General features: G+C 41.3%; 4 protein-coding genes and 1 long non-coding RNA gene across 9 annotated transcripts in view; 1 reads left to right on the forward strand and 4 right to left on the reverse strand.

The window, feature by feature from the left end:
* Window positions 1–2,386: 2,386 nt before the first annotated feature.
* On the reverse strand, window positions 2,387–35,858 carry CHEK1 (checkpoint kinase 1). 3 transcript variants are annotated; one of them, XM_039250151.1, is made up of 14 exons: window positions 35,782–35,858; window positions 34,962–35,046; window positions 33,755–33,978; window positions 32,506–32,570; window positions 32,354–32,423; window positions 24,040–24,228; window positions 23,497–23,601; window positions 20,587–20,682; window positions 16,505–16,613; window positions 16,139–16,316; window positions 15,744–15,875; window positions 13,356–13,457; window positions 11,546–11,660; window positions 2,387–2,401 (listed from the first exon to the last, which is right to left on the reverse strand). In XM_039250151.1, the coding sequence occupies exons 2-13, from the start codon at window positions 35,024–35,026 to the stop codon at window positions 11,565–11,567; spliced, it is 1,431 nt and encodes a 476-aa protein (XP_039106082.1). In that variant the 5' UTR covers window positions 35,027–35,046; window positions 35,782–35,858; the 3' UTR covers window positions 2,387–2,401; window positions 11,546–11,564. The 3 variants fall into 3 exon arrangements, with proteins under 3 accessions (XP_039106082.1, XP_039106083.1, XP_039106081.1); XM_039250152.1 differs by lacking the exon at window positions 2,387–2,401 and adding an exon at window positions 2,801–3,123; XM_039250150.1 differs by lacking the exon at window positions 2,387–2,401 and having other exon boundaries at window positions 10,837–11,660.
* A 4,883-nt stretch (window positions 35,859–40,741) lies between these two features.
* STT3A (STT3 oligosaccharyltransferase complex catalytic subunit A) lies at window positions 40,742–69,474 on the reverse strand. Its single transcript, XM_039250170.1, has 18 exons — window positions 69,397–69,474; window positions 67,201–67,327; window positions 65,700–65,760; window positions 62,207–62,328; window positions 61,676–61,821; window positions 60,186–60,276; window positions 59,013–59,119; window positions 58,173–58,337; window positions 56,505–56,685; window positions 55,550–55,705; window positions 54,106–54,197; window positions 52,814–52,969; window positions 52,192–52,380; window positions 51,024–51,140; window positions 50,805–50,907; window positions 43,243–43,431; window positions 41,808–41,923; window positions 40,742–41,020 (listed from the first exon to the last, which is right to left on the reverse strand). Exons 2-18 carry the CDS (start codon window positions 67,286–67,288, stop codon window positions 40,982–40,984), a joined length of 2,118 nt encoding a protein of 705 aa, XP_039106101.1. The 5' UTR covers window positions 67,289–67,327; window positions 69,397–69,474; the 3' UTR covers window positions 40,742–40,981.
* Window positions 69,475–75,738: 6,264 nt separating this feature from the next.
* On the reverse strand, window positions 75,739–90,927 carry EI24 (EI24 autophagy associated transmembrane protein). Its single transcript, XM_039250242.1, has 11 exons — window positions 90,716–90,927; window positions 87,439–87,551; window positions 83,186–83,331; window positions 82,029–82,089; window positions 81,143–81,209; window positions 80,459–80,583; window positions 80,026–80,145; window positions 79,547–79,658; window positions 78,514–78,625; window positions 78,034–78,108; window positions 75,739–76,880 (listed from the first exon to the last, which is right to left on the reverse strand). The coding sequence occupies exons 2-11, from the start codon at window positions 87,478–87,480 to the stop codon at window positions 76,718–76,720; spliced, it is 1,023 nt and encodes a 340-aa protein (XP_039106173.1). The 5' UTR covers window positions 87,481–87,551; window positions 90,716–90,927; the 3' UTR covers window positions 75,739–76,717.
* Window positions 90,928–117,249: 26,322 nt separating this feature from the next.
* LOC120243992 lies at window positions 117,250–124,990 on the reverse strand. Of its 2 annotated transcripts, XR_005531440.1 has the most exons (3): window positions 124,681–124,990; window positions 123,575–123,659; window positions 117,250–117,376 (listed from the first exon to the last, which is right to left on the reverse strand). It is a non-coding gene; the product is annotated as an uncharacterized LOC120243992 (long non-coding RNA). The 2 variants fall into 2 exon arrangements; XR_005531439.1 differs by lacking the exon at window positions 123,575–123,659.
* Window positions 124,991–125,296: 306 nt separating this feature from the next.
* The window catches only part of FEZ1 (fasciculation and elongation protein zeta 1), a 42,061-nt gene continuing 23,178 nt past the window's right edge, over window positions 125,297–144,179 (forward strand). For both annotated transcript variants that reach the window (XM_039250260.1, XM_039250261.1), the window contains exons 1-3: window positions 125,297–125,402; window positions 130,268–130,623; window positions 137,473–137,572. In XM_039250260.1, coding sequence (XP_039106191.1) covers window positions 130,313–130,623; window positions 137,473–137,572 — 411 coding nt within the window. In that variant the 5' untranslated portion in view covers window positions 125,297–125,402; window positions 130,268–130,312. The remainder of the gene's footprint in view (window positions 125,403–130,267; window positions 130,624–137,472; window positions 137,573–144,179) is intronic.

Consider the following 144,179-nt stretch of genomic DNA (forward strand, 5'->3'; position numbering starts at 1 on the left):
CCTCTCACTGCTGGAGTAGTGTTGCAAAAAAGCCAACCAAAACAAAAGGCTTAAATAAGATTCAATGTCCAGAACACAATTCAAAAATGTCATTTCAGGGCACCTGGGTGGCTCAGTTGGTTAAGCACCTGACTTCAGCTCAGGTCATGATCTCACAATTCGTGAGTTCAAGCCCCACATTAGGTTCTGTGTTGACAATGTGGAACCTGCTTGGGATTTTTCTCTCTCTGCCCCTCTCCCACTTGTGTGCACACTCTTTCTCTCAAAATAAATGAATAAACTTTTTAAAAAAATGTCCAAGTTTAAAAAATTACTCTTCATATCAAGAACCAGGAAGATCCCAGACTAAATGGAGAAAAAAAAAAAAAAAAGGACAATGCCAAAATTGAGATGATAGAGATGTTGGATTATCTGAGAAAGATTTTAGCAGCTCTAATAAATGTGCTTCCATGAGGAATTATGAACATCCTTGAAATAAGTGGATAGAAAGCCTCAGTAGATAAAATGTCTCTGCAAAGAAATAAAACATAGAAATACCAAATAAAAATTTTAGGACTGAAAAATATAACCATAATAAGAAACTCAGTGGATTAGACTCATCAACAGAATGGAGGGGAAAGAAGAAAAAATAAGTGAACCAGATGATAGAAAAATAGAAATTCCCTAATCAGAATAACAGCAAAAAAACTAAACAAAAAATATATATATAAACACAAACAACAGAGCCTGAGGGATCCATGAAACTATAACAAAAGATCTAACATTCATGCCATTAGAGTTTCAAAAGAAGAGAAGAAAAGCAGGGCTGAAAATGCACTTAAATAACAACTGAAAACTTCCCAAATTTAGGGAGACATAGCTATAAAAAAAGCTGAGAAAACATCTAATAGTAAAAATCTAAAGAAATCTACACTAAGAACCATCGTAATTGAGCTCCTAAAAACTAAAGACAAAGAAAAAAAATCTTAAATTAAAAAAAATGTTTAATTGTAGTTGACATACAATCTTATATTAGCTTCAGGTGCAAACATAGTGATTTGACAATTAGATACATTATGAAATGCTCACCATAGTAAGTGCGACTACCATCTGTCATCATACAAATTTACTACAATATTATTGATTCTATTCCCTACACTGTACTTTTCATCCCTGTGACTTATTTATAACTGGAAGTTTATACCTCTTAACCTGCTTTACCTATTTCACTCATCCCCCCATCTTCCTTTCTTCTGACAACCACCAGTTTCTTCCACGAGTTTGTTTCTGGGTTTTTGTTTTTTCAGTACTCTATATACAGGTGAAATCATATAGTATTTGTCTTCCTCTGTCTGACTTATTTCATCTAGCACAATATTCTTGCTAGGTCCATTCATGTTGTCACAAGTGGCAAATTTTCTTTTTCTATGGCTGAGTTATATTCTATTACACACAAAAACGTACACGAACCCCCCCAGTCCACATCTTCTTTACCCACTGGACACCTGGGGGTTTATATTTTGACTATAAATAATGCTCCAATAAACACAGGATGCCTATATCTATTCAAATTAGTGTTTTTGTTTTCTTTGGGTAAATACCCCAAAGTGGAATTACTAAAGTATACGGTATTTCTATTTTTAATTTTTTGAGGAACTTCCATACTCAAAGAAGAAAATGTTAAAAATAGCCAGAGAAAAACAAAACCTTATGTGTAGTGAGAAAACAATCAGAACTCCACTTTTGCACAGGATTTATATTTTTAAAATATAAAAAATAATTGTAAATCTATGTTAACAGGTAGATGATATATAAAGATATAATTTGTGACAACAGTAAAATAAAATAGGGAAGGAAAGATGTAAAGCTGTAAAGGCCTAGAGTCCTCTCATGCCAAAATTAAGTTGGTATTCATTTTAAATATATTGTTATAACTTTAGGATGATGGGAATGTAAAATGGCGCAGCCACTGTGGCAAATACACTGTGTTATCTCAAGATATTAAAAACAGATTTACCATGTAACTAACGATTCCACTTCTAGGTTTATTCCCAAAATAAATGAAGGCAGAGACTCAAATAGATATTTGTACACTCATGTTCACAGCAGCATTATTCACAACAGCCAATAGGTACAAACAACCCAAATGTCCATCAAAGGATAAATGGATAAACAAAATGTGGATTATATTACAATGGAATATCACACAGCCTTTAAAAAGAAATGAAATCTGGGGTGCCTGGGTGGCTTAGTCGGTTAAGCGTCCGACTTTCGCTTAGGTCATGATCTCGCAGTTCATGGGTTCGAGCCCCGCGTCCGGCTCTGTGCTGACTGCCAGCTCAGAGCCTGAAGCCTGTTTCAGAGTCTGTGACTCCCTCTCTCTCTGACCCTCCCCTGCTCACGCTGTCTCTCTCTCTCTCTCCTAGAAATAAATAAAAAACATTAAAAAAAATTATAAAAAGGAATGAAATCTGATACATGTTATAATATGGATAAATCCTGAAAACAAATGCTAAGTGAAATGAGCTAGACACAAAAGGGCAAATATTATATGATTCTACTTCTATGATGGACTAGACGTACTATATTCAAATTCATAGAAACAGACAGTAGAATGGTGGGTGCCAGGAGCTGGTGGGAAAGGATAAATGAGGAGTTAGCTTCATGCGCACAAGAGTTTCAGTGTGGGAAGATGAAAAAGTTCTGGGAATGGATGATGATGATGATTGCACCACAGTGTGGATATACTGAACGTCACCAAACAGGACACTTAAAAATAGTTAAAATAATAACTTTTATATTGTATATATTCTACCATAATTAAAACTAAGACACAGCAAGATTGTTCTTTTAGATTCAGACAAGATTATTCTAAAATGTATATGAAACGACAACGGGAGTAGAATAGCTAAAACAATTTTGAAAAAGACAAACTGGAAGGAATCAATCTACCAAATTCACATTATATAGGTGTAGTAATCAAGATTGTGTGGAAGTTTTGGGAAGATCTACATATACACCAATGGAAAAGAGCAGAGGACCCAAAAACAAACCTACACATACACCCAACTGATGCTTTTACAAAGGTGCAAAAGCAATTCAATGGAGGAAAAATCACCTTTTCAGCATGCGGCAGTGGGACAACTGGATATTCAGAGGAAAAAGAAATAAAATTAGACCAAAGGCTCATACCTTACACAAGCATAACTCAAAATCCATCACAGACTTCAATGTAAAATGAAAGAACAAAAACTTTTAGAGATAATACAGGAGAAAATCTTTGAGATCTAAGCCCAGATAAAGGATTATTAGACTCTTTGTCCAATAGATTCTCAAAACGTCATTCATAAAATGAAAAATTAATAATCGGACTTCACTGTTAATTAAAAACTTTTGCCATTTTCAGACCTGTTAAGAAGATGAAAAGGCGAGCTACAGAATGGGACAATGTATTTGCAACAAGGAACTAGTATCTGGGATATATAAAGAACTTCCAAAACCCAGCATAAAAACATCCAATGAGAATATGAATTAGACATGAAAAAAACATTTCACCAAAGATACACAGATGGCAAGAAAGTACATGAAAAGATATTCAACATCATTAGCCACTAGGGAAATGGAAATCAAAATCATGAAATATTACTAGAATTTTCTCAAAAACATGCACAGACTTACATATAAACACAAATATTAAAATACAAAACAACACTATATAAAGTAGAAAAGTGTAAGGTTCCTGGATTCCCCAGAAAGAGTACAAAGAATTAGCTTCAGGCTTTGATAAGTATGTACCTTGTAAATTCTAGAGAACCCATCCTCCCTATCCTCACCAAAATAAGAGTTATAGTTTCAAACCAGAAGAGGAAGACTAAATAAAATGGGTTTTAAAGAAATACCGCAAGGAAGGCAAAAACAAGACAAAAACAAAAAAGGAGAAAAGAATTTAAGTACAGTGGGACCAAAGTAAAATGGTAGAAACAAATCCAAATATATCAGTAATTATACTGAGTACAAATGGAATAAGTGTGCCGTTAGGCAAAGATCATCAGATTGGATTAACAGAGGTGCATTTTACACATGACTTAGAATTCTGAGTTAAAAGAAGAGGGGTGAAAAAGATATGCCATGCAAATATTAACAAATAGAAAGCCTGTGGAGCTAGCTTAATATTGGACAAAAAGCATTACTATATCTCTAAAGAATGTCATGTCAAAATAAACAAATTGCTTAATTCACTGAGAAGATAGGACAAGTTTGTATGTAACCAATAAACATTGTCCTCAAATGCAAAGTAAAACTAATAGAATCACAAGGAAAAATACACAAATCCATAGTCACAGTGGATTTTAACTTCTTCAGTAATTCAGTGAATAACCAATAGTATATCAAAAATTTGAATATTTTACCTGAGTTGATTATAGATATATATAGAAGTCTATACCAAACAATTATATATAATTATATAACAAGTATACCATATCCTTTTTAAGCACAGACTGAGCATTTACAAAATTTAACTATATTCTGAACCACCAAGACTTAACAAATTTCAAAATACTGACACCATACAAAGTATGCTTTATGACCACGATACAACTGAGCTAAAATTTACTTTAAAATATTCACAAAACTATTACCGCTCAGCAAATCTACACCTAAGCATATACCCAAGGGAACTGAAAATTGTACGAATATGTGCAAAAATGTATACAATGCTCACAGCAGTCTTATTCATAATAGCCAAAAGTTGAACTCAAATATACATCAACTGATGGATAAACACAAAATAGTATACACATATTAGCAGTATTATTCAGCTATAAAAAGGAATGGAAGACTGATACATGTTACAATATGGATAAATCTTGAACATACTAAGTAAAAAACCAGACAGAAAAGGCCACACATGATACAATTATAAAATAAGCACATCCAATCAGACAGAAAATAGATTAGTGCTTCCCAGGGGCTAAGAGGAAAAAATGAGGTTTCTTTGTGGAGTGATGAAATGTTCAGGAATTAGATGGTAGTGGTGATAGTTGCACAATTTTGTGAACACACTACAAACCACTAAATGGTACACTTTTGAAAAGTGAGTTTTATGGTATATAAGTTGTATCTTAATAAAAGTTTTTAAATAAAAACAATTACCAAAGGTTTGGAAATTCAAGAACATACAATAATCTATGGGTCAAAAATATAACTCATAAAGAGATTAGAAAAATGTGAGTCAGAGATAAAATATAACACATGAAAATTTATTGCTCGAAGTGGTACTTAGAGGGATATCTATGATTTTATTTTTAAAGTTTATTTATTCTGAGAGAGAGGAGTGTGTCCACGTGGGGGGAGGGGGAGAGAGGGGGGAGAGAGAATCCCAAGCAGGTCTGCAGATCACAATGTGAGCTGGTCAGATGCTTAACTGAGCCACCCAGGCACTCCTGGAAACCTATGATTTTAAATGGTTATATGCAACACATATAATTGACACAGCTAGTATCCTGAAGTATGTATTTAAATTTTTCTTTCTTAAATGAGAGACAGAGATGAGCAGGGGAGGAGCAGAGAGATAGGGAGGCACAAAATTCAAAGCAGGCTCCAGGCTCTGAGCTGTCAGCACAGAGCCCGATGCAGGGCTCTAACTCATGGACTGTGAGATCATGACCCGAGCGAATTTGGTTTCAGTGGTGGACACTTAACCAACTGAGCCACCTAGGTGTGCCTCTCCTAAAGTATGTATTAAAGAAACATGGGAAATAGAGAAAGCATGAGAAACTATATCACAGTGATGCAATCAGCAAATCCAGACCACAGAAAATTATAGAGTAAACCAGCTGGATTCTTCTATCAATCATTGCAAGGGAAAAAATGAGTCAGAAAGAGGGAGGGAAGCTGAAGGGGAAATTTGTAGACCAAATCAAGTTAAAAGACATCAGTCAATTGCTGATGTGGGCTTTATTTGGATCCTGATACAAAACGTACTGTAAAAATAATAATTTGAAATCTGAACACTGAATCAATGAAGAGCAGTGGAAATAGGATAATCTTTTCAATAACCACTGCTGGGGCACCTGGGTGGCTCAGTCAGTTAAGCATCCAATTCTTGGTTTCAGCTCAGGTCATGATCTCACAGTTCATAACATTGAGCCCCATATAGGGCTCAGTGATGGTCCAGAGCCTGCCTGGGATTCTCTTTCTCTCTCTTGCTCGCTCGCTCTGTCTCTCACCCTCTCTCTCTGCTCCTTCCTCACTCATGCTATCTCTCTCTCAAAATAAATAATAAAATAAAATAATAAAATAAAATAAAATAAAATAAAATAAAATAAAATAAAAACAGGGGCGCCTAGGTGGCTCAGTCGGTTAAGTGTCCGACTTTGGCTCAGGGCATGATCTCATGGTTTGTGGGTTCAAGCCCCGCGTCGGGCTCTGTGCTGACTACGAGCTCAGAGCCTGGAGCCTGTTTCAAATTCTGTGTCCCCCTCTCTCTCTGACCCTCCCCTGCTCATGCTGTCTCTCTCTCTCAAAAATAAATAAAACATTAAAAAAATTTTAAAAACAGTGCTAAATTGGATAGCCAAGTGGGGGGCAGGGGGTGAAACTTGACCTCTACCTTACATTATACACAAAATCCATTTTCAAGTGGACAGTAGATCTAAACGTGAAAGCCAAACTATAAAGCTTTTAGAAAATAGCATACAAGAAAATCTTCATGATCTTGAAGTAGAGAATTAGTCCGTAAATAGGAAACAAAGCCAGGGGCGCCTGAGTGGCTCAGTCGGTTAAGCGTCCGACTTTGGCTCATGACGATCACAGTTTATGGATTCGAGTCCTGCGTCGGGCTCTGTGCTGATGGCTAGCTCAGAGCCTGGAGCCTGCTTAAGATTCTGTGTCTCCTCCTCTCTCTGTCCCTCCCCTGCTCTGTCTCTCTCTCTCAGAAATAAAAAAAACATATAAAACAAAGCCAGCCAGGAGAGGTCTTGAACTACATTAAAATTGCAAACCTCCATGAAACATGAAACTCTAAGCCACAGAATAGGAGTAGTGTACATGCTACACATGCAACTGACAAAGAACTAGTATTCTGAACATATGAACTAAAATCATTAAGAAAAAGAAAAAACAAAACTGAGGAAAAGATTGGGCAGTGGGGGTGCATATCATAAGATAGTCAACCTCATTTAAACTTAGGAATGAGCAAATTAATACCAAAAAGACATTACATACCAGTAATTAGGCAAAAATCAGACCAGCACCACCAACAAATATAGGTAGAAAATCTGAAAATACTAGAAATACATATTCTGTTACTATGAAAATTCTGATAGTTTAGTAGATCATTCCAAACTGTTTTTCCTGCTATTGCATCCTCTTTTCATATGACAGTATAAATTGGTACAATCACCTTAGAAAACAGTTTGCCATTATTCTACTCAAGTTGAAGATACGTATATCCTAATACCCAGCCATTTGCTTGTGGATATATATACTAGTCTCCAGGACCTAGAGAAATTCATGGACACGAACAACAGTGTTCTTAGCAGCCATGTTAATAATAGTGTCAAACTATAAATAATCCAAACAGCCATTAGCACTAGAGTGAATAATTAGTGGCATGTTCATAAATAGCATCCTATACAGTAATTAAAATCGATAAATTCGATACATGCCATAGCATGAATATAAAGAAAATGCAACACATAAAAATTACATACAGCATAATTTCTTTTATGTGATGTTCAAAAACAGGCAAAACTAAACTATATCATTTAAAGATGTATAAATGGCTGAGAAAACAAAAGAAGACCAAGGAAAGGATTATTACAAAAATAAATTTTATGATTACTTCTGGGGGAAGGGAGTGGTCTGTAAAAAGGGGTCCAAGGGAAGACTTGTGAGGGTCCAGAAATGATCTTTCTTCAATTGAGTTTGGTTAAACAGATGTTAACTTTACCACTGCCTATTAAACTGTATGTGCTTTATGTATTTACATTAATCTCAGCCATCACACCCACTACACACACACACACACACACACACACACACAGCCCTCGTTGATCTTTCTATCACAATTTTAGCTGTTATCTTTAGGTAAGAATTCTTTTCCCCCTATTTTAACACTTTGTAAATTTTCACTGATAAACAAACATTACTTTTAAAAATGGGAGTAAATGCCTTCTCCCAATAGCATAATGAACACTGTAGAGAAATTAGGGCAGCTTATGTTTATTGATTGTGCAGCACAGTACCCTATACTCTTCATACACATTAACTCTTTTAAGATTAAAAACAACTCTAGAATGTAGTTATTATCAGTCTCTTTACAGAGGCAGTTGCCAGTGCTCACATAATTGTAAATGTGAGAGCTAATCTGCCCAAATCTGAATGAAACGTTTCCCACTATTCTACACAAATTCCAATAGCTGAGAAATTTTCTTTACTATCTACCTATTCACTTTCCCCTTACAATATTCTGTAGCATTTTCTTCATCTGATATTTAATTCATTTATTCATCAAATACTTACTTAGTACCTACTATATCCCAGGTATTGTTCCATATATAAGATATACAAAAGGGCAAGAAGGGAGAGAGGTGGCGGGGGGGAAGATATACAAAGGGGAAAAGATATGACAAAGTCCAAGCTTACATTTTAGTAGGGGACACAAATAATAAATAATTTCAGATAGTAATCAGTTCTATGAAGAAAACAAAACAATGGCACAGTGATTGTGGATAGTAGAAACATGTGAGCTGAGATTTGAATGCTAAATAAGCCATGCAAACTACTGGAAAGGATTCCAGGCAGTGGCAGCTGTAACCATCAAAGCCCAGAAAGGGGAATGAGCCTTGACACATTCAATGAATAGAAGAAGTAGAAGGCCACTCTGCCTATAGTACGGTAGGAAAAGACGACAGAGAGTGTATTTTAGGTCAGTCCAAGCAAAGAATTTAAATTCCATTTTTGATGCAATGGGAAATCACTGAAGGTTTTTAAGCAAGGAGTGCCACAGTACAATTTCAGCTTCAGATCTTTGTTAAGAAAAGGCTTTGAGGGAGCAAGGGTTGGGAAATGGCAAAAGTAGAAGTGGGAAGACATTAGTTTTTAGTAAGAAATCCAGGAAGGAGATGAAGAAGCTTGAGCTAGAGTGGTAACAATCAAAATGGAGGGAAGTGTCCATCTATCAGATCTATTCTGAGGGAGATAACTGAGTGTCTATTTCTTCGGTAAACAACTATTCGCTGCATGCTGTAATACATCAGCCATGTTCTAGGTGCCAGGGACACATAGCTGAATGAGACAGATAAAATTCCTGACTTCAAGGAGATTAAATATTACACATTGCAATGGGGGAAACAGATATTTAATAGGTAAATAAAAATATAATGTCAGATACTAAGTGTTACGATGAAAAACAATGAATGATAGAAAAGGGGTTACATTTTACATAAGTCAAGGAAAGACTGTATAACATGTGACACTTAAGCACAGACTTAAAGTGAAGCATAAGTCACACGAATTTTGGGAATAAAGCACTCCAGGGAGAGGAAACAGCAAAGAAAAAGACCTTGAGGTGAGAATGTGCTTACGCTGTGAGCAGAACAGCAGAGCAAATGCAGCTACCGCAGAATGAGTAAGTAAGAGAGGCAGAGGAGCCACAAGAGGTGGCGAGGATGGATCCCATAAGGCCAGCAGGTCACAGAGAAAATTTTGAATCGTGTCTAAAGTGTGGTGAAAAGTCTTGAGAGTTGAGAACCGGGGAGGGGAAACCTGTTTCATATTTTAGAAAGGTCATTTTGACTACTTTTTTGAACTGCTAAAGGGTAAGTAATATGAAAAGAAGGATAATGGAGGCTTCAACCAGAGTGCTTCTAGGGGAGATGTGAAGTAGGACAGGTTGTAGATAAATTTGCTAAATTGAATAGGATTTGCTGCATTAAGTTTAAAATATGAAAATCACGTCAAAGAGGATTCCGGGGGTTTGGGCTTAAGGTACTGGAGAGCTGACTGTAACATTTACTGGGATGGGAGGAACTAGGGAGGAATGGGTTGTAGGACTGGAACCAAAAGTTGGTTTTGGTTGTGTGTTCACTATTAGTCAAGTGGAAATGTCAGCTTGGCTGTGGCTGTTAAAGTCTGGAACTAAGGGAAGGGGTCAAAGCCTGGGGTAACTTTGTGTTTGAGAGTTACTAATGACAACTTCTCAAGGAAAACATTTCTTTCATGTTTGAGACTTTACCGGCTCAATTCTTAGGAGCCACCTATTGGTTAAAATTTATTTCTCCTAAGGGTACACTGCAGCACCACAATTTACCAGTATACCTAATAATGATAAAACTCTAACCATAAAACTTTATGTTCCTAGCTTCAGACTAAGATGATTAATTTTATAAATTACCAAGAAAAAGGAATACAGGCCTCGACCCAATACATTCAAAAATTAATATAAATTTTATCAGAAAAACAAAGTCTTAGTAAATCTATCAGATCTATTTTTTTTTTTAATGTTTTATTTATTTCTGAGAGAGAGAGACAGCGTAAACAGGGGAGGGTCAGAGAGAGAGGGAGACACAGGGAGTGAAACAGGCTCCAGGCTCTGAGCTGGCAGCACAGGGCCCGACATGGGGCTCGAACCCACGAACCGTGAGATCATGACCTGAGCCAAAGTCAGACGCTTAACCGACTGAGCCACCCAGGCACCCCTCTATCAGATCTATTTCTGTCACAGCTTCTTTACTTCTCCCTCTTCTATTATTCCCTACCACCTAGAAGCTTGGTCACCAATAAGTCCACAGAGTTAGCTCTTCATTTTCAAAATAGAATTTATTTCTTTAATAAAGAATTAAAATATGGCCGTGAAAGTAGAAAATAATATAGAAAAATATTTAAAATGTGCAATAGTAATTTTAGAGTAAAGGTAGTTAAGCTTTAGAGTTTATGCTCAACTTCTACTTGAAAGACCAAACAGTATTATATATATTATTAGCTACACTGGAAAAAAACATACCTACTTGCAATTTTAATTAACAGTTATAATTCAAAAACAGATTTATATACTTGGTCATGCCCTTGTGAAAATGGAAGTACAAATCTTCAGGATATATTTTTTGAAGTTGGCTTCACTTTATAGGCTGATTAATCTACTGTCCAAAAGTCACAGGGATTGCTTTCATTACTAATCCATACATATAACTAAATCAACATGGAGGAAACACATACTTATTGGATGAAACCAAACGTTTTGTTAACAATGCGACAAGAAAATCATCTTTCATTGCGTTAGTATAAAAGTTGATAAGCTCATGTACCCCCAAAGCATGGTTTCTATCACATGCAGACACTAAAAACAAGATGAAGAAATATCTAATGAATTCTATCCATCTGTTCCCCAAATCTTTAGTTACAATGAAGATATAGGTATTGTTTGTATGAAGGACATACAAAAAGAACTGGAAAATGTTTGGCTAGAGGAAAGACAACTCTTCAGGTACTACTGTTTGCAGTTTGCAGAATAGGATAATCTTCTCTAGGAAGAATAATGTCAACATAGCAGCACTATATTCACCAGGAATCCAATGGATCTCTCATGTGACAGGAAGCCAAACCTTCTGGCTGCTCACAACATCACTCAGCTTCCCTTTAATCTTCAGGAAGTGTCTCTTGAATTCCAATCCATCACCCTGTATTAGGAATAATATCCCAAAAAGTGTCAAAAAAAGAGACTGCCATAAAATCAAACTCTCTTTAGTGGTTAAGTAGAGGCAAATATCTTTAGATACGTCCAGCTACAATTCCCTTCAGATCTTCTGAGACCAAATATTCTAGAAGAAATAGCTACATAAATAATTCCAACTTGATTTGGGGACCATCACTGTTCCCACTACACTGGGCTCAGAGAGCAGAAACAATGGCATCTTTTCTGTTTCAAGCATTGGTAACTCTGGACCTAAGTCACTGTTTTCCATAGGTACTGGGGGTTTGTAAACTAAAATTTAGCTACACAACTACACGGAAATCTTGCCAAAATACTGTGGCAACAAAGCCAGTGATTCAGTTAAGAGAAAAATTTCACTACACCAGGATTTTAGTAATTTAATTCCATACTAAACATCCAGACAACAGAATTGCAGCAAAGCTCCAATTTCAGAATGTGACCTATTTCTCCAACCTCCTTTAGAGCCATGTACACTCTCTCAGGAAATAGAGAAAATGCTATTTTGGTCTTATACCAGAACCAGTAATCTCTAAAGAAATAACCAGAAATGTGAACAAAACTCTATATATATGAACATTAATCACAGACTTCCTTATGACAGATAAAGATTCATTAGTGATATTGTACATTTTGACAAATATATACTTGTAATTAAAAAGATATATTTGGATTAAGTAAGAAAAAGTTTAGACTGCTTTTTTTAAAAAAGTTTATTTATTTTGAGAGAGAGAGAACATAAACAGGGGAGGGGCAGAGAGAGAAGGAAGGAGAGAATCACAAGCAGGCTCTGAGCTGTCAGCACAAAATCTGGTAGGGGGCTCAAACCCACGGGATCATGACTGAGCCGAAACCAAGAGTCAGACACTCAACCAACTGAGCCACACAGGTGCCCCGAAGCTTAGAATGCTTTAAGACAATCAGGGTAATTACTGGTGGACAATATGATTCAGGATAATTTTTATTTTATTTTTACTTATTTACATTTTCTACAAAAAAGTAAGACTCTGTTTTAGAAAAAGAATGAAAAAATACAACATTGAATGAAAAAAAGCAAGTAAAGGGGCGCCTGGGTGGCTCAGTCAGTTAAGTGTCTGACTTCAGCTCAGGTCATGATCTCACGGTTTGTGGGTTCAAGCCCCGCATCAGGCTCTGTGCTGACAGCTAGCTCAGAGCCTGGAGCCTGCTTCAGATTCTGTGTCTCCCTCTCTCTCTGACCCTCCCCTGCTCATGTTGTCTCTCTCACAAGTAAATAAAAACATTAAAAAAAAAAAAAAGAAAAAAGCAAGTAAACATATTTTACAAATGCCACGTATATACAAATATAATATCACTTAAAAAACTCTACATAAGAGTATTTCCATACAGCACACACTAAAAAAGTGTAAGACTACTATAATGAAATATAATAAAAAAATAAGTCTCTGTTGTTTCTGGATGATAAGATTAAACTGGATTTTTTATTTTCTCCTTTGTATGTTTTCCTATTTTTTTTTTTTTTGGTTTCTACAACGAACATGTAATACTTAACAACAACAAAACAAAGTCTTTTTAAAAAATGTGCTGTTCTAGGGACACATGGGTGGCTCAGTTGGTTAAGCATCTGACTCTTGATTTCAGCTCAGAGCACTCTCTCAAAAAAAAAAAGTGCTGTTCTACATACCTTAGATAGCCGAAAGTCAACCAAGATCTTCTCATCCATTTCTACCAAATTCACTTTGAAAATCAGTTTATTGTTTCTCCTATCAGTTGTTGATACAGTAACCTAGGCAATAAAAATCAGGTTAGCACAAATTACAAAAACATTTGTAATAATTCTCACTTCAAGGGATGACTATAAAAAATACACTGGTGTGCCACAATTACGCAAAACTAGAAAACATCATGTTCTGGAAAAATACAAAACACATACACTGCTGCTGGGAATGTAAAATTTACGGCTGCTTTGGTAAACCACTTGGCAGCTCCTCAGAAAGTTGAACGTAGGGTTACTCTATGCTTTAGCAATTCCATTAGCTGCTACAGAGCTAAGAAATTGAAAACATATTGTTATGGGTGGAATTGCGTCCTCTTAAAATTTGTATGTTGAAGCCCTAACTCCTTAGAATTGACTGTATTTGAAGACTGGGGCTTTAAAATGGTCCTAACTAGACAATTAGGTGGACCCTAATCCAATATGACTGGTGTCTTTGTAAGAAAAAAGTTAGGATACATAGATACCAGGTATGCATGCACACAAAGACCACATAAGGAGGCAGCAAGAGGACGGCCATCTGCAAGCCGAGAAGAGAGGCCTCCAAGGAAACTGACCCTGCTGGCACCGTGATCTTGCACTTCGATCTCTAGAATCATGGGAAAACATATTTCTATTGTTTAAGCACCCAGTCTGTGGTATTTTGTTATGACAGCCTTGGCAAACCAAAACACACATAAGTTCATACAAAAACTTGTATAAAAATGCACAGAGCAGCATTATTCATACAATAGCCAAAAAGTAGAAACATCCCAAATGTCCATCAACAGGTAAATGGATAAATAAAATGTAGTCTTCTATCCACATAATGGAATATTATTTGCCCATAAAAGGAATAAAGTGCTGATGAATGTAAACCACAAAGATTAACCTTGAAAACATGCTAAGTAAAATAAGACAGACACAAAGCCAGTTATATGACATTTTATAATTCCACTTATACGAACCATCCAGAATAGGCTGTTCATAGAGATGGAAAGTAAATCAGTGGCTGCCAGGGAATGAAGGAAGGGAAGAAGAGGAGTGATCACTAATTGGTATAAAGTTTATTTTGGGAACAATGGAATGTTCTGAAATTAAGTGATGATATTAGCACATCCTGTGAATACACCAAAACCACTGAATCGTACACTTTAAAATGGTTAAAGTGATGATTTTTATGTTATGTGAATTTTATCTCAATAAATCTACCTGACCAAAAAAAAGTAAGTTACCCACACAACTGAGAGGAAAATCAGGCTGGCCTCAGATTTCTGCATAGTAACAATTTCCCTTAACTTCTAACTTTGAAAGCTTACAAATCTACTAAAAAACTGAAAGAATCTACAATAAATAACCACATAGCCTTCACTGATTTTCTCAACCTGTATAAATATATGTTTACGGGTATCTTTTTGTGGTGATCTTTTTTTTTAAGTTTTTCAACCAAGCTATAGAAGACATACACTTCAGGTCAACATGTTTCTCCTATGAACACATTCTCCTACAAACCACAATATTATGATAACACCCAAGAAATTTGACACTGATACAAAAACAATATCTAATATAAAAACCATATTAAATATCTCCAATGTCCCAATAATACTCTTTAAAGCTTTTTCCCCCCCTTAAACCTATGATCTAGTGAAAGATCATGCATTACATCATTTATCAGACTTCTGTAACACATAATATTCCCCTCATGTTGTTTTTCATGACATTAAAGTTTTTAAAAAACCTAAAGACATAAGAATTTCAGTGATAAAGGGAGTTCTGGGTAGCTCAGTCGGTTAAGTGTCCGACTTTGGTTCATGAGTTTGAGCCCTGTGTTGGGCTGAGCTGATAGCTCAGAACCTGGAGCCTGCTTCGGATTTTGTGTCTCCCTCCCTCTCTCTCTCTCTGCCCCTCCCCTGTTTGCACGCTATTTCTCTCTCTTAAAAATAAACATTAAAAATTAAAAAAAAAAAAAAAGAATTTCAACAATACAAATATGCTATAATAACATAAACAAAAACTGGTAGGTGGGAGCAGGGGAGATGAAAGAAATAAGGGATTGTTCATGTATTCATTTTTCATAGAAGGGAATCTTTGTCACTGTTACAATTTAAGTATATGTAGTTTTTAAGAAAATAATAACTTGAGTCTTTTAATATTTTTAATAACCTCAGAGAAGACTTTCAACATTATTTTTTAAGGTAAATAACATTTTACTTAAAGCCTTTGAATTTCAAATGTTTCTTTTTCAAAAATGTACTGATAATGATCTTTTTTACTCAAATATTTACATTTTTCTTCAGGAACATCAATGAAACATACCTGATTCATACAGCTCTTTTTCCACTGATAGCCCAATTTCTCACAAGTCTCTTTCAGGCATTGGTAAGATTTGTCTGCATCCAATTTGGTAAAAAACCGTGTCATTCTTTTAACCAAGCGCTGCCAAGGGTTCTACATGTCAAACAGAGGAGACCTGAATAAATCCGGTATCACCAAAAGCAGTCATATCATAACTATTTGGTTTGAAAGTTCTCTTCTGTGACTTAAGATTCTTATACATGAAAGTATCCTCTAATTCCTTCCTCCTTTACAAAAAAATCTGTATATGTTAAAGTGTTAATACAATATTTCTAAGATTTATACATTTTTAAAAAAAGGCTTTATGACGAAAACTAGAGTTTTCATTATTTATTTGAAAAACTAAATTCCCTTACCTGTGAGGATCCTGGGGTTCCAAGTAGCTGACTATTCAGGAGCATATGATCAGGACATGTGGGCTGGGAAAAACTGATCCCTTGTACCAGTTTATCAATATATGAAGGATTGGTGTCCCATAAGGAAAGACCTGTCCGTGGTTCTGGTTGGGAACTGGAGTACTTCACATTTTCTTCACTGAGGCATTAAGATATGGGGAAAAATATATTTTTAGATAAAAGCAATCTGGCCTTTCTTATATCACATTACCATTCTTACCCTGATAAAAATTACACTCACTATTAAGAAAAAATATATATACATGCATTACTTCTTATGGGAGTATTACATTCAACAACTATTTGATCTTTGGTGATTAATCTTACCTAGAAGCACTGTTCACTGGAGAAAAGTCCAAATTGGATTGAATGTGCTTAGAAAATCCACTAGAAGACTCTGATATACCACCTGAAGTGACTCGGGGCCTCTTTGCCCCTAAAAAATAAAACAAACACAAATGGTTTCAAGTCTTCTAAGCAAATGTTCTTCAACTAGCCCCAATGGAAAATTAAAGAAGTAAAACCACATTTAAATCCATGTACTTAAAGCAAAATAGTTATATGACAAATAGTGGCTCTTTGTACATGATTACATAAGAAATATGGTCATTATAAACTTACGAAGATAACTCACTTTTCAAATTACACATTTCACAAATCCTGACCTGTAAGCATGTTCCAAGTATAGGGTTTCAAGTTAAGGCCATAATTTTAATGGTACCATTTATGGTAAAAGAACAGTGTTCTATGAAGACAGAGACCTAGCTAAAAAATCAAAACTTTTAAAAATAGAAAATAATTTATGACAATGGCAATAAACATTATGAATCTGCTCTAGCCAACACTCTCTGCTCTCCTGGAAGAGCTTTACCAAGACTAATCATTACACAGAAAATGATGCCACTATGAATCCACTGGTTACTACCATCAGCTAGATCTTCAACACTGACAGTCAGTCCTGTGTTCCTCTCATTAGTTTACTCTCCCTTTCTCCACAATGATCGCTTCAAAACTTCTATACTCTTGTCAAATTCCCACAACGACCCACGCCACAGTACCTCATTGCTTAGCAGTTGATACCATCTCCCACTGCATGAAGAAAATAAAGTCATTAGAAACTCCCTCAATTTAGCACTACTAAATCTGCCAGTTTACTTGCACTGCTACCCATCCTTCCCTCTTCCATGCTCCTGCCAAATGTTCATCCCTCTACTTGTTTGTGAGCCTGTGCCCTCCTATCTCAGCGGTCTTGATGCTCCTTCATCCCTTCTCTCTTAGACTTTCAACCTCTTCCTCTCAACTGGAACTGTCCTGAAATCATTTAAACACATTTACATTTAGCTGAACATTTTATTTATTAATTAATTCATTGAAATATTTTATTAAGCCTGCTATTCATCAGGCAGTAAGAAGAAAGAAACAGCATGCTGGTACGCTGATGAGAAAGCAATAGAGAGAGAAAAATTAATGATACGGGAGGAAGACAAAAGAATTGCTAGATAGTGTCTCTGAGCAGGCAGAAGAGAACTGGGCCTAGTGCACAAGAGAAAGAGCTAGCATGTATCAGAGCAGACAACTTATTCATAGCAGCAAAGGAGAAAGAAGAATATATGAACACACAGGCAGCTGGTAAGATGGCTGAGGATGGTGACGGGAGCTTATGGAAGATGCCTTGATGGTTTCTATTTCCCAGTGAAAGAGGAAGTGCTGTCACTAACCAAGAGTGAGGATGGGAAAGGAGGTACTAGAAGTTGAAAAAAAAAAAAAAAAGAAAGAAAAAGAAAAGGTATACAAGTGTGATTTAGAAGAACTGAGATTATGAAAGAAGCAGGGAATGAATTATTGTTGCCTGGCAGAATTAAGGGCTCACTTGAGATCAGTGATCATGAATTTAAAGTGAACATTGCTGGGGCGCCTGGGTGGCTTAGTCGGTTAAGCGTCCGACTTTCGCTTAGGTCATGATCTCGCGGTTCGTGGGTTCGAGCCCCGCGTCGGGCTCTGTGCTGACTGCCAGCTCAGAGCCTGGAGCCTGTTTCAGTCTGTGAATCCCTCTCTCTCTCTGACCCTCCCCTCCTCACATTGTCTCTCTCTCTCTCTTCTAGAAATAAATTAAAAAAAAAAAAAAACATTTAAAAATAAATAAATAAATAAAGTGAACATTGCTGCATATTCTGGTACCGGTGCAACCAGCTGTGCAGGTGTAAGTACAGAGTACGTAGAAAACTTGGATTAGGTTTTGTCCAGCATGATGAAGAGAGAATAGGGCAGGAAAGCTGAAGGTGAAGCTGAAAGAAGTCATTATAATGACTGACCTTGGGATTTAAAGTAGTGAGGATGGAACTGAGGACCAAGGGAGAGGACAGGTCAGAGATAGTGAAAAGGAAGTAGAATTAATGAACTGCATGTCTAGGTAGGGTCAAAGGATTGCTGGAGTCAGGGTACTAGAGGAGGAAGCCAGAATAAAAATATACTGGTAGTCAAAGCAGGATGTTTGAAGAGAAGATCACTAGAGGACATAAGGTCCAGGCAATTCGAGAGCAGGATATTGGAAGGTTCATCCAAATGAATATTTAAGTTACCAAGAGCCATGACAAAATGTCCAAGAGTCACGTTAGAGTGACAATGTGGCAGAAATTTTAATTGGGGCTTCAGAAGCTGATCATAACAAAGAGGGGAGAAATGTGAGAAAAAGGGAAAGTAGAAATGAAGGACAAAAGGATGCCTGCCCCACTTCCAGACTCAAGGGTAGGAGCGTGTGGGAAAGAAAACATCTGCCACTTGAGAGGAAGCTGTGTTCTCAGGGGAGAGTTGGATTTCAATTAGAAGAAAGTGGAAAAGGAAAAGATTCATTCAGAGAAGAGTTAAAAACTCCTCATTTATCTCCAGCCATTGTCCTCTCTCCTCCCATTCACAGCCAGACTTCTTGAATGAGTTGTCTACACTCTGCTTCATTAGCTCTCTTTTAGACTATAATCATTACACCGTCAAGTAAAATTACACCCAGCCTTTCACCAAACCTGTTCCTTCAACCAGGAATAACTACTGGGCAAATTTTCAGGCTTCATGTTATTAATTCACTCAACAGTATCTGCTACTATCACGCATTTTCTTCTGTTGACCTCAATTTCTTCATATTCTCTTGATGTTCCTCCCATCTCTGGCTACTTTTCTGTTTCCCTGGCCTCTACTTACCACTTAAATGTTGGCATTCCTTAAAATTTCATATACTCAATTTCATCTACCAGTTTAAATTACCATCTACTTGCAGAAAATAACTAAATATTAACATCTCAAGCCTGGTCCTGTCTCCTGAGTTACACACACACACACCTGGTCCTGTCTCCTGAGTTACACACACACACACACACACACACACACACACACACACACACACGCAGTTTTACTTCTCAAAATTAACATATCCAAAGCCAGATAAAATTTCTCCCCAATTCTGTTTTTCTTAAGGTATACCCCAGTAAATGGCAATCGCCACTTTCTGAGTTGTAGACCCAGAAAAGGACATCCTGGATTCCTCATTCTCTTTCATTTTCTACATATAAACAATTATATGTATATAATATAAAAAATATATGTTTATATTATATGCCAGTCCTATCAATTCTAGTTTGTAAATTTCTTTGGAATCTACCTCTTCCTTCCAAATTCATTGTTACTAACCTAGTCCAAGGTACTATCTTCTCATATCTAGGATCAAAAATTTGAAAAACAATGAAAAAAAAAAAAAGAGTAGCCAGAAAGACCTTTTTAAACCAAATATGTGATCGTGTCATTTCCTTGCTTCTTCAATGGCCCTAAGTTAAAGCCCAAAATCTTCAATGTGTTTATAAGGTCCTCCTTCACAATTTGGTCACTACCTACTTCATTTCAAACCTCTCTCCCTCTCCCCCTTCTCTCACTCACTCATTTACTTAACAAACATTTACTGGAAGCCTACAATGTACCATACATTGTCTAACAACTACTGACATAAAATGAACAAGACAGACATGGTCTATGCCATACTGGCCTTCTTTCAACTTCCTCAAATATATCACCTTCCAAATTCTAAGACTCTCCAAATGCTGCTTCCTCTGTTCAGAATATGCCACTCAACTTGCTAGTACTCATCTGGCTAGCTCCTCTTTCATCTTCAGTTCTTAGATTTAATGTTATTTCCTCAGGAAGACAAGTTTTCTCTGTCACTTAAGGCTTGGTCAAACACTTAGCTATACTACTCTGCTTTTCCACTTCATTCACAAATTTATCTTCTGTATTTCTGTTTTTCCTACTACATATTATAACCTACGTGAGGACAGAGACCACGGGTATCCTGTACTGTTGATTTGTGATAATGACCGCAAGTGCCTTTTCTTTCACAGAAAAACATACTTGTATTTTAAGGATATTACCTTTCTTGAGCGGTTTGTTGTACCACCTATCTTTTTTGATGTCTGGGATGGTAATCCTTACTGATGGATTCTCAACTAGGATTTTATGCAGCAAAGCTAAAAATAAAATATTAAGCCAACATTTACAAAAGAGTCACACAAATTAGAAACCTGTACTATGGAATATATTCTCTATTGGTCTCCTTATATCCAAATATTATTTCTAGGGAGGAGAAAGAATAAAGCTACTTAATTATTGTTTTAATTTCATGCATTTGCTCTCTGCTACTGTCTGTATCTGAGAACGCAATTCCCAGATCTGATTCCCAGTTGTCTGCAAATAACTAAAGGAAGATCCAGGTGGAAATGTTTCTCCCCTTGTGACAATATTAACAAAAAGATTTAAAAATCGTCATCCATTTTCAATACCAAACTCCAGTGTTCCAATGTTAGGTTACGTCCTCATTTACACAGTTTTATAAAGAAAAATTACATTCTAGTAACTTTTTAAGAGACATTAATATAAGTAACTGTCTAAAGTATCTTAATTATCTTGATAAAGAATTCATATGTCTCCCAAAACCAAAATTATTTTCTTTTTTTTAATTAAAGTTTTTGTGGTTGTTTCCTTATTTATTTAGAGAGAGACAGAGACAACATGAGCCAGGAAGGGACAGAGAGAGAGGGCAAGAGAGAGAGAATCCCAAGGAGGCTCCCCACTGTCAGTGCAGAGCCTAATATGGGGCTTGAACTCATGAACCGTGAGATCATGACCTGAGCTAAAACCAAGAGTCCATCACTTAACTGAGCCACCTAGGCAGTCACCAAAATTATTTTCTAATGGACCAAAGATTTAAATGAAAAACTGAAAGTATAAAAACACAAACGAGGGGCATCCCCCTGGCTGGCTCAGTCAGTAAAGCATGCAACTCCTGATCTCAAGAGTTGTGAGTTCAATTGGGGCACCTGGGTGGCTTAGTCAGTTAAGCGTCCGACTTTCGCTTAGGTCATGATCTCGCGGTTCGTGGGTTCAAGCCCCGCGTCGGGCTCTGTGCTGACTGCCAGCTCAGAGCCTGGAGCCTGTTTCAGTCTGTGACTCCCTCTCTCTCTGACCCTCCCCTGCTCACGCTGTCTCTCTCTCTCTCCTAGAAATAAATAAAACATTAAAAAAAAAAATTAAAAAAAAAAAAAAAAAAGAGTTGTGAGTTCAAGCCCCACACTGGGCATGAAGCCTACTTAAAAAATAAATTAAGGGGTGCCTGAGTTGCTCAGTTGGTTAAATGTCCAACTTTTAGTTTCAGCTCAGGTCATGATCTCGCGGTTTGTGAGGTCCAGCCCGACTTCAGGCTCTGTGCTGACAGCTCAGAGCCTGGAGCTAGCTTCAGATTCTCTGTTCTTCCCCCACTTGCGCTCTCTCTCAAAAGAAACATTAAAGAAAAAAAAAACCACAAATGAAAACAGGAGTTTTTTCCTGAAGTCAGGGGTAGGGAAGACCTTGCCAAACATAACAATACAGTCAGAAAACCACAAAGGACAAAATAATAGATGTGAACAAATAGAAATATAAAACGTCTGCATGTGAAAATAACATAAAATAAAAATGCATGGCAAATTGTGAACAATATTTGTAACAAATGCAAAGGCCTAATGACATTTTAAGTTTTAAAAATTTCATACAAATAACAAAAACTCTCTGCTAAAAGTGAGTAAAATAGATGCACAAAAACAGGCAAAAAGCTAATAAATAATCAAATATTTTAAAAAATATACAAACCAATGGGACTATGGTAACATGGTATGAACTTTCTGAAAAGCAATTTGGCAAAGTAAACCATAATGATTAAAAACTGCATACATCCTAGGGGCACCAGAGTGGCTTAGTCCGTTACATGACCAACTCTTGATTTTGGTCATGATCTCATGGTTAGCCCCACATCAGGCTCTGTGCTGATAGTGCAAACCCTGCTGGGATTCTCTCTCTCCCTCTCCCTCTGCCCCTTCTCCACAAAGATGCGTTCACTTGCTCTCTCTCTGAAAATAAATAAACATTTTTTTAAAAAGAACAAAAAAACCACATACATCCTTGATATGTCTGGATTTGCCTTTATAAAAAATATTTTTTTAATGTTTTTATTTATTTGTGAAAAAGAGAGAGAGGGAGAGAGAGAGAGAGAGACAGTGTGAGCAGGGGAGGGTCAGAGAGAGAGGGAGACACAGAATCTGAAGCAGGCTCCAGGCTCTGAGCTAGCTGTCAGCACAGAGCCCAACACGGGGCTCCAACCCACAAACCATGAGATCATGCCCTGAGCCGAAGTCAGACGCTTAACCGACTGAGCCACCCAGACACCCCTGGATTTGCCTTTTAATTAAATGATTTACAGTATGTGCATTACAGGGATGAACACCATATCTCTCATAAGTGAAAATTTTTTAAAAATATAAATCTCTAAAAACAGTGTATTGGATGAATATAGTAAGACATATCCACATAGCAAAATACCATCACAGCCTTTACTTATAAACAACAATGTAGACCTATAATTATAGTCATGGAAAAATGTACCTGACTATAGCATTAAGACAAAAACACAGGTTATAAAAGAGCATGTGTAGTATGATCTTATTTTTTTAAATTTTTTGTTCTTTTTAAAAACACACACTTATATACATATATAACAAATATATACTTGCTATTTATTTTTACAATAAAGTGTAGAACTGTATATCAAAATATTAATAGAAGCTATTTCTGAGTTCTGGGATCATAGGGTTTTTAAAAAAATTGTTATTTTCCAATCTATCTGCAAGGATCACAGACTATTTACATGATTATTTAAGTTAAAAAGAAAAAATATATAATGAAAAAATTCAAATAGCACTAGTCTTCATAATCCAAGAAATCAGTACTTTTAATCAACATAAAATAATTACCTAGAGGAGCAGAATCTATTTTTTTCCAGGGGTTGAGGTATGTTTTTTTTTCTTTCCAATCAGAATATTCCTGACAACTGTCACTGGGTTGGTCCCATGGCAATTCTAAAAAAGAAACAAGCCCCAGTTTTCTGAGTGTTCATGTCATTATAGAGTAAAGATTTTAAAGGAAAATAGTCAGTGACACAAATCCATTAAAAGTTTCCTCCAAATTGATTCAACATGGTTGTCAAACTAAGAATGCCAACTCATAGAAATTTTAGAGGCACCTCAAATATGGATAAACTACTTCTGCCCTACTCTTTACAAAATTATTCCTGTGAATTTTAAGAGATTGCTATTGTGATACTTCATCTACTAGCTCTACATAAAACTCATTTTTAAAAAGCTTTGGGATTAAAAGTTCCAACTTAGTTATAAATAAGTTTACTATCAAAATACTTTCATATAAATATGGATTCCCCTGGTTTGTTTCAGCTATTTTGGTACAACAAATCTGGCTTTCTACAGACAGGAGTTTCATCAGGATTAAATAGCTCTTACCTCCAGCCAACATTGCGGTAAGTACTATTCCACAGGACCAAACATCAACTGGTTCTGCATGAAATTCTTTTCTCTTTAGAAGCTCTGGAGCAACATAAGGTAAAGTGCCACACATCTTGTTCAATAAACGCTCACGATTATTATGCCGAAACACTGTTGCCAAGCCAAAGTCAGAGATTTTGAGGTTATCTAAACCAAAGGAAAAATGGATGGCACATGATAAAGATATTTTGTAAATAGATATACTTACAGGAATTAAATATTACTGGAAAATCACTGGTGTTACTTAAAAGTTTGTAGAACTTTTCTATCTTAAAATGACAAGACATTTTAAAAGAAATAAAAGACATCATCACCTACCTAAACCTAGAAAAAGGCCTCATAGCTTCTATTTAAAGAGAAAAATCATCAATATACAGAACAGTATGGACCAGGTTAAAGACAATGGAGTCAAAAGGGGCTGTCCTTCTGGAAAAGGGACAATCTAGTCATAGGCTGAAAGCACAGCCAAGTCCTTCATCAACTTGCACAAAGGGCTGGAAGGAGACGAAAATAACAAATAAGGTACAACTTTCCCAGCAGCAAACAAACCTAGATAGCAGGAAGAAAATATGTAAAGACACACCAAAACTAAAGATCCACAAACCATTAGAACTTTTTGTCAAAGTGGCTAAGTTTAGAAAAGGAGGAGGAACAATGCACAGAAAACAAACCAGAAGGGCAAATTTCCTCTAACTTTCCATCTTTAACACACACAAACTGTAGGCAGAACTTTCAACTTATCCTGCGCTTAGAGGATATCCACAACTGAGTGATGCTGTGCTAGCCAGTGCAGGTAAATGAATTACTGAAGAAGATTAACAACAGACAACTGTTGGGAAAGTTATGAAAATATAGGATATTACTAGATCTTATAGCAAGGGAATCTAACCTAATCTTAGGAGTGAGGGAAGACCCCCTATGATCAAGGTGTCAAATGTATAACCTTTTTAGAGGGCAATCTGGCACAAGATGTCAAAATTGAAATATTCACCTTTTAAGCCAGCAATTCCCAGGACGCCTGGGTGGCTCACAGTTCGTGGGTTTAAGCCTTGTGTAGGGCCCTGTGATAACAGCTTGGAGCCTGGAGCCTGGAGCCTGCTTCGGATTACTGCCCCTCCCCTGCTTGAGTGCTCTCTCTCCCTCCCTTTCTCTCTCTCTCTCTCTCAAAAATAAAAAAAAAAAAAAATTAAAAAAATTTTTTTAAACTAGCAATTCCCATTTCCAGGAACACAAACACAGAAATACTCCCCCAAATTCACAAACACAAACACAAGGATATTCCTAGCAGTATTATCTGTAAATAGCTTAAATATCCAATAAAGAAATGGTAAAATCTTGTGATACATGTATGCAGTGAAAACTATGTACGTAAGTTGTTTAAAAAAAAGAAAAGGTCTATCTATAATACTGACAGGGAATAGGGTGTGAGTGGGGAAAAAAAAGACAAGTGCTATAGCAAATATCCATCATAACATGACTCAAGTTTTATACTGGGCCTGTGCAAAAATTTACGGAACAGACATCACTGTTTCATTTTTTAAGCTAGAAACAACTTAAATGTCCTAAAATAGGGGACTGATTCTTTAAAATCAGGCATATATATCCATACAATATGCTATGTATCCATTGTTAATGTTTACCTGTATTTGAATTGGGAGGTGGCTACTGTAACTATCCTTCTAATAGCTATACGTGACACAATCTTGACAAACCACTGAGACTCAGAGTGCCACATTACTTATATTTACTGATCAATGAAAATGCTAATGGATGACTGTAGCATTCCTCGGATTTTGTTGTTTCCTTATGTCTGCAACATAACACTCAGGTTAGAGAGTTCTCTATATAATAAACTCTACATTGAGTTGTGTGGTTATCTCTGTGAAAAAGAAAAGGGAATACATTTGAGAAAGAATACACAGGACTTGGACTATATTAGTAATATTATCTTTTTTAAAAGATTATTCAATATTGAATAGAAACAAAAGAATGTTTATAGAATATGCAGGATGTGAGCATATCCCATTTACCCAATACTCCATTTAAGAACATTCTCATCTCCTTTGAAATCCCCTGTAATTACTTCCCTCAATTTATTTGTTTCTCTACCTTTTCATAAGTAACCACCATTCTGATTTTTAATATATTTTTTTCTCTGTGATTTTTCCCAAATTTGTATCCCTAAACAGTATGTTTGATTTTACATAGTTCTGAACTTCCTATCAATAGATTCATATGGGTATAAATACTTCTATGAAACTTATGTCCATGTCATTACTCGTACCTACAAATCATCCATTTCATAATTTAATGTTCTATTGTCAATAGATATTTAGGTTGTTTCCAGTTTTTTGATATTATAAACACCACTGCTTTGAGTGGTATACATATATATAATGTTTTCTTTTTAAACCAAGTTGTTACACAGGTGGTTGCTGTATTTTTATTATATTATGTATTAAATGTTTATAATTTTTTATGTGGTTGAATTTAAGTAAGCTCTATGCCCAATGTGGGGCTTGAATTCATCATCCCACAATCAAAAGTCACATGTTCTACTGACAGAGCCACCCAGGAGCCCCATGCCTGAATTCTTATTTACTTTTCAATAAAAGTAAAGGTTTTTTACACTGTATAAATACAATGAAAAAGGCTGAAAAATAAAGTCCACATGCACATTAAAAAAGCTTATATCCTATGATCTAACTTGTGTTAATACATATATGGGCAGAGATATATAGGTCTCTTTTATCTTTACAATCCAAATAGATTCTCTGTCACCATTTTATAAGGAAGGAAAGTGCAGCAGAGAGAAAGTAAGCAAATTACCCAAGGCCATACACCTACTAGGAGGTGGCCTACATTAACCCTAGGTTCAAATGACTCTAAATCTCAAGCTCTTAAATATATGTTAGACTGCTTCTCATAGTTAGAGACACACAATCCGTCTTTCCCAGAGTGTTTTATTTAGCTTGAAACCTACATTTACTCAAAAAAGATCTTAATTTGTAAATGAGGAAGGCGAGGAATTGACTGTAATACTGTCAAGGCTATTAGCACTCAAAAAGTAATGAAAATAGAGTGAAAAATGGAAGTTAAAGGACTTCTCCAGCTGTGCTCTCATTTCTTGGGACTCATCAACCAACCATTCTGTTCCTTTTTCCTCATACACCAAATTCTCAAAATGTCTAATATTTTGCTATGTGCCTTAAGAAGCAACTTGCAAAATACTAAATAATGAAAGGAGGATCTTAGGTAGCTAGGTAGATGGGATAATAAAAGGATATCAAAAAGATAGTCACCAAAAATTAGCTGGTTATAGCTGACTGGTGATTTCTGGTGATTTTTTTTACTTTCTTCTTTACATTTTTCATCTTACTTCATGATTAACTTTTATCTTTATAAAGGAAAAAAACGCAGTATTTTTAGTTTGGAAACAAAGTTTTCCTATTCCAAATATTCACATCTCCATTACTTATTAAATAAACTGGCTTTTCTTTTTTCTTAATGTTTTTATTTATTTCTGAGAGAGAGAGAGAGAGAGAGAGAGAGAGAGAGAGAGAGAGAGACAGCGTGAGCAGTGGAGGGTCACAGACAGAGGTACAGAATCTGAAACAGTCTCCAGGCTCTAAGCTAGCTGTCAGCACAGAGCCCGATGTAGGGCTCGAACCCATAAACCGTGAGATCATGACCTGAGCCAAAGTCGGATGCTTAACCGACTGAGCCACCCGGGCGCCCCTAAACTGGCTTTTCTTAACTCATCTCCATGTATGAAGGTGAATTTCAGAGTTCAGAAAAAGGATAGGAGACTGAAAAGAAAGTACAGTGACTTGTAGTGAACAATACTGTCAGAAATACTAAATGTCAGAGTTGGACAAGATCTTAAAAAATACTTTGGTTCAACTAGCCAAGCAATGTTTAAATTTTCTTTATAATATTCCCTGATAATTAATAATCCAGTGTTTGACTCTCATGTTATAAACTTATTACATTTCAAACCAATCTATTCAATTTTTGGATAGATCCAATAACAGGATTCATGCTTGCATCAATCCATTGCTTCCATATAGTTTTCACCCACATGTTCTGAAAAACTGTATTTAACCACTAGCAACGTTCCCCTGGGCTCCTTCAATTATTCCTTATTTTACACAGCTTGTGGCCCTTACACCAGTCTGGTGACTCTCCTGTAAAAGCACTTTAGTGATTTACATACCTATTATGGTAGTGTTCTAGGACACCCCGTATTTCCAGTCTCACTGAAGCAGTTTTGGAATGCTCTTCCTCATTCTCAGTATCACCTTAGTTTTCTAAGGACTACATCACACAGGTGACTAATATCAAGTGTGTTACTTGGTAAAAGCCTTTTTTAACCTGCTTTGCTACCAGAGATAATGCCATTCAACTAAACTTATTTAATTACTCTTCAAAATCCAAATCCTAGACTTCAGATTTTTCTGTACTGGAAAACAGCTTGTTAAACCTGACTCACTTCTCTGGCCTACTGAATTCATTCATTCAATATTTTTGAAAGCCTACTATTGGCCAGGCACTATTCTAATGCACTAAATAACCATTAAATAAAACAGACAAAAATCACTGCCTCATGCTACAGACATTTTTTCATCTTTTTTGATCCTGACTCAATAAGCTAACACTTTCACTGTCCATCTCTCTCAGTTTTTATGACATCCATAAAATATAAATAAACTCCTTGCATCTCTATCCAAGTCACAGAATAAAAAGGACAAACAAGGCTTCAGGGTGGCTCAGTTGGTTAAGCATCTGACTTCAACTCAGGTCATGATCTCAGGGTTTGTGAGTTCAAGCCCACATCGGGCTCTGCACTGATGAACACGGATGCAGAAATTCTCAACAAAACACTTGCAAATTGAACCAATAGAACATATTTATTCCTGGACTACAAGGGTCCAACCAATGAATAGGATATACCATATTCACAAACAATAAACGTGATATACCACATCAATAAAAGGATAAGAACCATATGATCCTCTCAATAGATGCAGAAAAAACATTTCATAATGTACAGCATCCATTCTTGATAAAAACTTTCAACAGGGGCGCCTGGGTGGCTCAGCTCACTGAGCAACTGACTTGATTTTGGTCCAGGTTATGATCCCAGGGTTGTGGGTTCAAGCCCTGTGTTGGGTTTTATGCTGAGCATGGAGCCGGCTTAAGATTCTCTCTGTCTCCCTCCCTCTGCCTCTCTCCCCTACTTGAGTTCTCTCTCTGAAAAACAACAAACAAAAAACCCTCAAGAGGGGAGCCTGGGTGGCTCAGTCAACTAAGCATCCAACCTCGGCTCAGGTCATGATCTCCCACTTTGTGAGTTCAAGCCTTGCATCAGGCTCTCTGCTGTTAGCACAGAGCTCACTTTGGATCCTCTGTCCCCCATTTTCTCTGCCCCTCCCCGACTTGCACTCATATGTTGTCTCTCTCTCTCAAAGATAAAAAAAAAACATTAAAAAAAAAAAACCCTTAATGAAGTAGGGATAGAGGGAACATACCTCAACATCATAAAAGCCATATATGAAAGACCCACAGCCAATATAATCCTCGGTGGGGAAAAACTGAGAGCTTTTTCCCTAAGGTCAGGAACAAGACAAGGATGTCCACTATCACCATTATTACTTAACATAATACTGGAAGTCCTAACCTCAGCAATCAGAAAAGAAAAAGAAATAAAAGGCATCCAAATCAGCAAGAAAGAAGTCAAACTTTCACTCTTTGCTGATGACATGATACTCTATGTAGAAAACCCAAATGACTCCAATGAAAAATTGCTAAAACTGATACATGAATTCAGTAAAGGTGGAGGATACAAAGTCAATGTACAGAAATCTGATACATTTCTAGACACCAATAATGAAGAAACAGAAAGAGCAATCAAGAAATTGATCTCATTTACAAGTGCACCAAAACCCATATGAATCTTAGGAATACACCTAACCAAAGAGGTAAAAGATCAGTACACTGAAAAACTATAAAACATATGTGAAATAAACTGAAGATGACACAAAGAAACAAAAAAACATGCCATGCTGTTGGACTGGAAGAACAAATATTGTTAAAATGTCGATACTACCCAAAACAATCTACACTGAATGCAATCCCTATCAAAATACAACAAGCATTCTTTGCAGAGCTAGAGCAAATAATCCTAAAACCACAAAAGACCCCAAATAGCCAAAGCAATGTTGAAAAAGAAAAGCAAGCTGGAGACATCACAATTCCAGACTTCAAGCTGTATTACAAAGCTGTAATCATCAAGATAGAATGGTACTGGCACAAAACCAGACACAGATCAATGGAACAGAATACAGAACCCAGTAATAGACCCACAACTTTATGGTCAACTAATCTTCAACAAAGCAGGAAAGAACATCCAATGGAAAAAAGATGGTCTCTTCAACAAATGATGGGAAAACGGGGCAGCAACATGCAGAAGAATGAATCTGGACCACTTTCTTACACCATATACAAAAATAAATTCAAAATGGATCAAAGACCTAAATGGGAGACAGGAAACCATCAAAATCCTAGAGAAGAACACAGGCAACCTCTTTGACTTCAGTCATTGACCTCTTCTTAGACACGTGACCAGAGGCAAGGAAAACAAAAGCAAACATCAACTATTGAGACTTCATCAAGATAAACAGCTTCTAGACAGAAGATAAACTGTTTTCTGCAACAAAACTAAAAGACAACCTTTGGAAATGGGAGAAGACATTTCCATGATCCGATAAAGGGTTATTAATATCCAAAATCTATAAAGAACTTTTCAAACTCGGGCCTCAGTCAGTTGAGCGTCTGACTCTTGATTTTGGCTCAGGTCGTAATCTAATGGTTTGTGAGATCAAGCCCTTCTATAAGAGCAGGGACTGCTTAGGATTCTCTCTTTCCCTCTCTCTCTTCCCCTCCCCAGATCGCTCATGCTCTCTCTCAAAATAAATATTTAAAAAAAAAAAAAAAAAAGAGCTTAGCAAATTCAATACTCAAAAATCAAATAATCCAGCTAAGAAATGGGCAGAAGACATGAACAGACATTTTTCCAAAGAAGACATACAGATGGCTAACACACAAGAAACAATACTCAACATCACTCATCATCAGAGAAACAGAAATAAAAACTACAATAAGATATCAACCTCAAACCTGTCAGAATGGCTAAAATTAACAACACAGGAAACAACAGATGTTGGCAAGGATGCAGAGAAAGAGAAACCTTCTTACACTGTCATTGGGAATGTAAACTGGTGCAGCTACTCTGGAAAACAGTATGGAGGTTCCTCAAAAAGTTCAAAATAGAACTACCCTATGATCCAGCAACTGCACTACTAGGTATTTACTCAAAGATACAAAAATACTAATTCAAAGGAATACATGCACCCTGATGTTTATAGCAGCATTTCCAATAATAGCCAAGATATGGAAAGAGCCCAAGTGTTCATCAACAGATGAATGGATAATGGTGTGGTACACATATACAGTGGAATATTCCTCAGCCATAAAAAAGAATGAAATCTTGCCATCTTAAATGACATGAATGGAACTAGAGTGTGTTATGCTAAACAAAATACGCCAGTCAGAGAAAGACAAATACCATATGATTTCACTCATATGTGGACTTGAGGGAATGAATCAGATGAACATAAGGAAAAAAAAAAAAAAGAAGAGGGAGGCAAACTGTGAAACAGACTCTTAACTATAGAGAACTGAGGGTTGCCAGAGAGGAGGCTGGACTATTAGATGGATTTAACGGGTGATGGGTATTATGGAGGGCACTTGTTATGATAAGCACTGGGTGTTACACGTAAGTGATGAATCACTAAATTTTACTCTCGAAACTATATTACACTACATGTTAACTGGAATTTACATACAAACTTGAAAGAAAAACTTGAAAGAAACTAACTAATTAAATATATAAATAAATAGAACAAACAGGATAAGGCTATGGTCAATGTTATTCCAATATAAACTTTCCTTTATTAATTCATTGAAGAGTTGCTTAAGACTATTCATACGGTTATTCATTTAGTGAGCTACCCCTGCATCTAGATTGGATTCTCTATCTCATCCACAACTATTATCAGGAAGGACTTGTAAAGTCTAAATATACGGAGTATTTCAGATTTCCTACACTTTTCAGATTTTTTGCCCTGAAATTTCAATAATGCAAAAGCTTCAACTCTGCCTTGTATAGATTAAAATAATTTAAGCAACGGTGACAAAATGCTAAACTTACCCCTTTCGTCCAATAGGAGATTTTCTGGCTTAATATCCCTGTGAGTTATCCCAATACCATGCAGATAAACCTGAAGAGAAACAGAGAGAGGCAAACTTTAGTAACTTACTTCTTTCACATTAACTTTAAGGAAAAGAGACAACTGTACCTACCACCCCTGCCATGAGCTGATGGAAGAACCTCTGAGCATCTTGTTCAGGCATGCCTATGTCCGGCTCTGTAAGAATTAAAAATGAAAGTTAGCCTGCCAGGTAAAACATGATCAAGCTGCAACCAGAGTCTCCTAAATCAAAGGTTAGACATTTGTGACGGTATACTGGCAAACAGAACCTTATGCCAACAATTAAAAGACTCACTCAGTACTTAATTAATTCACATTTCCCCATCTGTTATGTGGCAAAAATAAATTAACATCAAAGGAAAACTACAGAGAGAAACTATTATCCAGATCAAGAATGCAAACCATACCTTGAAAGCCTGATTATCTTACACTAAACATGATTTATTTGGTGTCTTTCCAGTTTCCCCCTAATTTCTTCTAAATGCTAGGACAATATTTTCCCCATCCCTACAACATAAGTGCCAAAGTGTAAGCCTGGGCAAATATAAACTAATTTCACTAAATATTTCACAACAAAATGAAACCTCATATAATCTCTCACACTACACAGCCATGAATTACTGCAACGTTCCTTTAGGAACTACAATTTTATTAAGAAATGTTCTATTGTCAGTTTTCTTTTTATATTCTGATCTCTGTCTTTACCTTCTGATTTCTTTTACACTGAACTCTCTCCTGACATACATACTGGAGATTCTAATAATCAGTTTTTAACTGTGAAGATAATAGCTTTAACTTATAAATTTAGATCCACGTAATATATTTTTATGTACTTTTCTGTGTTCTGTAACATCAAGCCTTTGAATCTACATAGAACACTGAAAGTAGCAGTACAGAATTTACTAAATATAGGTAAAACAATACTAAAAAATTCTCAAGTTATTTCACTTAAACAAAAAAGAAGAAATATAACAACATGTTATTATTTTGGCTCTGTCAATGTATGCAATGATTTCATGTAACTGGAATGTCTATAAAGAAAAATCACTGTATAGGTAAAACAATACTTCACCATGAGATCAGTTTATCGTTCTTAAACTCTAAGAAACAGCAACCCTAAACAAAAATCACATGCACACTTTGGGAAAAAGGTTTACCTTGGTGAATCCATATTTACTTTAATGTGTTAACATAACTTGCAAAAGCAAGAAAACTTACTGTAATTTCGCTGTTGCATAAGCAGTTCTGAATGGACAATGACCAAAGAGCAGATCCAAGATTAAAAAACAAATTTAGAAACTTAATTAGCAGAATAGATAATTTAAATCTTATTTCCATACCTATTCTGTCAAAAAGCTCTCCTCCACTACAGTATTCCAGAAATAGATATTGGATATTGCCTTCTCTCCTGTGACCATAGAATTTCACTACATTCTCGTGATTTAACATTTTATTGATACAGATCTCTTTCTTAATATTTTCTGGACAGTCTATGGCACGTTTCATGTCTACAATCTTGACTGCAACTGCTTCTTCAGTTCTTCTATTCACAGCAAGTTGAACTCTAAAAAGGAAAAGGAAGACATGTGAATTCTATTTAAGACTTCAAAAGATTAAATATCAACTCATTCAACAATTTTACCTTTGTTACTTTCTCCACTCAGTAAAAACGAAGGAAATGGTTTCTGCCATGTTCTCAACAGATACTACTCCTTTCTGAAATGAGGGCATTAGCCATCATACATCACAGAAGTTATTATGTTGCATATCCAAAGGTCATTTAATAAATGCTTGATAAACTAAAATGGAGTAACAGTAATTCTAGGCCACATCACACATACACATGCTCTATTTAATTTTAATAACATCACCTAATATTTATTAACCTCACACTATATATGCCTATGGTAGCTGTTCTAAGCCCTGTGCGGTATATACTATCATTGTCATGGTAGACCCAAGGAAACAGAGACAGACGTTAAGGAGCTTGCCTAAGGATACAAAACAATGTGTTAGTATGTAACAGAGTCAAAATCTGAAACCAGGTAGTCTGACTCCCCAGTCTGATCTTTTACTCATTCAACCACTATGCTTAAAAGCCAGGAAGGAATATGTGGAAGGAGAAACTGAGTTCACAGTTCTTTACAGAAAAAGAAATTTTTTTTAAAGAAAAAAATCCTTACCAAATTTTGGGCTTTAGTTCCTACAGGTCTTTGAGTTCAAACGCAAAGGTCTGTTCTCTGAGATGCCCCTGTATTATAATAAACAACTCCCGGTGTGCCTAGGTGGGTCAGTTGGTCGAGTGTTCGACTCTTGATTGCCACTCAGGTCATGATCCCAGGGTGGTGAGATCGAGCCCCAAGTCTGGGTCCACGCTGGGCATGGAGCCTGCTTAAGACTCTCTCTCTCCCTCTCTCTCTCTCTCTCTCAAAATAAATGAAAATAAAATAGGATACACAGTCCAAAACAAGGAATACGTACTGCAACAAGATAACAAACACAAAGCGAAAGCACGCGTGAAGGCAAAGCAAGAGGACTCAGACTCACTCTCCATAGGCACCTTCTCCCAGGGTTTGCACCAAGTCCCAGTCTTCCACAAAAGGCACTGCCATGACTCCAGGATGGATCACGGCTGTAAAAGGCAGGAACCCAGAAGAGACGGGGGTGAGGATAATAAGCTTCGACCAGCTGTCATGGTCCCTCAATGTCACTAACAGTTTGCTTTCCCCGGGCACCTCGCCCGCGCTGCACCCAAGGCTCCAAAACCACACACGCAAGTGCTGGAAGTAGCGGCCTGGCGCGGTGTAACTCACACTCCCCCCGCCCACGCGGAGCGACCTACAGCAGCCCCCCTCAGGCCTCCGAGGCAAGGCAGCGGCTGTGCAGAGAGGCGGGGGGGCACAAATGCTTTGAAGGGGGTGACCGGGGAAGGGAAGGCGGGGAGGCGCGTGACGGGCAGCGGGCTAGCGGCGGCCACGGTTAGGCGCCGACGCCTGCGGCCCCTCCTCCCCGCCTAGCTCGGCTCCAATTCCCACCCCCACGCCAGGGAGAGGACCGGGAGGAGCCTGGGGCGGGGCCAAGCTGCCCCAAGAAGCGGAAGGAAGGGCTCGCTGGTACTCGGGACGGCTGGCGCCCAAACCTCAGGGGTCCCCAGCCAGCAGAGAGGGAGTCTCTTCAGTCCCTCTACAACCGGGTCCCCCTGGTCCCAAACTCCTCCACTGTCGGAAACCGCCCCTCCGCGGGAGACCCTCTGGTTCCCTTCCCTTGTCACCCGTAACTTTCTCTCGCCGTGCCCCTCTCAACTAACGTGGACCGCCGAAGTCCTTTTACAGACGCCTTTCCAACCCTACCGGCCGCCCCTCCTCACCAGGCCGTCCTTTGCCCGCCACCACAGGAATCCAAATGCAGCGCTTTTCCCGCCAAAACTTTCCCGGCGTCACGCTGTCGCAAACGCGCGCACCCTTGCCGTAAAGCAGGAGAGCGCGCGTCTCCCACCTCCGGCCGCTGTAAGGGGTGGCCGCGCCGGGCACCCGGTACCCGGAGAGCGCCCCCGAGTCGTGAGCCGGCCAGACCCGGGTTACTTTGGAATCAAGGGAGATCCAGCCTTGGAGAGGTTTAAAAACGGCCGAGCGCATCAACGCGCGGGATCTCCGGGCCACAGTGCGCGCGGGTCTCCGGTGCGTGGCCCGTAGGCGCGCGGCCCTCCAGCTCCGGGGCGGAGCCCGAAGCCCCCTCGGAGACCTGCGCGCACTCTGGGACTGCGGGGGCCCCGGGGGCCCTCCCCGCGGCTCTGGGCCTGGGCGCCTGTCCGCGCGCTCGCCCTCCGAGTCCCGTGCCCAGCGGCCTGGCAGCCTTGTGCGGATGGGTAGTATTCACAAGTGTTGCCTCTGAAACTTTAAAATGCGGTACGTATCAAACTAGGGCTGAGAAGCCGGGACGGCCGTTCGGAGTCACCCCCGTGCAGAGTGAAAGAACTTGGCGGCGGGAGCGAGGCACCCAGACTGGCCGCGCTGCAGCGGGGCTGGGAAACAGGCCACACTTTTGTACCGTGAGGGCGTGTCAGGACAGCCGGTTTCGCCTTGTGTCTCCAGGCTCCACAACACTACTTGAGCCGAACCTTTTGGAAGGAACCCCATCTCCAGAGCCTAGTTCTTCTACCCGCTTTCTCACTCTCATTGTGTAAAAACCCGACGGCTGGAGGCAAAGGGACTGTTTTGCCTCGTTTTTACGAAGCGTATTTTAAAAGCAGAGTAACCAGTTCAAATGGGAAAGAAAGTTCTGGGGAACGGGACTTGCTTGAGAACAAAATAAGGTGGAAAAAGCATGAAGTAGTCCCCCTCGACAGTAACCGAAAAAGCACACCCATGTTTTAAAGCAAAGTCCGGGACAGAAAAACAGGGACAGAGCACTTCCAGGTACTGGAGAAGTGTTTAACCATGACATCAACAGCGTTAGTTTCACGGAATAAAGTAAGTTTTCCAGGTCCTTTACTCCATTTTCACACTGTGCTGTAAACAAAGAACATGAAGAGAGGAAGAGGGGGACCTGCACAGTTCCTGTGTCTGGGTGGAATCAAGGTGTCTTAGCCTGAAAAGTGAGTAAGGTATGCAGGTTTCAGGCAGAATACCAGTTGAAGAATGTGAGAGAATCAGCGCACACATCCCCTTCTGAAACCTCACTAGAAGAGCAAATATTAAAATTATGATTTAATAATAGTAAAATTTATCATTTTTAAATAGTAAATTTGTAACAGAAAGCGGTAACTCCATACAAGAATGGAGTATGAAAAAAAAATTTTGGAAATTGGGCAGTTTTTAGATGAATGATAAAGATGAATCTTCTTAATGCCAGCAATAGGAAAGAAAAGCATCTTGATTTACATCACAGAACTCCCAAAAGGCTCAAGTTGGATTAGTGGCTGCTGGGTAACTGAATGGGAAACTGATGAAGGTGGGGCTAAACAGGGCAGGCTGAAAGAAGCAAAAAGATTTGGATCCCCTCCCCCCCTTTCTGTACCCAAGGAACTGCTCCTCCTCAAAGCTGGTACAAGACTTGAGAGGGTAAACCCTATCCTAACTGGAGAGCATCAGGCACAGTTATAAACTTGGGTACCTTACTGAAAACAAAGGTATTAAGTTTATGTACAGAGCCTTCTGCCCCCTCCTCCACCCCCAAATCTGCCAGGCAGGTTTGTATTCCCTAAGAAGACATCCAGGCCTTCCTCAGGGAATCTCACCTAGCCAGATCTAAAAATACCAGTATCAGGGATTTCCTATGTAACAATTATGTAACAGTTATGGTCCTGTGTTAACAATGTGACAACTGCCAGATCACAGGAGAGCAGCTGACATTCAGTAAGCCCCCACCCCATAAATACCTTCCAATCCACCCCACTCTCTAAGAAGAGCAGACAAGCAAGAATTTGAAAAGGCCTTTAATATGAAGGATCTTAAAACAAAGTATTTTTTTTTAAAGCTCTTGGACATAAAAAAATAACAGCAGAAAAAAATGGAAAGTAAATAGAAAGGTTAGAAAAAAAAATGTTTAGGAAATCTCCCAGAAGAAAAATAAAGATGGGAAATCAAGAGTACATATAAGAATGTCAGAAGACTAGGGGCACCTGGGTGACTCAGCCAGTTAAGCATCCAACTTCGGCTCAGGTCATGATCTCATAGTTGTGAGTCTGAGGCCCACACTGGGGTCTCTGCTGTCAGCACAGAGACCACTTCAGATCTTCTGTCCCCATCTTTCTGCCCCTCCCCTGCTTGCTCTCACTCTCTCTCAAAAATAAACGTTTAAAAAAAAATAGAAGACTAACCCAGTAAATCCAACATCCACATAATTTTTAGAAAGAGAAAAGGAGTTGAGGGAATACACAAGTAAATTTCTCAGAACTAAAGAACTTGACTTTCCATACTTAAAAGTTTAAAGTACCCAGCACAATGGATGACCCATTCCTAAGTGCATCATTGAGAAAATTTCAAAACATTACATATGAAGAGAGGTTCCTAACAGGCCTATGGTGGGAGTTGGAGGGAATGGACGCATACCAAAAAATTAAGAATCAGAATAGCATTGCATTTCTCAATAACATTTAGAAGACAGAAACAATGAGCCAATGCCTTCAAAATAATTCTAAGGAAAAGTTCTCCCCAACCTGGAACTCTGTACCTGCCTAATTGAGTGACAAGAGACAGGCAAGATCTAAAGAAACTGATCTCCCACACATTTTCTCAGGAAGGTAGATAGAGGTGATAATCAAGAAGGAAGTTAAGAGATTAACACAATTTGGAAGACCTACCAACCCAACAGGTGAGTAGCAGATCTAGAATGTAAACCAATCCAAACCATAACATACCAAAACAGGTGACATCAAGAATGAACACCTAACAAGTTTGAACAAAGGAAACTGGCACAAATGAAGGAGAGCTTGGGGAGAAATTAGTACAAAATACAAATGAGAAAAGCTTCTCCAAAAAAAGTTATGCAGAAACAAAAAAAAAAGCAGTAAAAGTACATATACCACATGGTCTAGATGTGAAAAACTCTAAGGTAAAGCCTGAGCTATTCTAAATCCTAACTGTAATAGAACCTTAGGAGGATGAGAATGTGTCCATGGGAATAGCACCCTCAGTATCTACATCACCCAAGTCAATAAATGATACCTGAAATTGAAAAACACAGAGCAAGCTAAAGCAAGTTATTTACTGATATGGAGGTAAGTAATGTGAGAATCAGCAGAGTTATAAGTGGTTGCCACTGAGAAGTGGAAAACAGTGTTGTTACTTTTAGATTTGATTTTTCTTACAGTAGGTGCACTACAACAGTGAAAGCGAAAGTAAATTTTTTAAAAAAGATAGCTTCACGTAGCCTTGAAGGTAACAAAATTAAAATTGTAAGAGTGACACTATAGAGATACGTTCAAGGGCTATCACATATATACTACCAAGGAAGATCACTAATGATCTTTACCTGGTATTGCTCACATTGATTTAAAAAAAAAGAAAGAAAGAATAATCTCTTCCACTAGGGAGAAATTCTGTATATAAATCCAGTAATATATTTACATATAGTAAATTAAATCTTACATCAGGTCTAAATCTCACCCACAAGTCAAGCACTTGGTATGTAAGTTGGTTTGGAAGGCTACGTTTCCTGGGTATACAAGAATACAGGGGTGTACCCTTTAGGAGCACCATTTAGACTTATCTAAAAGCTGTATAATTGCTCCTGTTTCTTAACAGGTAACACTAAACAGTTAGCTTGTGTTTCTGTTATGACTTAGGGTTTATATACATCACTGATATGTCTTACGCTGTCAAATACACAGTGTCCTACTCTACTGAATATAAGGCTGTTCTGACATTAAATATTGTTGGAACTACTGTGCTTTTAAATTTATTTTTCAATTTCTCTTCCCCTTTACTGCAGTCAGGGTAGCACTGTCTCTAGGTACTTGCTAATAGCAGTTCTTCCCCCTTTTAATTTGTAGCTTATTTGGCCAGGGCTTCAAAACCGATCATTGAGTTTGTTTGCAGCATAGAATAACAGCAAACAGGCTAACACTAAGGGAGAAAGAAGCCACCCTTACATAATTACAAGAGGTTTAGCACATAGGCTAAAGGCAATGAGCAAAAAGATATTTACTGTGTCACGGATAAGTGAATACTGAAAAGCTGGATTTCAAATAGAAATGTATAATTATATTTCAGCTGATTCAAAAATACCTACTGACCATCAAATTCTATATATAATACTGGAAAAGTTTCATCTCCACCGAGAACAGTAATTTCACTGCCTGCCTTGAGTCTTTCTTCAAAACTTCAAGTGATTCTCACTTGATTTATTCTTGCTCAAAAAAAACAAAAACCAAAGCAAAACAAAAACAAAAAAACCTAGCTAGTCTCAAAGACTACTGGTGAGATCAGGTCTGGCTAGCCACTTCCTGTCCCTCATAAAAGCAAATTGCTTCTAAGGACAAGACATGTTAAGAACAGAGACAGGATGGCAACACAGCTGTCTTTTCCTGCCCAGAAATGGCACTCCTCTGGTTCCACAAACACTTATTTATTTAATAAAAGTTTACTGAGCACCCACTATATGCAAGGCATTGTGCTAGGTGCTACAACTTCTGAAATGACAAAATTGTACATGTAGGATCTGAGCTAGTCCTTGATAGTGTTCCTGATTTGAGAGAGACAGGATGCCCCCCCGTGGCTCAATTAAGGAGCTAAGAGCATGGATGAGGTCTGCTTTTCCCTCCTATCAGCCCAGCACAAACTTTTGCCTTTCTCAAATCAGTCATAAGTCAAAAGAAATAAGGCACATTTAAAAAAAAATTCCCCCCTTTAATTGACCAAAGTAAAGCCATGACATTTCATTTGGTAACCTGCTCAGAATTATAAAAATCATTCCATTTGGCCCAGCCCATACTGCCCAGGGCAAAAGTTCCAGACAATACTAATCCCATCGTGCTCTGTTCTTATAAACTGCATATTTAAAAAACATCTTCGGCGTCCTAAAAGTGACGTGTTCAGTGCGAAGCATATCAGAGCCGGACGTAACATTTATGTCCGTGACAAGCCTCGATTATCCAGGTCCTTTACCTGCAACATAAAGATGTCGTTTAAGTATTTACGATCAGGTCAACTTGGGAGAACTTCTCCACTGAGTTGGGTTCTGCTGCCTGGTATGGTTTTGTGACAAAACGAACGCTGGTTTGAGACTAGCTTCTCTCTACTTAGCTTTAGGAGTACCTCTCAAGAGTAGAGCAAGTGATCTACCTGCCAAATGTATCAGGTGTTGACAATTTCTTCTTTTGTGAGATAGATAACACATTTCTGTGTAACTCTATTCCATAAATTCTTCAGTGGGGGAAAAGAAAATGTAGTGTGTACAGACACACACACACACAAACTTTTTCTCCCCTCCAAGCCTGATAATCACTAAAACAGATCAAATAAAGCCACAACTGGAAAAATAACTGTAACCACAGCCAAAATGACAGCAGACTAGGTGTGTCTACTCTCTAAGAACAACCTAAAATAAAAAAAGTAACATTCTGAGTTGCAAGCTACTTTTCTGACATTAGAAATGTCCTTATATTAGGGGCGCCTGGGTGGCTCAGTCAGCTAAGTGTCTGACTCCTAGTTTTCGCTGAGTCATGATCTCCTGGTTTGTGTGTTCAAGTCCCATGTCAGGCTCTGCGTTGGTGGCAAGAGCCTAGCTGGGATTCTCTCTCTTTTTCTTCCACTCTCCCATTCATGTGCTCTCTCTCTCTCAAAATAAATAAACTTTAAAAAAAGTCCTTATATTAGAAATATGTGGCCCATTTTTAAGCACTAGAACCAATCTGCAAACATGAGAGCTGCTTTCTCAGTGTAGTCTGCTCACCTTATATATCCTGACTAGCCAATGTTCTGTAGTATATGCTTCCTCCAGGACATCAAGTTCAAAGTCTTTATTCCCAATCTCAGCATTCCGGACACGGTCAAAGCCTGGTGGGCGCTCTAGAAAGAGACAAAAAAAAAAAAAAAAAAAAAAAAAAAAAAAAAACACTTCTTTCTACAGTGCTGATTTCCTAAGGAAAGAGTAAATCAATCTGATAAATCATCTCTCACATGGAATGTTATTCCTCAGCCTGAAGCTTATGTAGAGAGTAAGACCTATAGAAAAAGACATCACGTAGTAAGGGCAGATCAAGTGTTACCCTGACTCAAGTCCTTTCCAAGTTGATGCTTGGCAAATTCCATGGAAGCCATCTCTTTTAAGAGACAGGAGGCTGACTTCCCAGCCCCTCCATTCTTGATGACTGCTACCCAGAGGCCTCTGTGTTATACTAGTAACCCTTCCACGGATCAGAGAAAAACCTATCAGAAGTCAAAGGCCTGCCTCTCTCTAAAAAAATTTAAAAACAAATTTTAAAAAATTTTTAAGAAGGGGGGGTGCCTGGGTGGCTCAGTCAGTTAAGCGTCCAACTTCGGCTCAGGTCATGATCTCACGGTTCATGGGTTTGAGCCCCACATCGGGTTCTGTGCTGACAGCTAGCTCAGAGCCTGAAGCCTGTTTCAGATTCTGTATCTCCCTCTCTCTCTGACCCTCCCCTGCTCACGCTCTCTCTCTCTCTCAGAAATAATAAGAAAAATTTTTTAATTAAAAAAATAAAAAAGGGAGGGGGGCAGCTGGTTGGCTCAGTTATTTGAGTGTCAGTTGGTCCACACTCAGGGCGGAGCCTGCTTAAGATTCCCTCCCTCCCTCCCTCCCCCCTCTCTCTCTCTCTCTCCCCCCACCTCTGCCCCCAACCTCAACCATACATGCAAGCATTCTCTGTCTCCCTCTCTCAAAAAAAAAAAAAGAGGCCAAGGCCAGCATCCACTTCAGGAACTGTCCCTAGAGGAGAACGAAGAAATTAAACTCAGAAGGAAAGAATTAATCTAATCAGCTTAGTCTCGATGTATTTATTTAAGGAAATGAAAAGTCCTTTATATCACTGTATCCCCCTTTACTCCTCTCTCCACTGCAATACCTTTTACTGAGAGGCAATGAAATGTAACGGGTAAAAGTACACAATCTAGAGCAAGACTGCCCGAGCTTAACCTAACTCAGCCACTAGTTACGGGACGCTAGGCAGGTAAGTAACTTATTTGTACCTGAAATTCTCCATATATAAAATGGGAATAATATTAGTATCTATGTTTTCAGTTGTAGTAAAGATCAAATGAGCTAATAGATGTAAAGCACTTAGAGCAATGCCTGGCATTTGAAAACAACTATGCGTCGTTAGCTATCATGATTCTTCCTGTTGTTACTAATGTTATGAATCACTCACTGGCTTCTGTGTAGACCTGTCCAAAGCGGTAGTAACACATCTTGTACATAAGGCAGTTGAGCAGCACTGGAGAACCCTCACGGTCCACACGGAATTCCCCAGTTGGAGTATAATAATCGTGCTCCTTAATATGTCTGCCTGTGTCTGTGCTCCCTCCAATGCGGACCATCCATAGAAACTTGTTGATATCTAGAAAAAAGTAGAAAGAGAACTGCTGTGTCACAAAGGCTGCTGGAACTAAGTCACCTCATAAAAAGCTACCATTTCTTTCCTTGTTTTTTTTTTAAATAAAGTATAGTTAACATACAATATTATTTTAAGGTGTACAACATGATACATTTGAAAAAGCCACTGTTTCTAAGAAAATCTCTCATTTTTTAATGTGAGAAAGTACCGTTTCACTCTGATTTTTAAAAATATGAAACACAATGCGGTGGCAAAACTTTTCCCTCAAAATTTACAACTCTTCCTATAGATTATTAGACTCCTGAAATCCTATGCTATTGGTCCAGACTTAAGTCACAACAGAAATTATTCCCAGGTATTAGCTGGGCTGAGCTGTCCAATTATAGTAGCTATATATACTAGCCACATGTGGCTACTAACACTTGAAAGGCGGCTAGTCCAAATTAAGATGTGCTGGAAGTCTAAAGTACACACTGGTCTTCTAAGACTTAGTCCAAAAACAAAACAAAGGAAGTAAAATATAAAACCCCCAGGGGCACCTGGGTGGCTAAGTTGGTTGAGCCTCCGACTTCGGCTCAGGTCGTGATCTGATCATTTGTGTGCTTGAGCCCCACATCGGGCTCTGCACTGACAGCACAGACCCTGCTTCGGATTCTTTCTCTCTCTCTCTACCCCCCTGCCCTTCCCTGACTCATACTTTCTCTCTCAAAATAAATAAACTTAAAAAAAAATTTTAAATAACCCCCCAAATAATCTGATTAAAAATGGGCAAAGGACCTGAATAGACATTTTCCCAAAGATATTCAACTGGTCAACACATATATGAACATCACTAACCATTAGGGAAATACAACTCAAAACCACAATGAGACATCATCTCCCACCTGTTAGAATAATTATCATAAGACAAGAGATAACCAATGCTGGCAAGAATGTGGAAAAACAGGAAACATACACCGTTGGTGGGCATGTGAATTGGTATAGCCACTATATAAAACAGTCAAAAATTTAAAAATACAACTACCATATGATCCACCAATCCCACTTCTGGGTATATATCTGAAGGAATGACATTACTATCCCAAATATCTGCACCCCCATGTTCACTGCAGCTTATTTATAATAGCCAAGACCTGGAAACAACCTAAGTGTTCACTGATGGATGAACGGGTAAAGAAAATGTTGATCTTTGTATCTAGATACACGCACACACACACGCAGGCACACATCACATAAATAAAATGGAATACCATTCAGTCATTTAAAAAAAAAAAAGTGTCCGACTTTTGCTTAGGTCATGATCTCGCGGTTTGTGGGTTCGAGCCCCGCGTTGGGCTCTGTGCTGACTGCCAGCTCAGAGCCTGGAGCCTATTTCAGAGTCTGCATCTCCCTCTCCTAGAAGTGAATAAAAATATTTAAAAAAAAAAAAAAAAAGGAAATCCATCCATTTGCAACAACATGGATGGGCCTTAAGAGCATTATGCTAAGTGAAGTAACACAGTGAAAACAAATACTGTATATCTCACTTATATGTGGAATCTAAAAAACAAACTCAGAAACAGAAATCAGAATTGTGGTTGCCATAGGCAGGGGGTGAGGGGCAGGGGGGAACCAGGTGAAGATAGTCAAAAAGTGACAAACTTCCAGTTATGAGATAAATAAGTTCTTGTTATATAATATAGAACATGATGCTTATAGTTAACTATACTGGATTATATGCGTGAAGTTGCTAAGAGAATGGATTTTAAAAATTCTCATTACAGGGGGCGCCTGGGTGGCTTAGTCGGTTAAGCGTCCGACTTTCGCTTGGGTCATGATCTCGCGGTTCGTGGGTTCGAGCCCCGCGTCGGGCTCTGTGCTGACTGCCAGCTCAGAGCCTGGAGCCTGTTTCAGTCTGTGACTCCCTCTCTCTCTGACCCTCCCCTGCTCACGCGGTCTCTCTCTCTCTCTCCTAGAAATAAATAAAAATTAAAAAAAATAAAAAAATAAAAATTCTCATTACAAGAAAAAATATTTGTAATTATGTAAGGTGATGAATGTTAACTCATTATGGTAATCATTTCACAATACATATATCAAATGTATTTTTTAAAATTTTTCATGTTTTATTTTTTAATTTGAGAGAGAGCAAGCACAAGTGGGAGAGAGGAGCAAAGGAGGTGAGCAAGAGAGAGAGAGCGAGAAAGAATCTTAAGCAGGCTCCATTCTCAGCATGGGGTCTTGATCCTTTGATCCTGGGATCATGACCTGAGCCCAAATCAAGAGTCAGACATTCCACCCACTAGGCCACCCAGGTGCCCCTATATATCTCAATAAAACTGGGGGGAAAAGATAATACATAAATGAATGGGTATGGCTGTGGCCTAATAAACAGACTCCTGGCCTACTGGATCATCAATGATATGTATCTGATCTTAAAATTTCCACATCATGTAGCATCTGAGAAAACATTTAATGATTTTTTTTTTAAATTTATTTCTAGGAGAGAGAGAGAGAGACAGCGTGAGCAGGGGAGGGTCAGAGAGAGAGGGAGTCACAGACTGAAACAGGCTCCAGACTCTGAGCTGGCAGTCAGCACAGAGCCTGACGCGGGGCTCGAACCCACAAACCGCGAGATCATGACCCAAGCAAAAGTCGGACGCTCAACCGACTAAGCCACCTAGGCGCCCCCTGAGGAAACATTTAAAATCCCTCGTTTTCCTATTAAAAATTTCAAAAATTAAAAACAAAAAGAATGGACTATTGAAAAGTAACAGGAACTGCATGACGGAAAGGCCATTGCTGAAAGACACTGCTGTCGACAGAAAGGGCAAGTTGGAGAAAGGTAAAAAGTAACAGGAACTGCATGACGGAAAGGCCATTGCTGAAAGACACTGCTGTCGACAGAAAGGGCAAGTTGGAGAAAGGTAATGTTGTATCAAACTCAGACAAGAGAGCCTGGACTATGATCAGATCCAAATACTTTATTATTTTTAGATCTGCTCAAGCATTTACTAGAAAATGAGTAACATGAAATAAACATGATTTGCAAAAAGGCGAAATCTTGTCCATGACACATCTCAAGGAGGTTTAAATTAAGAACATTTTAGGAAACATAAGATATGACCAAAAGTAATGAAACTTAAAGAATAAATGTAATAGAAATAATATACCTAAATGCCTGTTAATCCCTTTAGAAAATGCTGCTTTTGAAACTGGTACCACTTAGCATAAAAATGCTCACAGGGTGCCTGGGTGTCTCAGTTAAGCTTCTGACTTCAGCTCAGGTTGTGATCTCATGGGTTGTGGGTTCAAGACCCGCATCAGGCTCTGCGCTGACAGCTCAGAGCCTGGAGGCTGCTCCAGATTCTCTGTCTCCGTCTTTCTCTACTCCTCCCCCACTTGCACTCTGTCTCACTCTGTCTCTCAATAAATGCTAAAAAAAATTTTTTTTAATGCTCAAACATTTTAGAATTGTCTTCAGAGCCCACATTTTGTGTTTCTTTAAAAACTACTTTGCTGGGGTGCCTGGGTGGCTCAGTAGGTTGAGCGTCCGACTTCAGCTCAGGTCATGATCTCATAGTTCATGAGTTCGAGCTCCACGTTGGGCTCTGTGCTGACAGCCAGCTCAGAGCCTGGAGCCTGCTTCGGATTCTGTGTCTCCCTCTCTCTGATGCTCCCCTGCTCCCTCTGTCTGTCTATCTCTCTCTCTCTCAGAAATAAATTTAAAAAAACATTAAAAAAAATTTAAAAACTACTTTAAGTATGATTGACATACAAAAAGCTGTATATATTTAAATTATACAACTTGATGAGATGTGGTGTTTTTTGTCTTTGTTTTAATAGACTCAGGAAAAGCAAGAATAATGGCTTAAAATGATTTAGGGCAGAGAGGAAGAGAGATCAGCTGTCAGGTGGCTATTTTGGGGCACATATTTGTCTATGTATCTGTGTATGTTTGTGAAGGCCTGAGAGAGGTGGGGGAGAGAGGGAAGGAGGGAGGGAGAAATTATTTTAAAATGTTAAAAAGTATTCACAGAAGGCACCAGCTGGAATGTTACCATGATTAATAATAATAATATTATTAATAACAACAATCTCTAGATTTGGGGTTCACTCCTTTTCATTGACCAATACCTCCAGATTTTTCAGAATTCCAACTAATACAGCCTACCACTCTGAGCTTGAGGAATCAATTCAGTATGAGAAAATAAAACATTACTGTCTTCTTTCATGATTTTCAGATGCATGTTTTCATAAATTTAGATAATGAGAGTGTTATTTTTGCAATGATTATCTTAATTTTTTTAAAGTCTAGCTTCCATATATATCAAGAAACTGTCAAATCATTCTTTCAACCTTTCAACAATTCAAAAACATAGCACAATGTTTAAAGAAAGCTTTTCTCTGTTAAGGTTTTCTGAGGCTTTCTTTATGTAAACTTAGCCTAAGCTATCATTGTCACAATTAAGCATCAATTTGACCTAATCTCGGATTTTCACATTTTTACAGTACTACACAGCAAATGATTATATAGCAAGTTTCTCTGTCTTCATGAAAACATGGGTATTACCATCATGTACGTGCGCAAATGTAGAAGGTTTGTAATACTGAGTGTAGGCAAAGGATGTAGAGCAACTAAGAATTTCAAACACTGCTGGCAGGAATGTAAATTGGTGCTGCCACTCTGGAAATCTCTTGGCCAGGACCTATTAACGCTGAACATCCCTTCTTAACCAGAAGTTCCATCCTTTAGTACGCGCGTTCACCAGAAGACCAGTGCAATCATGTTCACAAGAGCATCATTCATGACAGCCCCAAACTGTTGGAACCCATCAACCCTAAATACCCATCAACACTAAAATGCATACATTATGCTATATTCACCCAATGGAATACTACACAGGAATGAGAATTAAAAAATTATTATTATCTACAATATGAATGAATCTTGCAAACATAATACTGACCAAAAAAGATCAGAAATGAAGGGCCCACACTGTAGTATCTATTTATAAGGTTCAAAAACAGGCAAAACTACCCAGGTACGTATACACATGTGTCAAAATTTGCCAAATTACAGATTTTAAATTTGTGCTGTGTACAATATGTTAATTATGCTTCAATAAATCTGTTTAGAAAACAAATGATATTAGGAACGAAGATAGTGGTAACCCTCAGATCTTGACAGGAGGTAGATACTGCAAGAGATATGAAGAGGAATTCTAGAACACTAGTAATGTTGTTTCTTGGTCTGGGGCTGGTTACATGGATATGTTCCCCTTGTGAAAATTCATCATGCTTACAATATCTGCATTTTTTTAAATGTTAAACTTTATGGGCACTTGGGTGACTCAGTTGGTTAAGCATCCAATTCTTGGTTTTGGCGCAGGTCACGATCTCAAGGTTTGGGAATGTGAGCTCCACACAGGGATTTATGCAGAGAGCATGAAGCCTGCTTGGGATTTTCTCTCCCCCCTTCCTCCTCTACCCCTCCTGCACGTTCTCTCTCTCTCTCAAAATAAATAGACTTAAAAAAAGAAGTGAAATTTTAATGCAAAGTTCACCTTAAAAATCTGTACAATCAAAAGCTCTTGTCCTTTTCACTATTTCTTTTCATGTTAAGTTACTTTGTCAAGGGTCTCATGTGCTAAATTTCTTAATCTCACACACAAAAAATTATATTATGTTCCAAATGACATTTTTATGCCAGCATTAAACATACTTCTGTGCACCTCAGGCAATAAAAGGTCAATTGACTAGAAGTGGTTACTAACAATGGTTAGTGCTAAGACCTCAAGAAATTATCCTTTTCTACCACATATATGTGTACATTATACATATAAAGATACATATACACATAGACAAATATATATACACAAATAATTTTCTATAGGATTTGGCTATATTGTGACTATTAGAAAACCTAGGGGCGCCTGGGTGGCTCAGTCAGTTGAGTGTCCGACTTCGGCTCAGGTCATGATTCGGCTCAGGTCACAGTTCGTGGGTTCGAGCCCTGCATTGGGCTCTGTGCTGACAGCTAGCTCAGAGCCTGGAACCTGTTTCAGATTTTGTGTCTCCCTCTCTCTCTGAACCTCCCCTGCTCACGCCGTCCCTCCTCTCTCAGAAATAAATAAAACATTAGAAAAAAAAACCTATAAATAATTACACACAAATAGTGCTGGTGTGACTGTGAAAGTTCAAGTCTGTGGACACAGGTCCCTGCTATCGTTCCTCCTCTGCTGCACAAGACACACAAGGAAATCAATCTTCTTACTTTATACTTAGAGCTTTCCATGTACTATATACATTAATATAATCTAAAATTTAAACATCTTCAAGATGCAGCCATATAGTCAAAGAAAATTAAGATAGAAATATGAGGTAGTTATTAACTGCAGGAAAACAAAAGTCGTTCTGGGTAAGACTGTAACCATGGTATACTGGTTGACTGAGCAATGAATATTTATACAGTCGGGATTTTGAAAACACCTTATCTGGATTTAACCAAAAACTAAAACATTGACTCTACTAAGAAGTTCAAGAGGAAAGGAGGGAGTGGGGAAAGGTAAAAAGAATGAAGTTTCTTATCTACAATTATAAATTGAGACAGTATACAGAAAATGATAAATGAATACACATATTTTTGAAATAGGAACAAAGGTTCTAGAAGAAACAACTCAAGAAATAATTGCCTCTGGAAGCTTGTAACATAAGGGACTTTAGGTTTAGGGATGGGGTACTACCTACCACTTTTTATCATAAACCCTCAAAAGTGTTTAATGTGTTAAAGTATAAGAAAGTATTGCTTTAATTTTTTTAAATTGCTTAAAATTTTTTTTTAAGGCGGCAAACCTCATTTTGATGAGTCTTCTAAAAATATAGGTTTGTTAATAATAACAAGGAACATGGTAAAATATGCCACACACACACACACACACACACACACACACAGATATAACATAAATATGAAACATTTTAAGTTGGCAGATGAATCTATGGCTTAACCCACTAAAAATGCTAATTCTGAAGTTCATTTTCAGATGCCTTATGTTTTTTTTCACACTGTACTTTATTTTTTGTTTGTTTGATTTACATGTACTGTGAAATGATCCCAATAGGTTCGGCTTCTCTTTCTGTTCTTTGTTTACTAGTTGTATGTAGAGCAACTCCTAGGTCTTCAGACAACTATACCATGCCATATCTAAATGAGAATTCTTTACATTTACCTCCTACTTGTTGCCAAACAAAACAAACAACTGTAACATTACAAATACTTAGGAACTTCCCCAACCAAGAAAGTATGTTGATATCAGTAAAAAGACAGAAAAATAAGAGAGTCATCTAGTTTTCTTAGAATATATGACCTACAGTTAGAAATAGAATCAAGTACATACCATCAGAGGAATACCCAGTAAGGCCTCCAAAAATGACCAGCACATAGCTAACATCAAGCTCCCTCATGATCTCATAGGCTTTTTCTTCTGTGGATGCCATTGCCTAGAAAAATACACACACATTTCTCAGAGCAAAATTCCAGGCCATATGATACCTCAGAGAGAAACATTTCACACTAGACCCTGTGTGCCAAACACACACAGGAGCCCTCACTTTACCTGCCCTACTCGAGAAATATGGGTATTATTCCATGTGTTATTGTCCACTAAAATTGTCCGATTTGCCATAGCCGTGATCTGGTAACCATAATCCCACCATGACATGACCTTTGCATCCTGAAAGAAGAATGGGAAATGAAAATAAGCTGCTTGCTGCCTCCAAAAATCAAATACAAGAGAAGAACTGGAAGGGCATCTTATAGTCTAATAAGTGAGGTACTTCCTACAAAGAAAATAATTCTTGGCACTTGGTACTACATTTACATATAAGCATGAAATCTCAGTGTAAATTAAACAATCCAACATTCCCAATACTTGCATCTCCGATCACCTTATATAAACAAGCATAAAAGGATGGCATGTGTAGGGGGACTGTGCAATATTTCCAAATAAACAGTCTGGTGTCATCAGATAATTATATTAAATGATCTTTCACAATTCACAAAAACGCAGTTATTATAAAGATGAGAGGGAATACAAACCATAGGATATGATGCACTAGGATTAAGAAATTCTTACAGCTTGAGGGGCACCTGGGTGGCTCAGTCGGTTAAGCGTCCGACTTCAGCTCAGCGCATGATCTCATGGTTCATGCGTTCAAGCTCCACATCGGACTTTGTGCCGAGAGCTCAGAGCCTGGAGCCTGCTTTAGCTTCTCTGTCTCCCTCTCTCTCTGCCCCTCCCCTGCGCATACTCTGTCTCTCTCTCTTTCTCTCCCTCAAAAACAAATAAACATTTAAAAAAAAATTTATTTTTAATTCTTACAGCTTTAACTCTTTAAGAATCTAACTTAGAAGTGCTACTCTCCATGGCTACTGCAAAGAAAATCACTTCAGATTCCCAAAATGTTAAAAGTGCTTATTATTCAGTGATCACTTTATGGAAACTATCTTTTCTCGTTTCTACTTTCTGATTTCTTTTAAAATTGGGATGGTCCGCCTCATGATAAAATCACCACACTGTCAGAGCACAGATAATTACCAGTGTAAGGATACAGAAAAAATCCTGAATCACATGAAGGCTGACCTTTAAGCCTCATTCAGCACCAGGGTTCTGTAGTTCCAATTCCTCCAAGCTTTCCACCAATCTAAAAGCTGTATGATTCACTTTCACAGCAAATGTCCCCAACCTCACTTGACTCCTCAATCCCACTCCTCCCAAATCTTACCTCTGGAGTATTGTGACGAAGCCAATAATATGCTTCTCGAAAGTCATCAAAAATGATCCTACTGCCATCCCCACCACGGGCAGACAGCACGATGGAGGGAGAAGAGTAGGCCTCACTGGTCACCCAGGTTGAATGAAAGGTGTAGGTGATAAGAAAGAAAGCCATGACCAGTATCATCCCACTTGCCACCTAAACAAGAAAACTGTGTTGTAAATTAAATTTACACAACTCAGAACAACTTCTTACACACAATAATACAGATAAGATGAATCCAAATGATCACTATGACAGCACTCTACTCCCTCACTCAAAACACACACACGCACACACACACACACACAGTTTCCCAAGCCTGTTATAAGTGTTGCTTAATTCTCACTTCATTCTTTTTTTTTTTTTTTTTTTAATATTTTTTATTTATTTCTAGGAGAGAGAGAGAGACAGCGTGAGCAGGGGAGGGTCAGAGAGAGAGGGAGTCACAGACTGAAACAGGCTCCAGGCTCTGAGCTGGCAGTCAGCACAGAGCCCGACGCGGGGCTCGAACCCACAAACCGCGAGATCATGACCCAAGCGAAAGTCGGACGCTTAACCGACTAAGCCACCCAGGCGCCCCAATTCTCACTTCATTCTTAATAGGGTATGTAGAATCCTGTTGCTTCTTGCTCTTTTTGTCTGGACGACTTATATCCAGATTCTTCATGTAAGTGGACAGCACCTGGGAGACTCCAATGCCAGAAAGGATGCACATTACAGGCGCCAACACTAGCATCAGACGCACCTGAAAGAGGCAGGAAGCAAAAACACAGTCCAATCAGTGTTTTACAAATTAAAGACTTCAACCTATTAGTAGATCATGATATCAATTCAGCAGTTTTCAACAAACATGACTGCTCAATAAAAAAGAACAAAATATGAGAAAATATTTGATACATCTACAATAGTAGAAGTATACATTTCTTTTTTGTTTGTCTGTTTGTTTGTTTTATTTATTTCTAGGAGAGAGAGAGACAGCGTGAACAGGGGAGGGTCAGAGAGAGAGGGAGTCACAGACTGAAACAGGCTCCAGGCTCCGAGCTGGCAGTCAGCACAGAGCCCGACGCGGGGCTCAAACCCACGAACCGCAAGATCATGACCTAAGCGAAAGTCGGACGCCCAACCGACTAAGCCACCCAGGCGCCCCAGAAGTATACATTTCTTAAAGCTATTTTTCAGTTATATGGGTATATATGTAAGTGTCCTGAACAATGCTATGTTAAAGAATGTATTTAACTATGGTTTGAACTTAAAAAAAGGCGGGGGGAAGGCGCCTGGGTGGTTCAGTCAGTTAAGCATCTGACTTTGGCTCAGGTCAGGATCTCGCAGTTCATGAGTTCGAGCCCCACGTCTGGCTCTGTGCTGACAGCTCAGAGCCTGGAGCCTGCTTCGGATTCTGTGTCTCATTCTCTCCCTGCCCTTCCCCTACTTGTGCTCTGTCTCTCTCTCTCTCTCTCAAAAATAAATAAATGTAAAAAAAAACATAAACACTGTCTTACTACAACTTATAAAAGCTCTCCTCTTTCAACAATCTAATACTTGGCAATGTTCCCAGAACATTAAGGAAAAAACATCAACTCCTTTCTTAAGACACTCAAAAAGAAGGGGAAAGAAACCCGCCCATGGTCACTGGACCCAACAGAGTATACGTGTCTCTCCCTAACACAAGGTTCTGAATCCCAAAAAGCTGCACCCCACAACCAGAACGTCTGAGTGCACCATACATTCCTGGCACGGCTCAGCACCAGTGAGCAGGTCTACAACTCAGCCCCTCAAATGCTCCAAGGAAAGCATGTGCACAGTCATCATCATAGTCTGAATCCTGCCGGGCACCTCAGAGCCAGGGGTAGAAACGTGGCTAAGACTGAGGACATTCCTCACCATGACAGCTGAGAAGTACATGCTGGTCACACCATACATAATGATGAAAATCCGGGCATCAGAAAGGTTGCTGAAGCAGTAATAGAGACCAACTACAAAAATAAAAAGATGCAAGCAGCTAAAATAAATAATCATAGATATGTGCAAAGACATTTACTACACAACTCTTGAAAACAGCAAAAAGTCAGAAACCACCTAAATATCCAACATTATAGAAGTAGTTTTTATACCATATTTATATAGTGGAATATATCAATTAAAATATTGCTGCAGGATATCATGGACCACTTGCCTTCTTCTTTACACATCTTTGTACTTAAACAAATTTAACAAATAATATAATGCTAAATAACAGAAGTTATGATTCTTTATAAAAAGAAAAAAATTGGGGGAAGAAAGGTATCATCCTCGGGACACCTGGGGGGCTCAGTCAGTTAAGCGGCTGATTTTGGCTCAGGTCATGATCTTACCGTTCGTGAGTTTGAGCCCAACATCAGGTTCTGTGCTGACAGCTCAGAGCCTGGAGCCTGCTTCAGATTCTGTCTCTCTCTCTCTCTGCCCCTCCCCTGCTTGCTCTCTCTCTCTGTCTCTCAAAAAAATGAATAAACATAAAAAGAAAAAAAAACAGTATCATCCCATATTTGTTCAATAAATAACTGGATGGGGGGGCCCGGCTGGCTCAGTCAGAAGAGCATGCACACATGATCTCAGGGTCATGAGTTTGAGCCCCAGGCTGGGTGTAGAGATTACTAACCAAAATTTAAAGAATAAAAAAAAAAACTCTCACAAAAATAAATGAGTAAATAACCAGATAAATATACATCAAAATGTTAACAACAGCAACAGATGTTTGGTGAGAATTCCTAAGATTTTTATTTTTTCTTAACTTGTCTATATTTTTTACAACAGACAACTTACTTTCATGAGGAAAAAAACCATAGAAGCTATTTAAAAAACAATAACAACAGCAACAACAAAAAAGGAAGCACCCCACCACTTGTAAATTCAAAATCATTTCTGGATTGTCTAGAAGATAAGTAGCTGAGGCTTCTCAATCAGCCATGCCTATTCTCAAACTTTAGTACCCCAAGAAGATAAATGGGGAAGAGTCAAGGATGGGGGTTGGGAGAGAGGGGCACTGAAAGTACTCAAAAACCAAAACAAAAACCTAAATACAAACTTGAGTTGAATTTTAACTTATAATATAAATGAACAGAAAACTGGGAGGCTCTGAACTTGCCAGCATCTCCAACTGTTCAACTTCTGACTTCTACTCTGCTTCAAATATTAGAAAAATGTGCTTAGCCATTCTTTGTACTGCATAGGGAAAACAGGCAAAAAAACAAAACAACAACAAAGTACAAAGATGATGGTAAGTTACTCATTTTGAATCAAATGGCGGTTCTTACAAAGAAGGCCACTTCAGAACACAAAGTAGACAGACCTGGAAACATGAAGACCAGAAGCTGTAGGTCAAAATAGTATGAGGACCAGGTGGTGGGCTGATGCTCAGACACAGAGGCAATGATGGGGATGTTGTTCTTAGCATAAGAAGGATCCAGTAGTGAGTAGAAACGCCCAGTCCAGGGAGATATTTTTCCTGGCAGCAAAGAAGCAACAAATATTTCACAATCACTCTTGAAACAAAGTAACATCTGATCCTAACTAATCACAATTTTCCATTTTCATAAGAGTCTCTAAGTCAGAGAAGAACTAGGTTTTTGTTAAAATGCCATGAACAGCCTAAGAATCTCACTCTTTCCTTTCTTTCCAACGTGAGAGTACTTTGTCAGCACAGCCAGCAAAATAAAGTCAGGCTGTACATAAACTCAGAGATGGGAGGCAAAAGTGCTTCCTATGAAGGTTTTAGGGTCAAATCTGGCCAAACCAAGGTCAGCTCTATAAATAAAGCCAACTACATCCTCCAGTGCTGCTCTGAAATAGACCACACAGACAGACAGGCAGAATCCAGTAAGTCTCTGAGAAGGACAAAGGAGACAAACAGGGCATGCTAAACAGCCACAGGTTAGTGCACATGGGCTTAGACAAGGCCATGCTTGTAACGAATGGCCAGCAATATTATGATTTCTCTTACCCTACCAAAGGAAAGAAAAGAAAGAGAGAGAGAGAGAGAGAGAGAAATTAGCAAGGCAAGATCCAGTCCTTTCAACAAAGTGTGATGTTTTTAACATCAAGAGCTACTCTAACAAGACATTCTTAACTAACCAGAATCCAAACACTGGGCTGACAGTGGACTGAATGTGAAGAAGTAGGACTTTATACTCTTTATACTCTTAGGAGAAAAAGAATGAATCTTTCTGTGGTCAAGAAATAACCCCTATTTTTGAAGTTCATTATATGTCCATGCCCATTTTACAAAAGCAGTGAGCCTTCCCTACCTGTCAGCATGAGGAGGGCTCCCACGGTGAGAAGGACAAAGCCTACCAGGGAGATGACACTTCGGAAAAGAACTTCAAACTGCTGTGGATTCAACTTGCTGCGCAGATAATCCACAAAGGCGTGGATCTGGCAGAGACCAAAGACCCCAAAAGCCGCCATGTGCTCTGAGGAAAGGACGGGCTGTAGGTAAAAGCATAGATATCACAATGCTGGAAAACAATGAGTCCAGCCTAGACCTGAATTATCCTGACCCAGTTCACACCAAACAAAGGCTCAAATGAGTTCTGAGGCCTCCAGGGAATTAGGGCCAATGGAGGAGAGGGTCTCATTTCACCTGCCACGCTTACCAAACAGTATTTGAGGTCCTGTAAATCATACCAATCTCTATCATGCAAATACCATTTCCTCCCAATCTGCCAAACTGAAATCCATCACTCCCCTCTATGTCCCACACACTTTGGATCTCTTCCATTACTTATAAATTCTCTGGTTGGACCAGTGGTCCTCAGACTCTAGTGAGTACCATAATCATAGGGAGAGCAAAGAAGAAAGGGTGTTGAGACACAGATTACTGAGCTCCACCCCCAGAGTTTGATTCAGTGGGTCTCTGATGAGGCCCTACAATTGGCTTTTTTTAAATAAAAAAAATTTGTTGGGAGTTTATTTGGTTCCTCACAATACTTAACTTTATTATTTTTGTAATCTCTACACCTGACACGGGGCTTGAACTCACAACCCCAAGATCAAGAATTGCATGCTCTACCAACAGAGTCAGATGGCCATCCCCAGAATTTGTATTTCTAACAAGTTCCTCATGCTGCTACTGGCTGGCAAACTACGTTTCCAGAACTGCTATACTAAGAATAAAGACAGCTGTCCCACAAGACTGTAACTTCCTTAAGGACAAGAAACACATTTTTAATTTTTACAGTTCCCAGTGATTAGCAAATTGTATATAGTAGGTGATCAGTAAAGAAAATACTTGCTGACCTCTGAATAAGGACTCCATTTTCATAAGACTTTTATATGAGAAATCAAACACACCACATTATTCTTTGACTTTATAGTTGTCTCTTAACCCTATGGAAAATGGGGTTAAAAAGTTTGTACGTTGCAGAGCACCTGGGTGGCTCAGCTGGTTAAGTGTCCAGCTTTGGCTCAGGTCATGATTTCATGATTCATGAGTTTGAGCCCCAGGTCAGGCTCTGTGCTGACAGCTCAGAGCCTGGAGCCTGCTTCGGATTCTGAGTCTCCCCCACTCACACTCTGTCTCTGAGTCTCTCACCCAAAATAAATAAACATTTAAAAAACTGAAAAAAAAAAAAAAGTTTATACTTTGCTTCCTAAAGGACTTTCGCATAGATCCTATCAAGAAGTTCAGGGGTCATTACTATTAAATGGACTCATCAGCATTAAAAGGACTGGAAATAACTTTGCATTCCTATCAACTCAGCTCAAAATATCCCTCCTCCCACAAACCTAAGCCAAATTAAGAGTCATTAAATTCAAACTTTATGGAGCAAATATTAACACACTCCTGGAAGCAGACTTTAATGACCAATGATTCTGTTACTTTAGTTAACACAATAGTCCGAGGGAAATCAAGCTGGTTGGAGCTGGTTAGAGAAGTCAGAGAAGCTAACAACTCTATGCAGTCTAGGGCTCACCTGGAAACCCACAAAGGAGATCTGCATGGAAAGAATGGTGCCCAGGCAGTAAACAGTACAGTAGGCCACATAGATCCGGTGGGAGAAGCGTCCTGTGAGCATCAGCACCAGTACATGGAGGGGGATCAAGTTGATCAAGAACACGTAGCCTCCCCATGAAGAGACCTAGGACAGGATGAAAAAGAAGAGTTACTCTGAGCACTCCTCCTCAGGCTACCACTTAGGAGACTGCCTGTGACCTTTTCAAAGAACATCTCTTTACAGTAACTATAAACTTTATGTATGCCAGGTGGCTTAAAGTTTAAATAACTGATTTCTTTAAATAGAAAAATCCAAGTCACACCTATTACTGTACCTCAATACCCTATTCCCTACGCCTCCTGACATCATGGTAACAAAAGCAGCAACACCCAACCCTCAGGGTTAATCTATATGTGATCTATTGTAACGTTATATGGACGATTTAGGGATACATAGGAAAGGTGAGCAGGTGCAAGTGGTTAAGGAAAGAAGTCTAAGTGAATATAGAAGATTGAACAGGAAAAAAATATATCAGAAAAGGAAAAATTTTAAAGGAACACACCAGAAAAGAGTTGACCAACCAGTATGTACCCACAGGACATATGGTATCTGAAGAGCTTTAAAAATTAAAAACATTACCTCTATCTTGCCCTTACACACTGGATGGCCACACCTGCCTTGGATTAGGCTTTGTACCGATATAAGAGAAAATAAAGACTTCTAGCCTCCAGTCCATGGTCTCAAAGCCCAAGAGCTATTTCCAATGTGTATTGGTTGATCCCAACAGAGACACTGGTGGATAGAGGAGTGAAAAGTTACCATGTAGAAATAAGCAAGGGCACACTTGGCAGCCCAATAGATGGAACCAGTCTTCACTGCTTTGATCCACATGTAGTAGGTGAGTAGCATGCAAAAGATGGCAATCCCTGCAGAAAGAACAGAAAAAAATTGAATAAAAGGCCATGCTTGTGCAATATTTAAGAACACTACTCTGAACCAGACTTCCTGGATTCAGGTCTCAACCTACTAGCCATTAATAGTGCAATTATTTTCCCTCTTATTGTCTTGGTTTCCTATGAAAATGAAGCCATAATAGTATCGACTTCATAAAAGTGTTGTGAAGACAAACTTAATTATGTAAAGGACTTAGACGAACTCCTAGTATAAGACAAATATTATTACTATTCCTTCCAGGCACTAAACTCCCTGCTAGTGTAGTCCTAAAGCCATTCCGTATTATTATGCACCATCCAGCCTCTGCATCTTACCACAGGCCAGTCTTTATGCCCTGGCTGCCCTCTCCTTAATATGTGCCCAATGAGGGGCGTCTGGGTGGTTCAGTTGGTTGAGTGTCCGACTCTTGATTTCAGCTCCCACAAACCATGCTCTCATTTATTGGTCACTTTAATTCCTTAAATATGAGCCAAAATTACCTTATTTATTATCTACAGTACATAACATTGTGTTTTCCCAATAACAATCAATAAATATAGGCTGAATTGACACCGTCAACAAAAGTTATAGCTTTAAAAATATCCATTTCTCGGGGTGCCTGGCTGGCTCAGTTGGTAGAGCATGCAACTCTTGATCTCAGGGTTGTGGGTGCCAGCCCCACCCTGGATGTCAGATTACTTAAAAATAAAATCTTAAAAAAACAAAAAGAATATCCACTTCTCCTATGTAGGAAAATAAAGCAAATAATCACAATGTTAAAATAATAGTACCATTCAACACTAAACTAACTCTGCTTTTGAGTCCAGAGAAGAGCCAAAGGCCTTATAAAAGGAAATTACCAGCTACCTTTCTGAAGGGGATGACAGAGAGAGATTATAAATTTCTCTGAGGTCCCTTCCTGCCCATTTCTAATCTTCTCACCCAGATACCATTTTTGCTATTGCTAAACATCAGATCTGAACTCAGATTTTACTGCACTTTCTGAATATCTATGAAATAATGAGATGAACTTATCATCTTTGGCATTTTAAGTCTTACCTTCATTATCATAGGAGCCAGCCACAGATCGGGAGATGTACCCAGGAACTACAGCTATCATGGCAGCAGCAAGAAGCCCAGCCCCCGCATCCTGGAAGAAAAGAGGGGTAACAGGAAGTTAACACTATTCACACACGAGAGAGAAGAGAGGATCCACTAGTCCTTCTCCTTATCATGGGCCCAGAGAACAGTCCAACACTTTCCAAGGTAGACGTGATGCTAGAAATGCTAGAAATGTTCACAGCACAAGAAAGCTAAAGACTTCACAACCAATTCCCCAGGATGATACCAAGTCAGAAACTGAATACACATATACTAAGGACAGACAAATTATGTGAGCTGTCAGACATCAGACACTGCCCCAGAATAGGCCATTTGGCTGGAGTATCCCCAGGTTTTATGAGTCTCTGTCCCTAACGATACTCACACACTGCCGGGACAGTCACATCTCTAAAAGCTATGCAAGGATAATCAAAAGGAAGATGATTATTATTTAAGCTAAAACGTCAAAAGGTGATCATCTATCTGGATTAAAGATGCTAGGAGCTTAGATAATAAAGTTGGAATATCACAAGGCAATCTGTGAGGTCAGGAGAGAGGAACAACGAAATATAATCACACTCCAAAAGAACAGGGACTTGTCTGTTGGTAAGAGTCAAATTTGGAACAAGGGGAGCAAGAAGGATAAAAAGATTTCCAAACTAAACTCAAGCGTTCCAAGACTGCCTACTAGTTTATCTCCTCTCAGGTATCTCCCTGACACCACAGCCACAAAGTAAGAATGGCATCCAAGGAGCCACATCAGCAAGGGAGGAACCTAGAAAAAGAGAGTCATTATAAAGTCAACTCCAAAGTGGTTTAATAATTTTTAAATAGGGGTGCCTGGGAGGCTCAGTCGGTTAAGATTCTGACTCTTGATTTCAGCTCAGGTCATGATCTCTTGGTCATGAGATGCAGCATCGGGCCCTGCACTGGGTGTGGAGCCTGCTTAAGATTCTCTCTCTCCCTCTGCCCCTCCCCAGCTCGCACACGCATGTGCACATGCATGCTCACTCTCTCTCCAAAAATAATAATAATAATTTTTAAATAAATGTTTAAAAAATCAACAAATAATTGCTAAATGTCCATTTCCAGTCAGAAGAATTAACCATTCTGGAATACTTCCTATAGTTATTTTTCCTCTCCCTTAGGTTGTTGAGAACTTCAAAATCTAAAGCTCACATTTTGCATTTTAAATGTTTTTTTTACTCTTACGTAGAAATTTATATTTCACCTTCAAATGTTCTCTTGTAAGGACAATCATTTGCTGATAATAAGAAACCACATATTCTAGGAAGGGACTGGAGTGAACCCAGTAATTCAGCCTGGCAAAAGCTATCTGTAGCCTCTGGCTCCATGCCTTTCTATTGCTATCACACCCCCACCCTTTAGCATCTACTAGAAAGGTTCGACAACATTCATTCCCAAGCCTATCACCCCAAATCCTTCACCTTGAGCTCTTTGGTAAGGTGGTACGTGACGATGGTGGTGAAGGAAGAGAAGAGAGGGGCCAGGAACACACAGACATTCCGAATGTCGATGGTGATGTGGAAAAAATGGAGTACATGGTAGATTGCAGCAGACGTGATCATTAAGCCTGTAACAGGAAGAAGAACCTCATTAGGTTATCTTGGTCAGACCAAGAACTTAAGGGAAAGAGAAAGAGAGAATCAAAGAATCAGTCAAGTGATAACAAAGGTCCTTGACAAACCACCAGAAATACCAATACAGCAACCGCAGTAGGCCTATAAATTTCTCTTCTTAGGATTCAATCCGAAGTCCAGAATTTATGAAAATCCTCCTGTCCCCATCGCCCACACATGTTCTCCCGTATACAGAAGATCCATTTTTAGGAACTGTTAATTAGGATGAAACTATACTTGTCACAAAATGCAGATATTAGAAATAAGAGAAACTGTTCCATAACATACAAATATCTTATTTCTGTTAATTTTTTTTAAAGAAACTCCTGTTCCTCTCACCTGGATAAATTGTTCCTCCAATGATTCTCCCCAAAGGATACCAGGCCCGGTCATCAAACCAATTATGGAATTTATAAAATCCCTCTTCAGCCAGGAACCGGGTAGTCCGATAATTAAAGTACCTACAGCAAGAAAGAAATTATTTGTATCTCCTCCTCTTCAAACTCATATAACTATTCCAATTTTCAGAGAACCTTGTTCCTCAGGTCACACCACTGAGGAACTGATCATGACATCAATTTGTATGATTATAAATCAGTTTGGCACCAAAAACTATGCTAAGTCTGAAAAGCACTCTTACATCACCATACATTACCCCTCATTTCTAGCTCCAGGCAGTCTCAACTAGAGCACTGCATGTGTCAGAAGGAAACGGAACTGGAGCCTGACTCAAGCAGGACACTTCACCAGCTTGGCAATTAGCAGGCATTAGCACCTGTCAGAGAATCCAAGCACCCACAGACAGAGCAGCTGAGATGTAGACGTCAACAAATCTGGCCCTTTTCAAGTAACATACACAGGAACATTTCGATAGCACACAGAAGGACACACGGATAACTTCAGGTGATGACTGACTATCCCTAAAGATGTTGTTATAACTCCATACACATATCACAGTTTAATCCACTCAGTAACACAAACTTCTTAATCAGTGATTAATCTTACAAGTTCGACTAGTGTTATTTACAATAGTTCTGAATGCCACCTACATTACAGCATAAAATATAAATTACATAAAAACATTTGAGGGGCACCTGGCTGGCTCAGTCAGTAGAGCATTCAACTCTTGATCTCATGGTTATAAGTTCAAACCTCATGTTGGATTGCAGAGATTACTTAAAAATAAAATCTTTAAAAAAAAAATATTGGACATAAAATGCTTAAGAGTCATACATGGGAAGACACAGTTCATTAGGTCCAAGCTATGTAACACTCTTCTTATTTCTTTTTAAATAAGAAACTTAAGAGAATGACTAACAGACACATGAAAAGATACTCAACATCACTCATCAGGGAAACGCAAAGTAAAACCACTCAGAATGCTAAAATCAAAAAGACAACAAGTGTTGGTGAGGATACAGAGTAAAAGTAACCTTCAGGCACTGCTAGTGGGAATGTAAATTGGTACAGCCACTGTGGAAAACAGTACAGAGGCTCCGCAAAAAATTAAAAATAAATACTATATGATCTACTAATTATTCTTCTGGGTATTTACCTAAAGAAAATGAAAACATGAATTTGAAAAGATATTTGTACTGCTATGTTTACTGCAGCATTATCTACAGTAGCCAAGATAGAGAAGCAACCTAAATGTCCACTGACAACAAATGGATAAGGATGATATGGTGTATACACACAAAGGTGCGCGCACACACACACAAACACACATACACAACGGAATATTACACAGCCATAAAAAAAGGATGATATGCCATTTGCAACATGAATGGACCTAGAAGGTATTATGCTAAATGAAATAAGTCAGACTGTGAAAGACAAACATCATACGATTTCACTCACATGTGGAATCTAAAACAAACAAACATAAAGCAGAATCAGACCTACAAATACAGAGAATAAAATGATGGTTATCAGAGCAGTGGAGGTTGGGGGGTTGGGCTAAATGGATGAAGAAGAGTGGGAGATACGGGCTTCCAATTATGGGATGAATAAGTCACAGGAATAAAAGGCACAGCAAAGGGAATACAGTCAATGTCATTGTAATAACATTATACGGGACAGATGGTAGCCACACTTAATACTGAGCATTGCAAACTTGTCCAGTCACTATACTGTACACCTGAAACTACATATCAACTACATTCAAGTAAAATTTTAAAAAGTTGAAAGAAGACAAAAAAGAAAAGGACAAAATATAAATAAATAAAAGGAATTTTTAATTACTAAAGGCAATCATGACGAACCACCTCTCCTGGCCATCCCTCTAACCCTGTTTCCTCCTTGGTCAGTCAAGTTTTAGCAGCTGAAGTGAGCAAAAGTAGCAGATGGCAGAAATCTCAACTCATCTGTCTGTTGCTGATGAACGTTATTTTGGTAACTGTCAGAGAAACAATAGGGAGGAGGGTAGCAGGCGGTCAACATGTGTGAGAACTGTGTGCTTTACCTAAGGGCACGGAGGGTGAGGCAGAGGAAGTCTAAGTTAGTGGAAAGAGGTCTGACTGGGGTTGAATCCCTGAGTTTCCTGCTCCGCAAAAGCATCAAATCACAAGATCTTTACTGTCCCTTCTAGGCCCTGGAACTACAGACCAGATATTCTTGCTTTCCCTGACCATCTCACTTCAATGTTTGTTCATCTAGAGAATCTGAGAAAAAGCCTTAACAGATTGGTGGTCACAAAACAAAATGATAAGTTTCCTCATTCATGAGAAAAAATATATAAACTGAGAGGCCCCAAAGAAAATATTTGTAGGCCTCCAAAGGGCTTTCATATACCTACACAAAATATCAAATTTGCAAATCAACTTTTGAATCAATGCTCTATAAGCTGAAATATGCTTTTTAAAATATTAATGATGCGGGGTGCCTGGGTGGCTCAGTCGGTTAAGCGTCTGACTTCGGCTCAGGTCATGATCTCACGGTTCGTGAGTTCGAGCCCCGTGTCGGGCTCTGTGCTGACAGCTCAGGGCCTGGAGCCTGCTTCAGATTCTGTGTCTCCCTCTCTCTCTGCGCCTCCCCTGCTCACACTCTCTCTGTCTCTCAAAAATAAACATTAAAATAAATAAATAAAATATTAATGATGCTTGAAGAACCTATGATTCTGGCTTTCCAAATTTTTAATTTTACTTTAGGCAATACAACATAGTGATTGCAGTGTCCAGAGACCAATTCAAATCTTGGCTCCTCCAGATGTATAACCTTGAATAGCCTCTCCAAGGCCTACTCTCATTTATATAAAGGAGAAAACAGTTCCTCCATTAGACAGCATTGTAAGGATTTAGAGATAATCTTGTAAAACAGTGCTTGAAACAAAATGAATACTCACCTATACCTTTTTTTTTTATCTAATAAACAAAATCCCTAGTCAAACTCATAGCTTTAAATTTTCCCCAATGTCTTAGAACTCAATCAATAGGCCCAAATTCTATCATATAAACTGGTAAACAAATAGTTATTAAATCGCAAGTTCATGACTTTCTTTTGAAAGTCACACGGGTCACTTTTCCTCACTCTGCATCACTAACTGTTGACCAAGCTGAGCAAAGAGACTTCTCTTAGCCTGGCCAGGTCTTAATAGGCAGGCACACCAGCAATGCTTCTCATATGTTTTAGGAGTTTGAGACATTTACTTGGTTAATTCCAACAAAAATGTCTCAAAAGAAAGCAATTACCTCTGTTGGAAAACTTGAGGGGTTTCCCCCCTAAATATATAGGAACACAACCCCATCACTGAGTGCTGATTAGAATTTCACTTTGAAATCCATCAAGCTGAATGCTTCCCAAAGCAAATACCAGACCAAGCAAAAGTACTCACGGATCAAACTCATGGATGACACTTTCAAACCTCAGGACAGCAAAGAGACGAGTAGAGAATGCTGCAAAAACCAGAGAGTTAATATCTTAATGGTAGTGTGCCATGAAAAATAATAGTAGATTGTAGTATTATAGAGATAATAGCACAGCACAGAAATCACAGGAAATGTAAAATGATCCCTGAATAGGGGCGCCTGGCTGGCTCAGTCAGTACAGCATGTGACTCTTGATCTTGGAGTCATGAGTTCGAGCCCCATGTTGGGGGTGGAGTTCACTTAAAAAAAAAAAAAAAATCCCTGAATAAAGTATTTACCCATCTCTCCTGCATAGAAGAAACAAAAGAAGTTCACTCTCCCCTGACAACGCCACCTACATTTTCCACATAGGTAGGACACATTTAACCAATTAGCAAGACCTATAACAATGCATTCACCTACTAATACTGCACTCAACTTACATGGTCATCTTTTTTAACGGTTAACTTCCCCTCCCGACAACTAAGCTTTACTTTGGAACAAACTAAGGGGGGATAAGGCAAATCAAGACTATATTTACGACTTACAAAGAGCTAGGAAATCTAAAAAAACAACAACAAAGGGGCACCTGGGTGGCTCAGTTGGTTAAGCCTCCGACTTGGGCTCAGATCATGATCTCCCGGTTTGTAGGTTCGAGCCCCATGTTGGGCACCGTACTCATAGCTCAGAGCCTAGAGCCCACTTCGGATTCTGTGTTTCCCTCTCTCGGGCCCTCCCTGACTCATGCTTTTTCGCACGTGCTCGCTCTCTCTCTCTCAAAAATAAACATTGGAAACTAATTTGACAATAAACTATTTGTAAAAAAAATAAATAAATAAACATTAAAAAATTAAAATGAGGTGCACTTGGGTGGCTCAGTCAGTTAAGCGTCTGACTTCGGCTCAGGTCATGATCTCATGGTTCATGGGTTCGAGCCCCGCATCAGGCTCTGTGCTGACAGCTAGCTCAGAGTCTGGAGCCTATTTCAGATTCTGTGTCTCCCTCTTTCTCTGACCCTCCTCTGCTCACGCTGTCTCTCTTTCTCTCTCAGAAAGAAATAAAAAACATTAAAAATAAATAAATAAAAATAAATAAATTAAAAAAAAATTAAAAACAAACAAACAAAGAAAAAAACCCCGGTAAGTTCTGAAAAGATTTTCAGAATACTAAAGTAGGCAACTAGATTGAAGATAACTATCTTTTACAAAACTCAGGATCCAAGGGTCCTCAGTATATGTGTCAGCCCTATGAGAAAACAGAATTAGTACAGCATGCTTCCCATTCTTTCCCAGATGATCTCTAGCTCTGACTTTTATAATCCCTGGGTTTCTTTTGACTTCATAAAATTATACTGATGGATATGAACAAAAACAACACATTACTATCTACTGAAAAGAACAAGGCATTTAAGAAAGCGATTCTTGATTTCTTTTTCAAGAGTTTCTCCTTTCCACCCCCAAAGAAAGAGAGGTCCGCAGGCACACTCACATAACACAGCGGCCATAGACAGAATGAGAAGCTTCAGTAGTGTGTCCTGCTTCTCATAGGACAACCGCAAAAATCCCAGCTTAGTCATCTTGACATCAATGGGTGGCAGCAGATGACACTCAAATAGCTGAAATGGAAAAGCCAAGACTAGGATATCAAACACTTCCAATTTATCTAATTCACTCTCAAATTTTATGGTGGCCAAAAAAACACAACAACAACAACAACATAAAAGACACACGTGAAAACGAACACACCTAATACTTAACACCCAAGCTAATACTAACATCCAAGCCAATACTAACACCCAAGCCTTGCCTGAAATCTGACTGACTGGCAAGGAAGTAGGCATAAGTAGGGTCCATGTGTCAAGACTCAAAAGGGGTGATTAGACTCTGTCACCATAATTCTGCTTCCTACTCCACAGCTAACAAGTACATAATCACAACTGGCAAAAGTGTGCTACCATAGGAGTAAAGAGCAAACACAGGACTAGAGAAAAGGTGATTGTGTGAAGAGATGCAAAGAACACAGAAAAGATTGGAAAGAGAGAAAAAAAAGAAAGAGAGGAAAAAGAGCACTCAGGAAAAAGCAGGAATGTATGAAAGACAGCGGAAATGAAAAGTGAATACAGAGGTGAAAGCAGAAATCAAACTATGAGTGAATATGCCCAATTTGTGGCCCTACATTTCAGCAGCAACTGAATGGCTAAGAGCTTCTTTCTGTTCCAAATCCTAATGGGGTGGGAGGGCCAACTAAAGAGCATGGTTGATCACTAACACAAGTATAGTGATGTGCTCACGAGGGAGAGAAACACATACACAAATCACTGCACTTTCGATCCCATGTATCACAATACAACTACTGCTCAGATCTATAGACGCTTCCAGATGCCTATCTCAAGATATGCCTGTATTGACACTGCCGATTTAAGCCACTGATCTCAGAGATAGCTCATGGAACCAGATAATTCTGGAGGGAAAAGAAAATTTTTCCTGCTGAAACAAGAAAAGCTCGGGCGAAGAGGGGGGAGTGGACTAGATTAAAATATAATGTTGAAGGAAGTAGGTTGGCTATTTCTGTTTAAGAAAGTGCTGCCTTCCTAAACCATAAGCTGATCAAGGGCTAAGTTATGAAGACTATAGTAATAAAAGATATGCAACACTGTTGGGGAGAAAAGCGAACCTGCACCCCTCCTGATCTTTTTCTGTTAGTGGAGGAAAAGCGGGGGGAAATAACACCGCACTAGGTGGAAGGCATAAAGAATCATACATTCCTAACTCCAGCAACATCTTTTCCCTAATTAACTGTCCCAGAGGAGCAGTTTTACATGTATTTGTCATTACAACCCCAAAGGGAAACCTTATCTCGCATCAAGAATAAACATCTAACTCCAGGAAGTCAATAATCCCGCCACATCCCCGTGTCTGTACTTGTTTTTCTCGAATGCCTGAAACAGAAAAGCGTAACACCACTAGGAGTTGATATAAGCCGCACACCTAGAAGAGCCAGCGGAGGAAATAAGAGTACTAGAATCTCTCTACCTGCAAGCTGGGTAAAGGAACTGGTAATTTGAGGCAGGACCTTAAGGGAGTTTTTCTAGTGTGCTCTCTGGTCATTTGAGCATATCGCTAAAGCAAGTAAGGGCAAAAGACACTTTTCTTAAAACACTCAAGCATCTGTTCTCCTCTTCGACGGTGCCTGCGATCCGCGGCATCCCAATCCCATCCTCGTTCCAGTTTTCCAAGACGGCAACTTTCCCACCCCCGTCTGCCCACACTCTTTCTCACACCCGCTCACACTCCTTTACTCCCTCGCCCCCACCCCCCTCTTCTGGTCACTCTAGCAGGTCCCCGGCTCCCACCTGCGTAAAACACCTCTGACACTACCCACCGCGGGACACCCCACCGCCTCAGCATCCGGAAAGCCCTCCCCTCCAGAACTAGTCGCAGGGTCCAATCTTTCCCACGCCCTCCAGGCCTAAGCGCATGCCCCATCCCGGACCTTCACATCCTTCCATCCCGGGACATCCCCACCCCACACCCCACGCCCCCTCCTCTGTAAGGCCCTAGATCCCGCTTCACACACCCCACCCGCCGCCATTAAGGCCCCACCTCCTGCACTTCGTTCGGCCCCACCAACAACGTGGACTGCACCTGCAGCTAATTCTCAAGTTATAGCCTAAGGCCTTCACACCTGGCCAGCGTTCCTCAGTATTCCGCTGGGCTCCCTCTGCCATCCGTTCTGCGGCGCACCCAACCCTGGTAGCGGGCTGGTCCGCCTCCTGAACCGCTTCCCATTGGCTGGCTCAGGTTCGATACGCCACTTCGAGAGAGCGATAGGATGGTGAAACCGTCTGTCAGGGCTAGAGGCGTGGACAAAGCCGCGCTCCTACTTCTTAACTGGGCAATACAGATATCACTCAGCAGCCAAAGGGGCGGGACTTCGGTCTCCTGCCGCGCTGTGATAGACCCGCTAGTGAGAGCGAGAGCGCGGAAAGAACGTGCTCGGAGCAGTTTGGTTGAGAGCCGAGGAGTGACGTGTCGGTCTGCGGACCGCGAAGGAGTCGCGGGGGATGAAGGTGTGGCGGGTTACCCCAGTCATGTGACCAGAAGCGGAAACTACGCGGAGGAATAAACCGAGTCTACAAATGCCCCAGAGCCAGGCTAGGGTACCTCTCCTCTCGGTCTCCGAGAGCTTGTAGAAATTGACCGTCATCGAACATAAAGTTAGAGAAGAGGAGGGAAGAACATTCTACCTATTTTCAGTGAACACTCCAAACGCTTTCTGGTCCAGACCGTTACGTCTTGTACAGGATTTGTCTGACAGTTCGTTCAAGAGCTGTTTTTGACAGCGATAGACAAGAGAGCCCTGCCAGTTTCTCGAGGCGTATGCCTTTCTTACGCCCCCGACTTCGTGAACGAGCATGCCTAGGCCTAAAGGGGTCGTGGGGGTTAAGTTGGCCGACTAGACTCCCCATTGCCAGGATAGTAAGAGAACCACTGCCGCAGGGGCAGTCCTTCCAAGCGGGGACAGGCTTTTCCCGGAGTCCCAGCACGCAGCCTTGCTGTGCTTTGTCGGCTCACCCCAGTGAAAGCTTTCCTAACCACTGGTTTCTCTCCTCCTTAACCCCTACCCCCCCTAATAAAAGAATATCGAGGTGAGGGCTGGGGAGAGGGCGAAGGGCGAAGTTCAGCAGCCAATCCCGTCCCCTCGCAGAACATACGTGTATACACACACACATAAACACACACACACACACACTGCAGCGGGCAAAAGCTACATCAAAGAAAATGGGAGCGTCGGTTAACTGTTAAAAGTCAGCGCCGATGCCGCGCGCTTCTCTCCCTATTTACGCTACTATGAATGCAACCCCCCAAAAGAAAACTGAAAGCGCATTTAAGTCAGTGCTTCAAAATCATGGGTACTTCCCACAGTTCACGTGACCAAGCTGACCCTGGGCCGTTATGATCCAACCAGCTGTTTTTTGCTTTTTTTTTTACAATGTGTTCCATGTAATTTTAAGAATGCAAGGAAATTACAGCTTAACCTGAAGGAAGTGCAGAACCAACCTGAAGGAAGTGCAGAACTTCAAGTAAATGCTTCTTCAGAACAAGAGTTGGGTTTTTTTTTCCTGTCAAAAAAGAAAAAGGAATTAAAATTAAATTTCCTTGAAGTAAAAAAATATATACTGTTTCATGAACATAAAATCTTGGTTTTTCATTAATTTTTAAAAAATTATTGAACATGTATGTTTCTTAAAGGGAATCTCCTAAGTTTCCAGGTGGTAAAACTAAGTTTTTTCAAAAGTCAAAAGTACACTACTCAAGAACAAAGTTTAAAATTTAAGCCTATTTGTAGGATGATCCTTTACTACCAGTTGATAGGGAAAGTCTTCTCTGTAAGTAAAGTCAAGGTTGGGACAGCAGTCATGGGGGAAATTACAGTTATTGTAATCTCAGAGATGATACATGAATGCAGCATATTAATTAATCCTTCTTCCTGCTTTATTGGACCAAAAGTTTAGTTGGTTCTTTCAGAAATACTATTTTTACTATTCCATCAATTGCTTAGACTAAAGCTACTTTTTTGCTTGCTTTGAAGGAGTCAGGTCATTCCCGGGAAGCTCTTGGTTTTTCCTGAAGTGTCTACTTACATCTTTTACATCATTGATCCAAAGAATACATGCGTTCATCTCATCTGAGGCACACTAGAGTAACAGTATCTATTTTCTTCTTGAAGAATCTACCTTTCCAGGTGTGCTGCAAAGCTACATTACCAAGATTTCTTCCTAATGCACTTATGTCACTGTTTCATTATTGTTTGGTTGGGTATTTTTGTTTTGTTTCAGTTACTCATCTATTTCTTGGATTTATTTTTCCCTTTGACAGATTTTTCAAGTAACTTTTTCAAAAAAGCTGAACGGAGAGCAAACAATGCCTTTGTTTTGCCCTTAATAACACAGCTGGAATTATGGAAACAAAATTGGGACCCACCCATCCCTTTTTTTTTTTTTTTTTTCTAGGAGAGAGAGAGAACGACAGCGTGAGCAGGGGAGGGTGAGAGAGAGAGGGAGACACAGACTCTGAAATAGGCTCCAGGCTCTGAGCTGGCAGTCAGCACAGAGCCCAACGCGGGGCTCAAACCCACGAACCGCGAGATCATAACCAAAGCGAAAGTCGGACGCTTAACCGACTAAGCCACCAAGGCGCCCCAAGGGACCCACCCATCCCTTATACACATGACCACACACACAAAAAAAGCACCCTTGTAAGGCATTACATTGTTATCTTGTCATCTAGAGTTGTTCTTGAGAAGGCTAATGCCCATGTCAATCACAGTCCTTTGCAAGTAACCTATTTTTCTCTCATAAATGGCTTTTCCTTAAAGATCCCATCTACGTGTTTTTCCTTCTTTCATTTTTGCTGCTTTACTCTTTGCGAGAACTGAAAATACCGATTTCATCATCCATCCAGGAAATTTTCTTTGCTTGTAGTCTTGTCTCTATGTTCCTGTTCTCATTTTCTGAAGGTGCTATTTAAACGAATGTCAGACGTCCTGATTTTTGTACATTTCCATGATTATTAACTTTTTCCATGTCTTTATCATTCTGCTCTATGTTCTGAGAAATTTTCTCAATTTTATCTTGCAATTCTCTAGGCTCCTCAGTGTCTCTTTTTTAAATCATTTATTTTTTTAAATCCCATCTCCTATTTCCCCACCCCACCCCCCACTCCCCCTCTATGTTCTCTATTTTTAAGAGTCTGTTTCTTGGTCTTTTTTTCCCCCTCCTTTGCTCATTTCTTAAATTCCACGAGTGAGATCATATAGTATGTCTGACTTCTTTCACTTAGCATCATATTCTCTAGCTCCATCGTCATTGCAAATGGCAAGATTTCTTTTTATGGCTGAATATTCCACTATACATACATACACACATACTTACACACATACATACATACTTCTTTATCCATTCACCAAAGGACACTTGGGCTGCTTCCATAGTTTGACTAATGTAAATAATGCTGCAATAAACACGGGGGTGCATGTATCCCTTTGAATATTTTTGTATTCTTTGGGTAAATAGCCAGTAGCGCAATTACTGCATTATAGGATAATTTAAATTTTTATTTTTTTGAGGAAGCTCCATGCGGTTTTCCACTCCCACCCACAGTGCACAAAGGTTTCTTTTCTCTACACCCTTGCCAACACTTGTCTCTTGTTTTGTATTTTAGTCACTCTGATAGGTGTGAGGTGGTATCTCATCATACTTTTGATTTGCATTTCTCTGATGATGAGTGATGTTGAACATCTTTTCGTGTGTCTTTTAGCCATCTGGATGTGTGATTTGGAGAAGTGTCTGTTCGTAATTTCTCAGTCACTTTTATAAGCCATCTCATTTTATTTCCACAGCTGCTTTAATTTCTAAGAACTTTCCTATTCTGTCCCCTTTCCACAATCTGTTTACTGTATGGTTGCCAAGTTTCCCAAATTTCTATGAAAGTAGTTATTAGAATTTTTAAAGTTACCTTTTGTTCTGGAATTAAATTTCCTCTAGGTTCAGGTGGTCTTTTATTTATTTTGAGAGAGCGAGCACCAGTGGGGGAGGGATAGAGAATCCCAAGCAGGCTCTGAACTGTCAAGAGTGGAGCCTGACATGGGGCTTGAAGTTGGAGCTCAACTGACTGGGCCACCCAGGTGTCCCCAGGTCCAGGAGGTCTGATGTGTATTTTGGGAAAGCTCCAGAGAGGATTCTGATGAACCCAGAACTATTTTCCCCATGGGTCTGAAAGCACTACAAAACATTTAAACTTGAAATCAGAGAGTGAATCCAAGAGCAGGAGGCTGAGTGGATAGCCTGACCTCTCACCCTGCTGAGATTCTCTGAAATCCAATGTTTTATCCAGCTTTGAGACCTATGGAAAATAGCTATTTGAACATGTTATTTTTAAAAATCTGATCACTTGTCACTCTCTTTCACTGCGCTATTAGGTCCAAGAGGACAGTGATCATCTTTCTGGTTCATCCTTGAATCCCCAGTACTTTGCGCAGTGCCCAACAGAGAAGGCAGTCAAATGTTACATGATGAAGTCAGTCATCCATTGGCTCTATGGACTCACTCTATGGACTCCATTCAAAATATTTCAGTGATGCATGGCTCTCATCACTTAATAGGCAGAAGTTACACCGTAGTCAGCTTCCTTTTAGCTTCTGTGGGTCATTAGAGGATAGGGGAAATATATATATGGGGGAGGAAGAAAATTCCATTGTACTACTGAGCTGATCGCCTTTGCCAGAAGTCTTGATAAACACATGAATGTAGACACTGAATATACTGCTATAATCAGAAAATTTAAGTGGATGGGAAATGAATAGACCGTGAACAGACAACTATAATTGCCTTTTTATTCCCACAGCAGTTATTCTTTAAGGTGGTTCAAAAACCTCCAATCACTGGCTGCCCTCTTCTCAGTCCCTCTTCACCTTTCTCTAGGGCCCTTCCTAAGTACAGAGCAATTAAGTCAGTATGTGACTCTGTCCATTTAAAACTTTCCAACTGAGGGGCGCCTGGGTGGCTCAGTTGGTTAGGCATCCGACTTCGGCTCAGGTCATGATCTCACAGTTCGTGGGTTCGAGCCCCGCGTTGGGCTCTGTGCTGACAGCTAGCTCAGAGCCTGGAGCCTGTTTCAGATTCTGTGTCTCCCTCTCTCTCTGGCTGTCCCCTGCTCACTCTCTCTCTCTCTCTCTCAGAAATAAAAACATTTAAAAAAATTTTTTTAACTTTCCAACCAATTTAACAACCATCCTCAGACCTGAGGCGTCCACTTTCTAATTCTTCGAGCTGCTACAATGGGTAACTGAGCTCCAGATGGGATACGAGGATAGTGTGTTGAACCATATATACCTAAGCTGGGATGCCTAGCCTGGAAAAGAAGTTTTGTGAACAGGATTCCTTAGATCCTCCTGGTTACATGGTTAAAACTCAAGCTCTCAGGTTTAGTAATGTGATCTCCCTTACTTTCAGTTACTGTCCATCTGCCTCAAATTGCCATTCTGAACTTGGCAAAAACAGAACCTACTCTCCCTTTGATCCTAATTTCCTAACCACTGCCCTCAGTGCCCTCACCCTAACGAAAATGTAAGAAAAGTTCACACGGCTTTTGCTTACATCTCATTCTAGACTGTTGCCAGATTTCTGTTGTAGATATGCCCTCTCCATCATTTGTGCCGGCCTGGCCTCTCAGTTACACTAATAAAACTGTAGATTCCTCACTTCCATCTTTAAGCATCTTCTACAGCTAGGCACAGTGCTGGATAAGAATCACGTCGTCCACTAACTTCCCACCCTTCCAGCTTAGTTGGCACAAACACCAATTCCGGGCAGCAAAGATGTGGCCACTTAAATAACTAAGCCAACTGTAAAATCTTAAATAATCTTCAATAAGGGAATTGCTGGTGAAATACAGAGATCTTCTTCAAACCACCCCCACAGCAACCTGGAAGTTATTTCTCTGCAATACTACTGTCAAATGACCAAAGATGTCACAGATGAATATAGGAAAGAAATCTTATTTTAACTATGTCTTTTACATTTTCTTGTGCACAAGCTGGTAACAACGCCCACTCCCAAGATGCCCACTATTTTAAAACCTTCTGTACTTTGGACTTGCTTTTACGTCTCTCAGCAATCATTTTTACATCCTTACAGTCTTGTACATAATAAAAGTTTCTGTTAACCAAATGTTTAACATCTTCCCTAATGCGAACACTCAGGACACTGAGACCTAAAAGGCTGTCCCATCTTTCCTGAATACACAGGAGACATACGTACATATGGACTTCAAAATAAACAATTTCCAGTTCTTTCACAATGTAAACATGATTATAATCACATACTCCGCACTTCCTCGGGGAACATTTTCCAGAACAAATCTCTCAAAGCCACAACCAAATTACCCAGGCAAAGTCGTGTGTGCCACTTAACCTTTTTTATCATTTCACAAGGTGATGACTTTTGAAAACTCAACCATTACACACTTGGAAACCAGCTCACGTTTAATTGTGACATTTTAAAACTGGACAACTGTTGTGACATCTCCCCTCCCCCATATTTAGTCTCTTTAAAATGACAGGAAAACACCAACCAACCACAGGCTTCATGGGTTTAATAAGTTTACCCCTTCGGTTCCTATCTGCAGCAGCCAGGATTCCTCTGATGTGCCCGGCAGCGGCCAGCAGCACACTTCGGCCCTCCCGAGTTCAAAGCACAGGTTCTCTGAGCAGTTGGTGCTGTGTGGCACTTGTCCGAAACTGGCACCTCCCTACAGCTGGGGAACTTTCAATGTACCAGTGGGGAGAAAAGCTTTGTCCCCTTCAAGGGGAAGAAACTCACTGCTCAAGACCCAGCAGATGTGGCTGTGAGGTCTTTCCTCCTGTCCCATCTCTTCGTTTTTTTTTTTGTTTTTTTTTTTTTTGCAGTGGAGCAAGAGAGACTAAAACCAAACCCGAGTTACAAGAAACAAGACAGTGATGGCTATAAAGGGAGTGACCAGGAGCTAATGAGATGCTCCTTCGCCTCCCACATCCAATATATGTGCTTCACAGAAAAACAACACAAAAATAACAGGTCCACAAAATACAACAGCTAGAATTACAAAATCCATTCATCCAGAGGGCGGTGGAAGGCAGGAAGGGGAGTCAGGAGGGTAAATGGCACAGGGAGAAAAAAAGTATTCCAATCAGTCCAGGCCCGGGGGGGCTGGCAAGTGCTAGAAAAGAGCTGCAGAAAAACCCGTGGTCCAGTCGGACCCACCGGTGTTAAAAACCCACACACTGGTGTCAGGAAGATTCTGCCTTACGCGCACCACAGACAAGGCTCCCAGTTCCTCCGAGAGAAGGGAATATGCAGAGGGCCCTTGGCAGAGCGGGTCGTGCCTTCTCTGGCAGAGGAGGTGACACGGAAAGGAGTCCCTTACAGCCTCCTCCCGACCCCACCCGTCCCCTCTGGACGGCAGACTCAGTGGCCTGCAGCAGCCTTCAGTTTGGCAGGAGACGGGTGAGGTGAAGGGGACTTCTCGGCCGAGGTGGAGCCACTCAGGGCAGACTGCAGATAGACCGTCTTGTGGAAAAGTCTGTTGCTCAGGAAAACCACCAAGGAGAAGAGGCGCAACTGGAAAAGGCTGAAAGGCAAGAGACCCACTTGTTAGGTTACCAGTTGATCAAACTTACTGTTATTACCTGAGAGCTTATCTAAGTTAAACTTTTTAAAATGATGCAGGGGAACACAGGACGACTGAAATGTGATCAAGGCAGCACAGACATTAGACACACGGGTTAGCAGGCAGCAACTACAGAGTGTGCTGCGCTGGGTCCAATGCAGTCAGGAATGCAATGGAATCACCACTGGGAGTGTCAAGGCTTCAAGGAAATAAAGTTACATTTCAGGTTAATTCAGATTTGAGGAGTACTTTTCCATGGCTGACTTTCAGGGTATAAACATCAAGCTACATCTGAAGACATCAAATACTATCTGTGCTTCATTTTCAAGAGTTTCAGAGGAAAGCCAATTACAGACATTGCAATTACACTAAGAGCGAGCCAGCACCCAAAGCGGATCTGAAATTTTTAATGCACGTATCCTCACAGACGTCACCAAAACTGATCAAAGATTAAACTGGTTTTTTTTTTAATGATAAAACTTGAGAAGAATTATTAGTGCTAAAGATTCACATTACTTTGTTTTACCATCCATAAACTCACGTAGCCAGATCATGTAGCCCACTATAAAAAAGTTTGCCATTCTTACAAAAATGGACTTACCCATAGGTGTTTCCAAGTGCCTTATGTTCAGTGAATTGTTCATTTTTTTTTAATTGTTTATTTGTGAGAGCAAGAGAGACAGGGAGAGAGCACATGCAAGAGAGGGGCTGAGAGGGAGGGAGACACAGAATCCGAAGCAAGATCCAGGCTCTGAACTCATGAACCATGAGATTATGACCTGAGCCAAAGTCCGATGCTCAACCGACTGAGCCACCCAGGTGTCTCAATGAATTAAATTTTAAGAATATTAAAATTTATGTATAATTTTATACATAAAATTGTATAAATTCTTTGAAACGCAATGTGCATGTATGTCTGGGAAAAATTGGGGGATGTATATTTCCAAAGCGTTTCTCTCTCATCATAGTATATATTAATATTTTCCTACAACGTAAGAGGTTATTTTTTAAAAAGTCTCATTTGTATAATTGCGATGTTATAGCCCCAATCCTTGACACAGACAGACAGCTTACGTTAGTGACTACACTTTAGCCAATACTGGCTGATACTTACTATGCTTTGCCAGGAGTCTTAGCTTCGTTGGCGCTGATGATGAATAGAGGAAAGAGGATGGAGAAGAGGCAGCCACTGTAAACAGAAGAAAAACAGTCACCTTCGTGACAGCCGTGACTTTGGCGGGAGGGATATTAGAAGCCCAAAGTGCCCTGCGTCCAGAGCTAACATCATGGCTTGATGAAATCTTAATCTTGCAACATCTCCGAAAAATTTTTTTTCCTAAGCACTAGCTACTTTTAACACTGCCCCAGAAGCAACATGAAAGAATACATATGGCATATAGGATTGTGCAGGCTAGATTTTAATGCTAACTGACAAACGTCTAGGACTATCTATTAAGGAGAAACAGTCTGCGGACCTCCTGATAGCCAAATAAGAATGGAAAAGGCCTACCACAGAACCAGGTATACGGCAGGTGCACCCTACAATGAGTCTTTATTTTTACTAGTCCCCGTCAAGTCCCTTGGGTCAAATTACCTGATAATATACGAGGACTGCATTGCTGTGAGGAAAGCCAAGGGCAAACCAAATCCAAAATAGTAAGGCCAATTCCGTTCTATGTTTGACAACCGCTGATGCATTTCAATTCCTAAAACAAGAGAGCCAGTACAATTAGATTGCTAATTTCCTTTTAGTCAAACGCCTCCATAGACAAATTATTTGAGGTCTGAGTTTTAGGTAGAGATCTGTCACGTAGAACAGTTAAAGCATACAAGTTGGAATTGTCTGAATATGATAAGGCTTCTGCACAAAGCTTTTCAGTTACTCAAGTCACAATTTCAAAGTTGCTAGGAATCATGAATTACATCGTCAGCATCCTTTGTCATGATTAGTCTTGAACAAAGATATCAAATAAAAGGGCAGCCATTCTCTAGAAATCAGTTAACCTTTTCCAAACATGGGACACCCAGACAAATAAATATGCCAAGGTCTTTTAAAACACCCCCAAAAGAATATGAAAGCAATGACGTCAAATTAATTTCTCTAATTCAGAATAATGATGCTCCTTTATGCCACCGTACGGCTCAGTCAGAGCTACATCAAATTAAGCAGCATGGAGACAATGTTACATCGCCGTATTGCCAGCAGCAAAGTTAAGGGTGAAAACCCCTTAAGTGTAAATTCCCTCTTGCCAAAGAGGCTACTTCTTTCCAAAGATGATCTGCCAATGGCCTTGGTACTGAACAGTTTATTTATTTATTTTTTAATGTTTTATTTATTTCTGAGAGAGAGAGAGAGAGAGAGAGAGAGAGAGAGAGAGACAGCAAGGTGGGGTCAGAGAGAAAGAGAGATACAGAATCTGAAACAGTCTTCAGGCTCTGAGCTAGCTGTCAGCACAGAGCCCGATGCAGGGCTCGAACCCACAAACCACGAGATCATGACCTGAGCCGAAGTCGGATTAACCAACTGAGCCACCCAGGCGCCCCAAGTACTGAACAGTTTAAGAAGTCTGCTCAGCAGCATTTCTAGACTGGACCTCCTACTTCGGAGTTTCTTTAGACGGACTCACCTTTATTGAACCAACGATATTCGAAGCAATACAGTGAGTAAAGAAGGGACATATGCAGAAGACTAACCAGCTGACCAACAAGGTGGATGGGAAAGAGACTCACAAACAGCCCCTGAAGAACAAATACGGAAAATCTTAATTGCAACGCTTCAGAGGACTAACGCTGTCCACCTGCCACTGAGTCCTCCCCCTCTGCCTAGATAGCCTCACAGCTGCTCCTCAAGTGACTCAACAGCAGGACAGCAGACAATGCCCATTGGCAGGGAAGAGCTGGTAAGTTCGTGCTGCTTATCATTTTATGATTTTTAAATTCTCTAGCTGTTTCTGTGAAAAAAATTATTTAAAAAGCATTACCTCCCATAAAGCGTATCTGCCCCCGTATAAATGCAAAGCCCTATCTTTGCAAAGCTCCCTTGGGTGAACCTTTTTTTTTTTTTTTTTTTTTTAATCTGCCCATGGACCCAGAAGGCCAGTCTCACCTGGATGAGGAAAAGAGCCTGCAGCAAAAGGTTGAAGAGCATGTCAGCAATTATTTTGCTGACACTAGGGAATGGGTGAGGCTTCCTCCCTGACACCTCAAATGCTAGATCAGCTATGTCCTGTAACAGAGAAAGCAGCTCACCAAAACATGAATAAGATGGCTTCACTATCCATTCTGAAAGCTAAGGCCACTGATCGGCCATTAGATCTGCCAGGTGAGAGAAGCCCCCAGGACATCTGGCAACGAGACGCTTTTGTGACGAGACAGTAATTCCAGTCTCCAAGAGCACAGTAATCACCCGTGGGCTGCACGGCCAACAAAGAGTGAGGCTATGAGACCATTACCGTGTGGCCACCACCCACGGTCTAACACCTGCCTCCCACCAACCCGCCATGCTGCAGCACCCACACGCCCTTCTGCTGAGGACCTACCTGAAACCAAATGGCATTGACAACTTTGCTAAGCACAAACAGAGGAAGCACCCAAAGAGCACTGAAGATGGATGTAAGGAAGAACTCCAGCCACGACCAAACATCTCCATGTAGTGATGGATCACCTAAGAAAGGGGGATGGAGAGGTGTCAGTGTCACTGGGGAAATGAAAACCAAAAAAAAATGAATATGGAGCCCTGAGTTGGTGACTATTCTCCCTCACCACACACACACACACACACACCCTTTGTTTCTTGCCAGCACACAACCATGACTACTTCAGATAGTTTTCCTCTACGTAAACACTTCAAATTCTAGCTACGGCTCTAATTCGAATCGTCCTAGCTATGTGCTGCTTACCTTGAGACAGGCCTGCTTCCCCTTACCGGGTGGTGACTATCAAGTCACAGTGCTTTAACAGCACACAGTATACAGGGCTTAAACCTGGGATTAAATCCCAGCTCGGCCCCTTACTAATGGTTTAACCTGAGCAACTAATTTCCATTTTCTCATCCATGAAAATGATGACTGTAACAGTACCCAATTAAAGGGCTGTTGAGAGGCCTGAGCTAAAAACAGCTGAAGCTCCCGGTACACGGGAGTGTTCGATAAACGGAGAGAGAAGGGGACAATCCCTCCCGCCTCCGCCCCAGGCACACGGCACGCAGCAATGCATATACTTACCAATAATTTGGGCTGTTACTGACTGCAGTACAGGAATAAACACTCGATAAAACAATAGGAGACTTAACTAAAGGAAAGAATAAAGAAAACATTAAAAGCTCGTCTTTAAAAAGAGTTCCAAGTTTCAGTCATTTTCCAGAAGGAGGCACCTTTTCAAGGAGCCCTGAAGAGGCACCAAAACCGGACCCGGCCTCCTCTAAGGTACAAACCTGACATTGCTTGTGAAAACAGAGACCTGCTTGGGGACACAGATGAACATTTTACATAGTATTCAGACCAAAATACGGGCATATGCTAAAAACGTAATATTTTCTTAAGTAAACATCTGAAAACATCTGCGAAATGTTTGGATTAAGACAAGCTGGGTTATATAGAATTCCAGATCCCCTCCCCAAATTTCACTACCTGTTCTTCAAATTACTCAAATTTCACTTAAGCCCGTGTTGGCTCTCAGTTAACTCTAGGCAACATTTTCTTGTGTGTGTTTTCAGTAGTCATCAGTTCTACCAGAATGATAAGACCAGGTGCAAGGATAACCTTGCTCTTGTCCTTCTGCCTTCCCCTTCTGATCTCCTATAGCTGCTCTTCTCCAAAATGCCCCATGTCAAGAGAAAACTGTTACCTCTAACATTAAAACTTGTGAATGAGTTGTTTTTTAAAAATTAAAAGTGTATATTCAGGGTTATCCCTGACATTTATATACAAGCGTTCTTCCAGTGGAAATAAAATCATTGCAGCTGCACAGAGTCCCAGTTATAGTCTTAAGCATGTACCATCAGGTGAAAGCTATTTGTGTCTGTTTCAAGAAAAGAACTGACAACTATTAACGGAGCAACAATCTGAAGATGTTTACAAGGCACCTGGCAATTGAGGAAAAAGAACTCACCCAGAATACTCCACCATTCCAAGCGCAGCACTGGAAAATTCTACTAACGATACGCGGCTCACTGGAAAAGATCACATGTATTCAGCTCATAAGGCACACAGGCTATTTCCAAATCATCATCCAGTCATTCTCCACCACTTTATACCTTTTGGTGGTTACCACTATTTTTCTAGCACCTACGGCTCTCCCAATGTCCTCCCAGTGTCCATGAGAAATGGTTAAAAATATTTCTAGGGGCAGGGGCGCCTGGGTGGTTCAGTCGGTTGAGTGGCCGACTTTGGCTCAGGTCATGATCTCATAGTTCGTGGGTTCGAGCCCCGCGTTGGGCTCTGTGCTGACAGCTAGTTCAGAGCCTGGAGCCTGCTTCGGATTCTGTGTCTCCCTCTCTCTCTGACCCTCCCCTGCTCATGCTCTCTCTCTCTGAGAAATAAAAAAACATTAAAAAATATATATTTCTAGGGGCACCTGAGTGGCTCAGTTGGTCAGGTGGTTAAATGTCCAACTTTGATTCAGGTCATGATCTCATGGTTCCTGAGTTCGGGCCCTGTACTGGGCTCCCTGCTGTCAGTGCAGAGCCTGCTTCGGATATCTGTCTCCCTCTCTCTTGGCTCCTCCTCAACTCACACGGGAGAGCTTTCTCCCGCGCATTCTCTCCCTGTCTCAAAAATACATAAACATTAAAGAAAACTATTTCTAGGAGAGCAGATTTTCTTTTAATGTTTTTTGCAGTTCTCTATTCACCATTCTGTCTTTTTAAAACCCCATGACGTTATTTTTTAAATGTTAGTTTATATAAATCTCTGCATTCTTTTAAAAATTTTTTTAAAACACTTGTTTGTTTGGAGGGTGGGGGTACGATCCCACGACCCTGAGATCACAACCTGAGCCAAACTCAAAAGAGTCGGAAACGACCAACCAAGCCACCCAGGTGCCCCAAAACACCATATTTTGAGCAAGCATTATTGGTAGACCTTAGTTTAATTCAATATGGGGGGAGAAAAGAGTCACCTGTAACATTTTTTTGGAAAAAAGTGCAAAGAAGAAAGGTGGTACTGAAACTCCAAGTGACTACATAAAGTGTTCCTTCTACACTAAGGACCAGTCACTGCCTGAAGCGCCTTCCCCCTCAGACATCTTCGACATCAGTGCCTCCTTACCTCTCTTGCTTCCTTTCTATACTTTGGGCTCTCCTCTGCGCCAGGACGCTGCTTGCCCTTCTTCGACGCTGCTCCTCTCTCTTTTGCTGAATCCGAGCATCTAGCTTTGAGATGGTACAAATTCCCCAGATGGAGTCTTTGATTCCCTATATTAAACAGGGAGGAATACCCATCAGGAAACTTCCAAACTACATAAAGTGACATAACAGTGGAAACTATTGAACTTTCTCTGCTACGTGGCTTAAAGGAGCCTTAATCTTTTGATATAGTTCAAAATTTATAGGAGTTATAAGAACAGAACTTCCAAATACCCCTTTTTCAGATTTGCCAAGTAATAATAAATGTGGCAAATTAATTATTTACGCTTATACACATTTTTCCTGTATCAGAATGTGTATTTCTAAGAAGGAAATTCTTCCATATAACCACAAGTTACCAACTCAAGAAATTTAATACCATAATACTGGCCCCCTACAGCATGTTTACCCTTTATGTGTCAGAAACCAGTTCAGAATCATACACTACCTTTAGCTGTCATGTCTCTTTAGCTTCTTTCAATCAGAAATAGCCCCTCAGCCTGTCTTTCTTCTTGAAATACAGAGGCCAGTTATTTCATGTTATTCCCTCAATTTAGGTCCACTCACAATTAGACCCAGGCTACCCCAATTTGGGAAGGACTATCACAGAAGTGCTGGTGGGCCCTTCCCTTCTGTATTACATCCAGAGACACATGACATCTGTCTGCCCTTGCCAGTCATGTGAATTTTACATACTAGGTCAAGGTGCTGTCCAGCTTCTCCACTGTATGGTTGCAAACTTTTCATCTTGCAATTCATCGGCTATGGGTGGGCAGACAGTGCTGAGACCAGGCAAGTATCCTGCTAATCAAATTTTCTCCCCTAGATTTAGTACCCACTGACAATTCCTGCTCAAACCAAGCTTGAAGAACATGGCTGCAAAACAGTGGCTTTCCAATCCCTCCACACTTAAGACTACAAAGCCTGGTTATTACCCTCCCGTATCTTCCTTCAGTAGAAATCAAAGGCCTCTAGTATGTCCTCTATCCTGTGCTAAACTCTAGTGATACCAAGGACAAATTAGACACTGGTCTCTAGCAAGGACCAGGGGCTGGACCATAGCTGGAAAAAGACACAAAGAAATCATTGCTGTAAAATGTGAATAGCTGCAGGGTTAAGAGCATGCCACATAAGACAGACAACATGGCAGTATAGGTGGAGAAAAACATGTCCTTGAAGAGTGTACGGATAGGGGAGAAGGTTAAGTCTATTCAGACAGTGACACAGGCTCTTGACAACCGTATTGGAAGAGGTCCAATGGCGGAAAAGTTTCAGTTAGTGCCTATCACCCAGTTCCAAAATCTACATCCATCCATCCATCCATCCATCCACATATTAAACATCTTCAATGAGTCAGACATTGGTCATATAAAAATGCTCAAGAAATGTGTAAGTTAGCAGGAAGAGTATACAACCAAAAAACCAAAAAAAGTTTAAAATACGTGCCCCAACAGGTTTATTTCCAGGACAGAATGGCAGCACTGGGGTATTCAATCTCACAAAGAAAAGGCAGGAAAAAGACATTAATTCTGGAAGCAAAGGCCAAGCTGGACCCAAAAATGGAATCCTTAACTATTATTATTAGCTAAACAAACTTGAGAGATAACTGCCAGGACACATAAAAACGGGAATGGGCAAATGGTTACGTACCAACCACTGATAGCATAAAGTGGCAGTGTGCACCTGATCTTTGACTTACTAGGTCTTATTTTGCTTTTAAGCTCTAAATCTTCCACCAATTGTTTAAATATTTAAGGTAGCTGACGGGATCCTCACCTCTGAGAGGTTTACAGTCTACCGGAGCACACATTAAATACATCGTAGACCTGATCCAGAGCTGGAATTTTACAGCACAAGAATGGCAAGATGAGGTAAAAGTATTAAAGTAGATCTCATTGCATGAAGTCTCTTTGATCCTTCTGAGATACTCCAATTCCCTCTTTCACTCAAAAGTGTAATAAACTTTTAAGCACTCCTGCTGGGAGCCGCACTGGCCTCTATGGATGGCAGTCACAGCAAGGAAATGGCAGTGTTTGCACAGCTACTGCCATGAGAAATGAAAACTGATATCTCCTGCTACTACTGGCTCATGTTGTGCTGGTATTGACCAGGCCTCACAATATTCCATATCAGACCCATATTCTGAACACAGATACCTCATAAGGAAAAGCATATTCCTGCCTTTACAAGAGAGATTTTAGATGAAAGCTCTACGGATGATTGTCAAAAGGCTCTTCCTGAGGGCCTTGCAGATCCAAGACTTAGGGGGTTAAGAACACAAGAATTACAACTGAGCCTGGCCCCGAGACAAAGAGCCTAATTTAGAGTTAAGGTACAGATAAGGGCAGAACTTAAGTTAATACTTACACCTTCTCCTAATTGGTGATGTAGGGCAGTCCCTTCCCCAAGGCCTACTTTCTGCAAACACCCTCCCTTACAGGTGGCTAGGATGAGGATAGATAAGAGAGTAGCTAAAGCATTACCCACAAACAAAAGGCTGACACATTTAGGGCCTCCATGGTGTTCACACATTCAGCATCAAATAGGTTTCCACAAACAACTTATTAACCAACTCAAAAACATACATTTGAGAGTCAGACAGAATGACTCTTAGCCCATCTATACACTTAACCTATGACCTAACCTTAGCGTTATTAACTTAGAACAAATATGTATCCTGTCTTTTACTAAGAATACCCTAATTCTCTAGTTATAAGATTTACTTAACCTCACTATAATTGCAATAGTTCTGCAAGAATATTTCTGTAAAACCTGCTTCTGTACACTTTCTAAAGCATCTTATCACAAAGAGCTATCCATTGTAAAAATTCCTTTTTCTGATGTCATGTTATCATTTAACCTATAAATAAAGACACCAAAACCGACAGGACAGAGATGCCTGCCTGGTGATCAGAAAGGATCTCGGGGCTCTCTCACTCTCTTTCGCCGACACCGTCCATCCTTCAGGGACCCCTGGACCTGTCGGAGCCGGCGCGGCCTCCGGCACACTCCCATTGAGGAAGGACACTCCCCCCCATCACCCATGTGAATGGGCCTCTCCCCTGCTCCCAGGAATACAGCTACATGGGCTACAACCAGGGAATCAAGCCTCAGACATCCACTTATGACGGAACTGTGTACTTGTGGTTAATTTGGGTTACTAAATCCTTAACAGATATTTAAGGGACAGTTTCCTAGAGTATCATCATCTGCACCGTGTAGAATGGGGAGAAAATAGGTTCTGTGATGCAAATGTGAATAAAGTAGTTTAGGTAATAGTACTGTATCAATGTTCACTGTTTAATTTTGACCAGTGGACCAAGGTTACATAAAATTACATTAGGGGAAGCTGGTGAAGGATACAGGGCAACTCTTGGTACTCTCTTGCAACTTTTCTGTAAGTCTAAAATTATTCTAACTAAAAGGTTGGGTGTTTTTTTTTAATAGAAGTATCAATATACTCTTTTTTTTGAGAGAAAGAAAGAGGGCGCAAGTCAGGGAGGGGCAGAGAGAGAGATAATCCCATGAGGAGCAGAGAAAGAGTGAGAGGAGAGTGAGATAGAGAATGAAGGCTCACCCCCAAGCAAGGTTCATGCTCAAGGGCTTGAGCTCATGAATGTGAGCTCATAACATAAGCCAAAGTCAGATAGTTAATGACTGAGCCACCTAGGTGCCCCCAAAATAAAAAGCTTTTTATTTATTTCTTTTAATGTTTATTCATTTTTTGAGAGTGAGAGAAACAGAGCAAAAGCTGGGGAGGGGCAGAGGGGGCAGAGGAAGAGGGAGTCACAGAATCCGAAGCACGGTGCAGGCTCTGAGCTGTCAGCACAGGGCCTGCAGCGAGGCTCAAACTCATGAGCCGAGAGATTATGACCTGAGCCAAAGTTGGATGCTTACCTGAGCCACCCAGGCACCCCCACTAATAAGTTTTTTAAAGAAAAAGCTCTGGAGCCAAACTCCCCAACATTCCAACACTAGAGACATGCAGTAGATAGGTCTCCCAAGCTTCCGGAAGACGCAAAATCATACTTAATCTCCTGAGTAGTATGGATGAGAATGAAAACTTGCATGTGAAGAACCCAACAAATTTAATAAAAATCCCTCCCAAAACCTAAAAGATTTCCTAGTCAGCTCCTGTAGCAAAAAGACCAAGCGATGACTCAATGACATACTCACCCTGGCGAGGTCCTGGAGAAAGGTTTTGACACTGTCAGCCATCTCTTCACCACCCAAACTACCAACTACACAGAGGAGAGAGAAGCGTCTCAGAATCTTTCATCATGAAGGACCTGGAAACAGATGGAGCATAATACAGATAAGTTACTTCACATACATTTCTACCTGATGCTGTTTTCCACGTACAGCTCTACTAAGAGCGCACCAGGTTCTGGCACTCCCGAAGATACTAAGGACACTTGTAACAGCTGAAACCTGAAAGCAACACCATTTTCTTTAAATGTTTATTTTGAGAGAGAAAGTAACCATGTGAGCAGGGGAGAAACGGGGGTGGGGGGGTGGGGGGGGAGGGATGAGGAGAGAGAGAGGGAGGGAGAGAATCCCAAGAAGGCTCCATGCTCAGTGTGGAGCTGGATGTGGGGTCAAGCTCACAATCGTGAGATCATGCATGACCTGGCAGCCTCCTGGGTGCCCCAAGCAATACAAATTTTAAGTTACTTCCCACTCTTTCACTTTTATATGGGGTTAAGTGTGCTCTTGGACCAGAGTCTCCTCTATGGGCCTTGATGGCCCTAACTATCCCTCCTACACATCCCAAATACTTGAGGATTTGGTGACTGAAATTACATTTCAGTATCCTCTTAAGCGATACTTATGCTCGATGTATAACCTCAAACAGTTGAATGAAAACAGAAGAGCAAGATGAAAATTCTAGGAAAAATTCCTAAGTATGCACTTCATGCACAGGGTTCTCTAGTATACAAGTAAGCTTAAGGTACAGTGTGAACCTGTCCACCTAGACCATCAAATAGGCCTCCCTCTGTTTTCAACTATATATATACACACACAATTTTATTAGCATGCAAGAAATAATGGACTATAAACTAGGTCAAAAAAGTTCAAGTGTATAAACATTCTTTTTAATACTATAGCTTTCTAGGGGTGGCTGGGTGGCTCAGTCAGTTGAGCGTCCGACTTTGGCTCAGGTCATGATCTCGCAGTTTGTGAGTTGGAGCCCTGCGTCGGGCTCTGTGCTGACAGTTCAGAGCCTGGAGCCTGCTTCACGTTCTGTGTCTCCCTCCCTCTCTGTTCCTCCCCCGCTCACGCTCTTGTCTTTGTCTCAAAAAGAAACATTAAAAATTTTTAAAACAGGGGCGCCTGGGTGGCTTAGTCGGTTAAGCGTCCGACTTTCGCTTAGGTCATGATCTCGCGGTTCGTGGGTTCGAGCCCCGCGTCGGGCTCTGTGCTGACTGCCAGCTCAGAGCCAGGAGCCTGTTTCAGTCTGTGACTCCCTCTCTCTCTGACCTTCCCCTGCTCACGCTGTCTCTCTCTCTCCTAGAAATAAATAAAACATTAAAAAAAAAAAAAATTTTTTTTTAACATTTTATTTTATTTTTATTTCTAGGAGAGAGAGAGAGAGAGCGAGAGCGAGAGAGAGAGCGCGTGAGCAGGGGAGGGTCAGAGAGAGAGGGAGTCACAGACTGAAACAGGCTCCAGGCTCTGAGCTGGCAGTCAGCACAGAGCCCGACGCGGGGCTCGAACCCACGAACCGCGAGATCATGACCTAAGCGAAAGTCGGACGCTTAACCGACTAAGCCACCCAGGCGCCCCTAAAAAAAATTTTTAAACAAAAACACTATAGCTTTCTCATTTTATGTAGGTCTCAAGTGAATGAGAAATCTAGCTTCAAAAATTATGACAGAATTTCACAAGCATCTTGTATAAAACTTTCAAATCATAAGCACATTGTCTGTCACGTATATAACCACTTCAAACTGTACTTTGACCCAACTGGACTAGTGCCACCCAGAACCAGAAGAACAAGGAATATAGTGGTAGGAAGGCAACTTTCACAGCACCACGTGTACCATCTGCTCCTGAGGTCAAATCCCATTACTTCGGAATAAAGAGGTTTCTAGGGTAAGAAACATCTGTTAATACTCCTAGTTGAAAATAAAAATACCTGAGTGAGAGGATAACTCCCTGCCAGGTGAATAGTAACTGTTCAGTGATGATACATGATACTAGTTTGTAAACACTATCATGGATTCATTCTTAACCAGCTGCCTTCTCATCTATAAATTAAGGATCTTAAAATTCTCCATAGCTGTAACATGAAAATAGTCACTTCTACATAAACAGAATCCCACTAAAGAATAAACTAGCTTAGGAGTTTAAGGAAGCCAATCACTTTGGATTTCTCACAGGGCACGGACAAGTAGCGTGAAAGCACGGCAGTTCTCCTCCAGTAAAACAGCTGCGTTATATGAACTGTGGCCATGAACACCTGGCTTCCGCATGTACAAGTGGCAGGTGACCTAGTGGCCAACAGCAGCCTTGGCAGGACAAGTCACTTCAATTTTCTACGGAGACCTAACACCCTTCCTTCAGGAATCCTTGGTGAAATTGCCCAGCTTGACAAAAAGCTGAAGCATGGAGAAAAACAGCACTTGCCACAATTTAAGACCACACAGGAGGAATTTTACAATCGAGCTGGAAGGAAAGAAGATGGATCTGGTTCTCATCACTTTGCAGCTGGAGGAACTGAGTCTCCGAACTTAAATGGCTTGCTCAAGATCACAGTAAGTAAAAGGCTACTGCGAACTTCAAAACTCTGGCATTCTGACCCTCCATCGGGGCTTCTTTTCCCTTCAGCTTTGCAATTCGTTTCTTTAGCCCGAGCATCCCATGGGCAACTTCTCTTGAGCCTGGATCTACCGACGGCCATTAGATTCCCAGCAGTCATGAAAACTTATTAAGCATCTGAGGCACAGTCCTGTCCTTTCATTCCTAAGCCAAGCCCAAGGCCGGAAAGCAGGAAGCTTTCTGTACCACACCAAGTACAGAAAGGGTGAGAGCATCCTCACTTCTCACGGGGGCTCCACGGATTGCCTCGAGTCCACGGAGTCGGACGCGTCTCCGCGGTAGCTCCTTGCCAATTTCGACCGGAAACGAGTCTCCCCCCGCAACCCAGCAGTGCACGAGGTGCGGGGCACGCTCACCTCCGGTCACACGCAGAGCTAAACATAGACGCGCCGCACCTGGGGCAGCGCCTCGCGCCGGGTGGCGGGCTGCGTCCCGCGCCCCGGCCCGACTCCGCTCGGGCCCGCACCTTCCAGCCAGGGGTCCCCTCCCGAAGCCCCTACCCGGAACCCCGCACCTCCGCGCTCGGGGCCTCGCTGTCCTCGGACGCCCTCACGAGCCCCCGCCTCGCAGGGCCCCAGCCGCGCGCCCCTAGCGCGCCGCCAGGGGCCTGGCCCAGCCAGTCTGCACCTACCCGGCCGCTCCGCCGCCCGGCCCCTCGCCCACCGCGGGCCCGCTCGTCTCCTCCTGGCCCCTCCGCGCCCGGCCGCCAGCTGCCGCCCGGGCGCTCCCAGGGCCGGGGCCGCTGCGCCCGCACTGGGCATGCCCGGGCCGCACGGGGCCGCTGGGAAGTCGGGCGGGCGCAGAGCCGAGCGGAGACGAGCCGAGCGGAGACGAGCCGAGCCACGCCGCGCAGCCCCGGGTGGAGGGGGCGGGGCCGCAGCGGCGGAGGGGGCGGGGCCACGCGGGGCGGCTGAGCCTGGGAAATGCAGTCCGCGAGCGGGGCCCCGCCCATCCCGCGCCACGTGCGCGGACGCCGAGGACCGCCGGGCGCTCTTCCCAGACCGCTTTCCTCGTCCAGTCCTGCCCGATACCTCACCCGGTTCTTTGCCCTCCCCAGCTGACTCCTGCATGGTTGCTTGTCCTTCTAAAATCCTACGAAGCCTAACAACAGGAGAACGAAATAGAGGTCACCTTGGTTTATCTAGTTGGAGATTTCTGTAAGCAAAGGGTGTTAAGCAAGATGGGTTTATTCCAAGAACATTAAGAACAGGGCAATTCGCTATGCAGTTTGGCTGCATTGAGTGTGTACTCTGACGGCAAAGTGATGGTTGGGATTAAAAATTTTTAAATAAAGTGAAATAAAACCGGGGCGCCTGGGTGGCTTAGTCGGTTGGGCGTCCGACTTTCGCTTGGGTCATGATCTCGTGGTTCGTGGGTTCGAGCCCCGCGTCGGGCTCTGTGCTGACTGCCGGCTCGGAGCCTGGAGCCTGTTTCAGTCTGTGACTCCCTCTCTCTCTGACCCTCCCCTGCTCATGCTGTCTCTCTCTCTCCTAGAAATAAATAAAACATTTAAAAAAAAAAAAGCGAAATAAAACCTTTTCGTCTCCATCGCCACCAATCTATTTTTACCCCGGGGATGGCGATTCCTTGGGGTCCACATTAAGCCTCACCTACAACCTTTTCTTTCCTCTTCTATTCCAAGCCTTTTATATCTCACTTCCTATGTCTTCTCTTCTTTTCCCTTCCTATTTTCCTCTACCTCTGTGCTTAGAGCTGCTAGTGCTAAGATCACCTGTAGAATCAGATTTTTACACTAGAAGCTATTTAGTGCAATCTCCTATTTGTGGTCCATGAAGCCCAGGTGTCAGGTGACTCACTCAAGGCCAGTGGTAAAGCAAATGCCCAGTACCCCTGACTCTCTTCCAGTTAAGTGGGCTGGGAGTTGTCAGCCTCTTCTCCCTGGCCCAACTTCCAGCCCCGTGCCCCAAGCCTGCTGAAACCTTACCTTCTGTTCCAGAAAGAGGATTCTCCAAGTGGAGACTAACAAGATCAGAGAAGGGAATGCAGCAATCAGAAGGGAAGCCCCAAAGAACCAACCTAGGGGCGCCTGGGTGGCTCAGTCGGTTAAGCAAACGACTTCGGCTCAGATCATGATCTCAGGGTTTGTGGGTTCGAGCACCGCTTTGGGCTCTGTTCTGACAGCCAGCTCAGAGCCTGCAGCCTGTTTCAGATTCTGCGTCTCCCTCTCTCTCTCTCTCTCTCTCTCTCTCTCTCTCTCTCTGACCCTCCCCTGCTCACACTGTCGCGTGCGCGCATGCGCTCTCTCTCTCTCCCGCTCTCTCTCTCAGAAATAAAAACAGATTAAAAAAAAATTTTTTTAAGTAAATAAAGGGCCACTCTAGGATTTATACATGTAAATTCCTGAAGGGAGGAATCTCTGTTCTTGTTCCAATAATCTTGTCATTACTCAATATAAATCTAGGAATATCCACTCAAGTTTCCTTTTCTCATAAATCTATGGCTTTATTTACTCCACCACTGAAGTCATTACAAAGAGGAGGTATTCCTAAGGGTTCTTTTTGCCCCCATAGGAGTAAATCTCTTCAACTGTTGATTACACCGGAGTGACTTTTTTTTTTCTTTTGGAATTTTATTTTGATTAACATAAGCAATCCGGAGCACCTGGGTGGCTCAGTTAAGTGGCTGACTCTTGATTTCAAGTTTGGTCATGATCCCAGGGCCGTGGGAATTTAACCACTAATAACCTGCTATTGACTGGAAATTTCATTGATGATATAGAAAATATGTGTTAATAGACTGTTCGTGTTATGTGTATTCAATACTGCACTGTAATAAAGTAAGCTAAAGAAAAGAAAATGCTAAGAAAATCATAAGGTAAAGAAAATACATTTACAATAGTATACTGTATTTATCAAAGAAAATCCACACATAAGGGGAACCCCGTGGCTCATTAGTCAACTGTAGTTTTGATTCTATTCTCCTAAAAATCTCTCAAACCCACTCTTGATCCATCTCTACCACCACCATTGCCTTTCACCTAAATTATGCAAAAGTTTTCCCGCCTCCAGTCAGTTCACTCTAACCCATTCCCTTCATAGCAGATAGAGCTTTTAGAAAAAGGAAATCTGATTATTCTTCTCCCTGGCTAAAACTGTTCAGTGGCTCCTATTCTCACCAGGACAGAACCTAAATGCTTTATCTTTTTTTTTAATTTTTTATGTATTTCTGAGAGAGAGAGAGAGAGAGACGGCAGAGGGTCAGAGAGAGAGAGAGAGACACAGAATCCGAAGCATGCTCCAGGCTCCGAGCTAGCTGTCAGCACAGAGCTCGACACGGGGCTTGAACTCATGAACCGTGAGATCATGGCCTGAGCTGAAGTCAGACACTTAACCAACTTAAGTGCCCCTAAACTCTTTATCTTTAAAATGGTTTATAAAGACTCTGTGAACCTGTGTCCACATGTCTCTTTTATCACATCTCTCTGTACTCAATATTTCAGTCATAATTCCTAAAACACACCAATGTTTCTCTTTATTTCAGGTCTTCATGTGACATTCCCTCTGCCTCCACCTGTCCCCTCCACATGCACGTACACCTTCCTCCTGGGACTGTCCTTCTCACCACCACAGCTCTGTGAAACCCTTCCCAATTAGCCCCCAGGTCCTCCTTTGAGCTCCTGGAGCACCTAGAACTTATCAAAATTGTCATCCTACTAAATTATAATTACATATTTAATTTTCTGTTTACCCTATTAAACTAGGGGAAGACCATTGCTGCTTTGTTCTTTTTCACACCCCCAGTGCCCAGCACAGTGTCTAGGTGAGTCTAGTGAGTAGGTACTCAAATATTTGTTGAAAGAACAAGTGAATAAATCAATAGAAGGTGAAATAGACAGTTAGATCATAGCTTTTTATGTCATTCCATGAAGGTTGGACACTACCTTGGAAATGACAAGGAACTGGTGAGGAACTTGAAGGAAAATGATATGATGATATCACATTTATGAAAGATCCCTCTGATAACATGAAGACACACGGATTTGAAGCAAACAAAATTGGCAATAGTGAATGTGGATGCAGGAGGCTGGTTGTTCCCATTATACAGGAATGATAAAGCCTGAATCTGCAGAAAACAGTTTGGAAACAAGCAGGAAGCAACTTAAGGACTTGTGGTTGGGTGAAGAGGTAGAGAGAAGAAAGGCACAGGAATGCTTCCATGCTTCTAGGTTAGCCAACCTGATGGATGGAAAGGTCATTAACTGACATTGGAAATGCAGGAGAGGTAGGAATCGTGGAGGAAGACAAATACAGTTTTACACATGTTGAGTTCCAGGTCCCTGCCAAATATACCCCAGTGGACAGATTTCATTAGGCAACTGGATCTGGACTCACAAGAGGATGTGGGTGACAGCACAGATCTAGGAGTTGTTGGCATATAGATGGTGCTTGCAATGATGGAAGTAAAATAGATAACCCAGGGAAGCACATAGAAATGAAGTTGCATTGGGGCTATTCAGTCTGGAGCAGGCACGATCAAGATCAAAATCTCAGGGTTGTAAGTTTGAACCCCATGTTGGGTGTAGAGATTACTTAAAAAAATAAAACCTTCAGGAGTGCCTGAGTAATTCAGTCAGTTAAACATCCAACTCTTGATTTTAGCTCAGATCATGATCTCACGGTTGGTAGATTCGAGCCCAGTGGTCAGGCTCCACGCTGACAGTGCTTGGGATTCTCTGTCTCCTTCGGTCTCTCTCTCAAGAATAAATAAACATTAAAAAAAAATAAGGGGCACCTGGGTGGCTCAGTCGGTTAAGCATCCGACTTCAGCTCAGGTCATGAACTCACGGTTTGTGGGTTCGAGCCCCGCGTCAGGCTCTCTGCTGACAGCCAGCTCAGAGCCTGGAGCCTGCTTCAGATTCTGTGTCTCCTTTTCTCTCAGACCCTCCCCTGCTCACACTGTCTCTCTCCCTCTCTCACAAATAAATAAAAACATTAAAAAAAACTTTTATTAAAAAAAGAAAGAAATGCAGCAGCATAAACTGAAGCCATGGGTATAATAGCTTTTAATGAGTTCTATGAGTCTTTCTAGAAAATTATTGAAACTAGGGGAGGTCCTGGGAACTCTTTTTTTTTTTAAATATTTTTATTTATTTCTAGGAGAGAGCGAGAGAGAGAGAGAGCGTGAGCAGGGGAGGGTCAGAGAGAGAGGGAGTCACAGACTCCAAAACAGGCTCCGGGCTCTGAGCTGGCAGTCAGCACAGAGCCGATGCGGGGCTCGAACCCATGAACAGCGAGATCATGACCTAAGCGAAAGTCGGACGCTTAACCGACTAAGCCACCCAGGCGCCCCAGTCCTGGGAACTCTTAAACTCGCAAATAGTGTCAGAAATAAGGGTGATTTTGTAGACTGTGCTCCCTCTCACTTCACAGTTTACCGAAAGGCATACAGGGGAATATTCATAGCAGCCTTGTTTCCAACTGCCAAATTCTGGAAACAACTAAAACATGCATCAACAGTAAATGGATTAAAAAAGTTTAACATATTTATAAGGTAGAGTATGAATGAAAATGGATCAATCTCATAAATATTAAATTAGATAAAAGAACCCAAACACGAGAGTATGCACACTGTACAGTTCTACTTATAGAAGGGCAAAAAGCAGGCAAAACTAATCAAGGTGGTAGAAATCATATTAATGTTCATATTTGGGAAGGAAGGTGGAAGGGATACGAGGAGGACATTTAGGTTGCTGCTAACATTCTATTTATTGATCTGGCTGGGAGTTACATGGATGGGTTCACTTAGAAAACTTATTGAGCTCTACACTTAAAATCTGTGGGTTTTCTGTACATATGTTACACTTCAGTTCAAAAATTTTCATTAAGAAAAGCTTAAATGTGAAAGAGAAAGGCTCTGGCATCAGGTAACTAGAACTAAAAGAGCCTTTTTAATTTTTTTCAGTTGGGAGAAAATTGAATATTTTTTTCTAAGAAGACAAGGCCAAATACAAAGGAAGGTTGAAGAAAGCAGAAAGAGGAACTAGAGAGAGATTCTTGGAGAGATTTGAGAGAAGATAAAAGCAAAAGTTCTTGTGGAACCTTGTCTATTTCTTAAGGCAAGTTATGGAAAATTTGTTAGAAATACACACTTTTTTTTAACCTGTATTTATTTTTGAGAGAGAGAGAGAGAGACAGAGCGTGAATGGGGGAGGGGTAGAGAGAGAGGGAGACACAGAATCCGAAGCAGGCTTCAGGCTCTGAGCTGTCAGCACAGAGCCCATCCTGGGGTGGTGAAATCATGACCTGAGCTGAATGAAGTTGGATGCTTAACCAACTGAGAGCCACCCAGCCGCCCCTAGAAATGCACATTCTAAGGAGTCACACCAGAGATTTTGATTCAGTGTATCAGGGATGGAACCCGGAAACAGGCACTTTATTCCAGCCCTCCAGGTGTTTGTAGTGCAGGAGGACTTAACCCTGAGAAGCACTGCCCCGAGGTAGTGATGGGGCAGGGAGGGCCCAGGATTGGGGGCCAGAGGATTTTTGCACAGTTCTTGACTTACCACTTTACTGTCTATCGAGAGAGTTTTGTATCTTTTGCTTTCTTGTTTTGTTTTAGTGCCCACAAATCATATACCATGCAAACCTCTGTGCAAGGTTATTCATTTCTCCAAGCTTCAGATGCCTCATCTGTAATGATAGTATCTACCACAGAGTAATTAAGAATTGAATTAAATTGGGGCACCTGGGTGGCTCAGTCGGTTAAGCGTCCCACTTCGGCTCAGGTCTGGATCTCACAGTTCGTGGGTTTGAGCCCCGCATCGGGCTCTGTGCTGACATCTAGCTCAGAGCCTGGAGCCTGTTTCAGATTCTGTGTCCCCCTCTCTCTCTGACCCTCCCCTGCTCATGCTGTCTCTCTCTCTCAGAAATAAATAAGACATTAAAAAATTAAAAAAAAAAAAGAATTGAATTAAATTATGTGGAAGGGAGGCTTCCTCTTCGGGCCAACATGTAGTAACAGTCACCCTCCCTTATGAAACAACTGCAGAAACAGACCATGTACACACATGCAACAGATATCGGACAATGTGGGACAATGATCCCTGAGAGTGGAGGGAAACAAATGCGGTGAGCCTACTATGGACCCATCTTACTGCACAGAGGCTGTAACACACACAGTAGAAATCCAGGTGAAACTAGCGGGCTCCCTGAGGGTGGCAGCTGGAGTTGGGGGGCCCAGACGGGGGCTAGAGTCCACAGGGCAGAGCTCTAGAGAGGGAAGAGAGCAGAGATAGGGATAGAGGCTCCAGTGATCTGTAGAGAGGCCCCTCGTGGGTTCAGCTGAGCACACATCAGGGCTCAAATAGGAGGAAACTACTCAAGTGTGAGGAAGAGCCACCCAAAAGGACTAGAGGAAATAGTCCCTGGACCTCACAAAGAGCTAAGAATACTTTGTGTTCCCACCAGCCAGAAGGGAAAGAAGTTGATAATTAAAGGACATGCGGTAGAGTAATGCCCAGAAGGCACCCTCCTACACTGTTGGTGGGAATGTAAACTGGTGCAACCTCTCTGGAAAACAGTGTGGAGGTTCCTCAGGAAACTAACACTAGAACTCCCCTATGACCCAGCAATAGCACTGCTAGGAATTTACCCAAGGGATACAGAAATGCTGATGTAGGAGCACATGTACCCCAATGTTCATAGCAGCACTCTCAACAATAGCTAAAACATGGAAAGAGCCTACGTGTCCATCAACGGACGAATGGATCAAGAAGATGTGGTTTGGGGCACGTGGGTGGCTCAGTCGGTTAAGCGTCCGACTTCGGCTCAGGTCATGATCTCGCGGTTCGTGGGTTCAAGCCCCGTGTTGGGCTCTGTGCTGACAGCCAGCTCAGAGCCTGGAGCCTGTCTTTGCATTCTGTGTCTCCCTCTCTCTCTGCCCCTTCCCTGCTCACTCTCTCTCTCTCTCTCTCTCAGAAATAAATAAAACATTAAAAAAAAAAAAGAAGATGTGGTTTATCTATACCATGGAATACTACATGGCAATGAGAAACAATGAAATCTGGCCATGTGTAGCAACATGGATGGACCTTGAGGGTGTTATGCTGAGCGAAATAAGTCAGGCAGAGAAGGACAAATATCATATGTTTGCACGTATAGGAGGATTAGGAGGAACTTAACTGAGGACCATGGGGGAGAAGAAGGGGGAAAATGGTGGGGGAGAGGGAGAGAGGCAAACCATGAGAGACTCTTGAAATACTGAGAAACAAACTGAGGACTGATGGATGTGTGGGGAGGGGGGGTGATGGGCATGGAGGAGGGCACTTCTGGGGATGAGCACTGGGTGTTATATGAAAACCAACTTGACAATAAACTATTTGTAAAAAAAAAAAAAAAAAAAAAGAATAATGCCCAGAAGAACATGGTCTCAGTAGTGGCAAAAGCCAGCCCTCACTAAAGGCTGTGCTGGTCTTACCTAACACACTTTAAAAGCCATCCTCACCCTTGAAAGAGAGGACCAAAGTGCTCCAAGTATGTTTACTGTATCCCAGAAAAAAGCTCAAGAATACACATATGAGGAGCACCTGGGTGGCTCAGTCAGTTGAGCGTCTGACTCTTGATTCCAGTTCAGTCAGAATCTCAGAGTCTCGGGACTGTAAGTTTCCACACCAAGCATGGAGCCTGCTTAAGGTTCTCTCCTTCTCTCTCTCTCTCTCTCTTCCTCTGCCCCCTCCCCCGTTCATTCTCTCACTCTAAAATAAAAATAAATAAATAAATAAATAAATGAATAAATAAATAAATAAAATACATATATGAATACAAAACTATCTAACTCCCCAAAGGAAACATTCATACTGTTTGGCACTTAATAAAAAATGACTATGCATGCAAAGGTGCAGGAAAATATAATGTATCATGAGGAGAATAACCAATCTATAGCAACAAATCCATAAATGACACAAGTAATAGAATAAATAAGAACAGCAGAGTTATTGCAATTGTATTCCATATATTCAACAAGGTAGAAAGGAAACTGAGCACATTAAGTAGATTTATGGAAATACTAAGAAGGGCCAGATCAAACTTCTAGAGATTTAAATCACAATGTCTGAGATGAAAAATATATTTTATGGAATTACAACAGATTAGGCACTACAAAAGAAAAAATGATGAATTTAAAGACACACAATAGAAAATATCCAAAATGAAAACGAGATATCAGTGGGCTAGGGACATGTTCAAGGGATCTAAAGTACATGCATTGGGGTGCCCAGGTGGCTCAGTCGGTTGAGTGTCTGACTCTTAATTTCAGCTCAGGTCATGATCTCATGGTTTGTGAGTTCCAGCCCAGAATCGGGCCCTGCACTGACAGCATGGAACCTGCTTGGAATTCTCTTTCTCTTTCTCTGTCTCTCCCTCTCCCTTGCTCTCTCTCTCTCTTTCAAGATAAATGAATGAATGAATGAATAAATAAAATGAACTTTATAAAATTTTAAAATAGAGTACATGCATTAGGAGTGCTAAAGGAGACTGAGGTGAGGAGGAGTAGAATGGCTGAAAATGTCCAAATTTGATGGAAATTATAAACCCAAAGATCTAAGACACTCAATCACAAGAAACAGGAAAAAAAGTACACCAAGTCACGTCAAAATCAAGTTGCTTAAAACCAGTGATAAGGACAAAATCTTAAAAGCTGTCAGAGTAAAAAGAAATATTGTGTTTAGAGGATCAGATGAGAATGACAGAAACATTGCAAACCGTATGAGAAAGGGGTAACATCTTTAACGTATTCAAAGGAGATAACCGTCAACCTGGAATTCGATGCCTGGCAAAATTCTTTTCAAAATAAAGGTGACATAAAAGAACTGATACAGGGATTCAAGCAAATACTGGCACATGAATGTGCATAGCAGCACTATTCACAATAGTCAAAAGGTGGAAACAGCTTAAATGTGCATCAATGGATGGATAGAGAAACAAAGTGTGGTATATACATACAACGTCGTGAAAAGGAATGAAGTATTGATACATGCTACAACCAGATAAACTTCAAAAGCATAATGCTAAGTGAAAAAAGATAGTTGCAAAAGGCCACAGATTGCAATAATTCTCTTTATATGAAATATCCAAAGACACAATGCAGATTGATGGTTGCCAGGGGCTGGAGGGAGGAAGCATGAGAAGCAGCTACTTAATGGGTACATTAAGTATTGTATTGGGAGTATTAAGTATTAAGTACTGGGGAGAGATGGACATGTTTTGGAACTATATGGAGGTAGTAGCTGCATGACATTGTCAATGTACTATATGTCACGCAATTGTTCCCTTTAAAATGATTTTTAGGTTAGGGCACCTGGGTGGCTAGGTCGGCTAACTGTCCCACTTGGGCTCAGGTCATGATCTTATGGTTCTTGGGTTCGAGTCCCACATTGGGCTCTGTGCTGACAGCTTGGAGCCTGGATCCTGCTTGGGATTCTATGTCCTCTCCCTCTCCCTCTTCCCCTCCCCCACTCATGCTCTGTCTCTGTCTCTGTCTTTCAAAAATAAATAAGCTTTAAAAAAAATTAAAATGATTTTCAGGTTATATGAATTTCACCTCAATACATTTTTTAAAGGTAAAATAAGGACTTTCTCAAAGATAGAAAAGATAAAAAAATTCATCGCCAGAAGACCTATGCTACAAGAAAAATTAAAGGAAGTTCTTCCAGAAGAGAGAAAGTTATGCCACGTAGAAACTCAGATTTACACAAAGGAATGAAGAGCTGTTTGAATGGCATATATGCATATAATTTTTTTTTTATATTTTAGATGTCTGTCAAAAATAATGAGCTGTTTAGGCAATAATAATAATATATTGGAAGTTTATATTGTGTGTAGACGTAAAGTGTAGATGATAGTACAAAGCCCAGGAAAAGACAAATGAACATATATTGTCTTAAGCTTCTTAAAATGTATAGGAATACAATATTACTAAAAAGTTGACTGTGACAAGTTAAAGATGGAGACTGGAAACCATAAACTAACCAGTAAAATAACAAACCGAAGAGTTATGTTTAATAAGCCGACAAGGGGTATAAGATGGAAACTTAAACAGACTCAGTTAATCCAAAGGACGGTAGAAATGGGGGAGAGGTGGAAAACAAATAAAAAAATAAGATGTTAGAGGGTGCCTGGGTGGCACAGTCTGGGTGGCTCAGTCGGTTAAGCGTCCAACTTCAGCTCAGGTCATGATCTCACGACTCGTGGGTTCAAGCCCCGCGTTGGCCTCTGTGCTGACAGCCAGCTCAGAGCCTGGAGCCTGCTTCGGATTCTGTGTCTCTCTCTCTCTCGGGCCCTCCTCTGCTCATGCTGTCTTTATTTCTCTCTCTTAAAAATAAATAAAACATTTAAAAAATGTTTTTAAAAATAAGATGTTAGATTTAAATCCAGTCATAGCAATAATTCCATTAAATTTAAATGGTCTAAATGCCCCAATTAAATGTATGAATTTAATGAGAAAAATGCCTCTTTGGCCATGATTGGAATTGGGTATTCTAGAAGTCTTGGCCACAGGGTTCATTAATCTTGATAAGAAGGAGCCCAAATTCAGTTGGCAAAAATCCCCTACACAAATAAACCAGTGAAAACATATTTCAGCCATTGAAAGGTGTTACAGATAATAGATAATAATGTCTATCAGGCAGCAATTTGCAAGTGGCACAGTAGAAGCTTTACTTTATTTACTCGAACTAAAATAAATTCCTTTTTTGTCTTTTAAAATTTTTAAAGTTTATTTATTCTTGAGAGAGAGAAAGAGCACAAGCTGGGAAGGAACAGAGAAAGACGAAGACACAAAATTTGAAGCAGGCTTCAGGCTCTGAGCCATCAGCACAGAGCCTGATGCAGGATTCAAACTCACAGACTGTGAGACCATGATCTGAGCTGAAGTCAGACGCTCAACCGATGGAGCCACTCAGGTGCCCCTAAAATAAATTCTTGATCATGATAACTACTATTCGTTTAGGGTTTCCAAAGTGGCAGAAACTGGGCTTGTATTTTATTTATTTTAGTTTCTTAAGTAAGCTCTACACCCAAAGTGGGACTTGAACTCACCACCCAGAGATCAAGAGGCACACGCTCTACTGACTGAGCCATCCAGGTGCCCCAAGGCTTGTATTTTACATTCAATGCTTAATTTAAAGCTCAGGTCAACTCTATAAGAATGGTATGTTATCAGTCTTTCTTTCTCAATTAACAGATAAGGAACGGAGATTTAGGGAGGTTAAGTAATTGTCCAAGGACAGACAGATAATAAGTGGTGAAACTATTCCAAACACAGATCCATGTTATTTCAAAATTTGTACATTTAACCATTATACGATATTGTCTCCAAAATTTGGAGAGACTTCTGCTTCATGATGGTCAGTGACTCCAAATTATTATTATTTTTTAATGTCCATTTAGTTTTGAGAAAGAGAGAGCAGAGAGTAGGGGAGGAGCAGAGAGAGAGAGACAGACAGACAGAGGATCAAAGCAGGCTCTGTGCTGACCACAGAGAGCCCAGTGAGGGGCTCAAACTCACGAACCAGGAGATCGTGACCTGAGCCAAAGTCAGACGCTTAACTGACTGAGCCACCCAGGTGCTCCACTGATCCCAAATTATTTATCAAGCATCTGCTTTGGTCCCAGTCCTGACAGTGCTAAGGACATGCAAGTGACTAGTCAGTGTTTTCAAGGGGGTCACACAGTATTGCAGGAGACATTTGCCAATACAGAAAACATTTGTATGTAAATAATGACAACAACATGAAAGTGTAATTTGAAGTTGAGTAAGGGACAAATCACAAGGAAGATCTCTATTGCTTGCCTGGAGATGTCAGGGAAGAAGTTCTTAAAAAGTGACATTCCTGTTGAGTTTTGAAGGGTTGATCAAATCTCTGCAGGCCAAAAGAAAGAATTACCATTCTGGTTTAGGGTGAGGGACAGGTAAGGAAGCCACAAGCACAGGACCATGGGAGGGGGAACAGGAAGGAGAGGCTGGTAAGGCGAGCAAAGACCATCACGGAAAGTAGTATAAAACTGCTAAGGAGTTTTAGCTTCTTGGTTTTAATTCTTTTTCTTCTTTTCTTTTCTTTGCTTTTCTTTTTTTGATCAGTTACAGCTAATAAATTTCATTGTATTTCTCAGCTCAAAGTACACCACCATCACTGCTCTGGGAAAAGCTGTTTTTTTTGTTTGTCTTCCTTTCTGCATGTCCCTGTATCACCAGTCTCCATCCCCCTTTCCCCATATTTTCTTTTTTCTTTTCTTTTTTTTTTTTTTTTTTTCTAGGAGAGAGAGAGAGAGCGCAAACAGGGGAGGGTCAGAGAGAGAGGGAGATACAGACTCTGAAATAGGCTCCAGGCTCTGAGCTGGCAGTCAGCACAGAGCCCGACGCGGGGCTCGAACCCACGAACCGTGAGATCATGACCTGAGCCGAAGTCGGACGCTTAACCGACTAAGCCACCCAGGAGCCACCCCCCTTCCCCATATTTTCCTACGCAAATGCTCGCATGTGTTTGATATGTATCATTTTATTGGAACATGTTCTTCTTTTTTTTTTAATGTTTTATTTATTTCTAGGAGAGAGAGAGAGAGACAGCGTGAGCAGGGAAGGGTCAGAGAGAGAGGGAGTCACAGACTCTGAAACAGGCTCCAGGCTGTGGGCTGGCAGTCAGCACAGAGCCCGACGCGGGGCTCGAACCCACGAACCGAGAGATCGTGACCTAAGCGAAAGTCGGACGCTCAACCGACTAAGCCACCCAGGCGCCCCTATTGGAACATGTTCTTGTAAAACATGAACCGTCTTATAATGTGTACATAGTTTTCATTTACATAAATAGTTTTCATTACATAAATAATATGCTAGAGATCTCAGCCTGCTTCTGAAGATCTGCTTTGAAGATCACACCAAGGTGATATAGACACCTAATTCTTTTTTTTTTTTTTTTTAAGTAGGTTTCACTCCCAGGGCGGAGCCATCCGTTCACACACACCCCACCACCCCCCTAAGCTGGAACTCACAACCCTGAGATCAAGACCTGAGCTGCAAGGGACATTCACCTTCTCTCTGTAAAGAGAGCTTTTCTTCTATTCTTCCTTTCTAATCTTATATTCTAATAAACTTTTGCCTGCTGCTCAAAACAAAACAAAACAAAAAAGCAAAAAGACAAAAACCAAAAAACCGCAAAAACCTGAGCTGAGATCAAGAGCCAGACACTTAGCCAACTGAACCACCCAGGCATCCCTGGATGTCTAATTCTTTACCTATTGCTGCCTAAGGAGACAATTTGTCTTGACTTTTTCCTGTAGCCCCAAAGAACTGTTCAAACATGGCTTGTGAAGAAGTCAGATGTCTACAGGCTCCACAAAGCCGGCTGAGCAGGACGGACTGGGTGGAAGAAGTTGTTACTTGGCTCTGGGTAGTCACTGCTAGTTGGCAATGCAGGAAATGTTGCAAGATGATATACACTTCTTCAAGAGAGGCCAGAAATTAGGATTTCCGTGGAAAATCTTCTGATTTTCTAGATATTGGAAAAGCTGAAGTTTCAGCCATGCATTGCCAGTTCTTGACTTTTACATTAAAAAATTTGAATCAGGGGCACCTGGCTGGCTCAGTTGGCACCTAGAAGTCTCAGTTGAGACTCTTGACCTCAGGGTTGTGAGTTCGAGTTCCATGTTGGGTGTAGAGATTACTTCAAAACAAAACAAAACAAAACCCAAAGAATTGGAAACAGGGAAGGAATGAGATCAGCTTTGTGTTTCAGAAATGAGGGAGAGGATGAAACAGAGTAAAAGATAGAAGACTAAAGATTATGAATTGAGGTTTGGAATGTGGATGAATTGAGGGGTTTATGGGATGAAATTCCAACACATACTCCCTGGACGAACCTGGAAAGCATTATGCTAAGTGAAAGAAACCAGACACAGAAGAACAAATATTGCATGATTCCACCTAGAATAGATACCTAGCACTGGGAGGGGGGAGGGTATTGTTACATAGTTATGAAGTTTCAGTTTGGGATAATGAAAACACTTTGGAGACAGATAGTGATGAGGGTTGTAAGTAATATGAATGCATTTAATGCCAAACGGTACACTTAGAAATAGTGAATATGCTAGGGACGCTTGGGTGGCTCAGTTGATTAAGCATCTGACTTGGCTCAGGACAAGATCTCACGGTTCCTGGGTTCAAGACCCTCAGTGAGCCCTGCACTGACAGTGAGGAGCCGGTTTGGGTTCTCTCTCTCTCCTCCACTTAAACTCTCTCTCACCCAAACTGACTCTCCAAACCCCCTCCCCACCCAAACTGACTCTCAAACCAGCCCTTTCTGTCAGTAGGACAAAGCTGAGTTTAATATGGAGAAACACCCCACCTGGACAAAGCTTTGGCAGTGTCTCAGAGGCAGAAGATAAGTCAAAATACTGAAAATGTGAAGTTTGGTTTTAAGCAATTTTTTTCAATCACCAGGGAGTTGATATAGGATAAGACTGAATAAGAATCATGATACGACAATCCAGGATTGGTAGAAAAATCAAGGTGAGGATTTGAGAGAAAGGACTTAGAGAATTTAAAAAAAAAAAACTATATTGAGATATTTAATTCCTGATGAAGGAGTTTGGGGCAAACTGAGGGCAAAATATAGACCGCCTCCCTCCCGCCAGCCAGGGGGAAATATGTGTGATATTCCTTGGACACTCCTGACTCCTCAAGAGTAAAGGAAAGTGCTTACTGTGGTGATGTGGGAAACTAAGGCAAATGAAAAATTAAATTCCCTTACTGCTTATAGCCCATTGACAAGTCCTTGAAACAAGCAGAGTGACCTCCCTCCAGGAACTCAGCTGCCTCAAGGATGACACTTTGCTGGGGACAAAAGAGAATCTTATCTTAACATTATCCCAACCTCCATGATCCTTTAAGTCAACTTCCTTTATCTCAACTGCCCCAAGATACACGATGGCAATCTTACTCCAAGCTTAGCCCTCCCCCGCCCTCCCCCATATATATCTGAAGGATCTCATGACTGAGGTTTTATTAAATGGTAATAAATGGTGTTTCCCTAGCAATAGCTAGCCCCTCAAAGTGCTGGAAACCTTGCTTCCAAAATTCCTTAGAGACTTACTCTGTCCCTGACCCCTTCCCAACCTGAGGGCATATGAGTTACCAGCAATGACCCCAGTGCAGCTCTTCCTGCCCACGGGTCCTATCCCTGTGCTTTAATAAAATCACCTTTTTGCACCAAAAACATCTTCAAGAATTCTTTCTTGGCTGTTGGCTCCGGACCACCCCACCATCACCAAGCGTCATCACTTCCCACATTATACAATTTGTCCATTCAAAGTGTACAATTCAATGGCCCTTAGTGCAGTTTGTGCATCCGTTATCAATCAATTTGAAAGCATTTTCACTACCCACAAAATAACCCCCATGCCCGTTAGAAGTCATCCTCCATTTTCCCTAGTACACACCCCGGCCCACATCCACTAGGCAGGTACAGACGCACTTTTTGTCTCTCTATAGATATACCTATTCTCTTTGCCTGTTTGGGCAGAGAAAATTTTTCCTCTACCAAGTTAGGTTCAGTAACGGGGCCTTTGAATTAGCAATAGACAGATGAACAGAAGAAAAGAAGTTTTATTTATAGGCATGTAGGACCATTCAGCTCAAGAGGCTCTCTGAACAGCTAGAGACTGGGGTTTATACATCAATTTAATAGAGGAAAGAAAGGGGGCGACAGAGAGTTTCTATGGGAAGAGTTTCTGCGGTGGGGTTTTTGGTTTATTTGTCCTCAGGAAGGACAAATGGGCTTTTAGGGAAGCAAGGGGGAAAGTATGAGTTTGTAATAAAGTTTGTTTATGCCATTTCTCTTCCCCTTGTGAGAGGCCCATCTTCTTTCCGGAAGTGAGGTACCCCAAGGGTGTTTATGGCAGTTTCAATCCAGAAAAGACTTTTTCTTGTAGTTAGATTAGGGAGCCTCTGAAAAGGCTTCTTTCTGCTTCTGCTGTGTCTTAAAGTCTTCAGTTTAAAATAATCTTTAAATGGACTCTGAGATCTTAAAGTAGGTCTCCATCACGATGCTGTTTCCTGTAAATGGAATCATGCAATAAGTGATCCTTTGTGATTTTTTTTCACTTAGCAAAACGTTTTTAGGTCCATCCATGTTGTAGCAAAGAAATGAAAGTGTTTATCAGAAAGGAAGAATAGTATGAAAGCTCTATTTGCGGAGAGGGGGCATTTGAATGTGAATACCCTTGACTATGGACAAGGGACTTTGTTTTATAAGGTTTTGGCCACCACCCTCCCCTTCCCTTCCCCCTTGCTCCTTCTCAGGTCTGACCCCTATTGGCTGGGTTGTCCATTCCTGACTGGCTCTTGGCCATTGTGTGAGGAGTGGTCTATGGCCACACCGTTCCTTGTGGGTCATATAGGTTTTATGGTCTACTTATTTTCAGCCAAGTTTTTTGTCAAATCCCTGAGGGAATTCTGAGAGGAGTAGGTGGTGTCTATTATGTTCCTAAGAGGAACCTTAACCCTGAAGGGGTTTGCAGTGGTCAGACACTCCCAGCATTGTTCCAAAATATGTTTTTTCCCCACCCAGGGGCCTCAAATCCTAATCTTTTCCTCTCTGCCTATTTTAGCCTATCTTTTCCTATCATAACAGGAGTCTCTCACAGCTTAGAAGCAACAGCAGCACAGGTTAAAAATTAAATTAATTGTTAATGTGGGAATCGGTAGAATGCTACAACCAGTTTAAAGGAGAAGTCAAAGAAACACAAATTTATATGGAATAAAGGAATGTCAAAATGAATTTACAAATGGATGATAATCTGACTTTTCCCCCAGGCTCAGGGAAGAGGGAAGCCACTCTTTGTTTGGCAGAGTTAATTTGCACGTCTATAGGCAAGACTTATTTTGCATTTTCTAGGAGTTATTTGCAATTTACAAAATTGCAAAGTAGCTCAAGGGTGGTGAGGGGTCCAGAACACCCCACCCTAAAATGTGCTGCTTTGGTACATTGATTATTTTGAGCTGAAAGCACTGGAGAAAGCAGATGCAGGAAGGGCTCTCTGACTAAAAGCTGGTCAAAAAATTTCCCATGAGAAAAGTGTCTTCCCTTACCAGCCAGACAAGAATATTGTCACTAGACACTGGGAATTGATGTGGAAATGGATTTGTATGAACAGACCTACCAAAATAACGCTGATCTTCTGGTAATTTCCGCCACATATATCCTACTGACTTTCACACAATTTACTGCCTTTGCTTCAAATGTCTTTGTCTTTTCACTTCTCCACAAATTTATCGTTTCTTTATTTAAAAAGTATATAAGCTCTTGGTCCTGACTGTTTCTCGGGGTCTTCATTTTCCTCACGAAGACTCCCATGGTTACATAAAAAATATTGAAGACAATGTGTATACTTTTCTCCTGCTAGTTTGTCATAAACCAGGTAATTTTTTAAATTTATTTATTTAGAGAGAGCATGGGCAGAGAAAGAATCTCAAGCATGGCCCACACCATCAGTGCAGAGAGGCAAATACGAGGCTCAAACTCACAAACCATGAGACCACAGCCTGAGTCCAAATCAAGAGTTTGATGCTTAACTGACTGAGCCACCCAGGCATCCCTCTCAAAAGCCAGTTTGATTCATAGACATAGATACAGAACCTAAAACAGTAGATGGAAGCTTTTTTACCCCTACAGCAAAGGAAGTCTGAAGAGGTAAGCCATAAGAGTGTGCTCTTAAAATGACTAGTTTTCCGGGGCGCCTGGGTAGCTTAGTCGGTTAAGCGTCCGACTTTCTTTTCCCTTAGGTCATGATCTTGCAGTTCGTGGGTTCAAGCCCCACGTCGTCAGGCTCTGTGCTGACTGCCAGCTCAGAGCCTGGAGCCTGTTTCTGTCTGTGACTCCCTCTCTCTCTGACCCTCCCCTGCTCACGCTGTCTCTTTCTCTCTCTCCTAGAAATAAATAAAAAACGTTAAAAAAAAATGACTAGTTTTCCACTGGAGACACCCAGTAAACTGACAGGAATGATATTTGTTATTTCTTTAAATGTTTATTTCTTTATTTTGACAGAGAGAGAGGGCAGGGGAGGGGCGGCGGGGAGGGGGAGAAGCCTAAGCAGGTTCTGTGCTCCAGTGTGGGGACTGAACTCACAAACTGGTAGATCATGACCTGAACAGAAATGGAGTCTGATAAACATCTGACTGAGCCATCCAGGTGCCCAGAAATGATATTTATTATTGAAAGAGGACTTCTACCTCCATTATGACCTCAGCCTGTATTTTCTAATTAAGTTCTTCTTTCTAGCTTATCTTTAACTCTGGCAAAAGCCCGAGTGGGCAGTGCGTCCCTTGATAAGAACTGAAACTACCCCCCCACCAAGCAGTAAGGAGCCAGTAACACCCCTTGTGATTGACTCCAAGACAATGATGGACCTGACCTTTGCTGCCCAGCCGCATGCACCCACCCACCTTTGTCCCACATTTTCCTTATATAAACCTAGAAGAATATTCGGCACTTTGGAGACAGTCTTTGAGACTCTGGCCCTCTGTCTTCCTGGTGTTGGCCTCGCTGAAATAAATTCCTTTGTTTCCCACCCCTTCCTTTCCCTGCTTTTGGATTTTATCAGTGGCAAATGGCCAAACCTAGTCTATTTGGGACCCCCGGACCCAGCTGCTCTTGCACCTCTGCCACCCGGTTACATTATTGTTACCATTTCAGAGATGATGACATTGAGGCAAAAGAGAAATAATATTGTCTGGGACAATACAGTATAATGTTAGGGATTTCCTTTCCAATAAATGCTTAGAAAATAGTCTCTTCTGTCCTTCACCTTGACGACGCCCAGGAACTAAAGAAGGAATACATTTATGGCAGAGTTAAAAATAAAGTTTCTGGACAGAATTGCTGAGCCCAGGAATTAAAACAATCTTTTTTTTTTTTGGGGGGGGGGAGAGAGAGAGCACATGAGCAGGGGAGAAGGGCAGAGGGAGAGAGAAAGAATCTTAAGCAGGGCTCCATCTCATGACCCTGGGATCATGACCTGAGCCAAAATCAGGAGTCAGATGCTTAACTGAGCCAGCCAGGTGTCCCCAGAACAATCTGGAAAGAATCGCTCCTTAGTTAACCAGACAGTCAGGTCAGGGGGCTCTGCTTTGTTTGATTTTTTCCTGTTAAGCTACAAGAGCAATTAGAACACAGCAATTTGCTAAGACCTAAATATTTCTTTATGATTTTTTTCAGTTTTGTAAACATCTTTATTGAGATATAATTCATAGATTTCCCCCATATAAAGTATATAACTCAATGGCTTATAATATATCACAGAATTATACAGCCATCACCACAATCTAATTTTAGGATTTTTTTTTTTTTTTTTTTTTTGCCCTCAACGTGAACTATATCCATTAGTTGTCTGTCCCCATTCCCACCTCTTTCCCCTAGCCCTAGGCAAACACTAATGCTTCTTTCTCTGTACATGACTCTTCAGGAATCATATACTATGTAGCTTTTCATGTCTGGTTGCTTTCACTTAGCACACTTCATTCCTTTCGTAACTGAATAATATTCCATTGTGTAGATATACCACATTTTGTTGATCAATTCATCAGTTGATGGACTTTTTTTGCCTTGTTTCTGTTTTTTGGCTATTGTTAATAATGCTGCTATGAATGTTCCTGCACAGGTTTTGTGTGGACATAATGTTTCCATTTCTCCGGGGTATGTATCCAAAACTGCTGGATGTGAGATTGCAGGACGATATGGTAACTCTGTTTGTTTGGGTGTTTTAACTGTAATAAAACACATATAACATCAGATTTACCATGTTCACCTGTTTCTCAGTGTACAATTTGATAGCGTTAGGCGTACTCATCTTGCTGCGCAACCCATCTTCAGAACTTTATCATTTTGTAAACGGAAACTTTATACTCATTGAATAACAACTCCCAATTTCCTTCTTCCCACAGCCTCTGGCAACCACCTCCACTTTGCTTTCTGTTTCTATGAATTTACTGTAGATACCTATAAAGGGAATCATACAGTATTTGTCTTTTTGTGACTGGTTTATTTCACTTAGCAAATGTCTTCCAAGGTGCATCCAAATGTGAAAATTAATGAAAGAAAACCTTGTTTAGAGTGGCGTCTGGAGGCCAGCAGGGGGAGCTCTCATTCCCTATCACTCATCTGTAATTGCAGACCAATAGGAAGACATGGACTCTGCCCATGGATCCTACTTTACTGTGTGGATCAGCAGGAGGAAGTAAAGCTTTCCTCCTTCCCCAGCAACAGCTTGGCCAAAGAGATAGAGTCACAGCTCAGCAAATGAAAAGCACCTATATTTCAGTCTCCTAAGTTACTCCAATGGACTTTTTGTATATAACAACCCTCCCAACTTTCTCTTTTCCTATATAAAAGCCTTCCTCCCCTTTGCTCTGCAGACTTGCCTATGGTTTTGCCATAGCTTGCTGGTGCCAGATGTCAATTCTCTGCTCTTCCTGAATACCCCACCCCCTTTTTTTTGCTAGTAAATAACTGACAGTTTTATATTTAAGAGTAACACAGGCTATCAAGCGTGTATCAGAATTTCCTTCCTTTTTAAAAAGGCTCAAAAACCTTCCATTGTATGAATATTCCCCATTTTGTTTATCCATTCATCTGTTGATGGATATTTGTGTTGCTTCCAACTCTTGTCTATTGTAAACAATGTTGCTATGAACATAAGTGTGTTAGGAAGGAAAAAAATGTTCTCCACTCTCTTAAATTCTGTACCTGGAGCCTGTGAATTAAACTGATAAAAGAGAGATTAACAGAAGAAAAGACACTTAGCTTATGTGCATGGGAGGTCACAGAAAACAAGTGAAAAGCAAAGAAACATTTAGACTTGAAGGCTTTATACTCTTTTAACAAAAGAAAGTGGGTTTGGATTTCAAGGGACAATAAATTGTGGGGAAGTGACTAGGAAATATAGGGGAGAACTAATGGAACATAAGGGCTATTTTAGTAAGTTTTGTTTATGCAAACTCATCTTGGTGTAGATTTCCCACCTTCAAAGATTAGAGTCTCTTTTGGGGCGCCTGGTGGCTCAGTGGGTAAAGTGTCAAACTCTTGGTTTTAGCCCAGGTCAAGATCTCACGGTTCATGAGTTCAAGCCCCGATGCAGGCTCTGCACTGGCAGTGGGGAGCCTGCTTGGGGTTTTCTCTCTCTCTCTCTCTCTCTCTCTCTCTCTCTGCTCCTCTCATGCTTGCACTCTATCTCTCAAAATAAATAAATAAACTTTTTAAAAAAGTCTCTTTCCTCTCACTGGAGGAACAATTTTCTCAAAGACAAATTTATGCCCTGCATTTAGGCACTGAAGGTAACTATGTGTTTTGTATTGTTTTGAGGAATTTCCAGGTTTTATTTGACAACTGATAAATACAGAGAGAAAAATTCACCATAGCAAAATCTGAAGAAAGTAAACCATATTTCAAAAATGATGTTCTACAGCAACAGAAGATAACCCAGCATAAACAAAAATGTGTATTTTATTTATTTTTTATTTTATTATTTTTTTTTAAGATTTGATTTTTAAGTACTCTACACCGAGCGTGGGGTGCAAACTCAAAACCCCGAGATCAAAAGTTTCACGCTCTACTGACTTCACCATCCAGGCACCAATCCCCACCCCCCACCCCCAGTGTATATTTTAAAAAGAAGAAGTAAATATTTTGATTTTGGGACTGTAAATCACTTTTAAAATTTGACTTTATTTTTAATTTTCTATTAATATGCATTTATATTTGCGAGAAAATGAACTTTGATTTTTTAAAAATGTAGCATGACCTAAGATAGTTAATCCAGAGAGGAGTACCATGAGGAGAACAGCAGATTTCCAGGCAAAGACATCCAACTGTAGCGACAGCGAAGCATGTTTTGCATTTTGCCATTTTCCTAGCTAGACAAAGAGCCCAGATGTATTAGTGTATTTACATATTAACTTGATCTTCACAATGCGATGTCTATTCGGACCCCACACTAGGCAAAACAATGGACTTGAACTAGTGCCAGGCACCTCTCTCCCTAGGTTTAGGAAGAGAGAACTTGTGTGAAAGCAGGGGGATTTGGTCCCAGGTCCATCCTGGAGACATTGGAGATCAGCAAGATCTGTCCTCTAAGGTTCCCTGGGATAAGACCCTGTTTTAGTCCTTGTTTTTGCCCTGGGGGCATAATGGTCTCCCTTTCTCTTTGGGTAGAGAGGCTGCCTATGGGAATGCAGCAGCTCTTCTTAGTAACCATGGGAACATTATTGGCATGGCAACCTGGCAGCCACAGTGAAAGTCAGCAAGGGGTGGAGGGCTGGAGGCGGTGGGAGGTAGTCCTGTGGAAGAGGGGAGGGGGAAGCAGCCTTCCTTGCTGAGGAGAGAAATGGAGGAAAGATGCCCAGCTCTCTGAGTGGCCTCAAGTGAGAAGCCTCTGATCAATTAAAAACTCACTCTATAATCCAGTTCAGGGGGACTTGGGGTAGGGCTATATGGCATCTAAACTGGACACGATCTAGATCTCTTGATGTTTTTCTGTATTAAAGTATGTATCAGCGGCAGCAAGAAAGAAATAGGGGCTGAGAGACACAGTGTAAAACATCTCACAACATGTGGGCAAATTCTGACATTAAGTTTTGATTGCAGGCAGAATACCACACAGAGCTTTTGTAGGGCTCTGAGAATCCGAGCATCTTGTATTAAAGACGAGGACATTTCCAAGCAGCACGTAAGGCAAGAACTAATGATGCAATAAGGTTGAGAAAGGCTAAGAAGGTAGTAAAAACAAAACCAAACAAGATCTGCCAGGAAGAAAGAACTTCTGAAGAGGAAGGAGCAAACGGCAGTGCCCAGGCAGCCCTTTCTCTAGGCTGAGCTAGAATCCCTCTCCTTCATGGTTTCTGTGATGGACTGACAGGGTGTGAACTTAGGAGTCAGATATTCCATAAAAATATCCCGCACAAAGGATATTCTATAAGCCTGGAAAGGGGAGAGAAAGAGACAGATAATGAGGTACAGGTCAGACTTATTATCCAAGGACAATTAAAACATTATTTATAAACAGTGTCTTTAACTTTTTTTTATTGAGAGAAGCAGTACAAAAGTATGCAATGCAATTCATTATCATACACACACATGCACATCATTTAGGATTAGTCTATCGCCACCAAAGTAAAGGTAGATAAAGAGTTGCCAGATAAAATATGGAGGTATAGAGTGTCCAGTTAAGTTTGAATTTTAGGCAAACAATGAATACATTTTTAGTACAAGTGTATTCTATGCAATATTTGTGACATCTGTTTTTTTTTTTTTAAATATTCATTAGTTACCTGAAATTCACATTTAGCTGGGTGTCCCATGTTTTTGTTTGGTAAATCTGGAAATCCTAGAAGGGGTTATGAAAGAACATCCATTGACTATAAATCCTTCTTCTGACTGAGTAGCGATTGAAGCTTGGTTAGAGGGAATCCCTGAATAAAATGGAATTTGGAGTTAATTTGTAGATTTAAATTACTTTGCTCTCTCCCTAGGGTTTTGCATAAATAAGTTTGTGTCATCTTGTTTTCTCACAACGCCTGTACGAAATACTTGAGTGGTCTACAAATGGAGACGCAAAGGCAAAGATGTCAAAAAGATACTCCAAGTTTCCTCAGTGAGTTTGGGGTCCATTTAAATAAAATGTTGCGATTGGTTTCAGAAAGAAACCATAGAGTTTATTGATAAAGTTTAAGAGAAGAAAGAGATCTTATCTGAAGCCCTTCATACTGTGGATGAGGAAATTGAGGTTCAGGAAACCTACCTAATTCTCCCTAAGTCACAGAGCTGGTTAATGGCTGAGTTGACACTGAAATCCCAAACTGCTGAGTCCTAGCTTTATGGAGATTTTCCCAGTTTGCAATCACCATGCACCCTTCCCCTCTCCTTTCCCTTTAGTTTTCTTCTTTCTCTCTTTTTAAAACTTACTTATTTATTTTGAGAGTGAGGGAGTAAAAGCATGTGCACAAGTGGGGGAGGGGCAGAGAGAGAGACCCAGAGAGAGAATCCCAAGCAGGCTCCTCACTGTCAGCACAGAGCCCTATTCAGGGCTCGAACTCACAAATTGTGAGATCATGACCTGAGCCTAATTCAGATGCTCTACCTACTGAGCCACCCAGCTGTTCCTAGTTTCTTTCTCTTGCAATCTGGTCTAGATAATCAGATCAGCCATAGTCACACAGCTGTATGATACTAAACTGAGAATGTTTTCTAGATCTTTCAAGTATAGAGAGCTGGATTATTAAAATCTTTTTTTAAAAAATGTTTAGTTTTAAGAGAGGTGGGGGAGGAGCAGAGAAAGGGGAGATAGAGGATCCAAAGCAGGCTCTGTGCTGGCAGCAGAGAGCCTGATGTGGAGCTAGAGCTCACTAACTGTGAGATCATAACATGAGCTAAAGTCAGATGCTTAAGCAACTGAGCCTCCCAGATGCCCCAAGAGAGCTCGATTTATTCAATGTGGATCACATATTTTTCTGTTCTAAACAAGGTTTACAAAAAGATTTAAGAATAATCACTATCAGATCATGGGGTAATCTTTCCTCTTCTGACAGGTGACGAGTGAGCATCTTTTGATTTATACATTTTCCACGTCGTTCATGTCCATTGGACCCGATGAACAAATTCTGGAAAGAATCTGGATTTGTTTTGAATATGCAAACCTACAAAATCAGCAGCTTCTGAATGCTTATAGATTGCCAAGCCTGTTCATTCTATATCTAATTGCTCTGTGTGTTTCTAAGTCACTATTTGCCTCATGGACTTCTGTTCACATGTTCCAGGGATTTGATCAATATCCAACAGTGGATTTTTCCTCTCATAGCTCCCCCAAACCCAGTTACAATGCCAAGCCATGTCAAGAATTTTGCAGGCTTTCATTTGGTCTGTACATTTGGGGGAAGCCATCTTGCTCCTCGCCAACCACACCTCTTCTTTGGGGCTTGATGTCCAATGTTGGGAAGCTCTCACCTTGTAGGATGTGACAACTAGAAATGACTGCTTTATTTAAATCCTGGCAACAATGACTTTGTGAAGACTTTGGAGGTTCTTTGCTCATTTCTACAGGGTCGAAAATGCTGTCGTGACTCATAGTCACATCTTAAGGAGGACAGCTGTGGCCTAGGGCATTTGCAGATCATGTGGGGCTCTGGGGGGTTGTTGGTGAAGTGATTTTTATATGGCCAGACTAGTGCAGTGAAATGACAGTGTTAATCATCATTTTCTTTTTCCTCAAGTTCATTTCTGAATTATCACATTTATGAACACCAGGGCATCCTGGGGTAGCATAAAATAGAGAGTAACTGCCATTGAAGGAAGAGGCAGTCAGTCCTCTGGGGTTTATATAAATGATGTGTCTATTTGGCTGGCTGTATATATTCCAAGATTCCAAGATAACCAAGAATTAATCTAGAAGTAAGCTCATGGAACAAAACTACCTCATGAGTGGACTTCCCTCATGACACTGTGGTTGAGGCTCTATTTCCTATTGAGAGTAGGAGGCAACAATAAGCCTATTCTGTCCCTGTTCACCCAGCCACATGCTGATCCCTGATGATAAATCACTTGGTAGCCACAGAGAGGGGAAAATTAACAACCTTTCTTTTTTGACCACTGTAGATCCAAAAGCTTCCCCCACACTGGAGGCCTCATTGTCTATTTCCTATTAAAATCTGTGGCTCTCCTTTCCTGAAATAGTCAAATATTTTCTTTATAGAAAAAAAATTCTCATCATATTTACACACAAAGAGATTTCCAAGACCTCAAGCGATCTCAATTTCTTATCTGCCAACTAGCTCATGTACTTTGTCATTTTTCATCAGGTAACAGAGGTGACTATTCTGGAATTTGTAATTATCCTTGGGGTTGATTTATTGTCAATTTTTATAGTCCTGCTTATTCTTTTTGAAAATAATGTGATCTTGTTCTGGGTGCTTGTGCTTTGTGGTAGACAGTAATTACCTACTGACGAGATGGCTGTGAATAGATCTTGAATCTTGGGGAATATTCCACTTCCCTTGAGGAAACAAATCAGGGAGTTTAATCAACCCTGGAGATTGAAGACAGGGATGAATATGGGCTGGAATTGAATGTTGGTGTTTGAGAGCCACCAGTGATAGAAAAACCAAGCAGCCTTAAATGTTTGCAGCGATGAGCTCATCTTTATTTTGCTGGGTTGTGATTGACGTAGGTTTTCAATAAAGATTCAGCGGCTCATTTCCAGAACACTGTGGAAAACCGGCTTCTTCAAGAAGGATCGTTCTAAGGAAAATCAAATAGAACGAGCACAATACATATCATATTAACACTGAATTTCGAACAATAACAAGCCATTTCTAGCCTTGAAAGCCATTAAAAAAAAAAAAAGAAGGAAGGGCAGCCTTGCAAGTTCAGGTTTTCGTCAGTAGAGGTGTCTAACTGACATCACCTAGTGGGAGGTTAGACCAGACGACCTTCAAATGCTGTATATATGCCAAGATTCTTTGGCTATAGCAAGGAAATTAGGGATTAAAATAAGTTCAGCTCAGGAACTAAAATAAGCCCTTAGAATGGCATTAGTGTGATTCCAGGAGTATTATGTACCCTGTATTTCCAGTAACCTGCCCTTTGAACCTATGACCCAGCCTCAGTTTTTCTTCTTCTCCGTTTTTTAAATATTTTATTTATTTTTGAGAGAGAGAGAGAGAGACAGCATGAACAGGGGAAGGTCAGAGAGAGAGGGAGACACAGAATCTGAAGCAGGCTCCAGGCTCTGAGCTAGCTGTCAGCACAGAGCCTGATGCGGGGCTTGAAACCACAAACCGTGAGATCATGACCTGAGCCGAAGTTGGATGCTTAACCGACTGAGCCACCCAGGCGACCCTCAGTCTTTCTTCTTAAAAGGCACATATATACCTTTGCATGTACCCAAGCTTTGGCTCTCCTAGTTTTCTCCGCAGGAAATGCAGCCCATCCTATCAGAGAATGCCCACTAACCCCTTAAAGACCTATGTCTAAGGTAGTGGTCCTCAGCTGGGTGATTTTTTTCTTCTCCAGAGGTCACTTGAAGTTCAGGGACAATTCTGGTTGTTACAACTGGGGGGATGCTACTGGCATCTAGTGGCCAGGGATGCTGCTAAACATCCTGCACCCCACAGGAGAGTCTCCTCCAGCAATCATCCAGAAACCTGTTCTGAGTTAGGTGACCCCGGTTAGGCAAAACCCCTGCACAGCAGCCAGAGACCTTTGTTGAAAACATTTTATATCTTGGGGTGCCTGGGTAGCTCAGTTGCATAACGTCCAACTCTTGGTTTTGGCTCAGGTCATGATCTCCTGGTTCATGAGTTCAAGGCCTACGTCAGCCTCTGTGCTGACAGTGCAGAGTCTGCTTGAGATTCCCTCTCTCCCTCTCTTCCCCTCCCCCGCAGAATAAATAAATAAACCTAAAAAAAAGAAGCAAAAGAGTAAAATCAATAGATGTTTAAAAAAATATATCGTCTTTAAAGCACTTACCACTTTGTCCACTGGGAGTGTCATTTCTTGGGAAGTTTTCTTAAGCTCTAAAATCTCTTAGTATGGGGCACCTGGGTGGCTCAGTCGGTTAAGCGTCTGACTTTGGCTCAGGCCATGATTTCGTGATTTGTGAGTTCGAGCCCCATGTCAAGCTCTGTGCTGAGAGCTCAGAGCCTGGAGCCTGCTTTGGAATCTGCGTCTCCCTCTCCCCTGCCCCTCCCCTGCTTGCACTCTGTCTCTCTCAAAACTAAATAAACATTAAAAATGATAATAAAAAATCTCTTAGTATATATAAAAATAAAATTGGGGGGCACCTGGGTGGTTCAGTCAGTTAAGTGTCTGACTTTGGCTTGGGTAATGATCTAATAGCTCATGAATTTTAGCCCCATCCTGGGCTCTGTGCAGACAGTCCAGAGCCTGGAGACTGCTTTGGATTCTGTCTCCCTCTCTCTCTGCCCCTCCCCTGCTTGTGCTCTCTTTCTCCCTCTCAAATATAAACATTAAAAAATTAAAAAAAATAAAATAAAATAGAGTTGGACTTACCCTGATTGGAGATGTGGGGTGGGGGGTGGGACTAGCTCTACCTGTCAACCCTAAGAAGAGTTCTGGAACTTTCAACAATAACATATAAACAGCACTTACTGAAGCACTTAATATATCCTAGGTCCTGAGCCAAAGTTTTACATGGATTGCACATAGGAGGTTCTAATATGTGTTGAATGTTGAATTGTCTTATATAATTCAGAAGAGCATATAAGGGTTCTGGGTTAGTTTCTTGAGCCTGCCTCAACAAGGACACCAAGTCACTGGATTTCAGACTCACCCTAATCCAGTGTGATCTCACCGTATTTACATCTAAAAAAACAACAACCCTATTCCCAAGTAACGTCAACATTCTAAAGTTTGGGGTTGCTGTGGTCTGAATATTTGTGTCCTCTTAAAATTCATAGGTTGGCAACGTAATGCCCAAAGTGATGGTATCGGAGGTGGGGCCTTTGGGAAACCCCACAAATGAGGCGAAGCCCTCATGAATGGAATCAGTGCCTTTATGAAAGTGGCCCAGGGGAGATCCCTAGCCCCTTGCACTTTGTGACAAAGTGGCCCTCTGCAACCTGGGAGAGAACCTTCACTGGAACCCTACCACACTGGCACCATGACCTGGGACTTCCAGCCTCCATAACCACTAAACATAAATTCCCATCATCCATAAGCCACCCCGTCTGTGGTACTTGGTTATAGCAGCCCAAGTGGACTAACGCACAGTGGACGTAAGTTATGGGAGGACACTTTCCAGCCCCCTATAGTCTGCTCTCTGGCCCTCCTGTGTGAAGTGCATTCATTCCATCCCAACATCATCAAGTCATTTTTTTTAAGTTTACGTATTTATTTTGAGAGAGAGAGAGAGAGAGAACGAGAGCATGCACGAGCCGGAGGGACAGAGGGAGAGGGAGAGAGAATCCCAAGCAGGCTCCATGCTGTCAGTGAAACCCAGAGTCGGACGCTTAAGTGACAGAACCACCCAGCTGCTCCCAAAGTCCCCAAGTCTTAACCCATTCCAAAATTAAATCTCATCAAAATGGCATCAACTCAGAAAGTTCCAAATGTTATCATCTACATCAGGTGTGGGTGAGACTGTGGGTATGATACACCCTGAAGCAAACGTCCCCTCCTTCTGTGGACCTGTGGAACCGGCCAGCTTCTACCACACAAGGGTAGGAGTGCCTGGCTGGCTCAGTGCTTAAGCAGCTAAGTGTCCATGGTTCAACAGTTTGAGCCCCACATCGGGCTCTGTGCTGCCAGTGCAGGGCCCACTTAGGATCCTCTGTCTCCCTCTCTCTGCCCCTCTCTGCTTGTGAGTAGGACATAGGATATACAATCCCAGCCTAAAAGGAAGAAAATGGAAGGAGAAAAAAAGACCCCCGGTTTAAAGCGAGTTTGAAACCCAGCAGGGCAAATTCCACCAGGTTTCAAAAACTGATAATAATCCTGTGTGGCTAGGAGATCCAGCCTCCTCCAGGCCCATGGTTGTTCTTCCTTTTTCTTGGAGGATACCAAGTGCTTGCAGCCAAGTGCCTCTATCAGCCTGTTTCCTGTCTGGGGGTTTCAGAAACCCAACAGTCTCCCTTCATTTCATCCCATTTCTGATCCTTTCGATCCCAGGTTGGCAGTGCATCTGCTGGGATACACTTCTCAGAAACCTTCGATGTACAGGGGGTCCAGGCCATCCTTCCTCACTGCACTTCACTGTAAGCACCAAGGGGACACCAGACCAGCTTTTCCACCCTTCAAAAATCTTCTCCACTAAATATCTAAGTTCACCGATCAAAAGTCCTCCTTGCCATCTGACAGCAGAATACAGTTCAGCCAAGTTCTCTGCCACTTTATAACCAGATCATCATTTGTCTAGTACTAACAGCATGTTCCTCATTTCCATCTGAGATCTTGCCAGAAGCACTTCAACATCCATATTTCTAGCATCTTTCTGTTCATGATAATGTATGTGTTCTCGGCAGCAATAGAAGCTTTCTCTACAGCTGTTCCTTTTACCCCCTCCCCCCACCCCCAAGCCTTCTTCTGAATCACCTTTGACCCATATTTTTTTAATTAAAAATTTTTTTTGATGTTTATTTTTTTGAGAGAGAGAGGGGGGAGAGGGGCAGAGAGGGAGGGAGACACAGAATCTGAAGCAGACTCAAGGCTCTGGGCTGTCAGCACAGAGCCTGACATGGGGCTTGAACCCACAAACCTTGAGATTATGATCTGACTTGAAGTCAGATGCCCATCTGACTGAGCCACCCAGGTGCCCCAACTTTGACCCATATTTCTTTTTTTTTTTAAATGTTCATTTAAATTTGAGAGAGAGAGACAGAAAATGAGTGGGAGAGGAGCAGAAAGAGAGGAAGACACAGAATCGGAAGTAGGTTCTAGGCTCTGAGCTGTCAACACAGAGCCAGACGTGGGACCTGAACCCACTGTGAGATCATGACCTGAGCTGAGGTCGGATGCTTAACCGACTGAACCACCCAGGCGCCCCACCTTTAACTCATATTTCAACCAATATATGACTGTCTCTTCGGGGCAGTCCAGGCTTCTTCTGTGATGTGCCTCAGATTTCTCCCAGCGTCTATCCATTACCCAATTTCAAAGCCCCTTCTGTGTTTTAGAGTATTTGTGACGGCAGCACCCCCACTTCCTACTACTAAAACCTGTATTCAGTTCCTAGCATTGCCATGACAAATCGCCACTAAGTGGGTGGCTTAGAACAAGAACAACTTATAGTGTCTCAGTCCTGGAGGCTGGAAGTCCAAAATCAAGCTGTTAGCAGGGCCGCACTCCCTCTCCAGGCTCTGGGGAAGGACCCTTCCTGGCCGCTTCCTAGCTTAGGTGGTTCCTGGCAATCCTTGGTGCCTCTACCCCGACCTCTACTGCTTGCTCTAAGCTCTGCCTCCATCATCACACAGTCCCTCTCACAGTCCTCCCCTGTGTCTCTATGGGTCCTCTCTTCTTTTTTTTTTAAATTTTAAAAAAAAATGTTTTTTATTTCTGAGAGAGAGAGACAGCAAGAGCAGGGGAGGGTCAGAGAGAGGGGGAGACACAGAATCCGAAACAGGCTCCAGGCTCTGAGCTGTCAGCACAGAGCCCGATGCGGGGCTCGAACACACAAACTGTGAGATCATGACCTGAGCTGATGTCGGACGCTTAATCGACTGAACCCCCCGGGCGCCCTGGGTCCTCTCTTCTCATGATATTATCAGTCATGGGATTCAGGGCCACCCTAATCCACTATGACCTCATCTTAAATCATTTCATCTGCAAAGACCCTGTTTCCAAAAAAGGTCACATTCTGAGGTTCTGGGTGGGTATAAATTTGGGATAGTGGTGGGGGAGGACACACTATTCAACCTACTACAGGTTCCAAGTAGCAGAGTTTGGAAGTCACCGTACTAAACTCTGAACCTCTAGAAGGCATGCCTTCATTTTTACCTCCCCAGCTTCTTGCACAGGTCACAGAATGCAATTAAAAAAAAACAACAACAACAGCATATTGCCTGGAATGTGTATACCTATATTCATAGAAGCATTTTTCATATAGCCCAAAGTTGGAAACAACCCAAATATCCACATACAAATGGGTAAATAAAATGTGGTAGAGCCACACAAGGGAATATCATCCCATCTTAAAAAGAATGCGGTAGCATGAGCTACCGCACCCTTGAAAGCACACACAAAGTGAAATCACCCAGACACAAAAGGACAAATACTGGATGGTTCCACTTATATGAGACACTTAGAATAGTTAAATTCATAGAGACAGAAAGTAGAGAGGTGGTTACAAGATGTGCAGGGAACAAAAACGGAGGTTTATTGTTTAATTAATATAGAGTTTCAGTTTGGGATGAGAAAGTTGTGCACGTAGACGGCAGAGATAGTTGCAATAATAAAGTGAGTATACTTAATGCCTCTGGATTGTGCATTTAGAAATGGTGAAAGAGGTGTGTGGGTGGCTCAGCTGGTTGAGTGTGGAACTCTTGATTTCAGCTCAGGTCATGATCTCATGAGTTTGTGAGATGAAGCCCCATGTTGGGCTCTGTGCTGACAGTGTGGAGCCTCCTTGGGATCCTCTCTCCCTCTCCCTCTCAGCCCCTTCCCCCTCTTTCTATCTCAAAATAAATAAACGTAAAAAAAATTAAAATGGTTAAATCACACAGCTTAGTCTGTTAAGCGTCCAACTTTGGCTCAGATCGTGGTCTCACAGTTTGTGGTTTGAGCCCCATGTCGGGCTCTGTGATGACAGCTCAATGCCTGGAGCCTGCTTCTGATTTTGTGTCTCCCTCTCTTTGCCCCTCCCCTGCTTGTGCTCTGTCTCAAAAATAAATAAAACGTTAAAAAGTGTTTTTTTAATTGTTAAATCAGTAAATTTTATGTTATGTATATATTTTACCATAATTAAGTGAAAGAAATAATTACTGGAAGAATAACTTTGGTCATGTTCAGGACATTCTCATCCCAGATGCCTACAATACCAGCCGTCAACTTCTGGTTCCTTCAAATCCTCACAAAAATAAGAAAAACAACAGAATCCACTTACTGAATATGCCAGGCACCATGCTAAACATTCTGCATGCATTATTTTATTTAACCTGCACAACAACCCTTAGTAGATACTGGAATCCCCACTTTACAGATGAGGAAACAGGCTCATAGAGGCTAAGTAACTTGTGCGAGGTCACCAGCTAATAAATGGAAGACTGGGGTTTGAACTTGAATTTTCTGCAGAGCCCATGCTCTTTAGCACATTGTCGTGCTTCCTGGGAAACCTCTCTCAAACCCGTGAGTCCCATGCTTTGAAGATCAGGACAGAAGGTGGCCTCTAGTACAATGTCCCCAAGCTTCTCCTAGAGAAGATAATAGCCAAGACTTACATAGTGCCTTCTACTGTATCTGAAAATAGTTTACATGTATTAACTCCTTTAATCCTACATCAGGCCCCCCGAGGTGGGTGCTATAATTTATCCTTATTTTACAGAAGAGGAAATGAGGCACAGGGAGGTTAACTTGCCCAAGTCACAGAACTGGGTATCTTCCCAAGAAAGTCAATTCAGGGACCTTTTAACTATTGCCTTTTCTTCCCCTCTATCGGGAAGAAATCCTCTGGTTAATGTCACCTGAAGGGCGAAATGAACAAGTCTTCCTGTCATCTCACTGGGACCTTATTCCCTTGCTCAACCTCCATGTCATAGTTGAAATGTCTGGGGAATGAATGCATAAATGAGCCAAAAGGCGCTCTCTGCCACTTTCAACTGAAGCTCTCAAGAGTCACCCAGAGGTGCTCCGCCATCACACTTCCACCAGTGTGTCTGACTTCATCTCTAACTTGATGAGAGCACGCGGGTTCTCCAAGCAGACATGCTCTCCCGGTGCCTTCCACTGGTACTTGAAGTTCTTGTGCTTTTACTTATCTGCTCTCATGAATTATTAGACTTTGTGTTGACAGCAGCTATATGCATAGCAGACAAGAGAAATGAATGAATACATTCCTTCCTTATGTGCCCTGGTGCATTGTCCCCTATTACCTCAAGTCATCCTGTGCCAGAAACCTCACTCAGTTTTGTGCGCCTGGATCCAGCTCCCATCCTGCATCCTGGGGTGGTAAAAGCCTCGCTTTTGGCTTGAGGTCTGAACCGGGTTTGGAATGGCAGGCACCCCCCAGCTTGCCCACCTCGGTCCCAGTATAGTGGAATGAGGAGCCCCAAAAGCCCAGGGGCTTCTTTTAGTGTCTTTGCCTGCCCATCCGCTCAGCCACCTGCCTATGTTTTTATGGAGAACCTCATGTCAGGCGCGGTGAGGTATCCGTATTGGGAGGTACTGCAAGCACACATCTTGGACCCTGAATATTCATGAGAGAAGCGGAAAGTCCAATGTTAGAGAGGGGAGAAATAGTAATTCATACATATTAATAAAGGCAGGCCACATGCTGCAAGGAAGGCTCTGAATGCTAACGAGTAGATGACGTCGGGCCCTGCGCGTGCCGGCGGGCGGGTGCCCGAGCGCGGGCGCGCCCTCGAGGGCCCGGGCACGAGCGCAGGGAGGGGGCGGAGGGGGCGGGGTGGAGGAGGGGAGCGGAGCCGGGCGCCGGCCGAGCTGCGGGGGGAGCGCTCGCTGGCTCGCCGCTGCCGCCGCCGCCGCCGCCGCCGCCACCGCCGCCGCGCTGTGCTCCGGCCGCTCCCCGCGGCCCGTGGATGGGGGTGTCCCGCTGAGCCCCGCGATCCGCCTCCCTCCGTCAGGACCCGCACAGGTGCCGTCGCGGGGGGCGACCTTAGCCCGACCGACCCACGGCCGTGGGTGGGGGTTGGACGGGGGTGGTGGAGGAGGCCCCGCGATTCGGGCTTCTCCGTCAGCGGGTCGGGGGGCGCCGCAGCCCCGCGTCCCCAGCCCGTCCCATCCTGGAATCGGAACGAAGGAGCGCCGAGGCCGTCGCCCTCCTGCCCAGCCCTTCACGGGAGTGCTGCGCCCGGGGCCGGGAGCGGTGGGATGACGGGCACTTCAAGCATCATCAGATCAGAGCCTCGGCCCCCCAGCCAGGCCCGGCGTGCGTGCGCGTGCGAGTGTGTGTGTGTGTGTGTGTGTGAGAGAGAGAGAGACAGAGAGAGACAGAGAGACAGAGAGACGGGCTGGGGGCTGGGGGACCGGGAAATGTTGCCCGGTGGTGTGGTCCAGTGGATCTGTACCTCCTCCCAGGACCGTTATGTGGTCTGGCCACCCTTAAACGCCCCAGGATCCTCTATGCCCCTAAGAGCCTGACCCCGCACCCGCCCGAGCCCCTCCCTGGGGGGCCGAGCCTTTCCCCAGGACCGTGCATTCCTGCAGTGTCAGAACGGCTGGCAGCTGCCGCAGACGCTGCGGGAGCGATTGTTTTACTACGGAACAGGTCGGAGAAAGGACGAGGGTGGTGGCGGTGGGGGCGCTGCCCTTGCGGAGGGCCCAGGACCCCTTGGGGCTCGGGGGTGCAAGGCTTGACAGAGCCCCGGGGCGGGCGTGTGATCCCAGCCCTCCCTTCTTTTTGCCCATTCTTTCCCTTTTCGCCGCTCGACTCCCCCGGATCTCCCAGCCACTCCCGTGTCCCGCTCTTGTTTGGCCAGAGGGCCGGGAAGTGTGTGTGCGGCCTGCGCGGAATGAGCCCAGTGTTCCTGCAGCGCCAGCCATTGTGATGCTTGGAGAAGCCTTTCTTTACCCCAACAGACCCGGGGGGTAGGGGTGGGGTGGGAGGAGGGTGAGCGGAACCGCAAAGGGGTTGCTGACTTCCCTGCAACGAAATACTCTGTATGGCAATGGGAAGCTGGCACAATCCTGTATGCTGACTGCTTTTGCTGAGTAGTAGTGGGACACTCCCGTGGCTCGGTGGAGGGCAGATTTTAGGGCTGAGGTGGGGTAAGGGGCTAGAAATCAGCTGATTTATGGGGCAGGTAATAGGAAGAAGGAGGAGATGGAATGGGGCCTCTCGGAGGGGCTAGAGGCCCAGTAGGGGGAGGCATGGTGAATTCTCCACCGCTCCCCCTCCACTCTGCTCAGCTCAGCAAAGCGGGGAGTGGAAATTTGTACTGCAGCTCCAAGCCGTGGCTGGTGCATCATTATGCTGCAAAGGAGAGGCTTATGTGATTCCTACGGGGTCTCTGTTAAGCTCAGAGCCTTTATTTCTCTTCCAAATTACACAATCTATTGGGAGCCACAATAAATGCAATAGATTATAGGACATAATCAAACTCTAGTCCTGCACTCTGCTCTAGGCTAAGAGAAAAAGACAAGGTGACCCTTCTGTGATTCCCTTTTTCTGCCACTCTTCACGTATGTTTAAAACATTGATTTTGGAAGTGTACGGAAAGAGGATAAGCAATCAGTTGTATTAACCCTCACTTTTAAGGGAGGAGGCCTCTGGAATGAGCTGTGAATGAAGGCACGGGCAGCTGGGCCAGGATGCAAGAGTAGGACACTTCAGTGAGCGTGCAAATGCACCCCACCAAGAGAGAGCAAAACAAAAGTGAGCTGAAGGAAGGAGAGAAAGGACACAGGTTCAAGAAAGGCTGCCAGCCTCCACCCAGAGACCCCTCCTTGAGCCAGGCTCTCATGGCCTCTGCTATAATCTGGGGTCTTGGTACAAATGCCCGGCTCAGTCTGGGTCTTGGGTGATTTCCAATTCCCAGTGCTGGCTTCAGTTTTGGTTTCATCTCCAGGTGGTCATTCATACAGAGCTTCTTGGCTCCTGGCTAGTGAGTTGATGAAAAGCAAGCAGGCTGTATTATGGATTGTTCAAATGGCCATGTTTCTGAACTCTCGAGCTGTGATATCCAGTTCTTCTTTCATCATCCTCTAGGTGAATCCATTTTCTCTAGAGGCTTCCTGGCCGAGGATAGGTGCTTTGAGCAGGGTGTTCCTGTTGGCAGCACCCAAAACTCAGTCTTTGTCTTAGATGCTGATTGGATTGCCCTTTTGTTGCTGGTTAATAGTATCGTTTGTGCCCGCTTCAAATTGGTACCCCATTGGTATCACCTACTCATTCTGGCTTCCCCTTCTCTCCTGGAGAAGAGTACAAATCTAAAGGAAGTGTAAATGTCCCTAACCTCAGCTGGTTAGCTCTCATGTCTTTCTGAAATGGGGCCAGTGATCCAAGAAGCTGTCACTAAATAAATTGAAAATAGCAGGGGTGCCTTAGTAAAAAAGGTGATAAAATTTACTCGGCAATAGTTCTCCCAAGTGATCAGCATCTGAAGCATTGCACATAGACTATCACGGCAGGGGGATTTTTGTTTTGTTTTGTTTTTACTTGAAATACCCTCCCCCAACACGTGAAACTGAGTTATCCTCATTTTCCTAAAATCATTGACATTTATCGAACACCACATATGCCGTACATTGTGCTTAGCACTGCCAACGATTATTTTCATTACTCCACAAAATAACCTTCAGCTTCAATACTCTTTTCCACCTCATTTTATGGATGAGGAAACCATGGCACAAAGAGGCTGATAATTTGCCCAAAGTCTCACAGCTAGGAGGTGATGGGGCCAGGATGGGAACCTGGAATCCAGGCTCTTAACCATCACGGGGTCCTGCTCTGGTCAACCCAAATCCCCCATCTGTAAAACCTTCCTTGCTTCGTGATCTTTTCTCAACTTAACTTTGGCACTAAGGGATGCTTAATCTTTTTTGTGCTATTGGCCCCTTTGACGATGGAGACAAATCTATGGGATTCTCTTCTGAATATGTTTTTTTTTTTTTTTTAAATTTCTGAGAGAGAGAGAGAGAGGCAGCGTGAGCAGGGGAGAGTCAGAGACAGAGGGAGATACAGAATCCGAAACAGGCTCCAGGCTCTGAGCTGGCCGTCAGCGTGGAGCCTGACGCGGGGCCTGAACCCACAAGCCGTGAGATCATGACCTGAGCCGAAGTCGACGCTCAACTGACTGAGCCACCTGGGTGCCCCCTATTGGCTCTTGAATATGTTCTTTCCAAAATATAAGGTCCTAACAGGTTGCCTTTGCAAACTGTAAATACTCAGAATATACGCTGATGTGATGCAATGGTAGTTTTGGCTTCATCCCAGTACAATCCCAGTAAGAGCTGTCTGGGTCCCCACCTGGCATGGCCTTTGCCTCGCTTACTTAGAGTTTAAGTTCTATAGGCAGAGATGGAGAATGGCACTTTCAGGGCAAAACCCGTGGTGTTTACTGTCTGGTCGGCTCTCCTCAGGTCATGGTTTGAATTTAAGCATCTAACTGGATGAGGAATTACACAGGCAGGAGAGAAAAGTTTGGTTGCCTTTCCGCATTACAGGGAAGAAAGTGGAGTATGTAGGGAAGGGTGTGATGGACAGTAAAGCTGTGCTGCCTGGAATGGAAAATGAAAAACCTCTGTGGGGGACAGATGATCATTTCTCAATGAACACACATTGATTGATTGCCTAGCCACAGAGCAGTGTGTGCTAAGAATCATGCAGGAGGCCCAGAGGATGTCTGTGCCCTCGAGGAATTTAAATTAAAATTGGGGAAGGGCTTGGATACACACACAGTTGGATAAAACACGGTGGAAGGCAGTGTATGAAGAGGGCCTGGAGCTGAGGAGATGAAAGCAGGCCTGAATGTGCAGCCAGGGTCCAGTGTCCAAGATGGTGATGGAGGCTGACCTTGGAGCACAAGGGTAGCTGAGTCTATCTCTTTCAGGATAACCAGTCATTTAATCCATTCTTCCAGCCCCAGACATAAGCTCTGTATCTTGGAAAAGCTCAGGTGCTTGTTTGAAAGTCTTTATTAGTCTATTACTTATTGATGAGGGTAGTAATATCCAGGTCCATGAATCCCTATCCAAAAAACCCTTGGGGCCAGACATTTTAGAAAGCAGTAATAGAGTCTGTATTCTGCATATCATTTCCTGGGGATCGGGGTAGCAATCACTATAATTTAAAAAATTAATATTTCTGCAGCAAAACACACTCAGTCGGATAAATTGAAACCATAGGCAACTTTATATTCATGTAGATCAGGTTTAGTTGCCAAGTGAGTTTAGGTCAAGTCGGGTTTTGCCACCAAATAAGTTATGAAAGTCTTCTGGTTTTCAGAGCACATGGTTAAGGATGTGGACCTCAGGTAATAATAATAATAATAATAATAATAATAAACAGAGACATTATGGAACAACAATGATGTTTATTATCTACCAGCCACTGTTCTAATCACTTACCTCTATTTTTATTCCTTTAACCCTTAAGACAGTCTGTTGAGGATTATTATTTCTGTCTCGAGAAGAAAAAAAGGAAACAGAATTAAGTAACTTGCTAAGGTCATAACTGGTAAGGGTCAGCACAGGCTTCAAACATAGGCAATCTGGTCTGGAGGCTGTGGACTTTAGCACGATGCTTTGGTTTTTGGAGCAGGAGCCTGGAAGCAGGCATGTCTCCACAGTTTACTCCACTAAAGCTATACATACAGACGCTGCTATTTGAACAACTTAAGTGTACACTAGTGAGGACGTACAGAAGTGACAGATGCCTGGAAAGTGGAATCTTCCATTTTCAGAGGGATACAGCATGATGGAATATGTGGTTATAGTTCCTCAGCAGAGCTGGGACAAAAGCCCGGTCCAAGCTCACCGTCCCTCATTTGTTTCTTCTAGATCGACGAATCCTGAAAGTCACAGGTGGCCTCTTGCTGTGCGAGAATGGAGGCTCCACTGGTGAGTTTGGATGAAGAGTTTGAGGACCTTCGGGCCTGCTGCTCGGAGGAGCAGGAAGAGAAACCACAGTGTTTCTATGGTTCGTCTCCCCACCATCTAGAGGACCCCTCCCTCTCTGAGCTGGAGAATTTTTCCTCGGAAATAATCAGCTTCAAGTCCATGGAGGACCTTGTGAACGAATTTGATGAGAAGCTCAATGTCTGCTTCCGGAACTACAATGCCAAGACGGAGACCCTGGCCCCCGTTAAGAACCAGTTCCAGATCCAGGAGGAGGAAGAGACCCTGCAGGATGAGGAGTAAGACGTCTTAATTGCCCTCTGTTGCTTCAGACATGAGCCCTGTGGTCTGGGGCTCTTTGACATAGAACTGGGGTCCGTCTGTGGGTTCACGGTGCATCATTTATGCTTTCATGTCGGTGGGCCAGGGCCCTGGTAATTGCTGACATTATTCTAGGATGTCCCTTTGCAGGGACCTGGAGAGCTTTCTTAAAATGAAATCTTGGAGGAAAGAAGAATTTTTCGAAAATAGGTTTTCTTAGGTACAAAATAGAATTTTAGGAGCATGATCCATTTTAGGATGTGTCTATCTTTGGTTTTCTTTGTATCAGTAGTAATCCACCCAGATATTAGAAATAAAGGTCAGAAAAAAATTAATTAACTGTGACAGAGGAATCTGTCACTGGAACAATTTGCTTCAAGAAACATCAGAATTATGAACACCTCCAGACTGTTAGCAAATCCCCCCTCAGGACTGGAAAATCATCTACAAATGTGAAGATATGTCCAAATAAGAAAGCATACAAATTGAACTGACAGCCCAGGAGATTAAACTTGGGCAAAATAAAGGGGATCATTAGGTGACGTGGCTTTTGAGTATACAGATTCCTTGTGTCACTTAGCTCCCTTCTAGGGTCTTAACGGTAGTCAAGAAAAGGGATTTGAGAAAACTGAGGAGGAACTAGAAAAAGAAGGGGATAATTTGTAACATAAATTAAAGAAGGGTGTTTGGGGCACTTAGTAAAAATAGGCCTGAATTCCCTATAGAGATAAAATATGCATCAATTGGTCTTTATTTTTAAAGTTTATTTATTTGAGAGATTGAGAGCAGAGAGTGAGAGCAAGTGTGTGTGTGTGTGTGTGTGTGTGTGTGTGTGTGTGTTTGAGAGAGAGAGAAAGAGGGAAAGAGAGAGAGAATCCCAAGCAGACTCTGCTCAATAAGGACACAGGGCTTGAACTCAAGAGCCGAGAGCAGACCCTTGACCAACCGAGTCATGCAGGCACCCCAAGCATCAGTTGTTCTTAAGGAATCACACACAAATGTCAAGTGGTTGTAATGGAACTTGGGAGCAACTGGGTTTTTGGTTTCTCTTTTTGTGAACTTGAGTAGCAGGAGTTGCCCATAAATAAGTGGAGTGAAAGGTGTGTCCCAGACAATTAAACCTGACCTGTTTGGGAGCTAGTTGCTCACTTGATGACTCTGTGGGCAGACAGGGGCTCCGTGTCTGCCTTGCTGTTATATCCTCATGGCTACTACAGGGCTTGGGGTGTCGTAAGTAATCAAATAATATTTTTTGAATGGAATACTGAATGTCGAATGAATCGGTTGAACAATAATAGCTAGCTTTGTAGGTACAGGTAACGTATTTCCAGGTCCACACCATTTCCTTCTTTTCTTTTTCTTTTTTTTTAAATTTATTATTGAGAGACAGAGAGAGACAAAGCATGAGTAAGGGAGGGGCAAAGAGAAGGGGTGACACAGAATCTGAAGCAGGCTCCAGGCTCTGAGCTGCCAGCACAGAACCAGATGCGGGGCTTGAACCCACAAACGTCGAGATCGTGACCTGGGCCGAAGTCAGATGCTTAACCGACTGAGCCACCAAGGCGCCCCCTTTCTTTTCTTTTTAATTAATGTTAACCTGAAGTCATGATCACAGAGAACATATTACCTTGGTGAACACTACTGTAACTGTGGGCTATGTGTTTTAATTCAGTTTTCAGTTTCAAACTGATTTGTCTTAAATTCTGAGCCCGTTATTAATTTGTTCAACTCCTATAAGTCTAAAAAGAATGGCTCTGGGGCTTTTTTTATACAGAGTATTTTTTCCCTATAGTTCATTGCACCAGGCAATGAACTAGAAATACAAAGACTATGAATTATAATTTTCATACTCTTGCTAACTCATTGTGTGACCTTGGGCTAGTCACTTAACTCTAGTTGACTGCGTGGGTCCTCATCTTTGAAACCTCCAGAGCTCAATCTTGATGAAGCGGGGCTAAGGACTTGGAAAGAACCTAATTTCTTACCTCACCCAGACTGTGCTCTGAAAATGACATTTTAAGATGCGTCCCATTCCTTTTGCTTCCAACAAATCATTTCTCCCCTATCTAACCCTCCCTCCCCCCGCCTCATTAAGGATGAAGGCCCGGTGAGCAAGTTCTTACTCTCTTCTAGCACATTAGTAGAGGCCACTCAATGTTAATTACCGTCACATGGGATTATTGGTCTTCTCACCCTGATTTTTCTGAGTTGCCTGCCTCATTGACTGCCTCAGTTAAAAGACCAAAGGTTGAATAGTTCCTTAGAGATAAAATACAATTTGGGGATAGTGTAGAGGGAGGAATCTGGGAAGAGAAAAATGACCACTGTGCTTTCAAGACAGTCAATGTATCTAAGCCTTTCCAACTTAAAAATCAGAGTTAAGGTGTACTCTTTGTTTATAGATACCTATCCAGATACTTCAACTGTAAAATTCTGATGAAGTAAGGGGTAAGATAACTTAATATCTAATCTGGTGGTGAGTCTCCTGAGCATAGCTTGTAATAAACTTGCTTCGGTTTGGTAATTGGATGGATATTTCCCCTGCAAACAAATCGAAAGGGTGTTGGGTGGGTTAGAGGGACATAATAAAAACATGAAACAAAAGCAATTAACTTCTCAGTCAAACTAACCTCCTTCAAGAGAGCACAAATCATAAAGCAAATGTGGTCATTCTGTTTAGAGTTTGGATTTCTCTAGTCCTCCTGTGGAACTATTTGGCTAATAGGGAATTGGTGGAGACATCAACTTATCTCTGACTTGTCAGGGCATGGAAGTATTAGGTATTACAATAGAGTCAAATTTGAATAGATTTTTCCTGGTTTTAAATTTAGATACTGTTCCAGAATCTGTTCTTTCCATATGTGTGATCATCCTTTCCTGTGTCATAAGAGATGAACTCAGAGGTCAGAGGCTCTAAAGGGCAATGTATGATCCTTATCTCACTGGAATTATGATCCGCCCTTTTACAGGCTCCCTGGATAGAAAGGGGCCAAACTTGTGAGAGCCATCACCGTTTCCTGTTCCCGTTTCCTGTTCTGCAGATAGAATTATTGGGTTAAAGGTGTGAAAAAGTAAGTCTGCACGATAAATACATGGTGTGTAGTCAGCCATACTTGAAGGAAGGTGAAGTCAAGTAAATACCGCACAACCAGGATAGGGAAAGTGGATGGATGACCGTGATTTCTAGGAAAGTTAATTCTCTTCTCAGAGGCTCAGTTTCCCCCTTTAGAAGGCAGAGGTAGAATTGATTCTATTTAAGTGCTTGAAAGAATCTAAAAAGTTGTTCAAAGCCATTATGTGCTAATAATAATGATTCCTAAGTCTTAGCTGCGAGAGCGTACTCACGTGAGCACACATCTAAGTGTGGATATTGGCTGGATTGGACACAAGACACTGGATAAGGATGGTAGCCAGCCTAGAGGGGATGAAGGGGAGTGTTGTCACATTGGAATTCTAATAAGCCCTTTCGGTTAGCTGCCTACCGTGTTGTCAAGGATAGAGGGGTGTGGAGGGAGGCGAGATTCATGTAGCCTTGATGGCTACGTGATTACCAGGGGACCCAGATCTTTGTGTAGGTGTGTCCTGTCACAATCCATTCTGTTGGGTATGTTCACACAGTGCCAGTGTCCCTTTCCAAATCCCTAGCCCCGTATGGTGAAAGATAGCTTAGCCAGTTCCATAGGCACCTGAGCCCAGGCTATAAAACCTGCCCACGAAAAGCCTTTTCTGTCATCATAGGGACTGAGAGAGCAAATTGAATCACGGCTACCATGGCAGCAAAAGCCAGGAATTGAGGCGACCTGTTTAATCTTAGCCCTTTGATAACATATATAGGAGATAACATTCAGAGTCTCCTTCCCCCAAGATAAGAGTCAGTAGCAGGATGCTTCTCAGCAAAGTAGAGTTTCACAGTCCACCTCAGGGTGCCTGTAAAAGGGAATATATTCATTCCCAAGGCCCCTGCCTAGGATAGAACAGATAGCCTCTCTGTGGGGGGGGGGGGGGGGGGGGGGGGAAAAGCCCTTCCCATTCTCCTCCTCACAGAAAGCTTTGTGTTTTTCCCTCCCACCACTGGCTCTGCTCTGGCTGCCAGCCTGCCGCTGGTGTTCTGCCTTTGCCTTCCATTTAACCTTCGCTGGGGCTGGAGAGATAGACAGGAAGCAGTCATGCGCCCCGCTGCCCTTGCCGTTCCTCCTTTTATAGATGGATGAAAGCGCTATGTCCAAGAATAATGTAGTTAGAGATCTTTCATGCAGCGCTGGTTTCTGAATTGCTGTTCCAGCTTGTGATTGGGAACTTGGTATATTACTCTGATGCCCGTGCCAGTGCCAATCACAAAATGATAAAGACTTGGGGGTAGTTGTGTGGTTAGGAATATAGGCTCTGTAGCCGTATTGCCTGGTTACAAATCCCACCTCTGTCATTACTGGCTGTGTGACCTTAGACAAGTTACCTGACTTCTCTGTTTTAGTGTTTTATTTTTCTCCTTAGAATCTGCCTTACAGAGTTGTGAAGAATGAATGAATTAATCCATACAAAGGTTTAGAAGAAAGAGTACCTGGCTTATAGTAAGTGCCCATTAAGTAGTGGCTGCCAGTGCTAGTGTTACCTGGATAAAGAGTACTTCAGAAAAGAAAAAGAAAATTGGGACAAAACAGGAAAGAATGAGGATGGCTTGAGATCTCGAGGAGAAAAGGGTGTAGGGAATTGTCACAAAAATCTGGAGTTAGAAGGTGAAATCCAGAGTACGTCAGTCAAGGCCCACATGAGAAAAGCCGCCATTCCCTAAATGATTTGAGTAGCCTGCCCCTCCCCCCCCGCCAGTTGTCATTTCAAGGACATAAGCAGTTTCAAGGTCATTGGAAAGTGTGCAGTTAGTTCATTAAAGGTCCCAGCTTCTAGCCTGCCTAAGAGAGGCACAGAAGGCTCCGCCTATTTTAGGCTTTGCTGAATTCTATTTTTCTAGGCACTTGTTGCAGGGACAAATCCGAAGGTCAGTGCCTGTATGCTTGTTGTCGATTCTTGCGGCAGAGAATGTAACACAAGGAGGAGTCTGGCCTTCCCGGCCTTCCCCCGCTGGGTGTGGTGCTTGGAGTTTTGTCTTGGACAAAACAAATCATCTTTGCCTCTTGGCTGTACAGTGCTACTGAGACTTGCATTTAGCATTAGGCTGGATTAATGAAGCTCTAATAGTGCCTGATGGAGATCGGATTATCACCCATGTTTAAGAGGTAGAGTCTGAAGTCCTGCTGGATGGATGGCTAATGAACACTTGATGAGTCCTCTCAAAGTGCTTGCTTGTAATTGCAGGAAAAATCATGAATCAGCGGACGACCCAAGCAATGCTATTAAATTGTGCTTTCTTGAGCTCCTTTAATGCATTTCATCGCCAACTGTATGCTTTGTGCACTGGGAAAATCTCCTGGCTCTGTCCCCGTGCATCATATATTAATCCCGATTTGATGTATGTTAAGAGCACTCGCCTCTCCTAATGTCAGGTGTCTGTGCTCTTCTCCACCTCGCACTTAGCTTTTCAGCATCTTGTGCTGTATTTTGTCCTATTTTGAATTTGATCCACATATACACATATTTGCTTACTTTTAAGTGGCTGCTTGTTCCTATGAGCCTATCTAAATACAATTTACCTTCTTATACCTTGTTTTCATAGGTATCGCTCATGTTTGACATGCATAGGCACCCGAGGGAGGTTGCGTAGAGCCCTCATTTATCATTAGCTAATATTAACTCAAATGCCTCTGACTTCCATGGATGGCATTATTTTAGGAGCTTGGTTTACTGATTTACATTAGTCTCTGGATGTTGACTCCTTTGTTTATTTTCCTGTGGGTGAGTTTGTGACTTTCGGTTTTCACCCCACCCTCTCCTTCCCCTCTCCCCCAAAGAAATCTTTCTGAAATAAGTGAATTGAACGACACAAATTATAGAAAAGTTTTTCTTATAAGATACATAGCAGAACTTTTTCATGCAATGTAATAAAGGGACCCCCATCTACCCTCACTAAAACCCAATGGTTAGAGGTGTACTGATTGGTTCCTTTCATACATTTGCCTTAGAGTGTCCATGATGGAGACAGAGCACATTTACACTCTACACTGCTAGAGCTGGGGGACTGTGCCACCCATGGGCTCGCTAGAACATTTTGGGTAATAAGTAAGCATTAACAGCATTGGCATTTTCCCTTTCGCTACATTAGACGTCAAGGAGTTAATTCTTGACCATTTAGATTGCAGGCCTCTGGAATGGAAATGCATGTGAACTCTGTGGTGGCCCTGATCTCAAAGAGATTCAGCCAGAAAATCTGCCCAGATATCCATCTCTCTATTATCTACCTGCCCACCTACCTACCCACCTACCTATCATCTATCACTACCTTCCTTTTTGTCCTTCTTTCTCTCTCACTCTTTGCCCACAGGAAAGGAAAGGAAACATGGGCATCTCTTAGGTTCACGAGTCATGAACCATTTGGCTGAGGGGCAGATTTATTTTCAGGGGCAATTTAGGCATTGCCCGAGATGCTTTGATTGTAGACTCTACCATTTGTATCTCCATGGTGAGACATTCCTCTTCTCTTAAGCAAACACCTTTCAAGCTGAAGTCCCTGGCCAGGGTCCATTCTCTTGGCTCTTTGTCTCCTGGTAGTGCCTCTAATTCAGTTTTTAAGCTGCTTTGCTCTTGCATGCTGGAAGGCAGATGATCTCAGCCTGGCACACACAGAAACCTCTCTCCTCCCCTGGCCCAGCTCTTCCTTCCTCCAGGCGGAGCCAGGCCACAGATGTGTGCTAATGAGAGCTTCTCTTTGTTTACAGGGTTTGGGATGCTCTGACAGACAATTACATCCCTTCACTCTCAGAAGACTGGAGGGACCCAAACATGGAGGCTCTGAATGGCAACAGCTCTGACACTGAGGTACCTCTCTGGGGCCCCTTACTTAATAAGGCTTGAGAAGATGTGGATTCCAATTAGAAAAACATTCATTAATTCAACAGTCTTACCCATTAGGTAATGAAACTCACCCATAGCTCCAAAACATTGCTGGGAAGGCAGGTGTTATGGAGGAGGTGAAGAATCAGAGGAGGGGACATCCCGTGTCTGTGAGGTGATTCGAATGGCTGTCTGTAAAAAGCATAAATGCAAATTACTTTGCTGTTAATCTGTGTGCTGCAACATGAAAGCCAAGGCGGCCTGAAGAGGAAAGGAGTGACTATCACAGGCTTCTCATGTTCAAATAATAATGGTTTAAAAAAAAAATCAGGTTTTCCTATCTAAAAGGAACAGTTCAATCTCACCAAAAACAAGATGGCAAGTGTTGAGAGATTTCCGGCAAGCTCACAGCCTGGCTAATGGCCAGAGCTAGGGCCAAGACATTAGTGAGTGGGGAGTGGCCAATGAGACGTTTATAAACTCAACCTGGCTGAACCGGAGTCACATTCTGTGCTTACTGACACCAAAGACGAGGTAGCCTAAGGGCTTCTGAATGAAGAGAATGCTCAGTTTTTTGTTAATTTGCATAGGCTATGGGGAGTGACCTTTCTGAAGGTCCAAAGGGCCCCTCTTAGCTGAATCTACATATAGGAACGTAAAATCATTTAAAGCCAATTTCTGCCTTGCTTGGTTTTCTAGTTTCAGCTATAAAGGGAATTTGACAATTTCTTATCAGGAAGGGCTGTCACAGCCAATGAGGGAAAGGAAAGTGGGTCTAATCTTCATAGGTACTCCAGAATTGAGTCCAAGTGAAAAAGTAAGATAATAGTAAGAGATAGATTTCCCTTACTGGGTGAGATTTCTGCAGATCATTGCCCAAAATAGCACAGCAAAGAGATCAGCAGTTTCCTGATTGGTTGAAAAGGTGGCTGTATATCCTTCTTAACTCTTAATAATTAGCAATCCTCAATTCTCAAAACCTTAAGGTTTCATCGAGTGGGACAGGTAAAATGGTGACTTCAAGACTCAGAGATTTGCTGCAGGCCCACTCAGCGTGGATATATGAGGCCGTGTCTCAGTTCCTCTTTTGATTCTGACTTTATTTTCTCTTCCAATGCTTATATGTATCTTTATCTCAAATGCAAAGGACAAGGAGGCAACCATGGAATAAATCTAGTTACTGAAATTAAATCAGGCCCATCATGGTGCAAAAGGCGGATTTCACTTTATCTCTTTTGCTACCTTTCCAACTAATTTTGTGGATTAAGCCAAAGGATGTTTAAGATAGCCTGCCCTTCAGAAGGACTCTAATTTATCCTCATTTGCAGATTTCCCTCAAGAGGGTTAATATTTCAGGGCAAATTGAATGACCCCGAGAAGGATGATCTTGAGTTCCACTCCTTGTAGAATTTCTTCCATCTAACCCATGGGAAAATGACAAGGTAGCAGAAGTGGATGGATTAAGGCTGTTTTATTTCATCTCTTTTATTATCTGGATTCATTACAGTAGAAGCTCTTTTAACTGACCTCAGTTTAAATGATTTGCTAGATTAACCAGTGCTCTGTGCTCCTGTAAAAGAGCGACTGACCCAATGCCCTTGGGTTGCTGAATGCACACAGCCGGTAGGCTTCTTCTAGCAAGCTCCTCTTCTACTTAAGTGGTTCATTGCCAAGAATCAGTTGTGTTTGTTCCTGAACTTCTTTATCCTTGTCCTTGTGACTATTAGGTAATATAATCAGAATTATAGAAACCGTTGGATTATAAAAGCAAAGAGAACCATATTTTGCATTTTTAAAATCAAATAACACATGTACATAGCTTTAAGAGTCAAATAATACTTTAAAAATCTTAAAAATATTTTTTAAAATATTTTTTTATTTATTTCTAGGAGAGAGAGAGAGACAGTGTGAGCAGGGGAGGGTCAGAGAGAGAGGGAGACACAGACTCTGAAATAGGCTCCAGGCTCTGTGCTGGCAGTCAGCACAGAGCCCGACGCGGGGCTCGAACCCACGAACCGCGAGATCATGACCCAAGCGAAAGTCGAACGCTTAACCGACTAAGCCACCCAGGCGCCCCAATCTTAAAATATTTTTAAAACCCCAGCAGCTCCTGACTGGTCTTTCCCTACTCCATAGAGGCAATCATTCTTTTTTTTAAAGTTTATTATTTTGAGAGGGAGAGAGGGGGAGAGGCAGAAAGAGAGGGAGAGGGAGAACCCTAAGCAGGCCATGTGCTGTCAGCATGGAGTCCACGAGGGGCTGAAACCCACGAACAGAACAGTGAGCTTATGAACTGAGCCGAAACCAAGAGTCGGTCAGCCGACTGACTGAGCCAGCCAGGGCGCCCGGAGGCAACTACTTTTATTTCTTTTGGCATGTATCTCCAATTTTCTAAGGAATACATTTATATTGTTATTGATGATTAAAATTGACAGTTTTTGGCTGTTATCTATTAACTTTGCAATATGGAAGATAAAATCTAATTCTTTTACACCACCTCACCTCAAACACTCACACTTAGCTTTCCCATAGGACTGTCACCAATTTATATAGTGAAATCAATACTAAAAATATTTACTGTTGTAACTATGTAAATACTGTTTCTTACTGAATCATGCAGTATTGTGGAAAAATATTTCCTCTCTTGTACCACTTTTTGTTTAACCTGGAACAAGGAATTGCCTTGTTTTTATTTTATTTTATTTTATTTTATTTTATTTTATTTTATTTTATTTTTTGCTTGGTTTTCTCTATATCTATTTATCAATAGTTCAATCCCAAACTCTGAGTGAAATTTAGATCTCACAATATGGTTAAAAAAATCAGATATTCTATCAATTCAGACTTTTTTTTTTGTCTTGAAACATTCAAATTAGTACCTCCACCTTTCTGTTATCAATGAGTCTGGTTGTATTCTAGATCTGATGCCCCACTGTTGTCCTGGGACTTTCCTTCACCTTCGTCCAGGGGATCCATCCTGACTCTCTCCCTGCCTTCTGACTGCCATAGTTTTTTTTATCTTTTTGGGTTCATTTCCTTGTTTTGTGGGGAAAAAATTCATATATTCTTGAGAAAGGGTACAGAAGAATATCTTTTATTAGAATATTCGAGAATGTCTTTATTCTCCTGTCACCTACTTGGTTGAGAGTTTGACTTGATAATTTAGGTTGCAAAAAGTTGTTTTACTCAGAATTCTGAAGGCATTGTTCTCTTTCCAGCTTTCACTTGCTGTTGCTCCTTCTTTTATACGTGACTCTCTTTTGGTTCCTTCTCAAAGCTTTTAGGATATTCTTTTTTCTTTCTCGTTTGAAATTTTCGAGGGATGTGCCTTATAGTGAGGTCTTCCCCCCATTCATTCTGCATTATACTTAATGGGCCCTTTCAACCTGGACTAAATTGTGGCATGTTTACTTGTGTTATTTCTCTGAAGTTTAATGATTTCTGTTTTCTGCCTCTATTGAGATGATTATGTGTGTAGTTTTCTCCTGTATTATGTTAATGTGATAAATTACATGAATTGATTCTCCAGCATTAAGTCAACCTTGCGTTCTTGAGATAAACCAACTTGGTCATGGTGTATTACTCTTTTATTTCATTTCGTTTTATGGTTTTCTTTTTTTTCTCATAGCTTTACTGAAGCATGATTGGCATACAATAAATGGCACATATTAAAGTGTTGACTTTGATAAGTTTTGACATATGTGTACATCTGTGAAACCATCATCACAATCAAGATACTGAGCATCCCCAAACTACTCCCTTTCACCAACCCATTTCTGTCACTAGAGATTAGTTTGCATTTTTTAGAATTTTCTGTAAATGGAGTCATGCAGCATGCATTTTTTTTGGGGGGGGGTCTGGCTTTTTAAAACTCAGTATAATTGCTTAGATATTCATCCATTTTGTTGTTCATATCAACTGTTCATTCCTTTTTATTGCAGAGGGGTATTCCATTATATAGATATACCATAATTTGCTTATCCATTCACCTGTTGATGGACATTTGGGTTGTTTCTAGTTTTTGACTATTGCAAATAAAGCGGTTATGAACGTTCTTGCCTAAGTCTTTTTGTGGACCTATGTCTCTGTTCCTCTTGGGTAAAAAAAAAACCCTATGAGTGGGACATTGGGATCATGTGGTAACTGTGTGTTTCGCTTTTTAAGAAACTGTTTTCCAGTTGGAGATCTCTAGTTATTCTACATCCTCACCAACACTTGTTATGGGGACGCCTGGGTGGCTTAGTCGGGTAAGCGTCCGACTTTCACTTAGGTCATGATCTCGCGGTTCGTGGGTTCGAGCCCCGCGTCGGGCTCTGTGCTGACTGCCAGCTCAGAGCCTGGAGCCTATTTCAGAGTCTGTATCTCCCTCTCTCTCTGACCCTCCCCTGCTCATGCTGTCTCTCTCTCCTAGAAATAAACAAAAATATTTAAAAAAAAAAAAACACTTGTTATGGACAGCCTTTTATTTTACTGTTTGTTTTTTTTAATATTTATTTATTTTTGAGAGAAAGAGCGACAGCGAGCACATGTAGGAGTAGGAGGGGGTCAAAGAGAGATGGAGCCTTTTAAATTTTAGACATTTGAGTAGGCATAGAGAGTATCTTATTTTGGTTAAATGTGAATTCCTTAGTAACATATGACACGGAGCATTTTTCCATGTACTTATTTACAGTCTGTGTATCTTCTTCAGTGAAGAGCACATTTAAACCTGTTGCTCTCTGGGGCGCCTGGGTGGCTTAGTCGGTTGAGCATCCGACTTTCGCTTAGGTCATGATCTCACGGTTCGTGGGTTCGAGCCCCGCGTTGGGCTCTGTGCTGACTGCCAGCTCAGAGCCTGGAGCCTGTTTCAGTCTGTGACTCCCTCTCTCTCTGACCCTCCCCTGCTCACGCTGTCTCCCTGTCTCTCTCCTAGAAATAAATAAAACATTAAAAAAAAAAAATAAACCTGTTGCTCTCTTACTTAATGGGTTGTATGTATTTTTATTAAGTTGTTATTGTTCTTTACATTAAAAGATAAAATGAGGCCAACTAAATTTTTCAGAGTTTATTTGAGTAAAAATCAAATAGGACGGGGCCAAAGCTACAGTGGTTGGGAGTGCTCTACCAACAGGAGCTAGAGGAAGGACTTTCATATAGAAAAGTAGAAGCAAAGAAGGAAATTATTTGATTGGCTATAGCTTAAGTGGTTGTGCTATTTGGGAAAGGCCAGTTGGCTGTTTGTGATTGGTTGTTCTTCTATTTGAATTCTTAACCTTGAGGCATTAGAGACTTAGATTTTGGTGTGCTTAGTAGGTTTCTAAGTCATTGAAACCACATCACTCTAATGGCCTCCTTGTTTAATTAATTCAACACATATGTTCTAGACATAAGTCCTTTGACATATGTTTTGTAAATTTCTTCTTTCTGTCTATGCCTTTTAACTTTCTTAACATTATCTTTTGAAGGTCAAATGTTTTTTAAATGTGATAAAGCCCAATTTATTGACTTTTTCTTTTTACAATTTGTGCTCCTTGTGTGGTATTTACTTTTAATTTTTTAAAATGTTTATTTATTATTGTGAGAGAGAGACAGTAGATGAGTGGGGGAGGGGCAGAGAGAGAGAGAGGGAGACACAGAATCCGAAGAAAGTTCTAGGCTCTGAGCTGTCAGCACAGAGCCCAAGGTGGGGCTCAAACTCATGAACTGTGAGATCATGACCTGAGCCAAAGTTGGACGCTTACCCGACTGAGCCACCCAGGTGTACCCCCTCTTGTGTAGTATTTAAGAAGTCATAGAGATTTTTTTCTTAAGTCTTTTAGAAGTCTTCTAGTTTTAGCTCTTTTATGGCTTATGATTCATTTCAAGTTAGTTTCTATATATGGTGTGAGGTAAGGCTCAAAGTTGGTGTGTGGTGTGGTGTGTGTGTGTGTGTGTGTGTGTGTGTGTGTGTGTCTATTGAATTGTTCTGGTACTACTTATTGGAAATATTGTTCTTTCCCTATTAAATTGTCTTGGTACCTTTGTCAAAACTCAATTGACCATATCTGTGTGGATCCATTTCTAAATTCTTTATTCTGTTTCATTGATGTGTATCTATCTTTATGCCAATACTGTGTTGTATTCATTACTGTAGCTTTGTAGTAAGTCTTGATATAACGTAGGACAGCTGACCCTTGAACAACATAGGTTTGAACTGCGTGGGACCACTTACACGTGGATTTTTTTTTTTTTTTGGCAAATACAGTACAGTGCCGTAAATGTATTTTCTCTTCCTTATGATTTTCAATAACATTTTCTTCTCTGAAGCTTACTTTAATATAAAAATACAGTGTATAATACACATAACATGCCAAATATGTGTTAATCAACTGTCTATATTATCAGAAAGGCTTCCATCAACAGTAGGCTACTTGAGGTGAAGTTTTGGGGGAGTTAAAAATTACATGTAGATTTTTACCGTGCAGGGCATTGGGGTACCCCTAATCCCTGCATTGTTCAAGGGTCAACTGTATAAGTCTTCCAAGTTTGTTCTTTTTTTCCAAAGTTGTTTTGGCTATTTTATTTTATTTTCTCTTTATTTTTATATTTTGTAAATTTTATTTATTTATTTTGA

Source organism: Hyaena hyaena, unplaced genomic scaffold (genome assembly GCF_003009895.1).
Source record: "Hyaena hyaena isolate Hyena2069 unplaced genomic scaffold, ASM300989v1 scaffold_364, whole genome shotgun sequence".
Lineage (NCBI taxonomy): Eukaryota > Metazoa > Chordata > Mammalia > Carnivora > Hyaenidae > Hyaena > Hyaena hyaena.

What these genes read in the sequence shown, in the direction of transcription:
- CHEK1 (XM_039250151.1), bottom strand. Translation starts at nt 35,026, where the DNA reads ATGGCAGTGCCTTTTGTGGAAGACTGGGACTTGGTGCAAACCCTGGGA. An exon ending in AATAGATTCTGCTCCTCTAG is followed by an intron (nt 20,683 to 23,496) that starts GTAATTATTTTA and finishes TTTTATTTTTAG; the next exon opens with CTTTGCTGCATAAAATCCTA. An exon ending in CCAGTGAACAGTGCTTCTAG is followed by an intron (nt 16,317 to 16,504) that starts GTAAGATTAATC and finishes TTAATGCCTCAG; the next exon opens with TGAAGAAAATGTGAAGTACT.
- STT3A (XM_039250170.1), bottom strand. Translation starts at nt 67,288, where the DNA reads ATGACTAAGCTGGGATTTTTGCGGTTGTCCTATGAGAAGCAGGACACA. An exon ending in GTCTATGGCCGCTGTGTTAT is followed by an intron (nt 65,761 to 67,200) that starts GTGAGTGTGCCT and finishes TGGTTTTTGCAG; the next exon opens with CATTCTCTACTCGTCTCTTT. An exon ending in GGCTAGTCAGGATATATAAG is followed by an intron (nt 41,021 to 41,807) that starts GTGAGCAGACTA and finishes TTTATGTTGCAG; the next exon opens with GTAAAGGACCTGGATAATCG.
- EI24 (XM_039250242.1), bottom strand. Translation starts at nt 87,480, where the DNA reads ATGGCTGACAGTGTCAAAACCTTTCTCCAGGACCTCGCCAGG. An exon ending in GGAATGGTGGAGTATTCTGG is followed by an intron (nt 81,210 to 82,028) that starts GTGAGTTCTTTT and finishes TCTTTCCTTTAG; the next exon opens with TTAAGTCTCCTATTGTTTTA. An exon ending in AGTAACAGCCCAAATTATTG is followed by an intron (nt 80,584 to 81,142) that starts GTAAGTATATGC and finishes CCCCTTTCTTAG; the next exon opens with GTGATCCATCACTACATGGA.